General features: G+C 38.5%; 3 protein-coding genes across 8 annotated transcripts; 2 read left to right on the top strand and 1 right to left on the bottom strand.

Moving 5' to 3' along the window:
- Positions 1-42,191: 42,191 nt before the first annotated feature.
- On the top strand, positions 42,192-59,489 carry ABRAXAS1 (abraxas 1, BRCA1 A complex subunit). Of its 2 annotated transcripts, none has more exons than XM_063108416.1 (9): positions 42,192-42,330; positions 44,556-44,646; positions 47,568-47,604; positions 52,233-52,299; positions 53,661-53,854; positions 54,574-54,681; positions 55,699-55,783; positions 58,146-58,260; positions 58,643-59,489. In XM_063108416.1, the coding sequence occupies exons 1-9, from the start codon at positions 42,244-42,246 to the stop codon at positions 59,074-59,076; spliced, it is 1,218 nt and encodes a 405-aa protein (XP_062964486.1). In that variant the 5' UTR covers positions 42,192-42,243; the 3' UTR covers positions 59,077-59,489. The 2 variants fall into 2 exon arrangements, with proteins under 2 accessions (XP_062964486.1, XP_062964485.1); XM_063108415.1 differs by having other exon boundaries at positions 54,562-54,681.
- MRPS18C (mitochondrial ribosomal protein S18C) lies at positions 48,959-66,489 on the bottom strand. Of its 3 annotated transcripts, none has more exons than XM_063108418.1 (7): positions 66,300-66,489; positions 65,586-65,641; positions 63,812-63,895; positions 62,299-62,356; positions 61,709-61,768; positions 61,516-61,626; positions 48,959-49,046 (listed from the first exon to the last, which is right to left on the bottom strand). In XM_063108418.1, exons 1-6 carry the CDS (start codon positions 66,397-66,399, stop codon positions 61,550-61,552), a joined length of 435 nt encoding a protein of 144 aa, XP_062964488.1. In that variant the 5' UTR covers positions 66,400-66,489; the 3' UTR covers positions 48,959-49,046; positions 61,516-61,549. The 3 variants fall into 3 exon arrangements, with proteins under 3 accessions (XP_062964488.1, XP_062964487.1, XP_062964489.1); XM_063108417.1 differs by lacking the exon at positions 48,959-49,046 and adding an exon at positions 49,866-52,464; XM_063108419.1 differs by lacking the exon at positions 48,959-49,046 and having other exon boundaries at positions 61,512-61,626.
- Positions 66,490-66,602: 113 nt separating this feature from the next.
- Positions 66,603-113,935, top strand: HELQ (helicase, POLQ like). Of its 3 annotated transcripts, XM_063107916.1 has the most exons (18): positions 66,603-67,003; positions 68,038-68,752; positions 72,116-72,294; positions 72,864-73,064; positions 77,573-77,645; positions 79,061-79,158; positions 80,529-80,627; positions 82,151-82,296; positions 84,476-84,715; positions 88,959-89,100; positions 89,462-89,566; positions 95,530-95,752; positions 97,044-97,201; positions 98,127-98,225; positions 103,152-103,325; positions 105,715-105,828; positions 106,737-106,871; positions 113,799-113,935. In XM_063107916.1, exons 1-18 carry the CDS (start codon positions 66,824-66,826, stop codon positions 113,904-113,906), a joined length of 3,189 nt encoding a protein of 1,062 aa, XP_062963986.1. In that variant the 5' UTR covers positions 66,603-66,823; the 3' UTR covers positions 113,907-113,935. The 3 variants fall into 3 exon arrangements, with proteins under 3 accessions (XP_062963986.1, XP_062963987.1, XP_062963989.1); XM_063107917.1 differs by lacking the exons at positions 66,603-67,003; positions 68,038-68,752 and adding an exon at positions 68,792-69,839; XM_063107919.1 differs by lacking the exons at positions 66,603-67,003; positions 68,038-68,752; positions 72,116-72,294; positions 72,864-73,064; positions 77,573-77,645 and having other exon boundaries at positions 79,100-79,180.
- The last annotated feature ends 30,244 nt before the right edge of the window (positions 113,936-144,179 follow it).

The raw sequence follows: 144,179 nt of genomic DNA, 5'->3' as shown, positions 1-144,179 counted from the left end.
AGAGATCTGGAGACCAAAGAAAGTGTGGCAGGCTTAAGAAACTGAAAGAATTCCAGGATGTCAGGGAAAACAGTAGAGGTAAAAGATGAGTTTGCTGAAATAGTCACCAGAGCATAAAGGGCTTCATATCCAAATAGGGCTGACAAGGAGTGGGAAGCCAAAACAAGTTATGTGGGCCCACAGTCCAGGAAAGAAGCCCAGGCCAAGCTTTGCTCAAATTCATGCAAATGTGCCCTTTCTGAGGGACTGAAAAATGTTTCCACTGACACCCAAACCCTCTCTCAATTGTCATGATCCCATGGTAGAGAAGTTAGAATTTCGAATTTTCTTCTAAAAATAATGAAAAGTCACTGTAGGGTTTCGAGCCCCCAACCTTAAGAGTGGACTCTCTGCAGCCATGTTTGTTCACCTGACCTCACCTCCCTGGCCACAGGTGTTTGGATATGGATTGGGCTCCAACCCAAACTAGCCAATCAGATTCTGCCTCCCAGGAGTATAGATTTGTAAATTACTGTAAATAACTGGTGCCCCATTGAAGTCAGCCTAACTCACCATCCTAGTTATAGGTAGAAAGGCTAGAACAAAGAACAGAGGTTTGGCTGGGCCTGCAGGATCCTTCTCTGTCAAGTCCACTTACTGCCTGGACAGGCCAACAGCAAGGTAGGTAAGCCGCACCAAGAGAGAGGAGCATCAAACTAGACTGCAGCCTTTGAAACCTAAGAACCCACCTGCCAAACAGATGTATGAGTGATAAGTCTTCCCCTGAGAGATGAGTGGGCAAGGAATGGAAAGAGGGAGAGATTCTCTTGGGTCTTCTCTGAGTGGGCAAACCTGTTGGGGAAACTATTTTGTCTGTGGGTTGCTTAGACAGAAACCCACTGGGAGGCAAAAGAGGGTTGACCTCTTCTCGGTCCTGTCCCCAGTTTATCTCCCACAGTATTGACTTGTCATTATTGTTATGATGATTAAATATGACTTTCCCAAGCTCACAAATTACCTTATAAGATTCCTCATCTCTAAACTTTGGATAATTAAAGAATTTATCTTATAATCTCCTGTCAAGCAGTAGTTTACAAATCTGAAAACTATCAGAATTACCTTTGTCAAAAATGCCAGTGCCTAGGCCTCATCTCTGGTAATTCTGATTCATTAGGTCTGGCCTGGGAAGCAATTTTTAAAAGGTACTCAAGGGATGCTGGAGGACTGGGAGACAGAAATGGGAGGGAGACGTAACACTACATATCCACATGGTGAGACTTGAATCATGCAATGATACATATTATTTCAAAATAATAAATAAAATCTAGAAAAAATAAATATAAATCTTAGGTGATTCCTAAATTGCGGTTTGGGAACTACTTGATATGGAAATCTCTTAGCAGTATGTCTCACATGGTTAAGTGCTTTGATATGTTTACTATGGTTATGAATGATATATATATAGAGAGAAATATAATTCATATTTATGGAAGCAAATATTTGCATGTGTTTTCTTCTCACTTCATTTACTCATTAATTTTGATATATTTGTACCATGATATGGGTTTCCAGGATCAGAAATCCAATTTATGGACCGGCCTGTGGCTCACTCAGGAGAGTGTGGTGTTGATGACACCAAGGCCACGGGTTCGGATCCTATATAGGGATGACCGGTTCACTCACTGGCTGAGTGTGGTGCTGACAACACCAAGTCAAGGGTTAAGATCCCCTTACCGGTCATCTTTTAAAAAAAAAGAAATCCAATTTATGACATTGCATCTCTAGGAAATAAGAATTTGGTTGACTAAAACCTTTGAAAACTGCAAAAACTCTTGGAATGAACACTCCATTCAAATTCCTAGACTACAGGCCGGCCTGTGGCTCACTTGGGAGAGGGCAGTGCTGATAACGCCAAGGCCACGGGTTCGGATCCTATATAGGGATGGCCGGTTCACTCACTGGCTGAGCGTGGTGCAGACAACACCATGCTGAGGGTTGTGATCCCCCTACTGGTCATCTTATATAAAAAAAGCAAACAAACAAACAAAAAAAACAAATTCCTACACTACAAGGCTTTAACATGGCTTCTAGTAGATACGAGCTTCATTCCTGGAATGACCCAGCCCCCTTTGGGGTTCCTGTTTGGAAAAGCTCTGTGCTATCAAAAGAATTTACTGTTTGTTCTATCCAATACTTGATGACAGTTCCCTGACCTTCCTTTTTTAGGTCAGTTTCTAAGAAGGGCTTACAGTTCTGAATTCTTCCTCTGTTCCTTTGAGATGTATGAGGATCTCTACAATTCAGAGTGTCTTTTTCAAGGACCTGAAAGCCACTCCTTTGAAATATAATCATCAGGTAAGATAGGGCCACTGTCTCCCAGTCTCTGTAGTCTAGAATTCTTGACTTCCATAATTGCCAGCTAGCAGACACAGCTGACCTAATCCCATTTGCAGTGAGCAACCCTTTGTCATTTTTCACTTCCCTGACTCTGCTCCAGCCACTGCTCACTCCTGCTCCCTACTTCCTCATTCTCCCTTTAAAATGCCCACTCACCGCTGAACACATTGGAATGGAACTTGGCTCTTCCTCTGTCAGTAATTACTAAATAAAATCTGTTTTCACCACTTTAACTGATGTCTGGCTAATGAAGTCAGAAGTCAAAGGTCATCTGTGAATGTAGAATTAAAATGACTATTGTTACTAATGTAAAAGACTGATTCATTTGCTTAGGCTACCAAGGGATTGCACTTGAGGTCTTCACCCCCTTGGTAGATCTGTGCTCTGATCAGCCTTCCTAGCCTTTCAAATGATTTCCCAAAGCCTAATGGCCTTATATATAAGACTGCTTCTTCTCTCTCAATCCCCTCTTTATTCTTTTTGGTCTCATGGAAACAGTATGTAGCACTGGGAGTCTGGACCCAGAGTACTAGTGCTGCTCTGCTTCAAGTTAGCATTTACAAATTTGGATGATTTAACAATTGCTCTGGGCTTCAATTTCTACATCAGTAAAATGAGAAGAATGGACCAAATGATCTCTAAGATTTCCTTCAACTTATAATTATTTGATGCCTGCAGCCAGGGGAAATGTTTAGTAAATCTACTCTTGGCATAAAATAAATAAGGTAACACAGATGGTATATTTTTCCTTTTTCTCAACTTAGTAGTATGCGAAAATTCAAAATAAGTGAGAAATGAAAGTGAATTTTGTTTGTTAAAATCCTGGTCTTTTTGTTTTTTTTGTTTTATTGTTTGTTACAATCTTGTACAGAAAATATTTCTGCCATAAATTTCCTTAGTATGAACCACCATTAACTTTTAAAATACACATTATTGAATTAATATGTGTGTATATATATACATATATATATATGATACTTCAAAAAGTTCATGAAAAGATTTGTATTATCTTTTTTTAATTTAATTTTTTTATTGAATCAAAATTGATTATAGATATTTTGGGGGTTCAACATTGAGATATGTTGATCAAATCAATATTAGTAGCATATATATTGTTACAAATTGTAATTATTCTTTATGCCCCTTGTCTAATCTCTCCCCATCCCCTTCTCCCTCCCCCTCCCCCCCAATTACCCTAGATTTCTTCTCTCTTTCTGAAAGAGCAATGGTTACTCTGTTGATTTGTTGCCTAGACAATCTGTCCAATGCTGAGAGGTGTGATCAGGTCCCCCAATATTATCATAGAGCAGATGCTTCTTCTGTCACTCTGGAATAGGCTTTGTGGAGAGAGACATCCTCTTCTTTTCTTTGTCTCTGCTGGTGACTCTCCTTGTGTCAATGCACTTCAGTGGTTGCGGACCATCTGCGTGGTGGTTGTGGCATCTATATAAGAGTACTTCAAAAAGTTCATGAAAAGACTTATATTATCTTTTAATTCTATTTTTCCATGAACTTTTTGAAGTACCCTCATATATGAAAGGAAAGTTTAGGAAACTAAACTTATTTCTTTTTGATCGTATTTACTCAGAACAAAAGAAAAAATTGTGCTTTCTGCTGTGGGAAAAAGACTCTGTTAGTGTTATCTTTTAATTTAATTTAATTTTATTTTATTGAAATACTTAAAAAGACTTTATAGTTAAAAATGTTCACAACCTTTGACAAAGAAATTTTACTTCAGGAAAGTTATCCTACACCTATACCAGCAGGAGCTTGAAAAGTTATATAAAAGAATTTTGGAAAATAAAACAAAGAAAAAAAGAAAATAGAATTTTGGGCTGGCTGGTTAACTTACTGGGTTAGAGTGTGGTGCTGACGATACAAAGATCAAGGGTTCAGACCCCCTTACTGGCCAACTGCCAAAACCAAATATATATATATCTGTTGCTGTAACATCTTTAATAATAACCAAATGCTCATATAGGGACTCCCTTTAATAAAAGACAGATTAACAAGAGAAAACAAACAGAAGTTTAATAACATGAATATACACAGGAGATAACCCAAAGAAATGAGAAAATCTCTAGAGAAGATGTGAGAGTTGTCATAGACTTCAGGCTTAAATACCATCATTCTCTGAAACAAACAAAAAAAGGGTATAGTAAAAGGCCCTGTTAAGATGAGATCATCAGGAAAAGCACCATAAAACCAAGGTAAAATTTGTTATGCAGATTTAAGTCAATGCCTTTCCCACTGATTAATGGTCTCTAGTGCTTCAGTCATTCTCTTTCTAGTACAGAAAGGAGACACTCTTACAGAAGGAAATTTGCTTTAATGATGTAAATTTCCCTTACAAAAGGGCAATCTCCAGCCTTGTTTTCAGAGCTACCCCTATGTCTGCAGTTTCTCAAAATAACAAGCTCAAAATAATCCTTTTGCAAAAGAGGCATATTTGGTGTGACGTATATTTTGGAGTGGTACGTCCTGACTCCCATCAATATGTTTAAATTATAAAATTAATAATAACATATAAATATGTTTTTTAAAAGTGAAAAGCATAAGTTGCAAGAAAATTTAAGATCTAATATCATTAAAACATACACAGACACCAATATACATTAATGCATATATGAATTAAAAAACTGAAAGAATATAAGCTGAATCATTCACTGTAATTATCTTGGGGTGGAAAGATAATGGAGGCTTTCTCTTATCTCACATAAATTTATAATTTATGAATTTTTATACAGAATTCACATATAAAAATTATTTCTTATTTTAATTGGCTAATAATAATTAGATATATTTATGAAATACAATGTAATGTTTTAATACATGTACAAATTGTGGAATGAGCAAATCAGACTAATTAACATATCCATCATCTCACATACTTATTTCTTTGTGGTGGGAATATTTAAAATTCATTTGTTTAGCAATTTTGAAATATATAATACATTCTTATCTATACCTTCCTGTGCAATAGATCACCAGAAATTATTCTCCTATCTAACTGAAATTTTTTATCCTCTGGTCAACATTTCCCCTTTCCCTATCCACTCCACCCCATCCCCCTACTTCATCAGCCTCTGGTAATCATCATTTTACTCTCTACTTCTATGAGTTCCAATTTTTAGATTCCACATATGCCATGGATTGAATTCTGTCCCCCAAAGTTCATGTATTGAAGCTTAATCCCCACTATACCTATTGAGGGTACCCAGTTCATGTATTTTGTTTTAAGCAACAATGGACTAATACAAGGAATAAGTGAGATCATGCAATATTTGTCTTTCTGTGCCAGGTTGATATCACTTAGCATAATGTCCTCTAGATTCATCCATGTTGGTAAGAATGACAGAATTACATTCTTTTTTAAGGATGAATGGTGTTGGGCCGGCCTGTGGCTCACTCGGGAGAGTGTGGTGCTGATAACACCAAGGCCACGGGTTCGGATCCCATATAGGGATGGCCGGTTGCTCACTGGCTGAGCGTGGTGCTGACAACACCAAGTCAAGGGTTAAGATCCCCTTACCAGTCATCTTTTTAAAAAAAAAAAAAGGATGAATGGTGTTTCATTGTCCATATCTACCACATTTTTTTTTTTTTAAAGATGACCGGTAAGGAGATCTTAACCTTGGCTTGGTGTTCTCAGCTCCACGCTCAGCCAGTGAGTGAACTGGCCATCCCTATATGGGATCCGAACCCAGGGCCATGGTGTTATCAGCACCACACTCTCCCAAGTGAGCCACAGTCCCACCCTCTACCACATTTTTTAATCCATTTATCTGTTTATGGGCCCTCAGGTTGTTTCCATATCTTGGCTATTGTGAATAATTCTGCAATGAATATGGGAATGAAGATATCTCTTTGACATACTGATTTCAATTCCTTTGGTTATATACCCAGAAGTGAGATTACTGGATCAAATGATAATTCTATTTTTAGTTTTTTGAAGAACATTCACAGTATTCTCCAAAATGGCTATACTAATTTACATTCCCATTAGCAGCCTGCAAGGATACCCTCTTCTTCAAGGATACCATCTTCATCAACACTTGCTATCTTTCATCTTTTTGATAATAGCCATTCTAACAGATGTGAGATATCTCATTGTAGTTTTAATTTGTATATTCCTGATATAAGCATATAGGGAAAAACAAACTCAATTTCTTCTCTTATACTCTCATAACACAGAACACAAAAGTGGTTTTCCCCCCCACACACCAAGCCTTCTGCCAATTATTTTCCAACAGATGCCAGCTGTGTGTCCTCTAATTCAGTTCAGTTCTGACACTATCTATGTGGAACTAGTGTCAGATCTCCACAGGTTGAGGACCCTGTCCCACAAGGCTGCCTGCACTTCAGATGCCAGTCAGAAATACAGATTGTGGCCTGTGTTTTTGACTGACTTCTTAAAAATCAGGGTTTCCAGGACTCCTTCCTTGGATTCAACTAATTTGCAGAGTGGCTCATAGACCTCAGGGAAACATTTTATTTACATTTATGCATTTATTATAAAAGACCTTACAAAGGATACAGATGAACAGCCAGATGGAAGAGATGCATAGGGTGTGGTGTGGGGGAAGGGGTACTCTCAGGGCACCACAATTTCTAGGAACCTCCATGTGTTCAGCTATCCGGAAGCCCTCAGAACTCAGTCCTTTTGGGTTTTTATGGAAGCTTCATCATGCAGGCATGATTGACTAAATCACTGACATTGGTTGATCAACTCAACCTTCAGCCTGTCTCCCTTCCCTGGAAGTCAAGGAGTGGGACTAAAATTTCAACTCCCTAATTACAAGATTAGTTCTCCTGGCATCCACCCCCATCCTGAGGCTATCTAGGGGCCCCAGCCACTAGTCATCTTTTTAGCATACAAAAGACGCTCTTACCACTACAGAGATTCCAAGGGTTTTAGGAACTATATGTCAGTTACAAAGACTAAACATATATTTCACAATATGTCACGTGGTGATTAGTAATGTTGAGCATTTTTTTATATAATTTTTGGCCTTTTGTGTTTCTTGTGCTGAGAAATGTTTATTCAGATCCTTTGTCCACTTTTTAATAGAGTTATTTGTTTTCTTGTTATCAAGTAGATTGAGTTCCTTATTTAGGGGAGGCAGGGGTTGGGTTTGATTTGGTGGCTGGCCAGTACAGAGATGGAACCCTGGACCTTGGTGTTATCAGGATCCTTATATATTTTGGATATGAGCCCCTTATCTGATGTATGATTTGCAAGTATTTTCTCCCAATCTGTGGGTTTTCTCTTTACTCTGTTAATTGTTTCCTTAGCTGTTGTAACATGGGAGCCCCAAATCTGAGAGGGCATTCGTGTTGTGTTTACCTATTCTGAAGAAATCACTGGAGGTCCAGCAGGTAGAGATATTTGTTTATTAGATTTATGAGAGGTACTGATGGCAGCCGGATGGTAAGAAGTCTGCACCACCATGAAGTACATACAGCAGTTATATAGTTAACATATAAAAGTAGGGGGCCGGCCTGTGGCTCACTCGGGAGAGTGCGGTGCTAATAACACCAAGGCCCCGGGTTCGGATCCCATATACGGATGGCCGGTTCGCTCACTGGGTGAGGGTGGTGCTGACCACACCAAGTCAAGGGTTAAGATCCCCTTACCGGTCATCTTTAAAGAAAAAAAAAAAAAAACATATAAAAGTAGGGATACAAATCATTTTCAGGTTTACATGCAGACCCTCACCCAGCTCACATAACTCAGAGTGTGCCCAAGACATGGCTAGGTAGGTAACTCAATCTATCAGCTAATCTGGCATCAGAGTGCTTCCTCACCCACTCAGCATTCTGCTTCTTCCAGCATTCTGTTTGTCTAAAGGGAACGGCCTTGGCCAGGGGTAGCTTCCCAGGGAAGAGGGGGAGAAGGAACTCTGGTATGCAAGGGAGAGGGGAATAGGGCAATGTCCAGCATGTACCCTTCAGCTGTGCAGAAGCTTCTTAGTTTGATGCAATCCCATTTGTCTATTTTTGCTTTTGTTGTCTGTGCTTTTGGGGTCATATACAAGAAATCATTGACCATGATGTATAGCTTTCCCCCTATGTTTCCTTGCAGTAGTTTTACAGTTTCAGGTCCTACTTTTAAGTCTTTAATCTATTTTGAGTTGATTCTTGTATAAGGGGTGAGATACAGGTCCAGTTTTATTCCTCTACATGTGAATAGCCAATTTTTCCAACACCACTTATTGAAGAGACAGTCCTTTCTCCATTGTGTGTTCTTGGCACTTTTGTTGAAAATCACTTGGCTGGATGTCTGTGGGTTTATTCCTGGACTCTCCATTGTACTGTATTTGTCAATATGTCTGTTTTTATGGCAGTACCATGCTGTTTTGATTTCCATAGTTTTGTAATATATTTTGAAATCAGATAGTTTGATGCATCCAGATTTGTTCTTTTTGCTCAAGATTGCTTTGGCTATTCAGGGTATTTTGTGGCTTAATACAAATTTTAGTATTGTTTTTTCTATTTCTGTTTTAAAAAAGAAAGTGCTTATGTATACAGAACAATGTTTGGGATAATCAATGCTGAATCAATGTGTTATACTTTTTGGGCATTCATTTATCACTAAATATCACTGGTACAAGTTGGTATAAATAAGCTAGGGCAATTCTTTTTCTATCTTTTCCTTAACAATTCTCATAGAGTTTCTCTTCTGTGTGTTCTTAAGGAACAGCAAAAGCTCCCAATTTTTATATGTTGATTTTTGTATTTTGCTATCTTAATACATTCTTTTATTCTTTTAGAATTAAAGACTGTTTCAGTAGCTTTTCCTAGGATTGCTAGGTAAACAACCATGTTATCAGGAAATAATGGCAATTTTGACTCTTCCTTTATAACATTTATATCTTTTTTTCTTTTTTCAGATCTTACATAATCTATATATACTTTTGTATATTATAATACTATGTAGTATGTATATTAAGTATATAATAAAATATAATATAACTTTGAATAGTATCAGTGACAACAAGACTTCAAGTCTATCTTGCTCCTGAAATTTAATGGCAATGGTTAAGAGTTAATCAGAACTTCTTTGTTTGCAAGAGATAAAAACCCAACAGCAACAGGATTAAGCAAAAAAGAGAATCTATGGTTCATGTAATCAAAAAGTTTAGGGCTGGCCAGTTAGCTCAGTTAGTTAGAGTCAGTGTTGTAACACACAGGGTTTGGATCCCCATACCACCCAGTCACCAAAAACAAAAAAGAGCAAGCTTTCATGAAAAAATAGCAATTAGAAAAAAGTTTAAAGGTCATGGCTTTAGGACCGGCCCCGTGGCTCACTCGGGAGAGTGCGGTGCTGATAACACCAAGGCCCCGGGTTCGGATCCCATATAGGGATGGCCGGTTTGCTCACTGGCTGAGCGTGGTGCTGACAACACCAAGTCAAGGGTTAAGATCCCCTTACCGGTCATCTTTTAAAAAAAATAAAAATAAAAAATAAAGGTCATGGCTTTAGGTATGGCTTTATCCAGGACCTCAGACAACGTCATCAGACTTGTTTTTCTCAACTCTCCTTTTCCTCATTTTTCTGAATTAGACCTATCCTTAGCTTCCACTTGGGGACTGTTGACCTAAAAGGAACTGAGGCTGAACATATAAAGCATGGAATTTGTTGAGCCAATATAATGATTGCAACTGGGGAAATGCACAGGTCAGGTCACCCTGAGAAATGCACTCTGAAGGCGAGTGGAGCTCAGCATTTTATAGCCACATGAAGGGGGAGAATCAAAGGAAAGAGAGAAGAGGAAAGTCCCCTAATCATTACATCAGTTTTGTTTTGTTTGTTTGTGGCTTTTTGTCTAGTAGAAAATCTAGTATATAGATTTTGGATTGTTACTAGGTTACATCCTACATGCAGGAATTTAGAATAAGGGTTGTAAGAAGCATTTTAGGTTATTTTATTACTTCTTCTGGTGCCTGTATGTCTGGAAACACTCTTATGATAACATTTTCCAGGACATGGGACTTGACTGCTGGCTTATCCCAGATTTCTCAAGGCACTACAATTTAGCTGACCTGGTCAGAGCAGATTTTTTTGTTGCTAAGACCCAGCCAACTATAAGCTCACATCATCCTTACTCCTAACAGTGCCAATGCAAATACAGCTTCTCTTTCTTATTGTTCCAGTAACTTCCAGAATCAGGCTTTTTGATCTGACTTGGGTTGTGTGCTCATCCCTAAAGCCAGTGTCTGAGAATAAGTAAGAGGGGTTTCTAGAAAAAGGGAGAAAAATTATCAGTCAGACAAAAACAGCTAATGTTTCCCTATTGAGTGTAATATTTGCTGTAGATTTCTAATTGATGACTTTATCAAGCTAAGTAAATCTCTCATTTCATTGTTGTTGCTAAAAGTTCTTATCAGGAATGAGTGATGAGTTTTAACTGAACTAACACTATTGAAACTTTTCCCTTGCTCTCATAATTGGTCTATAGCAGGTCTCTGTTGGAATTCAAATTAGCTTATTAATTCTGTCTGCAATGATTCTTAAAGCACTAGTCAGCACTGCTATTTCTGCAGTTACTTTATTTCCTCTGCCAGAGTTCTGCCCTTTTCTGTATTTGAGGATGTGCAAGGCTACTTTTTTAAAAAAATCGATGATACTTATCCAAGAGAAGTTAAATCATTTATAGTCATTTTTACTTGCTCACAATAGATTTTTCAAAGCAGCCTATTTTTAATACCTTATAACAGATAGGCCCTATTAACTATTTTTACATAAAAATCTCTGCAGTCTTCATTAAAGGCCTTTCCTTTCACAGCTACTATGACAGTGCCCCCTGCATGTAACCAGGTAGAAGTGCATCTTCGTCAGAAATATCTTTTATGGGGCATGTGTAATTTCCTTGTACCTATTTAACAGATACAATGAAATCATAAAAAAATTGGAGCATCATCACATTGATACATCAAATTCCCCTGAAACTGCAGATAAATTCATTTTTTGTCTATAACCTTAGAAAGAGTTACATCAGAGATTTTTAAAATTTTATGATTGTTCTTGTTTAATACAGAAAAATATAACAAAGAAAGCTAAATTGTTTAAAATATTACTTCCCAGATAACATAATCTTAAAAATAATACTTGTACACTATTATAAAGAACTAGTTATAATTGAGTATTTTTGCATTTGGAAATTTTTTTTTAAAGCATTGGCATAAATTTGAAAAATGTAGTATTTATGGCTCTGAAAGTCCTTCATAGGTGATATGAAAAAGCAAGCACTCTCTGACAGTTTGGATCCTCTGAGAAGCTGACTCAAAGATGGGATTTGGTGTGCAAGAGAGATATTGAGGAAATGCCTGTGAAGGATAAAGGAAAGAAAGCAGGAGTAAGCAGGGAAAGGCTTCAGAAAGCCACGTATCTCTGAAACCCAGGAAAGGAGAAAGGGAAGGGAGGAGGATTGGGTAGGAAAAGCATCAGACTGCAGGGCAAGCTAGGAAAATATTAGCCAGGCTGATGGAGAGTCTTTGAGCCAAAGTCCCCTGTTAAAAGAATCCTGTTTCTCATAGGAATGGAACTGCATTAATACCTCCACCACACTCTCTGCTTGGCTGCAGTATTCACAGAGACTGCAGGTTCAGATTTTCAGCCAACTGTGCTCCCCCAGCGGGTCCTCTTGGAGGAGACCTGAGTGGAGCACCAGGGCCATCACATACTCCATCCATTTTTTTAAAAATTATGTAATTAATGATATGCTGTGCGGATGACATATTTTCCTTATGATTCTGACTTGTTTTTAAGCATATTTGTTCAAAATTTGGTCTGTGTTATAAGTGAAATCATTGTTTTCTATATTCCTATTATGATCCTTTTCATGATGAAAAAAATTGATATCTAAAAATGCAAATAGAAAAGTAAAAAACACAGTTTTTTCTTCAAATTATTTGAGTTTGCATTAACCCATCTATTTAAAACGCCACAAATATTTACTTGAGATGAATACTATTGGATTCCAATTTAAGCAAGCAAGCACATCTCTGAAGCAATCAAACCTATAACTAACATGATTCTAATAAAGTAACTATAATGTTTCCTTTATTTTGATAGGTATTCTTCTTTATTCTAGTTTTATTTAACTGTTAGGTCTACAAGCTTTATTATTCCAGCAGGCATAAATCCTTTTCGCTTATTCATGTAAAACACCTACTGGCTTTCACAGGAATTCCAAAAGTATAATGGGACTATATACCTCATTACTTGTTTTTCCCTGGTGGAGAAACTGTAATGTTATTATTGATTACTACACAAATCAATGTGTAGGTATAAGTTTTCTCTCATTTCAAAAAACTCCGTCAATGTAATTCAAAAGTATTAATCCATTACTTTTGTCCTTTTCTGTACTCTAATATTTATTTTATTATTTATTTCTGTGTTTACTTATTTATTCATTTTTCCTGGCATAATTACACGTAGAGTTCAATTTTAAAAAATTCAATATCTGCATTTTTTTCTTTTGACTTTTTTCTTTCTTCCCCCCCACCCCCAACATCTGGATTTTTTTTTTTTTTCTAGTCATTTGTCTTAGTCCATTTGGGCCTCGAGAACAGGATACCATAGGCTGGGTAGCTTATAAAAGACAGAAACTTATTTCTAACATTTTTGGAGGCTGGGAAGTCCAAGATCAACCGCTGGCAGATTCAGTGTCTGGTAAGACCCACTTCCTGGTTCATAGATGGCCATCTTCTCACTCTGTCCTCTAATGACATAAAGGGGTGAGGGAGCTCTCTGTAGTCTCTTTTATAAGGGCACTAATCTCATTCATGAGGGCTCTGCCCTCATGACCTAATCACTTACCAAAAGCCCCACCTTCTAATATCATCACATTAGGGGTCAGGATTTCAACATATGAATTTTGGAGGGATACAAACATTAAGTCTATAGCACCTTTATAATTATTCATTTCATTTTATGATTATTACTTAAAATAAGTCTGTTGTATTATACAGCAGGAATGTAAAAAATTTGCATGCTTGCTCTTGGTGTCAAATATGCTAACCACATTACTGGATGGCCGCATGCTGGTCCAGATTACATCCTCAGTCCGGCAATCCCATTTTAGTTCTCCCAGTATTAAGATATTAATTTCAGAAAGAGAATCTGATTGATTTTGCTTGGGTCATGTAAAAGAATAACTCAGAAACCTTTAGCTTAGGTAGCATATTAGAAGATTACTCTCCTTTACAATCAAACAAAGGCAAAAATAAGATATATAAAGGAAGAGACTAGACAGGAGGAAAAAAGGTAATTTAGGAATTATCTTTTGCTTTCTTTTGCTTCAGTCAGCTGATTGACTGGACACTACCACCAAGCCCTGTCTACAAGTCTGTCCTGGGGCGTGCTGACTGAGTTCACACAAAAACCAATTTCAGTTAGGTGAAGATTCTCTGGAATAGTGGTTCCTAAACTTTAGCGGCTATCAGAATCATTGGGAAGTGATAAAGCACTGATTGCTGGGCTTCACTACCAGAATTTCTGATTTCTTAGGTGAGGTGGGTATGAAAAATGTATGTATCTAAAAGCTTCCCAGATGCTGCTCCTGCTGCTCAGGGACCACACTGTGAGAACCATTGCTCTGGAAAGCCACGAATTTTAGTTGTCGGGTGTTTTTGACAAGCTGATTTTCTGCAGTGTGTCATGTCTGCCTTTATTCGTATGTTGGCACCTCTGTCTTAGTTAATCCAAAATTGCACCATTTTCCTCATCAGAATTTCTCAGTTCCTGCCTTTCAGTCAATGTCAGCTCTTAAAGGAACCAGGGTGGTGGTGTTGTTTCTGTTGGGGGGGGGGCTGGTTTGTTTGTTTGGGTTTTTTGGTGGCTGGCCAACACAGGGATCAAACCTCAGACCCTGGTATTTTCAGCACCACACGCTAACCAACTGAGCTAACTGGCCAGCCTAAGGCTACTTTTTGACACAGTATTATCAGTTGAATTATCAGAGCACAGTGTTATAACACCAAGGTAAAGGGTTTAGATCCCCATACTGACCAGCCACCAAGAATAAATAAATAAATAAATAAAAATAGTCAAAGGTGTTTGAATAGACATTTCTCCAAAGAAGAAAAACAAATGGCCAATAAGAACATGAAAAGATGCTAAATGTCATTAGTCAAGAGGAAAATGCAAAACAAAACTAGAATAAGATAACACTTCATACCCACCAGAATGGCTAACATCAAGAAAATAAAAACAAGTATTGACAACTGTGTTAGTCCATTTCTGTTGCTTATAACAAAATATGTAGAACTGGGTAATTTGTATGAAAACAAAATTTATAACTTACAGTTTCTGAGGCTGGGAAGTCAAGTCCAGGGAACACAGCTGGTGAGGGTCTTCCTTAGTGGTGTCTTCAGTGACACAGGGTATCACATTGGGAGATGGGGGAAGCAGAGAGAGACTTTCACACGTTCTCCTTTTAAAGCCCTCAGAACCATGCCACTGACCACCATGATTAATCCATTCACTACTGCATGGTCCTACAGTCCAATCACCTCCTTAAGTCTCCACCTCTCAATTACCATAACAGGATTACCCACCCTTTTTACATTGTTACAGTGGGGACTAAGTTTTGGGGGGAAATCAATCCACAGCAACAAGGATATAGAGAAATAGGAATCAGCATGCATTGCTGATATAAAATGGTGCAACCAGCTGGCCAGTTAGCTCACTCAGTGGAGTGTGATGCTGATAACACTAAGGTCAATGGTTTGGATCCCCATACAAGCCAGCCACCCAAAAGAAAAAAAAGAAAAGAACAAAAAATGGCACAACTTCGGAAACCACTTTGGTAATTCCTCAAAATGTTAAACATAAAATTGCCATATGACTCAGCAATTCCACTCCTACATATATACCCAAGAAAACTGAAATATATGTCCACCCCAAAACTTGTACAACTATAAACTGAATGTTCATAGTAGCATTATCACAATTGCCCCAAAACAGAAACAACCCAAATATCCATCAGCTGATAAATAGATAAATAAAATGTGGTGGCATATGTATACAATGGAATATTATTCACACATAAAAAGGAAAAAAGTGTTGATACGTACTACAACATGGAAGAAAGAAGCTAGATACAGAAGGCCATATTATATTATTTCATTTATGTGAAATGTCCTAAATAGGCAAATACATAGAAAGCAAATTTGTGGTTGCTAGGGTCTAGGGGTGGGGTGGTAAAATGGGGATTGACTGCTAATGAGTACAGGGTTTCTTTTTGGGGTGATGGGAATATTCTGAAATTAGATAGTAATATGGTTGTACAACTCTGAATATACTCAAAACCACAGAATTGCACAACTTAGAAGGGTGAATTTTATGGTATGTGAATTATATCTCAATAAAGCTGTTATAAAATATATAATAAAAATAATGCCAGTTAAAAAACTAGTAAATTGACTAACTGATTAATTAATTCGTTGATTCATGGGCTGGTAACACATCTTTTAGTCTATTTTCATCTCCAAACATGATAAAACACAAAACATGCTTCTTATTTGGCTTGCCAATGCACTCGTGAAGGCAATAAAGTTCAAGGAATATCTATTCCTGTACACAAATGTAGTGTATGTCTGATATGCCAGCCAGTTCTCCCTTCAAGAATAAAGGATTGGGCTGGCCCGTGGCTCACTCGGGTGAGTGTGGTTCTGATAACGCCAAGGCCACGGGTTCGGATGCCATATAGGGATGGCTGGTTAGCTCACTGGGTGAGCGTGGTGCTGACAACACCAAGTCAAGGGTTAAGATACCCTTACCAGTCATCTTTTAAAAAAAAAAGGAATAAAGGATTTATTCCCCCAGTTGCTGGAAGTGTACTAATACATAGCCTTTGGGTGTCAACCCTCTTTGGGAAGTGCTTCAGCTGAAAAAAGCCATGCACCCATGATCACAGGCTTTTCTAGAGACAGCCTATATCCAATAACCCACCCAAACTCAGGAAAACTCTGACGTGCCGTCCTGACTTCAGAGCTCCTGTGAATGAGCCTGAGGCCTTCATTGAGACTACATCATAGCTCAATTTCTTCTTCTGTCTAACCTTCCTTCCTTCCTCTGTGTGTGTGTGTGTGTGTGTGTGTGTGTGTGTGTGTGTGTGTGTGTGTGTGTGTGTGTGTGTGTGTGTTTTAACAATGTCAAATACTATTTCTTCAACAGTAATTCTCAGTTCTCCAATTCTCTGACACCAACTGGGTGTCCAATAATTCAACTAAATTCTGACACTAATGCCCAGAGTTATGACAGGTTAAGTACTCAGCCTCACTTCAGATGCCAGCTGCACATGGCGCACCAGGCTTTCCACATTTTTGCACAGCTGACTACCAATTCAGGGGTTCCCACAACCCCCCTCAGGCTCAATAACAACTCACAGAAATCACAAAAGTGTTATATTTACTATTACAGTTTGTTATAAAGAATTCAAATGAACCACCAAATGAAGAGGTACATAGGGTAAAGTCCAGAAAGGTCCTGAGTGTGGGAGCCTCTGTCCCTGTGGAGTTGGGGTATGCTACCATCCCATCATGTGGATGTGACCACCAACTCAGAAGCTCACCAAGCCCCATAGTTTAGGAGTTTTAATGCCAATTTTATTATGTAGGCAAGATTGATAAAATCATCAGCCATTTATGGGTGATTGGTCTTGAAGCCAGTGATTTTTAACTAAGAAATCCAAATTTCTTTTTTCTCGGTTTGATTTTTGCCTTGCCAGTAAAGTTCCATTAGCAAGTTGTTCTCTTGAAACTGTTGATCCAGGCATATTGGAACAGTTGAGTCAAGACCATAAGACCTTCCTCCTGCCCTGTTCCTTAAGATAACATCTCTCACACTAATCTTTGCTTAAGATGTTTTTCAGGACCTTTGGTGTTGACTTCGTTCAGTACAAGCCAGTTCAGATTGGCCATGCACACAGACCTCTCTTCGGAGCCTGTCCAGGTATCTGGTGGGTAATGTAAGAACCCAAATGCCCCAAGGGATCACACCGAGGAATGTAAGAACCCAAATGCCCCAAGGGATCACACCCTGATCCAATCAGCCTTCCCTGAAAGCCCTATATATATGTGTGTGTGCTGCCTAATAAACGAGCTCTCTCCGGTGGATCGTCAACTGGTGTCGACTCATCCTTTCATTTGGTGCCAAAACCCGGGACGGAGCTTCTCTCGCGCGACGACACTTTTCGGATCGCAGCGGCAACACCTTCCAAGTCGCCCCTCAGGGCTCCCTTGAGCTGTAACACTTTTCGAATTGCAGCGGCAGCACTTTCCAAGTCGCCCCTCGGGAACTCCGTCCTGCCAGGACCGGCCTCCCTTCCACCGCTCACCATTGATGGTCCACCCTCGTCCATTCTTTTCGGCGCTGGCTCCTTCCACTCACCACCGGCTCATCATTAGGTAAGCCCCCTTTCCTAAAGGGCACCAGCCCTTTTTCAGGCTACTACAGGGAGCCTAGCAGTGACCGTCCAGTGGCCCCTAACGCTCATACCCCACCCCACCACGGTCTTCACGACCACCATAAATTCCCAAACTATAACAGGTTCCAAAGCCCTGGTAAACTTTTACTTTCATTTTTGGAGGTTAAAAGCCCCATTCTGTTCTCTCCTTCACCCTCCTGTCCACCACTCTCTTCTCTCCACTTCCCAGGTCCGGGACCCAACCAGAAAATCCTGGCGCTAGGTTCCTTCAGGCACCGGGCTTTTGCCCTAGAGAAATGGAGGTCTGAGTGACGACCCACACCTCCCTTCTCTCCTCCTGGTTCTACCTGAACCTGCCAGGACTGACGTGACCTACTCGGGACGCCCTCTAGAATCCCGCCTTTCCCAACCAGCTGAAGGATCTGTCTCTGTCCGATTTCTGTCTAAATTCCCATTAAGAGACCAGAATGGGCGCTTCCTCCTCCTCCCTAGGGGACTCTCCACTTCAATGCCTTCTGAAAAACCTCTACGAGACCTCTTTAACTACTGCCAGGGCCTAAAAAAATGGAAGGAGATCCCCTACATCAAGGCTTTTCGCCTCTTGGCTCAGAACCCCGCCCTCTGCTCCTCCTGTGCTCCCTCTCAAGTCTTTTTAGCCTATAAACCCTCTTCACAGTCATCCCTCGATTCTTCCACCTTCAACCCTGCTGATGAACCCCCACCCTACCGACCTCCTCCTCCCCCAGTGCCTTCGGTGTCCGCTCCTCCTCCCCCGTCATCCGCGTCACCTTCTGCACCTCCTGCGCCATCCACTCCCCCGTCTTTACCCTCACCTACTCCTGACCCACTAAGCCCCCTTTCACCCATTCCCTAGGACCTCCCCCCGCCCCTTTAACAATCGCCCCACTACGTGAGGTAGCAGGGGCTGAAGGAGTAGTTAGGGTCCATGTTCCCTTTTCCCTAGCTGACCTTACAGAATTAGAAAAAAGACTAAGCTCTTTCTCTACCGACCCTACCACCTACATTAAAGAATTCCAATGGATCCTGCAGGCCTACAGCCTCACACATCATGACATCTTCATGCTCCTAGCCAATACCCTCCTCCCCGAGGAACGCCGCAGGGTCTGGGAGTCAGCCCAAACCCATGCCACTGACACCCATCGTACCAATCCGGATCACCCGCCAGCCCCCAAGCAGTCCCAGAACAGGAACCTAATTGGGATTATAACACAGCCCAGGGAATCCAGGCTCGAGAACGTTTTGCCTCTTGCTTAATAATTGGCCTCAAAAAATCGGCTCGCAAGGTCGTCAATTTCCAAAAAAAGGAGGAAACTCCCTCCGAGGTCCTCAATAGATTAACTCAGGCCTTTACCCCAACTCAGAAGACGGCCGGCACGTCCTTATGACCTATTTCCTGGCCCAATCCTACCCCGACATTAAAACTAAACTTAAAAAATTAGAGCAGGGTCCTGCAACCCCTCAGACCGAAATCCTGTCAGTGGCCTTCAAGGTTTTTCATAATCGGGAGGAGGAAAAAGAACGTCAAAAACAAAAGGCCGACCACGCCAACTTCCAGATGTTGGCCCGGCTTATCAAACCCCCTGGGCGCCCTCCCACAGCCTCCACCTCTAAGCCTCCACCTGGAGCCTGCTTTAAATGTGGGAGGGAAGGACATTGGGCCAAAGCTTGCCCCATCCCCAGGCCACCCACCACTCCTTGTCCAAAATGCAAAAAGAAGGGACATTGGGGATCTGATTGCCCCCTTGCCCGAAGGGGTGAGGGACCAACTGCCCCACAGTCCCCCAAACCGTGGACACCACCTATGGTGGGCCTCGCTGAGGAGGACTGAAGGAGCCTTGGGCCCTTCCCGACCATCTCTATAACAAAGCAAGAGCCCAGGGTATCCATGGTTGTGGACGGCCACCCAATATCTTTCCTCCTGGACACTGGAGCCACCTTTTTGGTCTTAAGGGAATATAAAGGCCCCACCACCTCCAGCAGCTCTCCTATAGTCGGGGTAGGAGGTAAACAAATCTTTCCCCAAAAAACCCCTCTTTTAACCTGCTGCCTTCAAGGCACTCAATCCGTTTTCTCCCATTCCTTTCTAGTCATGCCACAATGTCCCGTCCCCTTGTTGGGTCGGGACATTCTATCACGGCTTCAAGTCTCCATTACTTTGCCTCTGTCCTCTTCCTCTTCCCCCGTTTCCTTCCTCCTAGAGCTAGTTCAAGCCCAAGTTCCTATTAATTCCACCCCTCCAAAGAAGTCCTTATCCATCCTAACGCACCCTGTTAACCCCACAGTTTGGGACACTGCCAGCCCCGCTCTGGCCCAGTGTTCCCCTGTACACATAAAACTAAAAGACCCCTCCAAATATATTTGTCAGGCTCAGTATCCATTAACCACAACAGCCCTCCTCGGGTTAAGCCCCATCATTCAGGCACTCCCCTTTCAATACTCCCATAATCGCTGTAAAAAAAACCTAATGGCGCCTTTTGTCTCGTCCAAGATCTCCGCCTTGTTAACGCCGCTGTCATTCCCATTCACCCCCTTGTACCTATCAAAACAGTTGGACCCCACTGTATGAGGCTGGGCACCCTGTCTAAGAGCCCTAGCAGCGGGGCAGTTACTGCATAAGGAGGCATCCAAATTAACATTTGGGGCACCTCTCACCATTCTCTCACCACATCACCTCAAAGACCTCCTTACTTATAAGGCTCTCCAATCCCTCCCACCTTCCAGAATCCTAACCCTCCTATCCTCATTTCTGGAAAATACTGCCCTATCCTTCAATACCTGCCCACCCCTATACCCAGACCTTGTGAATTAGGAGTCTTTCATTGCAGAGCCCACCAGAGGGACGATTCCCCAATCACTCGCGGGAATTGTAAGGCTGACCTCGCCACACACACTGCGGCACGGCACTCATAGACACAAAACCAACTTCCCATTCTTCCATACGGCTCCCAAGGTTCACAGACACCCTCTCAGCCTCAACCACCTAATGATGATAAGTCCTCTCTCTTTCACTTGCTCCATGACCTGTTTCACTCTAGCCCCCAAGCTTTATCCCAGTTTTTACAAGCCTTCTTCTCAGTCACCCCATCTGACAAAGCCCTCTTACAAAAAATCTCCTCCTCATGCACAATCTGCCAGCGTACCAATCCTAACACCCCTCTCAAACCTGGGCCATACCCCTCCCACCAGGCCAGAGGTCTCACACCCGCGGCCGACTGGCAAGTCGATTTTACGCACATGCCTTCCGTCCGGCGCCTCAAATACCTCTTGGCGTTTGTTGATACCTTTTCAGGATGGGTAGAGGCATTCCCATCATCCAATAAAAAAGCCTCCACCGTAGCCCAGACTCTCCTTTCCCAAATCATCCCACGATTTGGGATGCCCACTTCCATTCAATCTGACAATGGACCTGAATTTACCACCCAGATAATACAAAAACTCTCCCAGTCACTCTCTCTCCCCTGGCACCTACTTGCCCTTACTGACCCTTGATTGGGTCCGTCTTCTACCTCTCGCTCTACTCAAGTCCAGAGCTCTCCCAAAAAAGCCCTCCAATCTTTCCCCTTTTGAAGTCATGTATGGTAGGCCCCCTCCTACCCCCGGGGATCACAGCGACTGAAGGACCCATACCACCCACCATGGCCTTACCCTTGCTCTCCCACCTTCGCACCGAATTATGGAAGTACCAGGACTGGCTACTTCCAGATCCGTCACTTTCCAAAAATAACCTTTCACTCAGCCCAGGCCAATTAGTATTCTAAACTTCCCCGGAACCCAAAACCCCCCTAACCCCTAAGTGGGAAGGCCCATGTCCTGTCATCCTTTGCACTCCAACTGCTGCTAAACTTGCCCTGCCAGGTAATCGTGTTACTCCATGGATTCTCCTATTCTTTTCATTTCACCCAGGGAGCTTTCAGGCCCCTCTGCTAGCTCCCCAGGGTCACCCATTTACACCTGGCAACAGATCATTTCTGAAACACTCATCTTTCTCTCTCTCTCCCGGAAATTGTTTTCTCTCATGCGACCGCTCCTGGTGGCCGTCCCCTTAAATGCTTCTCTTCCTCAACCATTTATAACCACACCATCGCCCCACCAGGCTCTTTCTTCTGGTGCAATGGAACCCTCTCTACCTCCATCCTGCCTATTCTTACTGCCCCATGCTTCTTGTCACCATCGTCCCTCAACTCACTCTGTAACCTCCACTGCCGAATCTCTTTCCTCTCTACAGAGACAAATCACCTCTTTAGCTCAGGTCACCCTCCAAAACTGCAGAGCACTAGACCTCCTCACTGCAGAAAAAGGAGGTACTTGCATCTTCCTTGGAGAAGAATGCTGTTATTATATCAATGAATCCGGTCTAGTAGAAAGAAACATCATCAAACTCACTGACTTAGCTTCCAGCCTACGAACCACATCCAGTTCTAACCCCTTTTCTTCTGTTATATTAAACCCTATCCTAACTTGGATTTGGCCCATTTTTGGACCTCTAATCTTTATCCTCATAACCTGCCTTTTCTTGCCCTGCATCATTAGGTTTCTTCAAACCCAAGTGGGAAAAATCTCTAATCAGACCTTTAACCAGGTTTTGCTTAGAAACTACCAGCTTCTAGGTACCGATGAACCCCCCGCCTCATCTCGTGAGCGCCTCAGCCGATGCTGAAGAGACACCACCTTACAGAGGAAACGCATTCCTACATGCCCTCGCCACCAACACCTGGCTGCTCCCTCCAGTCTCCAACTACGAACAATGGAACCGGTGCATATTCGACTTGTGGCTTCAAGGAACATTTATGGACTTCTCCCCTTTTGAAATTACTTGTTTCTCCACCCTCCTTTGGGGTTTCATAATGGATATTTATGTACCTTCCTCCCTTTGCCCCCCCCCAATGCCCCAGTTCAGCAGAAAATAGCTTGATGACTTCAACGTCCCCTTTCCCAAAACAAGAAAAAGGGAGGAATGTAAGAACCCAAATGCCCCAAGGGATCACACCCTGATCCAATCAGCCTTCCCTAAAAGCCCTATATATATGTGTGTGTGTGCTGCCTAATAAACAAGCCCTCTCCGGTGGATCGTCAACTGGTGTCGACTCGTCCTTTCAGGTAACCTTTTTTTTTTTTTTTTTTTTTTAAAGAGGACCAGTAAGGGGATCTTAACCCTTGACTTGGTGTTGTCAGCACCACACTCTCCCAAGTGAGCCATGGGCCAGCCCCTTGGGTGAGTAACCTTTTGACATCAGAGGCTGAAAGCTCCACCTCCAGATGATGCTAACACTGCCATTTTTTGAACACGTGACCGTGAAGAGGCTTGCAGACAGATTTTGCTTGTACAGATCATTGAAGAACTTCCTTGAACCTCTTATCCAATCACTGCCCTACATGATCCTCACACCCATAACCCACTCCCCACAAATGTCTCTAACTCCCCACCACTGAGGAGGCAAATTTGAGATTATTCTCCTGTCTCCATGTTTGTCTGCCTCACGAGTAAACCTTCTCTGCTGCAAAGATTGGTGTCTCAGCATGTTGGCTTGCTGCACATTGGGCAATAAACCCCATTTGGTTTCATACTCAACCTCCAACCCCTCTATCCATTCTGGAGGTGAGGTGGGGGGAATAGCAGTAGGGCTGAAAGTTTCAATCCTCTAATCACATGGTTGGTTTCCCCATCTTAATGCTATTTAGGAACTCTCTCCCTCCCATTAGTCATTAATTAGCTAGGATCATAAATTCCTAGGGTTTTAGGAGGTCCATACCAGGAATCTGGGATAAAGACCAAACATTTATTTATTTTTTATTATACAACAAGTGAATATCTGGTCTTCAGCCACTTATCCCTTACAGCAAAAAAGAAAAAAATTGTAAAAGGTACAAGATAGTGGCACATTTCTAGAATTCCATTCAGTCATTAGTAAGCAGTCCAGCCCATATCCTATTATATAAAAGTGTCTCTCGGGGTGTGGCCACTCAGGTTTCAGGTTTGCATTTGATCTTGTCAGGTTCCAAAAGCAGGAGAGGTCTTAGTAATAGATGGCTTTATCCTTTCAGGTATCTGGTATAATTGAGCTAAGAGACAATATTATCTCTTGTCCTGAGTTTCTTTCAAGGTATTAATGTAATACTGAATTTCCCTCATTACATAATCCATTTATTCATTCCTTTACTCTCAGCTATACCCATTTATACCCAAACTTTTTCATCTTTGGAAAGAACATTTGATCAGCCACTTTGCTCGTCTGGATTGCAGTGTTTAACAAAAATTACAGGAGGCCATTGTTTTGGACTAAACTCCTGTACTAGGCCCCAACAGACCAGCCTAAAAATCAAAATGAAGTCACGCATGCTAAAGTTTTACCTCACCAAACTGAAACTAAATTGTTATCTGAGATTCTAAGAAATCAAAAGAAAGGTAACAGCCAATTTCCCAAACAGGCCAGTTTCAATCTTCAGTTGGCATGACAATGAAACTCCCTCTGCTTTAATCCTTACAACAAAAGATAACCTGATGTTAACAAATCAGTTATCTTTCTACTGTACAGTCTCCCTGTCCTTGACTTACAAGGAGCATAAGTTTGAAATGACTAATCTGATTTTGCTTTTTGTTTCTGCTTTCTTCAGCCCTTTCTGTGTATACAGCCAATCACTTTTGTTTAGCTCATATGAAAACTTATTCTACTTTATGGAATGAAGTGTTGCTTTATTCTAGAATTGCAATAAAGCTCATTGAGATCTTTAAACTGAATTCATTGTAATTTTGTCTCTTGACAGCAGGCAGAAATACTAGTCTAGTGATGAGGTTCAGAACCCCAAGATACGGCATCTTGGCTTTTAAGAAAACAGCAGGATCAGGAAGGTCATTCTCACCTTCCCTTCACCCCTTTTATCCTGAAGCAAGCCATAAATCATAGAAAGAATTCTCTGAACTTCTCCCCTGAAACAGGCCACAAAACCTAGCTGACCTTCCCCTGAAGTAGACCCTTATTCCAGAGTTACCTGAAGGAAAGGAATATTCTTAATTTTGAAGGCCCAGGGATGCAGAGAGGAATCTGAACCTCTCTGCAAGTTCTCTTGCCTTGCCGAGTTCCCCCTAGTTTATTACAATTAGATCATACCCCCTTTGTCCAATCATACTTCAGCGTGACCGTCCACTCTTCATCAACCTCAGATTGACTGGGCCTGTTTGGAATTTGTTGCTGCGAATTTCCCGAAGATCCGTTTGATTACGTGGCACCTAGCACAAGTGACTCCATTGTGGTTTGTTCTGGTCTGTTGCTACCTAGTGTAGGAAGGAACTCAGTGCAAAACAATGGCCTCCCATAAATTTTATTCAGCAGTAGGGGAAGTGTTACCTAGTTAGACATAATATCCATTCCCATAAAACATTCAGGTGACAGAGACACAATCTCTTCACATAAAGCCTGTTTGAACAGTACAGTTTTCATACAAACTTTCACCTTAATCTTATTGATCCTTACCTTTATTCTCTCAACCTAATTGTAGCCCATGTTAGAGCTTCCCCAATGATTTTTAGTACAAAAGTACATGAGGTCCTGTGTCAAGGAGTCCCAGAATAATCCATCCCTTGACTCTACCCACTACGGAGCATTAGGCTTTGGGTCCTCAGCAAGGGTCAAGCCAAGGGACCTGAGCCCTTTTGTCAATCTTTATTTATTTTTTACCCTGTGTGAGACTGTGAGCATAACTTACTCCATCTTGAAGCCCTTATCACTTGCTATGTCCTCTGTGTGAACCTGCCCACAGAAGTTATACAGTAACTAGGGGCAAGGTAGTTAGAACAATAGGTGGAAAGCATGTACTTACTATAAAGAAAGGACCTAATTATCAAGTACTGGTATACTAACAGCCAACCCAGCTACCTGCATCACAAGACCACCAAAAATAACAATCATGACCATAAGTGGTGTTGTTAGCTTGTTCCTTAGTTAATAATTGCTTCTTGGCTTTTTCCACTGCTTTGTGTGAACTTCCTTATAAACTTGGGCTCAACCAGGGGGTGGCGCGGAGAAACTTTGCCTATGCTTGTGGGTTGCCACCCACCAGATCCAGTACCATGTAAGTAAATGACACTTTATTTTTAATGAATTAATTTTTTATCATTATTATTTTACATTCTAAGATGTTGCAGAGCAGTTGGGATGGAGGGAGAGAGGAGAAGGGGGAGGGGGATAGGGTGGGAGGATGAGAAAGGCAGAAGGTGGAATGGTCAAGGCCCATGGCACCCCCCTTATTCCAGCAGAGGAGCCTAGGGGACTTCTGGAAGTGGCTTGGTCATGGCTGGGTTGGATGTGGGCCCTCAGCCTGCTACCAACCTGGCTTTTTCTTTTTTCTTTCAGTTCTGTGTTGGATTACTCACTGTTCCAACGATTTAAGCTCTGTACTGGAACTAATTTGTTGTCCTTTGCTTACTTCTAAAATGGGGGGACTTCCTGTGGGGACTAGCACTTGACCCCTGTAGTTGAGCAAAATTTCTACTTTGCTGCTGATTCTCTGGGGAAGGCTTTTTGTGCAGCTCAGGTTTTAATTGTTGACCTTGTAAGCACTTCTGGGTCTTGTGAGGTCTGGTACAACTGGGTTGCATGGAAACTCTGGTCCGGGCGTAAGTTTTTCAGCAAGCTGCACCTCCTGCAGTTCTATATTCCTGACCAGTCTCCACTGATTGGACCTGTGCTGACTGGAGGGGAAGATCAGCTGTCTATGCTGTTTCCCCAACGATCCCCCAGTGGGCCTGTCTCCCCCCCCCATCTGCACTCCAAACACTTCCCATGGGGTGGGCCATGTGCTGGTCCTTTGCAACGAATCACTGGTCTCTGAGTGGCTCCTTTTTTCAGTTGTCTCTGGCCCCTCACCCCAATGTGTGTCCACGGGAAACCTGTTAGTGGTCTAGCTGGCCTGGGGGCCACCAAGGCCCTCTTCTCCTCTGCAGCCTCCAAGCAACTTCATAGGAAGGGCACAGCTATGGCTTTTGCAAGGTCTTGCTCCGTGTACTCACCAGGGCCAGCCTTGAAGTGACTGGGGCTCGAAACGGTAGGAGTGGTCTTTTCTTTTTCTCATCGTGGCTTCTCCTTCCTTCATGAACACTGTAGGTCTCTCTTTCTCCTCCCCTGAGCTCTAGTGGCCCCAGCTTGGCAGTCATTGCTTTTTCATAGCTGTAAATTGGTTGATTGTGGGAGAGGGTGATGCTGGGTACCATCTGTTCTGCCATCTTGATTGGAAGTCAGTAAATAACCTTTTTTTTTTTTTTTTTTTAAAGATGACCGGTAAGGGGATCTTAACCCTTGACTTGGTGTTGTCAGCACCACGCTCAGCCAGTGAGCGAACCGGCCATCCGTATATGGGATCCGAACCCGGGGCCTTGGCGCTATCAGCACCGCACTCTACCGAGTGAGCCACGGGCCGGCCCAGTAAATAACCTTTTTAATTAAAATTATTTTCCTTACTGCATGGAAGTGCCTGCTTTGTTTTTCAGTCTCAGGATACCCTCTCAGTTTGGTAGGCATTTTGTCTTTGCTTCTCTTTAGATACCCCTGTGTTCCTGGGCACCTGTATTGACCTTGACAGGTCAAGGCAGCCACAGCACTTTGGAATGTTTCCCTGGCAGATAATCTTTATTTTTTTCTTTTTTGGGTGGTAGCGGTGGGTGGGAGGGGAGCTGGCTGGTATAGGGATCCGAATCCTTGACCTTGGTATTATCAGCACCACCTTCTAACCAAGTGAGCCAACAGCCAGTGCGATCTTTATTTTGATTAATCTGCCCCAGGTGATTCCAGGTCAGTTTTCTCATTGTAATCTTTGCCTTCTGGCTTTTAAAATTATTCCAAGGCTGGCCATTTAGCTCAGTTGGAATTCCTTGATTCTCCTTTCTGCCTCTCCCCATTTTCTTATTAATTATTTGACTGCTTTTGTTAGCCTCTGTAAGACCTGTGAGAGGAAACTGAGACAGCAAATTTGATAAAACTTCTTGGACTATTGCTCAGTTTTGCTCACAGATTGATATTGCTCCCGTTGTTTTGGGATGTTAATGGAGATTTCATTACTTAGGCATGAATAATTAGATCATTGGCCACTGGTGTTTGAACTCAATGTCCAGCACCTCTACCCTCCGCAGAGGTCAGGGGTAGGGCTGCAAGTCAGCCGTAGGGCTGAAAGTTCCAATCCTTCTTATTTTTGAGGGATGGGGGGGCAGCTGGCCAGTATAGGGATCTGAACCCTTGACACTGGTGTTATACCACTACCCTCTAACCAACTGAGCTAACTGGCCAGTGCCCCACCCCCCTTTTCTTTTTTAATGGAATTGTGATGGTTTTATTTATTTACTTATTTTTCTTTTTTGTTGTTGTTTGTTTTTTGTTTTTTTTTTTTTTTTTTTTTTTAAGATGACCAGTAAGGGGATCTCAGCCCTTGGCTTGGAGTTGTCAGCATCACGCTCAGCCAGTGAGCTAACCAGCCATCCGTAGATAGGATCCAAACCTGTGACCTTGGTTGTTATCAGCACCTCACTCTCCCAAGTGAGCCACGGGCTGGCCCTTACTTAATTTTCTTTTTAATGACCAAGCAAAAAAAAAAAAAAAAATCTATAACTGAAACTTCTGGAAGAACCACTTGTTCTTGCCCATCTTGTACCTCTCTTCAAACTTGACCTTGGCCTCCCATCAGGCCTTGCATTTAAGAGCAGAGTCTCTGAAACATCCTTGTTGATGATGGCTTTGTTGCTTATAGCAAAATACCTGGAACTGGGTAATATACATAGAAAACAAAATTTATTGTTACAGTTTCAGAGGCTTGGATGTCCAAATGCCAGGAAACACATCTGGTGAGGTGACTGTACAATAATGCAGGGTGTCACATGGCAAGAATGGCAGAGCTGAGAGAGATCTAACCTCCTTATTCGCTCTCATTTTACAGCCACCAGAACCACCCCCATTATTCCAAGAATGGATCAATCCATTCATGAGAGTACAGTCCTCACAATCTAATCACCTCTTCAAGGCCCCACCTTTTAATCACCATAATAAGATTTCCTGCCCTCAATTGCTACAGTGGGCATTAAGCTTCAATGAGTTTGGGGGGACATTTAATCCACTGTAAACAGAAATGAAGATTTTTTTTTTTTTTTAAAGATGACTGGTAAGGGGATCTTAACCCTTGACTTGGTGTTGTCAGCACCATGCTCACCCAATGAGCTAACCAGCCATCCCTATATGGGATCCGAATCCGTGGCCTTGGTGTTATCAGCACCACACTCTCCCGAGTGAGCCACAGGCCAGCACAGAAATGAGGATATTATTACCTACTTCCTGAAGGTTTTCACAGTAAGAAAATATATTACTAAAGCCCTAAACAAAATGACCAACAATTGTATGTGCTCAATAATTCTTAGCAGTTAATATTAATGGCAATTATTTTTATTTAAAGATTATTGGACTTGAATTCAGAATGCCTGGATTTAAATATTTCACCTTTCATTTGACAAATATGTCATCAAGTCAGTCTGTTTTATAAGCTTCAGTTTTTTAGCTGTGATAAAATGTAATACCACTTCCCTCAAGGATTGTTGACAAGATTAAATGAGATGATATGCGAAATCACCTAACTCATTAGGTATTCAATAAATGTTATTTGAATCTAAATCTGAATTTTATATGGAAAATTTTTAAGCAGTGTCCCATAATTATTACATTTAAAATTTTACCATATCCCTGTTGAGTCACCCTATGACTTTCATAGAAATGAACTCAAACGCTTCAATAGACTTTTGCTAACTCTTTTTATAGTACCAAATTTTTCCCAGAATTTGGGTTCAAATAGTTAGAATTTTAGGCTTCTTCTTACTATCAACTTATCCATTTTTGCATGTCTAGGGTAATTATAAAATAACTGAGATGTATTTCCAAGTGCAATTACTCGAGTATGCTGATTTACTATAAAAATCATTTTCACTTTTGTGAGAAAATATGGCCCAATAGTCTGAATAAGGGACTGGAAATCTACAAAAAAATTTAATTTAATTTAAAATAAATTTTTATTCCAAATCTTCAGCTTTTTAGCCATTTTGCCTTTTTGGACCTCAGTTGCAAGACAGGATCAATAACAGCTATTCTTCAGAACTATTATGCAGATTACTAGCTAGTGTCAGAAAACTGTTATGGGAAAGGAAAATGCAAGGTAAAAATATACAAATAAGGGCCGAGCCCGTGGCGCACTCAGGAGAGTGCAGCACTGGGAGCGCAGCAACGCTCCCACCGTGGGTTTGGATCCTATATAGGAATGGCTGGTGCACTCACTGGCTGAGTGCCAGTCACAAAAAAGACAAAAATATATATATATATACAAATAAAAAATATTATGATTTTTTCCTGTAGCAATTTTTTTAATAATCTTGGGCACCTTTATTTATTTATTTTAATTTAGTTATTTATTTATTTTTTTCTTAGTGGCTTGTCAGTACTCCAATCCTCTAATCAATGCTTGGTCTTTCTGGAGACCAGTCCCTATTCCAAAGCCTTCTAGTCTCCCCTCCTCTGAGAGTCATTCAAAAGACACTCATCACTCAGGATATTCCAAGGATTTTGGAAGCTCAGTGACAGAAATTTGGACAAAGACCAGATATATATATATATTTTTTTTTTTTTTAATTACTGTATGTCACAGCCATTTTAATGGGTGTGAAGTGGTATCTCATTGCAGTTTTGATTTGCATTTCCCTGTTGATAAGTGATGGATCTTGGATGTGACCAGTGCCATTGTGCACACAATAAGCACAAAATAGCCACCGATCTTGTCTTCCACTTCAGCACCAAACCCCTCCCTCCTTCCCTTTAGGAGAAGCCTCATGACTTAAACAGAAACCCTTTTGCTTCTGCAAGGGTGCAGTTCTCACAGTTGCATAGTTTCTGTATCAGCATAATGCCCCTCCTTGATGGTATCAGCCAGCCCTTGGCATCCTATATAAGCTCTACCACCCCCATACCTGGTGCTGTCCTCCATTTTGAGGACAGCCCTGGACTGCCCACCACTTTGAGCACAGACCAGTAGATTCTTTTCCTTTAATAAATCTTGATTGATACATGGAATTTCAGCTCACTTTCTTTCAATAAGTGATGTCGAACATCTTCTTTTCATGTGCTTACTAGCCATCCATATATCTTCCTTGGAGAAATGTCTATTCAACTCTTTTCTACATTTTTTAAATTGAGCCATTTGGTTTTTGTTGTTTAGTTTTAGCAGTTCTTTACATGTATTCTGGATATTAATCCCTTATATATTTGCAAATATTTTCTCCTCTTTTATGGGTTGCCTTTTCACTCATTTGATAGTGTGTCTTTATGTACAAAAGTTTTTAACTTTGATGAAGCACTATTTGTCTATTTTTTCTTTTTTTTGTCTGTACCTTTGCTATCAAATCCAATAAATCATTGCCAAATCCAATGTCATGAAGATTTTTCCATTTTCGTTGGGGTGAGAGAATCCTATGTTTCCCTTCTCAAGGTTTGATATTTGAGGCTGAAAAATAAACTGACGATAGAAAAATTAACAACAGATAAGGCAAACAAGTTTATTATGTGCATGGGGGCATCACAGGAAGGTGAGTACCCAATAACCCAATGGGATTTAGAAACTTATACATCCATTCTCTTCATAGAGAAGAGAGAAGTGGGGGATGTAGGCAATTTAGCAGGGGAGTAAATGATTTTTAGTGAAGATGAATGGGCCCAAAGAACACAAAATAGCCTGAGACAAAGTCCATCTGGGTTCTGGGTGTGGTGTCAACTCTAGTCTTCTTTCCTGTGATATGCCTCAACCTCCCCTAGATGATGAGATATTTAGGGAAGGGATTCACAACAATCGAATAACTTCTGGAGGATTTGGTCTTTAAGGTAGATAGGGACACTTCAGAGGAAGCCCTTCCCTGCATTTGTTCTTTCCCGGGTGCTCTTGGTTTGAAGTCCAAAGCAGCATATTTTGGAGTATTGTTTTCAAAGCCCCAAACTTTCCTTCTAAGAGTTTTACAGTTTTAGCTCTTACATTTAGGTCTTTGATCTATCATATATGGTGGAAGATAATGATCCAACTTTATTCTTTTGCATTGGTTGAAAAATGAAAGAAAATGAGCCAAGATGCCAGGTACCGATCAAGCTTTATTAAAAGAAAAGAATCTGCCAGGCTGTGCCCTAAGTCAGGGGCAGCCTAGGGCTGCCCTCAAAATGGAGGACAGCACCAGATGTGGAGGTGAGAGATCTTATATAGGGCACCAAGGGCTAGCTGATACCATCAAGGAGGGATATTATGCTAATGTAGAAACTATGTGACCAGGGTGGAGAACTGCACCCTTGCAGAAGCAAAAGGGTTTCTGTTCAAGTCACGAGGCTTCTCATAAAGGGAAGCAGGAAGGGGTTTGGTGCTGGAGTGGAAGACAAGGCCAGTGGCTATTTTGTGCTTATTGCATGCACAATGGCACCAGTCAAGTCCAAAATCCATCATTCTTGCCTTTTAAGTATAAGGAGAAAGGAAAAGGGGGCAAAGGTCTCATTCTTTTGAAGCTACTTCCTGCTGGAGATGGGCGAAGATATGGAAAAAATAGAAGATTTATATTGACAGGTAAAACAATAAGGTGGGGGGTATTGGTTTCATGTGGGGATGCTGTAATCCTCTGGGGAAAGGTCACTGATTCTGAGGGGCTGATATCCTCATCCCATGAAGAATTCAGTGACCTTTGGTTGGTGAAGGCTCACATACATTCCTATAAGAAACTCAGAGAAATGCCAAAAGAGACAGGTACCAAAAAGTAGGGACCAGCACAGTTAGGGGTCCTAGTAGGGGCATAAGCCAGGGTATCCAAGGGTTCGGTGACTAGGACCACCCCCCAGGTGTGTTTGTGTTTTGTAACCCTTTGCCTCAGCAATCAATGCTTGCTTTTTAATGTATTAAATTGTTTTGGATCACCCCAGACTCATTTACATAGTAACAGCATTCCTTCCCCAAGAAGAGGCAGGTGCCTTGCTTCTCGGCTGTAAGTCAGTCAAGCGCCCATCAGTTCTTTAAAGCAACTGTCATGAGTGAGGTGACCAGTCACTGGAGGGAGGAGATGCTATCTATACTTAGTTCTTCTGAAAGTTTTTGATAGAATTGGGAGGCAGTAGCAAGGCCTGCTATGCAGTCCCAGTAGCAGGAAGGATCCCTGCCCCAATTAAAAAGGTACAATTAGTGCCCTACGGGAGCAGGGGCACTTCCTGAGAGGGAGGGGCTGAAGTTAGTCCCAGTCCCATCTCTGTCCCTCCACCTGTCTGGACGGTGTCAAGGATGAGCCAAACGAATATGCAAGAAATCGCATTAGGGGGCAGGCAACAGGATAACATAGTTTTACAAGGGAATATATTCCATTTTTAGGGCATGGGTGAGGAGGGGGTAAGTGAGTGGTAGCAATTGGGGTTAGTGAGGCAGAGTGTGGACAGGCCCCGCACAACTCTGACAGTCCCCACTGAGGTGAGATTAGAGGAAAGTGAAGAGACGTTTGTGGAAACATTGTGGGCTGCATCGACAGGGGGGGGGAGAACACAAAAAGTTTCTCATGAAGTGGGAGACAGATGAGTCACTCAGGGACCAGTCTGATTCGCTGAGGACTGCACCATCCTTGCGGACCTGGAACCTCCATGTTCCAAGTAAGGGGGAGCACTGAGATAGGAGGAAAAACATGGGAAGGATGTGAAGGGTTAGGGAGCCAGAAGAATTTAAAGGGCCCATTGCCACAGTGAAATTGCTAAAAGCATCCTACTGATAGGAGGTAAAGGAGTGCCTGAGAAATCTTCCCATAATGTTACACTGCTCTGGAGCAGCTGCTGCCAATCCTGTAGCAAGTACTAGAACAGATAGTATGATAAAGGTTAGGGACACAGGGTGGCATATACTTCTCATGTCCCACAAGGCAAACCCATGATAGCAGGTCAGGACCAGTCTTGGAGGAGCTCCTGTGTGGAGGACAGGAAGCGGGCCTGCAAGAGTGAGAGGATAATCGCCAGGGGAAAGATCATCCTTCTTCTGGGATTGGGGGAAGAGCAAAGGTCCGGAGATTTTTAGTTTTGTGGGTCCTAAAATGGATGAAGTGTAAGGAGATTTTGGGTTGGGAGTTGAACAGAGGGACCCCTCTGGCTTGGTGTTAACAGATTCTTTGGATCAAGTCTCAGGTGCTAGTTTTACCAAGGATAAGTGATACCAAGGAGCCTTTCCTAGTACTCTTACTGCCGTGGGGGTGGTGAGAAGTACTGTATAAGGCCCTTCCCAACCTGGTGAGAGAGGCTTTGGGATTCGGGTCTTAATATACACTTGCTGTCCCAGGCTCAGTTTATAAAGTCTGAGGGGGTGGTGGGGAAAGGATGAGGTAATAGAAGGTTGGCCTGTTCCCTAATAAGATCCCTAATGAGCAAAAGAGTAGGGAGAAACTGGCCTAAAGGTGATGAGCTGGAAGAGAGAGATGTGAGGGTGAAGGGTTTTCCATACATAAGATCAAAGGGGCTGAGGCCTGTGGGCTTGCAGAGGGCAGCTCATAGGTGAGTGAGTGACTGGTAGGTAGGCCAAAATGAGGGATGATTTCTGAGGTGTGAGCATGCATCAGTGCTGTAGCATCCTCTAAAATGCAGGGAAAAGCCTACCAACCTGAAAAGGTATCTACTAGAGGTAGAAGATAGTGTGTCCTTTTGTAGGGATGCATGTGAGTAAAGTTAATTTGCGAATCCTGGCCAGTAGTGTATCCTCTGGCATGGCAGGTAGGAAAGGACCAAACTTGGAGACCACCTTGATTGGAGCAACAAGTACACGAAGGACAGTTTTGAGTGATTTGTTCTAGTAACTTGGCCATGTGGGGAGAGTAATATAAGGGCTGAAGAAGGTGTAGTAGGGGTTCATAGCCTATATGAACCAAATTATGGAAATCTAAAAGGATTTGCTCAGCTTGTGTAGTAGGGAGGACATAACAACCGGAGAGAGTATACCAGTTGTCCTTTCTCTGTGCCCCGAACTGTCGGAGGTGTTGTATTTCTTGAGATGTGTATTGGGGTAAGGGCATAGGGGCCATGAGAAGGACCTGAGCAGGAGAGGAAGAGTGGGGTCCTGGTGACTGAGCAGCCTGTTTTGCAGTTAGATCCACCATTTTGTTTCCCTGGGCTATGGGGTCATTGGAGGTTTGGTGTCCTCTGCAGTGTATAACCCCAACCTCCTTTGGGAGTTGTGCAGCCTCAATAGCTTGTGTTAGATTTACTATGACATAAACCACCTGGGGGGGCGGGGATGGAGGTGGTGCTCCCATCTATGAACCGTGTAATGGGATGCACAGAGATGTGTGGAAAGGAATTGAGAAAGAGGTCTAAAGCCTCCATGAAATTGTGTTCTAGGGTCCTGAGTGTTTTGGGATGAGAGTGGCTGGATTTTAAGGGAGGGCAAAGTTTAAAGGAGAAATGGGAATTTTCAAAGAAAGTAAGGCAAATAAGTTGTAGGTGGGAAAGAGAGAGAATTTACTTAGCCTTATGGCTGAGAAGGTCCAAAAGTTAGTTTAGAGCTTTCTTGTGTTAAAAGGGTGGCTGCCACCAAGGCCCATAAACAGGGGCCCATCCTCGAGCTGTGGTGTCTAGTTGTTTAGAGAGGTATGCAACTGGGGAGAAAATATCTCCTACCTCTTGTCCCAAAACCCCGACTGCCAATCCTTGGGTTTTGGTGATGTATAGGATAAACGGATAGGATAGTTTTAGGAGGGATATTGCTGGGGCTGTGAGGAGAGCTGGAAGGGAGAATGAATGGGCTTTGTGGGATCTAAAGGAATGGCAGGATCCCCTTTAGATGCCCCATAAAGTGGTTTTGCTAGCAGCCAAAGTTGGGGATCTACACATGGAGATATCCAGCAAGCCTCAGGGAATAGAGAATTTCATTCTTTGTGGTAGGAGCAGGGAGTTCAGAAACTAGACTTTTGCAATCCACCATTATTTCTCTGGTGTTGGGGTGAGGCAGACTCCCAAATAGGTGACTGAAGGAGAAGATATTTGGGCCTCACTGGGGGACACTCAATATCCCCTGGAGGCCAGGAAATTCAGGAGAGCAACAGTGTGGGCCTGTGAATCCTCATAGGAGGGGCTACAGAGGAGGAGGCCATCCACATATTGTATTAACTTGCTAGAGGTTGTGGGAAGTTCAGATAAGTCTTGAGCTAAGGCCTGGCCAGAAAGTGGGGGCTATCCCGAAACCCCTGAGGCAGTACTGTCCCAGTAAGTTGTTGGGAACGATGCATGTCATGATCAGTCATGTACTAAATGGTATGAGCCGTTAGGCTTTATAACTGGAAGGAGGGGTGTATTAAAAGGTGAGTGGATAGGCCATAAGAGATGAGAGGAAAGGAGTTTGTGTATGACAGGTTTTAAGTCTATTAGGTGTTTGTTAGCAATGAGGTATTGTGGGACATCAGGGAACAAAGAGGGGTTCTGCAACTTAACAAGGATGGGGAATGGTGTGTAGCAATGGAGGGAGAAGAAGTGTCCCATACTAGGGATTAACCTTGTCCCAGGGGGAGGAGAAGGTGGAAGCCCTAGGGGCCAGGTCTGGGTCCTGCCTGTAATGGGAGTATTGTAGCTGGAGTTAAAGTGTTTAGGGTAAGGGGAGCTTTGAATTTGAAAAGGATGCCCCGTCCCAGTAAGGGGGTTAGGCATTGAGGCATTATTAAGAATTTGTGTGTGAACTGGGTGTGATGTGGGGTGCAGGAAAGGGTTTGAGTAATCTGTGGATGGCATTCTGATCCTGTGACCCCTACTATTGCGATAGAGGATGTGGTTGTTCGTCCTGCATACTTAGGAAGGGTAAAGTAAATGGCCCCTATATCAATGACAAAAGAGATTGGCTTACCTGCTATGAGGTGAGTTACCCTGGGCTCACACGTGGTGATCTCCATGGGGGACCTTGAGCCCTGGGCATCATCAGTCCTCCTCCTGGGAAAAGCCGAGAAGCTCTGTTAGGGGTGGCCATGAAGCCAAAGGCTGTGGGATGGGGACTGGACCACTCCCTCTCTAGCAAGTGGAACAGTCAATCCCCCAAGTGACCTGCCTGTTTGCAGTGAGGACAGGACCCAGAAGAAGGCCTAGGCTTAGAACAGGCCCGTGCGCAGTGGCCTGGTTGACCACATTTGAAGCAGTTCTCAGGTGGCTTGTCTCTCGAGGCAGCCAGTATTGGAGTATGTGAGCCACAGATGGTATTAGCCAGGAGCTGGTATTTGGCCTGATCTCTTTAATAGTTTTTTCGAATATCAGGGACTGATTGGGTAATGAAATGAGAGTGTAAGAGGGCCATGCCTGCAAGGGAGCTTGGGTCTATACGTGTGTATTTATGTAAAAGCCTCAGAGAGGCAGGTTAGGAACTCACTGGGATTTTCAGTGGATCTCTGTGTGATCTCTCTAAGCTTGTCATTATTAACTGACTTGTGAGTAGCCTTTTGGAGGCCATAAATCAAGTGTGTGATCGTGTTATCCCAGAGATCTCAATCCCCATGACTGGCCTGGTAGTCCCAATTTGGGTCCATGCAAGGAACAGCAATGGCTCCTGCCACAGTCCAGCTCCGCAGGATTTGCTGGACCTGAATAGGTGGTGTGGATCCGGTGAAAAAAAAAAAGACATGGACCACAGATGTCTAGTGCAAGTGTGGACAACAACCACATGAATCTTGCTTTATTTATATTTTTTTACTTAATCCTCTACATAAGGATTTATCTTTAAGCAAAACATTTTTTATTTCAGTTCTATTGAAAAGGAAAGGTCAAAATGTTCCAAAGCACTCATGCTCTGACAAAAACATCTACTCATGCATCAGTAGTTCACCTGAAAGCCTGTGCCTTGTGGCCAGGAAGCTATACAATAGCAACATGCTTGGCTTTAAAACGTCAGACTTTTGGTCTGAATCATAAACCTTAACCTTCTTAGCTTACAATTTAACCCCTTTTTAATCTTACTTATACTTACTACTCTTAATTTTAATAACATTGATTAGTTATGGTTAACAATTTAATATTGCTTATAGTCTATATTGACCGTTTTAATTTATAATTAAAATCACAATGTTTATAACATGAATATTATAAAATTTAACTATAAATCTTTATTAAATTTCTATGTTATTGTTACAAATTTTGTGTTACAAACTGATTTAAACAAAACCTATTAATATCAAAATTTGTTTGTGTTTCTCTACTACCTAACTTATTTATCTTATAATGAAACCTTTTATTTCCCTGCCAAAAGACTCCGGGAACAGCACAGGGGACAAAGTGAAAAGTTAAATGATCCTACTCAAACTAACAAAAACACACTATATCATTCTTATTATTACTAGGGAAACAACATGTTCTTCGTAAATGAAGTGAAACTGTGGGAATGGGGAAAAACAAAGAAATCTGTAACTCATTATGATAAAATAGTTGTAAACACCACTGCACTCAGACCCACCGTCTCCCTAGGAGATGTGGATTTATAAAAATTTAACACAATAACTTCATTCCACATGCACAAGAGCATGATCACAACTATAGAGCTAGTTATTCTAAAATTATGGGTCCAGGCACACAATACTAACAGGAAAGATCAACAACAAAATTAAATCAAGCCAACCCATACTGGGACCATGCATCAAAAACACCTTTAGTACTGACAATGCCCTTTAAATAAACCTATTAATTTTGATGTATTATTAACATGTTCTTTGAGAAACCCCAGGGCCCTCAGAATTTCCCAAAGCCATACCAAGCCAAAAGGTTAGGCCTTCTAATTCTGGGAAGCCTTGTCAAGTAACCAAAGGTGAACAAACAGGAAATTCCATGGAGCTGTGCCACACACAGGGGACCCCCTTGCAGCCTACTGAACAAGGGTATTGCTCCTCAGGCTCCCATGCCATTCCCTATAGCAGGGTGGCTCACAGCAGGCTCCCACAGGCTGCCTGTTATTTTGAGCATGTACCTCATCTGCCTGTTGGGCCACTATCCAGACCTGTTCCCTGTACATGGATTCAGACAATTCCCTCTGTCCCAGCCACTTCACAGAGGGGGATATAAAGGAGCCAGAGCTGAAGCAGGGTTGTTACCTGATGAAGGGGAAGAAAGAAAGGAGTTGGGTGGTTGAGGACAAGCATCTTTTTTTTTTTTTTGTCTTTTTTGTGACCGGTACTCAGCCAGTGAGCACACCAGCCATTCCTATACAGGATCCGAACCCGCGGCGGGAGTGTCGCTGTGCTCCCATTGCCGCACTCTCCTGAGTGCGCCACGGGCTCGGCCCGAGGGCAAGAATCTTGAGACCAGGTGTGGGGAAGAGAGGGAAAAGGTGGAGAGGCTGGTGAAGGATCTGGATCATAAGGAGGTAATCAAGGTGGCCCATACAGGGAGCAGAGTAGTCTGACAGATCAAAAGATTGATCCGTGTCCAGAAAAGGGAGGTCAAGCATGAGCTAGGAGAATTTGAGACACAGGACAGTTTTGACAAAGAGAGAAGGACACGATCAAAAACAGAGGAAACGGCTTGAACTTAAAGAATCTCTCCGGCTTGCCATTTCAGTGACAAAAGTTGTCTAGGAGAGTATCCAAATTGAGAGTGCCATCTTGTGGCCACTGGGATCCATTGTAAAAAGGCGTTTGAGTTTTAATGTCTCCCTGGAGACTGAGAAATTGGCCAGGCGATGGCCCAGAGGCATATAGCGTGGAGTACAGTAGAAAACAAGACGTTCAGGTTTGGATTGTGAGGATCCCATTTAGCAGGTGAGAAAGGAAATGGGCAGTCCTCCTAGAAGAATGGTGCCAACAAAGAGCGTCTTCTTTGCTGTCCACCTTCTTTTTAAGCAAGAAAAGCCATGACCCACTAATGAAGGGTCCTTCAATAACTGGGGGACACAAGAAAGTTTCCCTCGGCCAGGCACCTGGGCTTCAAGAACGAGAGAGAGTGCGAGTTGGGGCCCAAGATGAGAGAGGATTGACCCACTGACTCACCCTGAATTGAGGCTGATGTTGGATGCATTGGTCTGAAATAGCAAAAGGAGAGAGTCCCAAGCGTACCCGGTTCGGCAGGTCTGGAAGCGCAGCCAAGGGCCAACCAACATAAGAGAGAGGGGATTGTCCAACAACAGCAGCCAAAACCCTTCCCAGGTTTTGGCACTGTAATGAAAGAAAGTGAGCCGAGACACCGGGTACTGATCAAGCTTTATTAAAGGAAAAGAATCTGCCGGGCTGCGCCCAAAGTGGGGGGCAGCCCAGGGCTGCCTTCAAAATGGAGGACAGCACCAGACATGAGGGTGAGAGAGCTTACATAGGGCCCCAGGGGCTGGCTGATACCATCAAGGAAGGGTGTTATGCTAATGCAGAAACTATGCAACCAGGGTGGAGAACTGTGCCCTTGTGGAAGCAAAAGGGCTTCTGTTTAAGTCACAAGGCTTCTCTTAAAGGGAAGCGGGGAGGGGTTTGGTGCTGGAGCAGAAGACAAGGCCAGTGGCTATTTTGTGCTTATTGTGTGCACAATGGTGCTGATCACGTCCAAAATCCAACAGAAAACACTGTCCTTCCCCCCATTGAATCGTCTTGGCACCCTTGTCAAAAATCATTTGACCATATATGCCATGGTTTATTTCATATCTTTGGAATAGAGTTACATTTTATTTTTTAATCCTTTAGATCAGTAGTGCCTATAAAACAGAAATTATGTGAAAATCTTTTTATATCAACAGTAATTTTGCTGAAATGAAGGCAAGAAACTTAATTTTAGAGAACAAACACATCATCATTAATTGTATACATGTCTTCAATTTGTTAGCCAAACATGGGTGCCACACAACAAAACCCAGAAATGTGCAACATGAAGTACTTCAAAATATTCATGTAAAAATGAAATTGAAAGATAATAGGTGTTAAAAAACAACAAATTTAGTTAAAAATTTCAATTGGTTTTATCACAATTCTAGAATTGGGCAACACATTATTTCATAAACTAGAATAAGTGTTCCAATGAGCCAAGCAGAGGAGGTTGGTTTTATAGACAGAAAAAGGCTAAAGAAAGCAGAAACAAGGACAAAAAGTAGATTGGTCATTTCAAAGTTACTCTCCTTGTAAGGAGGGGACAGGAAGACAGAACAGTAGAAAAATAACATCCGCTTAGTTCAGGCTATCTCTTTTGTGTAAGGATTAGAGCAAAGAGAACTTCATTAACACACGCATTGAGGATTTAAATTAGCCTGTTCAGGAAATTGGCTTTCTCCTGACAGAAGGTCAGATCACAGCCTAAATGACATGGAACTTAGCAGGAGTGACTCCATTTTTATTTCTAGTGTGGGGTTTTGGGACCTAGTACAGGAACTTAGTCCAAAACAGTGGCCTCCTATAATTGTGTTTAACATAGGAATCTTTCCATGAACTTCTTGAAAACCGTCTGGTAATAATTCAGTAGACTAATATTTTGCTGACTTGCATTAAAAACCATTGCTAAAACAGATTAAGAAGGAAAAATCACAGCTTTACGTATCTGTGCATGTGAGATTTTTTTTTTTTTTTTTTTTTTTTTTTTTTTTTTTGGCAGTTGGCCAGTACAAATGAGTGTATAATGTATTTGCCAAGCCCTGGTCTTTACACCCACCTTACCATTTATATCAAATGATCCAGCACAGTGTGATTATGCTTATTATTAAACTGTCGGGATTTTTTTTTTTTTAAAAAACTATGTATACTTTAAATTAGCTTGAGTCCTTAATTTTCTAAGAGCAAGCAACCAAAAAACAAAAAAGAACCATACCAAACACACACGCGCGCGCGCATGGGACATACCTAGAGTTCTAGAAAAGACAATCCCCAAAACAGTTATCAGTATTCTAGAAGTTTTGACGGGTGAAGGCTAGTATAACGCTTTTTGGAAACTATAATCGTGGCATATCCACTGTGGTACCACAATGTTGCTAAGCAGTTCTTTTATTCTTGCACCTATTATTGTCTTAAATTGACCCTGTCAACAGTATTCGTTTTGATAGTTTTGCACATCTGCCACAGGTCGCTCAGCAGCAGCCTGCGACCAATCGCACTCCGTGGTCCTCCGCAGCTGCTCTCGCACCAAGCAGCTTTAAGGCCGAAGCCGTCCGCAGAAGCGAGGGACAGATCCCAGCGCGCCCATCAGGGAAGAGCAGGGCCGCCTCACCTCAGCCTTCCCGCCTCTGCGTCCCCAACAGAAGGCGCCTGCGTCCCCCGGCCCGCCCTCTCCACGTCGCGCCGCGGCTCATGCGCAGGCGTAGGCCCCGCCTCCTCGCTCGGTCCCGCCCGGCCCCGCCCCGCCGCGGCACCTCGTCAGGTTCCGGCCCCCAGGCTTCGTCCCATCGCTCATCGCTGTGGCGGCGGTGGCCGCTGGGGCGGTAGAGGATGGAGGGCGAGAGTACGTCGGCGGTGCTCTCGGGCTTTGTGCTCGGCGCGCTCTCCTTCCAGCACCTCAACACGGACTCGGACATGGTGAGCCGAGGGGCGGGGCGGGATCCGGCGTCCCTCGGAAGGGCCCCCCGCTCGGCCTCTCCTCGCTGCGGTTGCCGGGATTCCTGCCAGCCGGCTCCTCCGACGCCGTTGCGCCTCCTCTGCCCTCGCGGTTCTGCCTTCTCCGCTCCTGAGCTGTCCTTGAGGTGTCTCCTGCCCACAGAAGTCTTTCCCGGGATGAGCCCTCCGTCTTCCAGCTTCTGTTTATTTCCTTTCCCCGGCCCGAGTGTCCCACACGCCCCCAGTCGCCTTTTATCGGTGCCCCCTTTTCTGGTCCAACTTCGGCATGAAAGGAGGGAAGCCTCGCTTAGTGTCCTGTCCAATCCCGCTGCGTCTAGGGAGGTCGCCGGCTAACTTTCCGTTTATCCTGACTATAAGCATCTCTTGCAAAGACGACTGTGGGCTTTTTCACGCAGAGCAGTGCCTGTGCATGTTTTTCGAAATGGTGGGATGGTAAGGGAGTAAAAACAGATGCTGCATCCAGTGGCTATTCTTTGGCAGATCTTGGTGGGTGAAAAAGCTTCATTTGGTATATAAGATACCTGAGTTTAGTTTGCATTGGTATAAAATTTGTTAAAAATGTAAGGCCTCAGCTAGTCCCTTTTCTGATACTTACAGTTAAAATTCAAACATTAAATATACCCTCATTTAAACGTTTATGCTATTGCCTCGGTTCAGAACCTCTGGATGAAGCTAAGAAGTTAAGTAGTTTTTTTTAAATACAGTGCCTATTTTCTAAAACTCTTGTTTTTATGAAATAAACACTAAAACTTTGAGCGTGGGGAATGTTATGTAGTGAGTGCTTAGTAACTTGCTGAAAGAAATTACAAGCATCTAAAATACACCTCCCTACTATGCTAATATAGTTTAGAGAATACCATACTGAACAATGCCTAGTAATTGCTGCTAAATGTTTGCCGTTCGTTTTAAAATATAAGGTTTGTCTTATTCAAAATTGCTTTTTAGCACAATCCTAATAAAGGTTGGGATTAGTATATTTTATGTATACAATTTAAAATAACTTTACAAGTTAATACCTGGCAAGGAGCAAATATATGGCAATTTTAACTGTGTGTGTAGCTGCAGAAATTATTTTGGAATGTCTTTAGTGTAAATATAAACAGAACGGGTCCTTAAGTCCTCTGGAGCTTAAAGAATTATTCCTTGGAAAGTACCTTAGTATTAGAAAGGTCCCTCTTTCTCAGATCTTTTTCCTAAAGTCCTTAAAAGGGTGGTTTTGGTATAGTTGCCCTTGCATTGTCCCCCCCCCCCTTTCTTTCTCATGGTTTGTCTTTGGGAGTATCAAAATGAAGAAAAAGTGTACGTTCTGTATTTTTCTCCCTTGATTCCAGTAAAGACTCACACTGTGGAAATATTCCTGCTCTTTCTCCTTAATGAAAAGGGAGTGGGGAGAACAATATTAACTAATCACAAAGAGGTATTGCCTGTCAAGCACATTGGGTCTTAAATGTACCTAGAGAAATAACTGCATTCTCCAAAATTCAAAGAAATCATCACTGCTGTGGCAAAATACTTGTATTTTTAAAAGAATTGGGCTCACAGCATCCCTATTAGAAAGCAGATTCTGAAATTGAATTCTAAATCTTTAATCTTTCATATTTTGCACAATGTTTAATCTGAAAACACTGATCATTGTGTCATTTACAAGCTTAGAAGCTCCACTGACTCCCAGAAACGCGTGCTTTTAAATGTACACTCCGTGGCTAGTCATTCGGAATGTTCCCATATTGGCTCTATCCTATTTGTCTTTGATTTCCTACTCACAGATAGGAGCTTTCTGTTCCAAGGCAGACTGCTCTACTCTTTCCTCAAACATCGTGTGTTCATTTGTCTTTAAGTCTTTTATGCTTCCAAAGGTGCTAAGTGCTACACTCTGCCTACACAAATGATGCCCAGCCCTTTAAAGTCAGCTGTATTCTCATCTCCACAGGGTCTTCTCCAATTATGTCAGGACATGTTAATCTTTCTCCTTTTTAAAACCACACTGGTATTTACAATCTCTTCCACTCATTTTTTATTTAACTGTTCATGTTCCCAAGTAAACTGGAAGAACCTCAGATCTTTCATGTATCCTCCAGCTGGTAATGTACATTGTAAAACACTCAGAAAGTATTGGTTAGTTAAGTGACTGAACAGTAATTCTATCAGTGTATTCCATATACTGCTTTTTATTTTTATCCTTTTAGGAAGGTTTTCTCCTTGGAGAAATGAAAGGTGAAGCCAAGAATAGCATTACTGATTCCCAAATGGATGATGTTGAAGTTGTTTATACAATTGGTGAGTCACTTATCTCTGTGTCTCCTATTTTTGATAATTTATGTGGAAAGAGACCAGCATAAATTACTGTTTTTAAATTGTTAAAAAATATATACGCATCTTTAAAAGGATCTAAAAGAATATATCGCACTCATTCCTCAATTAAAATTATGGCCATGTACTGATTTAAAGCAAGAAACAGTATGAGACGTAGGAAGCAGATAAAATTACTGCAGGGAAACAGCTCCTGGCAGGAAGATGGTCCAGCAAAAGAAAGACCAAGGAAAAAGATAAAACAGTTTCTACAAAAATGTTAAATGGTGCAGAAAAATTGGAAGATGAGAACTGAAAAAACTCACTGATTAGATCATTAGATTACTGAAAACCTTCAGTAATATCTGGAGTGTAATGAGGAAATTACCAGATTGCAAAGGGTTTAAGGAGTGGGTGGTGAAAACAGAGCTGATGGCAGCTGTTCTTTCAGGGGAAAAAAAGGGGAGGAGCTTTAAAATATTTAGGGAGTGTTCTGATTTACTAACATATAAAGTTTTTTCTTAGCATATGTATATTTTTTAACAAAATAGGTGGTGTACCTTATAAAAAGTCTGGCATCAAGACATACTTTTATTTGTTATGACCATTTTCCCATGTTAAATAATCCTCCACAATATCATTTTTCATAACTGCATTGTATTCCACTTTATGACCTTACTGAGATTTAAGCAGTCCTTTAAATAATTTATAGTCAGCTGTTTATAGTTTTTTATTATCATAAATTAACCTACAGTGAAAATCCTTGTACATAATATTTGGCTTTATCTATTGTAGATTCCTAGATAGAGCACTACTATTTCATGAGTATGAACATTTTTAAGATTTTTGATCTGCATTAGCAAATTGCTTTCTGGAAAGATTATATCAGTTTATACTCATACTATATGTCATTTTTTGTTTGCCATTTTAAAAGGTTAAGAATAAAAGTATATATAATAGAAAATTAAAAAATTAAATTCTCATAAGTCTCCTCATTGGCAACCACTGTTAGTTTCATGGGGTTTTTAAAATTCATTTACAATACACATAAAATACAAATATAAATGTACATTTTTTTTTTTTTTTTCCTTTTCTCCTTTTGGCTGCTGGCCTGTACTGGGACCTGAATCCTTGACCTTGGGCTTTCAGCACCATGCTCTAACCAAGTGAGGTGACCAGCCAGCCTAAATGAATATATTTTCTGTTTATAAAAATGGGATCATATTATACATGCATAAATATCTCCCAAGATATTAGTAGAATTAGCAGAATAGTATCTGCATGTATAGTTTGTCATTCTTTCTAATGACTGCATATATCCCATTGTATGGGCATACCATAACTTTTTAATCAGCTATGAAAGATTTTCTATTTTTTTTGTTAATACAGTATTACAGTGAACATTTTATTTAGTACATATATCTTTGTGCCTTTGTCTAGTGTATATCTGAAAGTCAAATTCCTAGAGGTAGACTAGCTGATTGCTTTTTGGAAAAGTTACACCACTTTAGGCTCCCCCACAGTATATAAAAGTGCCTGAGTCCTCATACTCTTGCCATCACTAGATATTATCAGATCTTTTAATCATTGCCAGTTCGATAAGTGAAAAAATAGCATTTTCGTTTGCATTTCTTAATTACCAAAGAGATTAAGTATTTTTGTGTTTTTAACCTTTTTGGCCTTTTTCTTTGAAAAGGACAGGTCTGTTGCATTCTTTGACTGCATTTCTACTGGACTTTCTTGCCTTTATTGATTAGTTATAACATTACTTAAGGAAATTGGCCTTTTGTCACGTGTTACACATAGGTTTATACAGTCTATAATTTTACTTTGTAATTTTGTTTTTTCTGCTGAGACACTTGAGCTTTAAAAGCAAGCCCTTAGAGCATTTTTTTCTCAATTGAAATTAGCACCAAGGTCAAAGGGTTTGGATCCCTGTCCCAGCCAGCCATCAAAAAAAAAAGAAATTAGCAAGCCCCCCAAATTATCTAACGTATTTTAAGGGGTTTAATTTAGTTAAGGAGGCATTTATTGAGTAACTACATTGTGCTAGGGGCAGTCCTAAACTTTAAGGTAACTTATTTTAAAATGTTGGATTATGTACTTTTAACACAGATGGCTAACAGACAAAATCCAAGACTGACAAATTACTACATTGCTTTAGTTAATGAGATATTCATCACTTTTATACTTTCCCTGGTCTGTACACCAGAATATGTTTTACCAATTATCAGTTACAGACTGTTTCTATTTAGTGTTTTTTCAGACAGGGATTTCTCCTATCTGGGCAACAGATACACTTGCAAGAAGAAAAATGTCTAAAGAGAACAATCACTTTTCTTATTTAGCTGTAATACTACTATTGACAGGAGAATAAAACTCACCTCTTAGGAGACATTGTTTTTTTTGCTTGTTTGTTTTCTTTAGTCTGTAGTTAACACTGACAAATCCTTTATGAAACAGCTACTTAAAAATAAAAAATAATCCCTTTAACAACTGTTTATCAGTTGGGTAAATTTGGAGCATAACCTTTTTAGAACTCAATGAAAATGTAGTAACTTTGAATTTATCTTCTGTGTTGCCCTTATTAAACCATTATTTAGAGCGATTATAGCATTGTGGTTCAAGTTCAGCTCTGGGTTTGAATTTTGGTCCTATCACTAGTTTGGACAAGCCACGTAATCTCTCTTTGCCTGTTAACATTATCTTTGAAAGGGAAAGTAGGTTTGGAAAATGGGAAGCTAAGGGGTGGGGAAAAAAGAATGATAGCATCTGTCTCATAGGTTTGTTGTGAAGATTAAATGAGAATCAATGATAAAGTGCTTCCTGGCATAAAGTAGTGTTCAAATATTGTATGTTATTCAGGTGATTATTAATTAATGTAATAACTAAAAATTATTTTTTTCCAGACATTCAGAAATACATTCCATGCTATCAGCTTTTTAGGTGAGTAGTAGTACTAGTAGGGGCAAGTAAGTGATGTGAAAAGTATTCTCTGCAAGTGAAATCATGTTTTGGGGGCTTTTTTGGGGGGTGGCTGGCCAGTTTGGGGATCCAAACCCATGAAGTTGGTCTTGTAAGGCTGCACTCTAAGCGACTGAGGTAACTGGCCAGCCCCAAGTGAAATCTTAGTCATGAGTTATACATGGTGATACTAAATAAAATGGAAAGAGTTTTTTAAATACTTTTACTTGTACATTGTTAACCCTGTCTAATAGTTCTTTTTCTATATTTATATTGCTTACTTTAGCTGGTCTTCATTGCCTCTCCCAGGAATCAGTTTACCTTGAGTTTTGCTTTTCCTTGTTGTACTCGTTCACCTCATTGCATATTATAAACTCAGAGAGTGACATGTTCTCATACATCATCAATAGCAGCACTTTTTTCTACCCTTTTATTCTAGTTTATTTTAGCAACTCTTTCCTCACTTATAGTTTTTAGTGTTATCTTTTGCTCATTAACCAGTTATTTTCCTTATCTATAGTTATTTTCCTTATCAATAGTTTCTTATTGCTTTTTTAGGGTAAAAGCTTGTGCTGTTAGTCTTACAGATAGTATTAGTACTGTTAATTCTAATACACTGGGTATTTTTTTTTTCTTTTCATTGAAGTATAGCATACATGTAGAAAAGAACACAAATGAATTTTCACAAAGCAAGTACATGTAATCATGTAACCATAACATGGTATAGTTTTAATGAAATACCTTTATGATTCATATAAATCATAGCTTTATGATTCTTATAAATCCCATGAGAAAAATCGGCAGTACTATCTTACAGTCATACTGTGTACACATCTCTGAGGTTGTTTAAGAATTACAGTGGAGCATATGGTTAAGGTGAGAAAGGTCTGTGGGATAGGAGAAAAAAGGGCTTAGTGTGGTCTTAAATTGTTGTGCCAGCAAAAGGTACAGCTCCTATACTGCCTTATGTTCAATGGACATACAAAAATATTTGTTGGATGACTGAGGCATTCTTAGTGGACACTCATAAAAAGATCTTCCTTGGGGGACCCTCAGGACCAGTAAGAGATTAAGAGGGACAGTGAAAACTGATCCAGTATATTTTGGCAACTATGTAATAATCAGACCAACATAACAGTCTTGGAACTGAAAAAAATATCTAATCCAGTGATGAGAAACCTGTGCCTGGGCCTTTTAGCTCTTACAAGATTCTAGAGGGTGGGGGGGAGGATAAGGAGAACCATCTGAAATGACTCATTCAGAAGGTTACTACACACTTCATTTTTATTTAACAGCAAAATAAATAGGCCTAAAAAGTTCATTACTTAATAAAAGCCACAGAAGTAGTTAATGGCAGGGCCAAAAACTAGAAGAATCAGGATTTCTTGAGTTCTGTTCCAACAGCATACTGCGCTGTTTCTCCCCTGTTAGAAATAACATAGGCGAACATGTATGTTAAAAACAGTCTTCTAATACACACTTCTGGGAGTCTGAGCTGGATAGGCTTTAATATACCCAGTTTTATCTCTAATACAGAGGTTTCCAAAATAGATCCCCATAACCTGTTTTCACGTGGCCCTCAATAAAACAGTATTTACTGCATTTTTTAAGGGTTGTAAAAAAAAAAAAAAAAAAATGAAAGAGGAGGAAGAATATGTAATGGAGACCAGATGTAGCTGGCAAAGCTTAAAGTACTTACTATCTGGCCTTTTATAGAGAAAGTTTGCCAACCCTGCATTGCTTCTCAAACTTTTCCACTGAAATTTGATTACCTCAAGTCTGGGAGAAGTACCTGGGAAACAGCCCATTGAAGCATAAAACTTAGTCAATTTTTTAAAAATTATGCAGCTTAACATAAATTCTGCTGCACAATATATCTATTCCTACAGAAAATGCCACCCCAGTCTTCTCAAAAACTTCACATAAAATCAGGGCTTCTATAGAAGCTGTACACCATTATCCTATGGCTTCTTATACATACTGGTGTATTGCTTTATGTCCCAGTTTGAGAAGGTCAGAAGTGAACCATGCTAGAGAGGAATACAGGAATAAATTCTTGTATTTAGAGTTTTCATACCGGAACTACAAATAAGTAAAATGGAAGGATCTGTTTAATAAGCTTAATATCTCCCCCTTTGGTAGGTGGAACTCTATCAATTTTCCCATTAAAATTTTTTAATGGAATTTTTTAAAATTTATTTTATTTATTGAATCAAAATTGATTATACATATTTTGGGGGTTGAACATTGAGATATGTTGATTAAATCAATATTACTAGCATATATATTGTTACAAATCGTAATTATTCTTTATGCCCCTTGTCCAACTTCTCCCCCTCCCCCCTCTAATTGCCCTAGATTTCTTCTCTCCTTCTGAAAGAATAATGGTTACTCTCTTAACTTGTTGTCTAGATGATCTGTCCAATGCTGAGAGATGTGATCAGTTCCACCAATATTATCATAGAGCAGATGCTTCTTCTGTCACTCTGAAATGGGTTTTGTGGAAGGAGACACCTTCTTTTCTTTGTCTCTGCTGGTGACTCTTCTTGTGTTAATGCACTCCAGTGGTTGGCGGACCGTCTGGGTGGTGGCTGTGGCGTCTAGCCGCTTTTGCAGCAGCCATGATTATTGTGATGGCTGTGGTGGGCCGCCCATGTAGAGGTGCTGTTTTTGGCATGCTCCTTGGCACTGGCGGTATGCCTGGTTGTGGGGTGTGTTTGATCCCCTTCTCCTTGCCTCGGGTCCCTGGGCAGGCCCCAAGGTGCTGGCGTGGTGTGCCTGGTTGTGGGAGGGGGGGCTCCAGTCCCCTTCTCCATGCTTGAGGTCCCCAGGCTGGCCCTGAGGCACTGGTGCAGTTTGCCTGGAAGTGGGATTGGGGTCCGGTCCGCAGATTCAAGCCTCCAGTTCCCAGGCAGGCCCCAAGGTGCTGGTGGTGTGCCTGGGCGGAACTAATTTTTTGTCCTTTGCTTCTAACATGGGGGGAACTTCCTGTGGGAACCAGTACTTGACCTGTGTGGTTGTTTAAATTGCTACTTTGCTGCTGTTTCCCTCGGGAAGGCTTTTTATGCAGCTCAGGGTTTAATGGTTGACCTTATAGGTACTTCCGGCTCTCCAGAGACCTAGAGGATCTGTGTTCTGTAGAATCTCTGATCTGGGCCTGAGTTTTTTCATCAAACTACACCCCATGCAATTCTGCATTCCTGACCAGTCTCTTCTGAGTGGTCCTGTGCTGACTGGGGGGCAGATCAGCTGTCCTTGCTGTGTCCCAGTGTTCCCCTGGTGGGCACGTCTCCCCCACCGCCCGTGCTGCAAACACTTCCCATGGGATGGGCTCTGCGCCGGTCCCATGCGATGACTCACCAGCCTCTGAGTGGCTCCCTTTTTTCAGTTGTTCTGGCTCCTCACTCCTGCGTGGGTCCACATGAACCCTGTTAGCGGTCTTGCTGTCCTGGGGGCCACCAAGGCCCTCTTCTCTCTTGCTGCCTCCTAGTAACTCCATCTGAAGGGCACAGCTGTGGCTTCTGCCGGCTCCTGCTCCATGCACTCGTCAGCTCGAGCCTTAAAGCAGCCGTAGCCCGAAATGCTCAGAGCAGCTTTTTCTTTCTCTTGTCATGGTTTTTCCCACCTTCATGAACTCCGTAGGTCTCTCCTTCTCTTCCCCTGAGCTCCAGCTGCCCTGGCTTGGCTGATGTTACATTTTTATAGTTGTAAATTTGGTTGATTTGTGGGAGAGAGTGATGCTGCGGACCATCTATTCCATCATCTTGATTGGATCCATTAATGGAAAATTTTTAATGAAGTCCTTGTAACTTAAAAATATATATATTGCCTATTTGGGTATATTTTCTCAGTTTTATATAACTAATTTTTTTCAGTATACACTTTAGAATTATCAGTAATAGCCTATTATAATGAATATTATTTGTAGCAGGTTTTGCTTAACATTTCCCTGTCATAGAAAAGAGTATTATTGATCACAGTGAATTGCTAGGAAGGAAGGAAATATTTGCAGTCTCTTATTTTAAGAGCAAGAAAGCTGGAAGTAAACGCTTCAGAGTGTTTTAGAATTATCTCTGATTCTTCTTACACCTTGGACATTCCAGCTACAGAACAAAGACCAAACTAAACCAAAACCTATACCTCTCCCCACCAAAAAATCCTACTACCTCCCAAGACACGTAGCTTTTGGAAGTAGCAGTGAATAAATTGTCCTTTTGTCATTTGTTCGCATTATGCATTCTTTTGTGTGTATCAATATTCTAAAAAATTTTAATAAACTATGAATGAATTGTGAACTGGCTATATGAACTTACTTTCTAATACCTGTATTTAATGGATAGTTTACTGTTTTGTTTTAGGTTTAAAAAAAAAAAAAGTGATGCCCAAGTTTACCTTTCCTTTTCATTGCTTATGGACTTCATGTTTCTACCACTTTAAGTCTGTTAATTTGAGAACTTTCTCTACTATTTATTTTAGGAGTTTGTCAGGCAAGCAAGTATATGGATTTTGGTTGGGTAGTTTGAGTTAGCAATAACTAAAATTAGAAATGCTAATAAAATTATTCATATTTTTAGCTTATTTGAAATATCTTTTAATTTTGGCTTTTACAGCTTTTATAATTCTTCAGGTGAAGTGAATGAACAAGCACTGAGGAAAATATTATCAAGTGTCAAAAAGGTACTCCCTGATTGACCTTTTGTTTTTTGGTATTGTATGCATTATTTTCAACTCCTAAAAATGTGTAGTACTTAAACAGACCTTTTAAGCAGTATTAGTCTTCACAGTATCCCATAAAGCAGGTAAGAAAAGGCTTGTTCTTCCCAGAAATTCAATAGGGGTGCTCTGAAAACATAATCAGTCATTAAAAGTATTAATTAATCTTGTTATCATGCTTCCTTGACTACTCTAATTAACACTGATCTCTCTCTTCTATAGTTCCACCACACCCCTTCCTAGTACCATTTATTATAAGACTTAATCCATTCCTGTTATTTGACTTAGCTGCAGTTACTATTTTTTATACTGCAGGGATGATTTCCTATACAGCACTTAATTGAATTGTCCACAGCATACTTGGTGTTCAGTTAAAAGTTGCTGAATGATCAAAATGGATTTTTTCCCCCAAATACAAAATTTTTCCAAAGCACAATTTTTTTCCTCTTAAAATTTTTTATCCCTGATTTGAGAATAAAAGTAGATTCAGTAAAAGAAGTTTCTGTCAAAAAAACATCCTTTGTTGAAAATGCTTGAGCTTTTTTTCCAGTGACATTTAGGTATTTAAAAATGTACCTGGTAAAAGTATTTGTTTTAAAAAGAACAGAAGTAATTTTAATTTCCTCAATTTAAATGTGCAAATATAAAATTTAGTTGCCGAAAGTACCACAGATCTCTAAGCAGTCAAAGTGGTTGTTTTCTCTTTGTTACAATTAAGTTTTCAGTAAAGGAAAATTATTTTTCCAGTTAAAAAAAAGGTTTAATAATGACACCACATTTGTTTAGCTTGTTACAGTTTACAAAAAAAAATCTTTCTTGTGATCTAGATATTCAGTCTTGAAGCCAACTTTGTGGAGTAGGTGATATCACTCCTATTTAAAAGCTATAGAGTTTAGCTTAACTTTTTTAACAAACCAAGTATCAATATAGGAAATTAACTTGTTTTCAGGAAGTGATTGCCTATTAAGTGAATCAGTGGCATTGATATTTTTTTCATCTAAATTTGATTAAAGATTAAGATTGTATGATAGTAAATGCCATAAAAGAAACTAGAAGAAGTTAAGAATTTTTTCTCCCTTTAATCTGTATTAGTCAAAATTTTGGCCTTTTAACCAAAAGGAAAGTAATTTAACTGTAAGTCAGCTTGCATACTATACAAAAGTAAAGCATATGACTAAGTATTTTTTGTTTATATGTGCCCAAAATCTTTCTAAGTACTAAGAAAGCTGTTTTTAAGGTTGTTGGTTTTGTTTAATTATAATAGTAAGATATATAATAGTCAGTTACCATTGAGGTTATATCTGATTTTTTTCTGTATTTTTCAGAGTGTAGTAGGTTGGTATAAATTCCGTCGTCATTCAGATCAGATCATGACATTTCGAGAGAGACTGCTTCACAAAAACTTACAGGAGCATCTTTCAAACCAAGAACTTGTTTTTCTGCTATTAACACCAAGTATAATAACAGAAATCTGCTCTACTCATCGGCTGGAACATGCCTTATATAAACCTCAAAAAGGGTAAATGTTGGTCAGTGACTGGCTATTAAGCTAATAGAAAAATATGCTTAATATTTTTATAGTATTTTTGTAGCTTATCAAGTATTTTATTGCATTATATTGTCACATTAACCCTCTGAAGTAGCTCTTACCATCTCTTAATTATAGATGGGAAATTGAAGGTCAGATAAAACCAGAAGACCCATGTGGATTGATTACTTGTATTCTGGCACTGAAGATTTGCTGTTATTTACAATTTAAGGAGGAAAAAAATATTTGTTTTAGATACTGACTGATAAAGGATATAATGTAGAACATAAGCCTGGGTACTTAAATAGCTTTTCTATAACTTCTGCAAAGAAGCAAGGTAGTTCCTGATGGCCCACCAAAGTGAATTTAACAAGGACTCCCCACAGGTTATATAAGCTACATTTTCATAGAATATAAGAATTAGTTGAAAGAGTACCAACTAAGATTAATTTTATCATTCACAGAAGATTTATATCTCAACATTAATACTGCCTTTTTTGTACATGTACTAATCAGTTAAAATCGTCATTAAATTTTTTTTTACACAATTATTTTATACCATGCACACTTCACAATTTTTAAAAGCCAGTTGTCTCAAGTCAGTAAATTCTATCTTAGGTAAGCAGTAATGAATGGGGCTGTTTGTTTTCTAATCTTGTAGGGGAAAGGTAGACTACTCTAAAATTTTATTTCATCAGACTTTTTCATAGGATACCTTTAGTGGTTGCCAACCTGGGCATGTCTGAACAACTGGGTTATAAAACTGTATCAGGTTCCTGTACATCCACTGGTTTTAGACGAGCAGTAAAAAAACACAGGTAAGATTCCTCAATTGCTTTCCCACTAAATTTACTCCTATTCATTTTTTGAAATTTTCTCATTATACAAACAACAATAGAATACAAATGAAAGGAAAATTGACTAATGAATACATTACTCAAATAAACTAGACTTTTTACTTTCTCCATACTTCCTTCTAACACTCGTCTACTTGTAAGATACAAAAAAGATGGGAGAGGGGGATTGTTGCATGTCCTGCAAATTTTAGCATATTTATTCTAGGTTAGAATAAGTAGCTAGCCTCAAAATTATAATTTTCTAAGGCAGCAGTTCAGATTAAAGGCATGAAATTAGACTGGGTATTGGACAAAAATCAGGCTTTAGCCAAGACTCACTCATATTATAGGCTGCTTAACTTCTTTTGTGATCATTAAGGGAATAATGTTAAAAATAGCAACACTGGTACTATAGGATACCTACCAGAGTGTAAACTTTATGAGGATAAGAGATTGGATTTTATTTATTTTTGTGTCCTTATAAAATACACTGCTTAGCAGTGTAGAAACAGAATACCATATTTCATTGATTCTAAGATGTACATTTTTTAATTTCTCTCTGAAATTGGGATGTTTTATAAAACCACCCCTTCTTCACATTGCTTTTTTTCTTTATGGATCATAAAATAATGGTGCCTCTTTCATTTAATGGTGACTTAAATTCAGTAAAATAATTTTAAAGTTGACTCCTGTCCCCATTGCCAAAAAAAAAAAGAACTTTTTCCCCTCCCTCCTTCAAATTTTATGTATTTTTACCTAACCCTCCCCCCCCCTTTTTTGGGGAGACTTGGCAATAGTACTTACGAGGCTAAAAAGTTTGCTAATGTGAAGATAGATAAAGTTAGGTTTTCTGGTTGGTTTTGCCGTATACAAGTAGGTTGACAAAATTATGGACCCTACAAAGCCAGTAAAAAGAATCTTCCATTGCTCCTTGTTTTTCACCTTGTCATTAAAATAAGTTCTGTACATTTGCCTGAGGAAATGGTAATTTTTTTACAGCTCTGAGTTTTTTAAAGAAGATGGATCTTTAAAGGAGGTACATAAGATAAATGAAATGTATGCTTCATTACAAGAGGAATTAAAGGTAAGTCAACATATCAAATGCTTAAAGAACGCTTCTGGAATTCATACCAAACTGATCACTGAAATTTTTTAGGGATAACCTGACATTTTGATTAGTTTTATATTGTATTTCTTTTGCTGCAGTAACAAAGACCAAAATCTGAGGCTCACAACAACAAAGGTTTAGTCTCACTTCCATTGTGTCTTAGTTGTAGCTCTACCCCTGTTCCAAATGTCACCTTAATTCCAGGATCCAGGCAGAAAAAGCAGCCCTTTTTTGGGACATATTCTTATGGCAAAAGGAAAAGAGCAAAAAAGCTGGTGGAAATTCACAACAGCCCTTAAAACTTTGCTCAAAACTGCAATGTCACTTCCACTCACATTTCATTTGCCAGAGCACATCATATGCAATAAGCAGTGATGTATAATCCTTTTACAGGATAAAGAGTGAAGCAAATGTTTGGGAACAATACAGCTACCACAGTATTAAGTTCTATCTCATTGTGTCAGTTCAGGTCCTTTGAGAAGTAGACATCAGGATGGGATTAGAAGTACAAAAGATTTATTGGGGCTGAGAAGGATAAAAGAGAGTAAGCAAGAACGGGCAGGAAGAGCCTTTAGACCACAGTGCAAGTCTGACCCTGAGAGAGAAGAGGGGGATAGGAGGATGATTGGTTAGGAAGAGTCTCAAGACTGCGGTGCCATTCTAAGAAAGTTCAGCTAGGCAGATGGGGAGTCCTTGAGCAAAGTGCCCCAAAGTTGTTCTGCAGGCATGGACTTTACAGTAACACCCTCACTGTACTCCGTCACTGCCTAGGAACAACCCAGAGGAGGTATGGCTTAAGAGCAAACAGTGGTGGATCCAAAAGTGGGGCTGTTAGTCAACTATGCTTCCCCAAGTTAGAGATCTGAGGCGTACATGGCAACCATATTCATCAATAGAACACACTAAGAGAAAAAGGGTTAAAACATCTTACACACTACTTTTTAATATGAATGATAATATAGCAATTTTAGAAAATAGAAACATCCAGTCTTACCATTTTAACAATTATTTTTACTTTGCCATATTCTCCAGTTTCTCCCAATGTATACATACTTAAAAATAGTTAACAGTCATGGCAACATATAAATTTGTGTCATGGTTTTTATAATTTTTTTTTTCCTTTGGGCAGCTGGCCGGTATGTGGATCTGAACCTGTGACCTTGGTGTTATAAGGCTGCGCTCTCTTGACTGAGCTAACCAGCCAGCCTGATTTTTTAAATTTTGACATATCATTAAACATTTTTCATGTCGATTCATGTTCTTATTTTTAATGGCAGTATATTTCATAGTATAGTATATTAGAACCTTTATGTTAAAAACGCTAACTCAGGCTAAAGTAGAGAATGTAGATATATGTCACAGGAACTGTAGGCAGAAAGCAGCTGAGCTTCAGGATGGAATTGGAACCAGGAATTGGAATGCTGCTAGAACTTTGTCTCCCCGTCTGCACATTGCTTTCCTCTGCATGTTACAAATCTTTCTGTTTCTTCATCTACTGGCAGACAAGAGAATGGCCAGCCCACAGCTCCTGCATTTAGATCTCATCTCTTTAAGAGATTAGGACTTGCCAGTTGGCTAGGTAATATTTCCAAATTCCCTGGAGAGGATCTAACTGGTTTTACCTGGGTTAGCTAGGGTGAAAGTGGGTATAGAGGTTACTGGCAAATTCGTATGTCAGGGTAAAACAAATTTGTGAAGAATAAACTGAGCAGACGTCGTAAAAAGTATCCACTAAAACTGCCTACATTAGTTATGTTTGATTTGATATTTTACTAAGGAACATCTTATGTAAAATTTTGTTATTTACTTAAGTTATAGTCCCAAAATGGAATTACTGGGTCAAAGGTTGTTAGCATTCATATTTTTAAAACTGATGACACATAGGGCCAATTTGCTTTTCAAAAGTAGTGTCTCTTATAGAATTAAAATCTTCAGTAGTTTCATTAACAGTAAAATATAGTCACTTGTTTTTGTTTTCATTTATTGTAAGTTTCTTAATGTTAAATATTTGCAGTAACTATGCATCTCAGTATTTTTTGTTTCAAAGCAAGTTAAATATTTCAGTTTATTCCTGCGTATTATCAAAGAAATAACTAGTATGATAAAACTACGTATAAATGAGAAGTTAATATATCTGAAAAGCATGATATAACCTACAAAGCAGCATGCAATTGCTTGCATAGAGGTCCTCCAGAAAATAACAAAATAAACATATATAAAAGGCAAATAGCATTTGATATTATATACCATCAAGGACTTTATGTTATTTAATTGTGAATAGATTCTTAATACAGAACTTGGAATTTTATCTATGCCCTTAAATTATTTTATTTTGCAGAGTGTATGCAAAAAAGTGGAACAGAGTGAGCGAGCAGTAGAGAAACTACTAACGGATGTAAACAGATTAAAACAAGAAATTAAAAAAAGGAAAGGAGCACAGATCCAAGCAGAACGTAAGTAAAATGTTAATACATCACTACTTTCTGTGCTTTAAAAAAAATTCTCATGATTTGAATTATGGATGAGCCAACTGTGCTATGGTAAATTTGCCTGTCTTAGGATTAATAGTCATTTTGTTAATACTCTTAAATTCCACTGAACAAAGAACATGATACTACAGTATCTGTGCAATACTGTTGATATTGAAGAACATAACTTAATTTTTCTCTTAGAGTATCATGGCGTATAAACTAGAATTGCATTGTGCATGTCTTTATTCTGTTCTTACTATAGATATAATTGTTAGAATCTTCTTGACTTTATTAACAAATACCTAATTATAAAAGCTTTGTAGAACAAATATTACCTGTTGAACTGTTACTTTGTTTTGTTTAGGAGAGAAGAATGTCCAAAAAGACCCTCAGGAGAACATTTTTCTTTGTCAAGCATTACGGACTTTTTTTCCAGACTGTGAATTTCTTCATTCATGTGTTATCTCTTTGAAAAATAGGCATATTTCTAAAAGTAGCTGTAACACCAACCACCATCTTGATGGGGTAGACAACCTGACCTTAATGGTCGAATACACCGATGTTCCCGAAGTGAGTCCAGCTAGTACACTACAGATGATGAAGCGTAAAGCTTTAGATGCAGATGATGAATGGCAATGCAAGAAATCACGGCTGCTAGACCTACAAAACAAACCATCTAAAATAGGTAGTGGTTGTAGTAACCAGGACAAAGCATCTACAGCAAGCAGCCCAGAAACAGATGAAGAGATTGAGAAAATGAAGGGTTTTGGTGAATATCCACAGTCTCCCACATTTTGATCCTTTTAACCATAAAAGACATTTTTTATTTGGCTGAAGGATAAAACTAAACATTTCTATTTTTACTGTGTTCAGCTACTTGAAATAATACATAGAAAAGTTCATTTGTTTTTACTATATTCAGCTATTCGTAGTGATATGTACATAAGATTATTTGTTTCCACTGTTCACCTGTTTGCAAGTTCTAGTGCATTTATTTTATAAAGTACTTTTAAGATATCAGGTGCTTATGGGTCTGGTCAGTTTGGTCAGTTGCTTAGAGCACAGCCTTGTAACACCAAGGTCCTGGGTTCAGATTCCCATACTGGCAAGCCACCCCACCCCACCCCCCAAAAATTAGGTGCTATTATTTTAAAATCAAAACCATTTTTTCGCTTTTTACTGAATTGTTGAGTGATGCATTATTTTAAACTTGTGCAGCATTCTTTAGAATTGGAAGAGATACTAGCCTTATTTTCACCAAGTGGAAAGAAGTCTAAAGTTTATATGAAAATTTATTTTTTATCTAGGTCATTAAAATTCTCCTTAAATGATAAAAAAAAGTACATTATGGTTAGGGCTGCCAGATAAAATGCTGGATGCCATGCAAGATTTGGGACAAACTTACAGTATAAAAAATTATTATCTGAAGTTCAAATTTAACTGGGTGTCCTATGTTTTTATTTGCTAAATCTCGCAGCCCTAATTATGACACAACTATAATGCAGCACAAACAGTAATCTATCTATCTCTAGTCTAGAGTCCTGTGCACAAAAGTGAGTGAACCCAAAATTTTGAGTACAGTACAAGCCTGATAATCCAGTGTGGTTAGGATCAGCAGCTGGTCAAGTAACTGAAAAGGCCAGTTAAAGTGGCAGTCAGAAATAATATAAACATGTATACATACATAGGAATGTCTATCAAAAAGTTTTTATTTTAAAAGAAAGCAAAAGTGTATGTTAATGTGCCAACCATTTGGTGTAGGATCTGGAACTTTTCTGCATTAAGTCCAGTGAGGAGAGTTCCTGTGTAAATAGTCTCATTACTTAACCTTTACATTTCCCAGTTTTGGTTTCTTTAAAATGATGAATTTATATAAACTTACAAAGCAACAAAGAAAGTACAAAATGCAACCAGGTTTTTCCATTCCCAGCACCCTGCCACCCCTTTGTCCTTACCACACCTAATTTGACAACTATTTTTAAAGGTAAAAACTGTATTTATTAGATATTAAACTATCTGTACCAAGTCTTCCCAAAGCTTTACTTAGTTTTCATAACAATAACTTTCCTAATGTTCATATTTCATCTGTACAATAACAAAACTGACAGGTCTGGGAACAAAACAGCTGACTCTTGGCAGTGCAGAATTCAGAAGGTAGGAGAGATCATGCCTTTCAGTATGATTTTTAGGGAGGACATGAAGTTCCAGCTTAATCCAGAGAGTTGGTGAAGTGGAGTTAGCTAAAAGAGTGTTTACTGTATGAGCAGATGTATTTATAAGTCTTTCCCACACACTTTTCCAGGAAATGTATACATCACATGAATCCTTCACCATGTTTCATCTTTCATTCACTGGATGAAATGCTAAACACAGACTGACCTTTGTTCTCCCATCTGTTACTTCCAAGAGAAATTATTTGGTAGAGAAAATCATATCTAGTGACAAAAAATTTTGTCTTCTACATGTGTGTTAACATGTACCTAATTATGGGGTGTTTATGAACCCACATACTACCAGTTTGTGCAAATCATGAGCTTCTGCTGGGGTTGTCTTACTGGTAACATAATTATGGTACTGCACAGAGCAAAAAGAGAAGGATCACGGTTGTCAGTTTGAACCCTACTCCTTGTATCTCTGGAATGAGAGAAGATGACCAATAATAGATTATCTATGAATCATTGCTTTTTGTAAAGGATGCTATAGGTTTGAGGATATACTAATCCAGGAATAAATGTTTTGTCCTCCTGTGACAGCACCACTATCCATCCCAATGTAACATCTTTACAAAGAGAAGACGCACTCTTAACTGGGCATACTTACATTTCAACTCCACAGCCAGTCACATGGGATTTGAACATCATATAAGCATTCCATTATCCTATACCCATTTCCCTAAAATCATCCAATCTGTAAGACAGAATCCAGGCCTAAAGCAGAATTCCAATACAAAGCATCCTTTCCATATTTACTGTCCCAACCAATATCAGTCGTACATTACTATATGAGCTATTTGGGGACCACAGATAAGTAACAATCATACAGTACCACTTTTACTCAAGGTGTGCAAAATATAATGAGTATTAATATTTTTAAAAAGCATTAACATTTTAAATAAGCAATGTGTTTAATGAACATTCCCTGGTATGGAGGGAAAGCTTCACTCCTGATCTCACTCCTGAAACACTATTCTACCCAAAGATTAGTTTGAGTCAATATTGGCAACATACAACCACTTACTGTAAAATATTTATTGGTGGTAGCCTCACATAATTTATTCCCGATATTTGACGTTACAAATTTTAGGGTCGTTGAGATACGCAGGATCCTTGTACGTAACTGCCATAAACCCTGTAAAGACATAATTAAAGTTCTTCACAAAAGATAATGAGCAAACTTGACTAAACCAATTCAGTTGTTCAGGTGGTCTTACCAAGTTTTTGAGCTCTCTTAATTGCTTTTGTGATTTCTTTCTGTTTCTTCCCACAAAGACCTATAAAGTAAAAAAGTGCTTTCCTATTAATAAACATGCAAATATTCAAAATATACAACAATTTCCCAATTATTTCTTTAAGGGCCAGAATAGTAAATATTTTAGGCTTTGTGGCCCTAGGGTCTGTGTCACAACTAAACTAAGCAACCATATGCACTATGTAAACAAAACTACAAAAATTAGACAGGCTGGATTTGGCCTATGGGCCATAGTTTACCAACACCCAGTTTAAGTGTCAGTACAGGAATGATCATAGTATACTCCAAAACATCTAGACCACAAATTTTTTAAGCCCAAGTTTTCTATATGTCATCAGCCTGTAGTAACTCTGAGCATAAGAAGATATGCAAAATAATAAGCATTTTGGCCAAAGAAGAGGCATTCTCAAAGTACCTAAATCCAGTCCCTGTGGTATCTGGTCTAATAGTGATTTATAGCACAATGTGAAAATTTGCCAGTTTTCTTAAATGACAAGTAGATTGATATAATTCTTATCTACATTTCAATTGTTTAAGTAAAAAACAAAATACCTGTTAGGTGCCTTCCATAAATGCATCCAGTAAATGGAGAAATAAACTGGGACAAAAGCTGTTTTTGAGTTTTATTTGAAGGGAAAAAAATTTATATTAATACATTTGTTATTCAACCCTGCATATGTAAATTTCAAAAAACAATCATGCTTTACACATGACCTTCAAGTTATGCATAGATTAGTAAATTTCAGATAAATTTCTTTAAAATATGAGAAAAAAATTATTTAGCTCATCCTATTAGCAAGTCATCCTTTTTTTTTGGCAGCTTGGTTGGTACAGGGATTGAACCCTAGTCCTTGGTATTATTAGCATCACGCTCTTACCAAGTGAGCTAATCAGCCAGCCTAAGTCACCCTTTTAAATAACTAACGTAAACATCTCCTGTCCAGTGTGTCAAAAAGTCCATGCAGAGAGTCTCCGAGTTATGATTTTTTTGGCTTTACAATGGGTCTATCAAGACATAACCCCGTAACCCCACTGTAAGTCAAGGACTTTTGAAGAGGTTTCAGTTTCTACTGAATGCTTATCATTTTCACACCATTATGAGGCTGAAAAATTATAAGTCAAACCCTTGTACATTAAACACTCTGGCTGTGTTGCCAGCACTAAATGCATTTTTGACATGACATTTTCTACTTAAAATGGATTTATCAGAACCTAACCCCATCTTAAGTCAAGGAGCATCTATATTATATACACCTAAATAACAGATTAATTAGCATATTCTTTCAGTGCTAAAGCTGTTTACTTGACTTTCCCACAGATATCTTTCTAAAATATTGCTCCTTATAACAAATTCTAAAATATTTCATCTAACATGATAAGCTATTACATAATCATGAAGATAAACTGTCAGACTATATTAAGGTCTTCAAAAGGTACAGATATATTGGCCATTTGTTATAATTTATGTTTTATTACTTTAAATACTTCTTTAACACATTCTAGGTGCCAGGCACTGTTTTTGATACTTTGCACAATTTTCATACTATGTTGTGTTTTTATAATTTCCTGTTTTTTCTCCCCCTCAAAGGTAGTTATCACCTTACACTATTGTCAGTATACACCATTCACTCCACACCTCTCAAATTTGCCACTTATTTGCTGAGAGGTAGACAAGAGATAAAATAATATTTGAAGCAATAACATGGGTGGTGAGGTGAGATCAACTTCACCAGAGGAGCTTTTCCCGAAGTACGCTCCCCTCTTCCCCCTGCAGCTAAGAATCACTGCCATAGTGAGCTACTGTTAAGACATTTGGAGCAGAGGAAAAAAGAGAAACACTGAGCTGAAATAATAGTAAATGAGGGAGCCAAGAGGCTCTTATTTGAATAAAGCAGAGATACCTCATACATAGAATTATAACCAGATTTGAAATTATGAAGTTGCTAAAACAGCTGCCTCTATACAAAGCCTGCTACAAAACTGATTTGATTCTCACTGAAGCAGAACTAACAAAGGAGCAAAATCCTAAAATCAAGAATCATAGTGAAGTGAAATCAGATCTCACCTGCACGTTCTTATAATCTACACGTTTTCCACACAAGACACATTTCTTGAGAGGCTCCTTATAAGGATTTTCCATTGGAACGGGCTAGGATAAAGACAGAAAAGTCTGATATGTGTTAATTCTGAATTTAAAAAATTAAAGTTACTACCTTCAAATCCATCCAAAGGATTAGCTGTATCTTTTTTAGTGTGTACATATTATGTACAAGCAATTTTGTTTCAGTTTGGCTAAGAAGGAATTAACTCACAGAGGATTCAAAGTACAATTCTGTAGAATAAAAGGGTTTGGGGAGAAAAAAAATTGAAGTCTGATAAGAAAGTGACTCTCAGCTCAAATGCTTTGCCCAGATTGTAGACGGCTAAAAAATTTTAATTTAGATTTAAATTAAGAAAAATTTATACAGCACAAGATAGCATATATTCTTAAATTAGTATAATCCCCTGAATAGCTTATCCATCCCCATATTTCTCTATCAGGTGTTTTATCACTATTTTTATTATATAAATAGATAATGATGCCGCGTAGCTTACTGTAATAAAAGGTTGACTTCAATTTTATGGCCCCAAACGGCTACATAAGTTTGTGTCAGCCTTTTTGGCTTTTCTGTCTTCATTACCGCCTCATGCTTCTGTCACGATGCCTCCCCCTCCTACTCTCAGTATGGTTGTGTCCAGAATAGAGGTTCTTAATCTAGAAACAGCTTTGAAGTTCATAACCCCCTGTAATTGTATCCAAAACTTCAAATATATGCAACTGTGTGCCTTTTGCTATGGAAAGAATCCATAGCTTCATTAGAGTATTGTTAGATTTATGACATAAAAAAAGAATAAACTTCCTTTACTCTCTCAAGAAACTATGGTGTGTGAATTAGTTGACCAAGATGGATATTCAGAAGGACTAGACAAGTTCCTTCATTTTTTTCAATTCCTCAAACTTTCTTAATCCAATTTACATTCAGCTCACATGTAATGACTGCCTATATTCCTTCTCAACACCGTGCTAAGTGCTTGGTATGGTGTGATTAGTGTCAAACAAATTATCTTTGCATGTACTAGGAAAACATGCTACACAAGCCCATGCTAGTACTTTAAACCCACAAAAATACACCTACAGATTAGCGACAACTGTATTTAATATACTGGTGTAAAACTTCAATTTCGATCCCTTATTTATTAAGGCAGCCCCCCCAGAAGTGATGAATAAGACAAAGATAGGAAAAATGTGAACTCAAAATTGGGAAGAGGGCAAATCTATAGCTAAGCTTTGTACAATCTCTTTGTTCCATTATCAACAAATATTCCATGTGCCAAAACTACTTTTTAAATTCCCAAATCAAATATCCAATAATTTAAGAATGAGGAAGAAAAATATGGTATTACAGAAGCCATGCTTCCTAGGAATCTAGGAATTCTCTTAATTCAGAACTCACTTAAGTGACTACAATCACTGAGTTATTTTTAAACTCAGAGTAATGACTATTATTTCAATTGTTTGTCCTACAACTAAACTATTAAAATAGCTAAAATAGGGCCGGCCCGTGGCTCACTCGGGAGAGTGTGGTGCTGATAACACCAAGGCCCCGGGTTCAGATCCCATATACGGATGGCAGGTTCGCTCACTGGCTGAGTGTGGTGCTGACAACACCAAGTCAAGGGTTAAGATCCCCTTACCGGTCATCTTTAAAAAAAAAAAAAAAAAAAAGCTAAAATATAGGACTCTGATCATATTTACAAATACCTTAGTAATAGGGAAAAAAAAAAAAAAAGATTCTTACCAGGTCCTCATTGCTGGTTATCTGTTTATATTGTGAACAACCTCTTCTCCACAGCACTGCAATTAAACAGAATAGCAATAAAAGTAAGATTTTTATTTTTATGGAGGCAAGATGAATCAAGGGACACAATAGAAAAGTTTTTATATTCATTATACTCAAAATGACTGGTTATAAAACTTTAATTTAGATTTGGGGTAGATTTGCTCTCTTCCTGACATTTTTGCTTCACTCCATGGTTAAGGGCAGATTTTAATGCAAATACTCACAGGAGAGACAACAGAAAGGCACTGTCATATCAAAAGGAAAATGAGTAACAGAACCTCTCCAGAGAGCACAGAGAAGATAAAATTGCAGAAATTATAGGTTCGAAGGCCTATGTCGCTGTGATCTGAGGCCTTAGACATCTGTAATTTGCTGCTGACTGTGGAAATGTCCCTATCTCACAAGTTTATCAGGAGATCTCAGGCAAGTAGCTCTCTTTTTAAGAATCACTCCACACTTCCTTCGTATGTTTAAAAATTTAAAAAGAATGGACTGGACGACACCTGACGTCCCTTTCAGCTCAAAAATACTAGAACTACTCATGGGTCATTAGAGTTCCACCCCTCTTGGAGAAACCGGCGTCGTTTCCCTAGCAGTGACGACTCCACTGACCACTAGGGCTAAGGCAATGGCTGCAATGCTACCGTGGAGCGTAGTATATGGAGACTTTACCCGCGTGACTCCCGGGATCCTTGAGGCAGACAGCAGTCGCTACCGAGTTTGTCAATGTTTTCCTCCCTAGACCAGCGCAAACAGCAACCATAGCTGCCATGGTTCCTCATTCATACTCTTCCTTTCCTCTTTCCAAATCGTCCCGACAGGTCCCTTCCGGAGTTTTCCTCTGTGGGCCAGAGCACTCCAGTCAAAGGTTCCGTGGGCGAACGCGGTAACACGCTGAAGTGTAGGTGGGGTTTCCAATGCGCCTGCGCAGCATCTTTCCATTCTCGTCCTCACCGCGCCCCAAGTCACACGATACTTATGACTGGCTGAGGAGAAGGCGGGTACCTACGTTTGTGCTCTTGCTTCCGGTCGGGGAGCCGTGGGAATTAATTAGGGGTCTTTGCGAAGGTGGTTGGAGGTGTGAACGCAGGTTCGCCGTGCTGTTACTTCCGCCCTGCCTTCCACTCTCTCTTCTACTTGGGTTTGGCGGCTGGACCACTAGCGACGACGTACGGGCAGGGCTCTCGGCCCCTGCCATGGATGAAGGCGGCTCCCACATCCGCCGGAGGGTGTCTATCCGCAAAAGGAACCGTCCTAGCCTGGAGAGCATTTTTGCCACCCCCACTGCGGCTGAGCTCAAGCCCGGCGATGAGGAGGAGGAGGAAACGGTGGCCGGGAGCCGACGGCGGAAAACCGTGGGCGTGCAACCGGTGAAGGTACAGCCCGAGCCACTCTCAAATTACCCTACGTGCTTCGGCCCATTAACTACCTTAGGGGCGGTGTTACCAACCCAAACCTCCTCCGCGTGTCCACTGAAAGAGGGGTGGGAGACCAGGCTTAGAGCTTAAAACTGCAACATTTTGTCAGTTTCCTGCCCAAGTGCAAACGATTGTCCAGTTAGATAATAGCTTTCATTGACTTCTGTCGTATTTGTTACCGCCGTTAATCTGCATTTATGAGGTATTGCTTTATCCACATTCCTATATAGATATGAAACGTAGACCCCGAGACATAAAAGTTGTACACGCAGCAAATAAAGTGGTATGACTGAGACGCATACCTAGACTTCGAAATCACGCTACTCTCAGCGTACTAATAAAATCTATTTATTGAAGACTCGTCTTGTGCTGGGTACTTCGTTGAACTGGGTACATTATGTAGATTTTACAATAGTAATCGGGCCCTGAGAAGTTGAAAAACTACAATAATGACTCCAAATTGTGTGTTCTTAATCACTTCACTATATTACTGCCACCAAATTAGCATCTCTCCTCTTCACTAGACCACCCCAAGTTAGTGTACAAACTCAATCTCAATTCCAAATGCGCAGGACCAGAATCTGCTTGGAATGTCTAGTGGTATAGCCGTGACTTTGTTACAGGCCAGTCTCTGTAGATTGGAGTCTGGGAGGGGAATGCCGCAGTTAACAGAAACTTTTGGTGAGCTGACATCCTAATAGATCTCTGCCAATCTTGTTACCGTTTTAAGGATTTAGCATAGGCGTAAAAGTAGAATCGCAGTACCACAACACTCCAGGAGTGCTGGTTAGGAAAGTTACTTAACTTCTATGGGCCTCCATTTCTTCATTTTGTAAAATGATGGTAATAATATCTTTTTCATAGGGTGATTTACATGAAGGTCTGTTATCCATATGTGACCATATAATTATATACTTGGTACAACCCTAGGCTGAAGCTTTTATTCCTAATGAAACTGGAATTGTCCATAAGTGTTTTTGTTTTCTTTTCAGCATAGTGACAGTGAAGAGGACATGTTTGGTGACTATGACAGCTTTTCTGAAAACTCCTTTTTAGCTCAAGTTGAGGACCTGGAACAAAAGTATATGCAACTTCCTGAACATAGAAAACATGCTACAGATTTTGCTACTGAAGATCTTTGTTCAGAAAGCATCAAAAACAAACTCAGCATTACTACTGTAGACAACTTTACTGAATTAAAAACTGATGAGCACACAAAGAATCAAAGTGGACATAATGATGTCACTCTTGAACCTGGAGCTGATCTTTTGTATGATGTACCTTCTTCACAGGTTTTATACTTTGAAAATTTGCAGAACTCTTCAAATGATTTGTGTGATCAGTCTGCTATAGAAAGGGATTGGAACTCATACTCTCACAAGACTGTGAATGAGGAATTGCCCCATAATTGCGTAGAGCAACCCCAGAAAAATGATGAATTCTCCTTTAAAATCAGAACTAGTTCAGATATGAATAGGAGAAAAAGTGTTAAAGATGATCTCAAAAGTGCCATGACTGGAAATGCCAAGGTCCAAACACCAATAATTTCTAGGAGTAAACAGCTCAAAGAGACTCACCTATCTGAAGAAATTAATGTTGCTAAAAAAATAATTGAGTCATCATCACATGACCTTGGTCCTTTTTATTCATTACCCAGCAAAGTGAGAGACCTTTATGTTCAGTTCAAGGGAATTGAAAAGTTATATGGTAATGCTTTTTGCTGAAATGAAAAAAAAAAAAGTTTTCATTATTACCATAATATTAGTGCAAATCAATAGAAGCAAATGCTTCCATGGTCATAATTCTCATCTTGAAAACATTGACATATCAGTTGTCATCTTTCCATGCCTATCCTGATACCTCTTTCCTTCTCTTCACAGTCACACTTCTCAAACAAGTTATCTTTGCTGTCTCTCTTTTCTCACTTCAATTAATTTCTCAGCCCACTCCAATTCTGGGTTCTGTGCTCTTGCTTGAGATGTAATGACTAGGGTTTCTAAACCCAATGATACTTTAAGTGCTTTCCTTATTTAGCTTCTCAGTAGTTTACCTGCCACTGTTGACCACACCCTTCTTGAAACTCATTTCTTCTTGACATTTCACTCCTGGATTGTTCTCTGATTGTCTAGCTGTTCCTCGGTTTTCTTAGCTGGTATTTCCTTGTTTGGCTTTGTCTTCTCTACCAAAACTTAGTTATAAAATTCCATTTGAACACTCAGATGTCTTGAGTGAAAGAAAGAAAGAAGTACTAGTAATACCATTGATTAAAACTAAACATCTTTAGAGATGGCTGCAGTCAAGATTTAAGTGCGAAGAAATAGTCATAATAATAATGTATGTTGTAGTATTTTTCAAAAATCCTGGTTCCTTGCATATATTTTAAATATTTGCCATTTTAGACAAAGAAGGGACAGTTGCTGCCATACTGGAAGATCAGTGCTTCAGTCTACCACTTCATAAGTATTTCTGCTTCTGTTAGGATCTTATGACCTACATGAAAACATGGGTTCTCATCTCAGAAGACAATCAGATTAGAGAAATAGTACTACAAGAAACACTCAAAGTCTGATACAGGACTATACAAGAGTCTAATAAATTCTAAATTGTGAGGTTCATGGTCTAAGAGTTAATGGTGTGTATTTCCCTGGAAGTAGATGTTAACTTTCTTCCCTCTGCTTTTCTCCTAGCACCTTGTTCTTTGTTTAATCTTACCTCATGCAAGAATGAATACTCTGAGGACAGAGCTCTATCTAACTCTTTCTTATGTAACTAGTGCTGTGCCTGATACACTCTGGTAGGTTCTCATTTGCTGGGGGTTGCCAGCCTCCTCATGATTTCTGGCCCTGTCACTTAAACACAGCTTTATCACTCTGAGCCTTAGTTTCTCATCTATAAAAAAAGGGAGAATAATAATTATTTTACAAGTTATATTCTGTGTCAAGGACATGCCAAATTAGATGTTGGTAATGATTATCAATAATTATATTGGTAGCTTTTAAGTAATAACTTCAGTAAATAACTTTAAATCTTTTTACTTGTAAATCTGGCTTAATAGCATGACCAATTTAAAGCATAAATACGTGTGCTACTTTTCATTAAGCTAAAGCAGAAGTTCTCAAAGTGTGGTTCCTAGACTACAGCATTGACATCCTCTGGAAACTTGGTGAAATGCACATTCTCAGGCCCTGCCCCAGACCTACTGCAACAGAACCTGTGGGGGTGGAGCCTGGTAATCTGTTTTAACAAGACTCCACGGGATTCTGACATGCCCCAAAGTTTGAGAACCACTGAGCTAGAGAACCTAAACTTTACATTGTTAACTTTGCATTTTTATCATAGAATTACATAGTTAATGTGTTTTATATAAGTGTTAAGAACTAGGTTAATATAATTTATTTTTTAATGTGTGATGATAAATAATATTCCTAAATATTAGTTATTTTGGTCATTTTATACTTAAAAATCTGAGTTGGATATAATGGGGATATGGTTAAGTTGTATTTTGGGATAAATAACTGCAGTTTGATGACTAATGGGTGATACCAATCAAGTGTTTTTTAATATTTAAGTATTAAATTTTAAACTTAAGTATTTTAAACGTATTTTTAAAGAAATAAATACTTAGTCCTTTGTAAATATTTGGGAATCACCAAAAAAGCATGATAAAGTCACTTCTGGCTCTGTCATTTAGATATAACTATTTTTAGTATCTTTGTAATATATCCTTAGTCATTTTTAAAACATATTCAAGTCCAACTTTTCTATGCATGTATTCTTTTCTATTATTTGTATATAATTGGATTCATACTATCCAACCCACATTTATGATCTGCTCGTTTTCCTTAACTGCATGTTGAACATATATAAATTGATCTATCCCCATTTTTAAGCTTCAGAGGATTACAGCATATGATTGTGCAATAATTCATTCAGCCTTTACCACCCCCCACCATGGCACTTTGTTATCTACAGTGTTGTGATGGACATCCTACACATAATCTTTGTATACCCTTGCTTTTATTTCTGTAGATGTAGAAGGAATACTGCTAGATCAAAGGCAATGTGCAGTTTTTTGATACTGCTAGATTACTTTCCAGAAAGATTACAGCAGTTTATGTTCTCACAAATTGTACATGAGAGTGTACAGTTTGTGAGAACATAAACTATTTCTCCCCACTCTAGTCAGCTCTGGATTTTACGTGTGAAGAGCTTTTTATTTTATTTGTTTGTTTATCTTGCCAGCCCAATAGGTAACAGTTGAGTATCTTTTCAGGTATTTGTTGGCCATTAGCATTTCTTCCTGCTGTGAAATATATCTTTTGCCTGTTTTTCTAGTGATGAAATACTGATACACATTTTGAAGACTTGATGATTTGCATTGTCAAATTATCCTTTATAATAGTTTCCACACCATGTCTTTGATCTGTTTTCATGAATCTCACCTTGCTGAGTTATGGGAACCCTAGATGTGCCAATTAATAATCCTAGTCTTTTATGGTTTAAACAGTCCTATCAGTTTAAGTTGTTTTGGGGGCCATTCAGAGTCCAGGTTCCCGGGAAAGCTAGTGGAAGTTTTTATTGGTTTGTGCAAAACCTCATAAATTTTTTTTTCCTTCTCCTCCCCTTTTTCTCTCTAAGATGACTTTTGGGTGAATGAAGAAGGGGAGCTTACATAATTTCCTTGCAGAACATAAGAGGAAGACCTTAGAATTCACACAGGTCTTTGTACTGTCCTTTTGCTCCTCTGGTGTCCCGGATGATGCCCCTTGTCCACCAGGCTACTGCCTGCCCTGCTAGAGTCTTAGACTTAAGTCTGTAGCTGGTGAATAGGTGGGCTAGTTGCTCACCCTGCTGACGAGGCCTGAACTAGATTGTCACTGGCTGTGCAAGTTGGACATTGCACACCTAGGATTTTTGACCTTAAACATTGATTGTAATTACATTTACCCTTATGAGAAGATCGCCACACAGGGAGAGATTTAATTTTTCCTTCTTAGAAAGCATTTTTGAGATTGAGAGTATGGAAGGTGAAAATAATGCCTTGGTTGTTTTTTTTTTTTAATTCCGCAGAATGGCAACATACTTGCTTAACATTGAATTCTGTGCAAAAAAGAAAAAATTTAATATATTCCTTGCCAACAAGTGGTGGAAAGACTCTCGTGGCTGAGATTCTAATGCTACAGGAACTGCTTTGCCAGCGGAAGGATGTTTTAATGATCCTTCCATATGTGGCAATTGTCCAGGAAAAGGTGTGGTATTTTTTAAAACAAATATTTGCTAATATTATTTTAACATTAAAATCTAAAAACTAGCATAAGTGTAAGAACTTTTTATTGACTGAGAAGAACCTCTTAATGATAGAGAATATTTTTAGGATATACAAAAGCAGTATAGAGTATTTACATAAAATCTCTTCAGATACCAATGACCTGTTGTAGAAAGTTTTATTTTTTCTAAACTGGTGGATTAAACTCCATCTTGAATGTTCTATTAATATTTAGCCAGCGTTTTCAAACAAAAACTAATCAGTTACTTTATCAAAGTAAATGAATTATTCTGATGCTTTTTGACATCTAAGGAGACCATTGAAGTATATTTTCACATTTATTATTTACTCTAACAGTTGCATTTATTTTGCAAAGACCAGCACATTAATTTTATAGCATTCTTTGATATGTATGTTTTCTCTGTGACCTTGTTCCCATCGATTCATATTAAACACTACTTCAGCTTTTTTTTAAATCCTATGAGCACTTAATAATTAGAGTTCTTATTTTTCTGTGTTTTTTGTTTTTGTTTATTTTAACTAATATTCTAGATTTCAAGTTTGTCAAGTTTTGGTATAGAACTTGGTTTCTTTGTTGAAGAATATGCTGGAAGCAAAGGAAAATTTCCTCCAATTAAAAGGAGAGAAAAGAAGTCACTGTATATTGCCACTATTGAAAAAGGACATAGCCTGGTGAACTCCTTGATTGAAACTGGAAGGATTAGCAGTCTGGGTCTGGTTGTTGTAGATGAGGTTGGTTACTATTTTTGTAATTTATCAACATTTTTATTATACTAATATATTTATTATTCTGATTATTATGTCGATCTGCTTAGTATCTCCATAAGAATAAGTAATTTATTTTAATATACAGACAATATAGGTGAAGACATCCCACACTTGGTAATCTTTTTGGGTTTTTTTTTATTAATTTTTTTTTTAAATTTTATTTTGTCGATATACAATGTAGTTGATTATTGTGGCCCATTACCGAAACCTCCCTCCCTCTTCCCTCTCCTCCCTCCCACCCAACAGTGTCCATTCTGTTTGCTTGTCGTATCAACTTCAAGGAATTGTAGTTGTTATGTCTTCTTCCCCCCCCCCGGTTTTTTTTTTTTGTGTGTGTGTGTGTGTGTGTGTGTGTGTGTGAATTTATTTTTTTATTTTTAGCTCCCACCAATAAGTGAGAACATGTGGTATTTCTCTTTCTGTGCCTGACTCGTTTCACTTAATATAATTCTCTCAAGGTCCATCCATGTTGTTGCAAATGGCAGTATTTCATTCGTTTTTATAGCTGAGTAGTATTCCATTGTGTAGATATACCACATTTTCCATATCCACTCATCCGATGATGGACATTTGGGCTGGTTCCAACTCTTGGCTATTGTAAAGAGTGCTGCAATGAACATTGGGGAACAGGTATACCTTCGACTTGATGATTTCCATTCCTCTGGGTATATTCTCAGCAGTGGGATAGCTGGGTCATATGGTACATCTGTCTGCCAGTGTTTGAGGAACCTCCATATCATTTTCCATAGAGGCTGCACCATTTTGCAGTCCCACCAACAATGTATGAGAGTTCCTTTTTCTCTGCAACCTCGCCAGCATTTATTGTTCAGAGTCTTTTGGATTTTAGCAATCCTAACTGAGGTAAGATGGTATCTCAGTGTAGTTTTGATTTGCATTTCCCAGATGCTGAGTGATGTTGAGCATTTTTTCATATGTCTGTTGGCCATTTGTATATCCTCCTTAGAGAAATGCCTACTTAGCTCTTTTGCCCATTTTTTAATTGGGTTGCTTGTTTTTTTCTTGTAAAGTTGTTTGAGTTCCTTATATATTCTGGATATTAATCCTTTGTCAGATGTATATTTTGCAAATACTTTCTCCCACTCTGTTGGTTGTCTTTTAACTCTGTTAATTGTTTCTTTTGCTGTGCAGAAGCTTTTTAGTTTGATATAATCCCATTTGTTTATTTTTCCTTTGGTTGCCTGTGCTTTTGGGGTCGTATTCATGAAGTCTATGTCCAGTCCTATTTCCTGAAGTGTTTCTCCTATGTTTTCTTTAAGAAGTTTTATTGTTTCAGGGTGTATATTTAAATCCTTAATCCACTTTGAGTTGATTTTAGTATATGGTGAGAGGTATGGGTCTAGTTTCATTCTCCTGCATATGGATATCCAGTTATCCCAGCACCATTTGCTGAAGAGGCAGTCCCTTCCCCAGTGAATAGGCTTGGAGCCTTGTCAAAGATCAGATAGCTGTAGGTGTGTGGGTTGATTTCTGGATTCTCTATTCTATTCCGTTGATCAGTGTGTCTGTTTTTATGCCAGTACCATACTGTTTTGGTTATTATAGCTTTGTAGTATAGCTTAAAGTCGAGTAGTGTTATGCCTCCAGCTTTATTTTTTTTTTGCTCAGCATTGCTTTGGCTATGCGTGGTCTTTTATTATTCCATATAAATGTCTGGATATTTCTTTCCATTTCTGAGAAAAATGTCTTTGGAATTTTAATGGGGATTGCATTGAATTTGTATATCACTCTGGGTAGTATGGACATTTTCACTATGTTGATTCTCCCAATCCAAGAGCATGGGATATCTTTCCATCTTCTTGTATCCTCTCTAATTTCTCTCAGCAGTGGTTTGTAGTTCTCATTATAGAGATTTTTCACATCCTTGGTTAACTCAATTCCTAAGTATTTTATTTTTTTGGTGGCTATTGTAAATGGGCAGGCTTTCTTGATTTCTCGTTCTGCGTGTTCATTGTTGGAGAAAAGAAATGCTACTGATTTTTGCGTGTTGATTTTGTATCCTGCTACTGTGCTGAAATCATTTATCAATTCCAACAGTTTTTTTGTAGAGGTTTTAGGCTGTTCAATATATAGGATCATGTCATCTGCAAACAGGGACAGTTTGACTTCATCTTTTCCAATCTGGATGCCCTTTATTTCCTTCTCTTCTCTGATTGCTCTGGCTAGTACTTTCAACACTATGTTGAATAGGAGTGGAGAGAGTGGGCATCCTTGTCTAGTTCCTGTTCTTAAAAGAAAAGCTTTGAGCTTTTCCCCATTCAGGATGATATTGGCAGTGGGTTTGTCATATATGGCTTTAATTATGTTGAGATACTTTCCCTCTATACCTAACTTATAGAGGGTCTTTGTCATGAATGAGTGCTGAACTTTATCAAATGCTTTTTCAGCATCTATAGAGATGATCATATGGTCCTTGTGTTTGAGTTTATTAATATGGTGTATCACATTTATTGATTTGCATATGTTGAACCAACCTTGCATCCCTGGGATGAATCCCACTTGATCGTGGTGTATAATTTTTCGTATGTGTTGCTGTATTCTGTTTGCTAGTATTTTAGTGAGGATTTTTGCATCTATATTCATCAAGGATATCGGCCTGTAGTTTTCTCTTTTGGTTATATCTTTACCTGGTTTTGGTATCAGGATGATGTTTGCTTCATAGAATGAGTTTGGGAGATTTGCGTCCGTTTCAATCTTTTGGAATAGTTTGTAAAGAATTGGTGTCAATTCCTCTTTGAATGTTTGGTAAAATTCTGCTGTGAATCCGTCTGGTCCTGGGCTTTTCTTTGTTGGGAGCCTTCTGATAACAGCCTCAATCTCCTTTATTGTTATTGGTCTGTTCAAATTTTCTACGTCTTCATGGTTCAGTTTTGGGAGCTTGTGTGTGTCCAGAAATTTATCCATTTCCTCCAGATTTTCAAATTTGTTGGCGTATAGTTGTTTATAGTACTCTCGAATGATTCCTTGTATTTCAGGTGAATCAGTTGTAATATCGCCTTTTTCATTTCTAATTTTTGTTATTTGAATCTTCTCTCTTCTTTTTTTTGTTAGCCATGCTAATGGTTTGTCAATTTTATTTATCTTTTCAAATAACCAACTTTTTGATTCATTGATTTTTTTTTTTTTTTTTTAAATTAAAAGATGACTGGTAAGGGGATCTTAACCCTTGACTTGGTGTTGTCAGCACCATGCGCACCCAGTGAGCTAACCGGCCATCCCTATATGGGATCCGAACCCGTGGCCCTGGTGTTATCAGCACCACACTCTCCCGAGTGAGCCACGGGCCAGCCCTCATTGATCTTTTGTATTGTTTCTTAGGTTTCAATTTCATTAAGTTCTGCTCTGATCTTAATGATTTCTTTCCGTCTGCTAACTTTAGGTTTGGATTGTTCTTGTTTTTCTAGTTCTTTAAGGTGAAGTGTTAGGTTGTTCACTTGCCATCTTTCCATTCTTCTGAAGTGAGCATTTAATGCAATAAATTTCCCCCTTAATACTGCTTTTGCAGTATCCCACGGGTTTTGGTATGATGTATCGTTATTTTCATTAGTTTCAATAAATTTTTTGATTTCTTGCTTGATTTCTTCATGGACCCATATGTCATTAAGTAGAATGCTGTTTAATTTCCATGTGTTTGTATAGTTTCCAGAATTTCATTTGTTATTGATTTCTTGTTTTAATCCGTTGTGGTCTGAGAAAATACATGGGATAATTGCAATTTTTTTGAATTTGTTGAGACTTGATTTGTGACGTAATATGTGATCTATCCTGGAGAATGATCCATGTGCTGATGAGAAGAATGAATATTCTGAGGTTGTTGGGTGGAATGTTCTGTAGATATCTGCCAAGTCCAATTGGTCTAGTGTATTGTTTAGATCTTGTGTTTCTCTGCTGATTCTTTGCCTAGATGATCTGTCTAATATTGACAGTGGGGTGTTCAGGTCCCCTGCTATTATGGTATTAGTGTCTATTTCCTTCTTTAGGTCTAATAGAGTTTGTTTTATAAATCTGGCTGCTCCAACATTGGGTGCGTACATATTTATGATTGTTATGTCTTCTTGATGGATCAGTCCTTTTATCATTACGTAGTGTCCCTCATTGTCTCTTTTTATGGTTTTTAGTTTAAAGTCTATTTTTGTCAGATATAAGAATAGCTACTCCAGCTCGTTTTTCTTTTTTAAATTTGGTTTTATGTCAAGTGTTGGTTAAAGTGTGAATATATGTGTATATATAATTTAATAATAGTACTTATGAATCCCAGATGTGTCAGGGTATTGCCCCAAAACTCATTACTTAAAATACCAATGAAATAATGTGTATGTACTATAGTTGTTATGTCCAAAATGGTTAAGAGTTATAAAGCAAAGATTACATATTCATTTCATTCAAATATATGCATGTTTTTTATGGGCATTATATGAAGATTTATTTTCTGCCCTTTTTTTTAAATCTCAAAGTTGCACATGATTGGTGAAGGAAGCCGTGGAGCTATCCTGGAAATGACCCTAGCAAAAGTCCTCTACACTAGCAGTAAGTATTTTTTTTTAAGTGAGATCACTAATTGATTTATAATCAAGAGACCTGTAAAAGACAGTTATGTTACTATTTAGAGTATGTTACCTAGAGCAACATACTTAACTTTCTGCCTTAGTTTTTTAATTTCTAAAATAAGCTTATAAATTTTTTTTGGAAGAATGGATGGATGAGTAGAATTATGAAAATAAATGAAATTAGTATTTGGAGACATCCTCTATCATTATCCTCCACTTACTAGCTATGTGTGCTTAGTCACATCACTTGACCTCTCTGTTTCTTTATCTGTGAAATGAAGATAATAATGGTATATAACCTGATGGGATTATTGTAAGGATTCCCAGTTAATGCATGTAAAGCATTCAGCAGTCCATAGCCAAGAGCACCCAATAAAGGTTTGCTGCTGCCACCATCATCATCATATCAACAAAGAGTTTATTTAAGTAGTTACTTTGCAAGGAGCTATTTTGGAACATTAGATAGTCTTTAAGTGTGCATGAAATAGTTATTCTAAGTGTCATCTCTACTATTTATTGATACAGTATTGGAATACTTAGCTTATATATGGAAAAATTATTAACTATAAAGGTCAAATCTTATTTTTGGTGGCTGGCTGTTACAGGGATCAAATCTTGGACCTTGGTGTTATCAGCACCACACTAACTAAATGAGCTAACTGGCCAGCCTTAATAAGAATTATTTTAAAATTTTTTGACAGCAATGGTATTTAGGCAGGTTGTAGCACTTTATAACCATTCATTCAAAAAATGTTCATTGAGAACCTACTGTGTGCCAGGCACTATTTTAAGACAGCAGCAATGAAGAAACATTTGCTAAGAAGGCCTCTTTGGTTTTTGATTCAATAGCTAAGTCTACATAGAAAGCAGTCGTTTTGTATTGCCTAGGAAGTCATGCAGCTTCACAAGCTTCATTCCACCTTTATTTTTTAAAAATTAAGAAGGTAGCAACCTGATAGCAAGATCCCATAAAGGACTTTTCGTGTGGCAAGAGTTTGGGATTCATTTAGCCCTGTATTTTATACTCTACATCTGTCTGTAGCTTTACCTGTGGAATGGTATCATAACTCTTCATAAAGATCACCCAGATAGACAGCCATAAGCATATTTACACTCATTATTTTTGTTTAGAAGTCTTAATAAGTATTCTACATCTTGCAAAGTTTAAAATTTTATGAATTCTAAGTATTCATTTTCAGGATACCTGATAGATTTCATTCTTTGATTGCCTGATTAATATACTGGCAATATATTTGTATTTTTCTTACCTCTCCCCTCTCCCTTCCCAAACCACTCAGGAAGAATTCAGAGCACAAAAAGTTTGCTAGAATTACTTTATGATATACTAAACACATTTTCCTTAATGCTTTGGCATTTTATTTTGTTTGTTTTTAGAAACAACTCAAATTATTGGTATGAGTGCAACATTAAGCAATGTCGAAGACCTACAAGAGTTTCTTCAAGCAGAATATTACACCAGTCAGTTTAGACCAGTATGTATCTAAGATTTGCACTGTACTGATTTGTTATATATTCATCCTAATTAGAAATAAAAGTAGTAAACATAGTATATAAAAAATTCTACAAAGTAGTGAAAGTGGAAAAATTCCTCTCACCATTGCTTTCTGCTAATAAGAGTTTGTATATAGAGAATGTAAACTCTGAGGGTTCAGGAATCCTGGCTTTGGTCACTGTGTATCTATAGTACCTGGAACAGTGCTTGGCCCATGGATCCTCAATGAATTTTTCCAAATTCATTCTGTTTTTTACTACTTATTCTCTAAGGTAAATTTTTTCATTTGGCCAAAATTTAGTGAGACTAAATTTTGAGACTAATATTTTGAGTTATTGGTACATTAAAAATTGGTATCTTAAAAGTTAAGATATTTTCAAATATTTATGCTTTGGTAATTATAATTTTTTTTAAATAAGTTAAGACTTCAGATGGATTTGTTTAAACTCCTCAATAACAGCATTCCCAAAATGCTTGAAGAAAGTAAACAAATGTAATTGCAGTTATTTGAAAGTAGCTCATAATGTGCATATACTCTCTGTTTGCAGTACTAGTGTGCATGTTCTGTGTCTCAATAGATTTTCAGAAAATAATTTTTTATAATCACCAAACTTTAATTTGAAATTTGATGTTTTTACATTTGCACCCAATATGAAAATTTTCAAAAGATATTTTCTTTTTTTTTTTTTTTTTTTAAAAGATGACCGGTAAGGGGATCCCAACCCTTGACCTGGTGCCGTGAGCACCACGCTCAGCCAGTGAGCGAACCGGCCATCCGTACATGGGATCCGAACCCGGGGCCTTGGTGCCATCAGCACTGTACTCTCCCGAGTGAGCCACGGGCCGGCCCCAAAAGATATTTTCTGACCTTAGTTGTCACAATAGAGCATATCCTTTAAGAAAGGCAGTGAGCAGCATTGACAAACTATTTTTGTCTTCAAATAATTAAACTAAAAATAACATGGTGGTATTTAGAATTAAAACAGATGACTAATAAGACAGAAAGTTTTAGATTTGGGGGAATATCCTTAATGAAAGATAAAGAATATGAACTCTATGACTTACTTGTACTTTCTGTGACAAATACAAAAGTGTCTGGTTTCCTTTTAGATATGTAGCTACTCGATTTGAAAGTATTTCTTCAAGGATATTAATCCTTATTTTGATTTAAAGGGAAAAATAGAAAAAATGGTAAAGCAAAACTTTTAATTTGAAGCATGTTTTACATATCTTAGAAAAGCTAAAATCTTTGCATAGCTGTTCTATTTTGCAACATATTTTACAAAATTTAAAACTCTGGAAAGAGGAATTCATATGTGGTATTAATTGCAAATGTCCTTTTAATTCAAGGTTGAATTAAAAGAATATCTGAAAATAAATGATATAGTATATGAGGTTGACAGCAAAGCTGAGAATGGTATGACTTTTTCACGTCTCCTTAATTATAAGGTAATGTTGCTAATCATTAAATCCGGGTTCCCAGACTTTGTGCCCAGATGTCCTGGGGCACCACAGAATCACATGGGTACCATGGTATAGTTTAAGTTTTTGAGAAAAATGGCTGATGCTTGACATCTCTTGGATACCATACAAACTACTGGTTCATGGTAGCTAGTTTGCAGTTTCAACATTACATCATGCTATATTCCTTTCTATGACACATCATTGTGAAATTGAGGTTTTTGCAGTTGCTGTAAGCAGATACCATGTGAATATCAATCAGAAAATGAGAATGTTTATGTCCAGTCTTATTCCAAAGTTTGAAAGACAGTGCCAAGTTATGCACATATCTCATTAGTGAGCTGTTGTGTTTAAAAATGAAATAAAAATATTTTTTCATTCACTTGATGTGTATTATTTACTCAGATGGCTACTAAATTGTGAGGAAGTACATGTTTATTAAGTTGTTTGGACCTAACTACCTAATTGACAGAACCGTTAGATATTTCTTTTGGTCTTAGGGCTCTGTGAACCAGGAAAATTTGGAAACCTCTCTCTTAAATGTTTATTCATTCAGCAACAGTAATAACAAAAGATAATTTATGGGCCATGTAGTTCAGATACTGGTATATGAAAATGGTAATATCTACTGTGTCAATGTTTTATGACTTGGCATTTAAAGTCACTTTATACTTTGAATGAAGAATATTATAAAGAGGAGAAAGGGATTTTACAGCTTGTTTAGAATTCTATGAAGGAGTGTTATTCAAAATCTATATCTTAATTAGTTTTCAATAAAATCGAAGGAACTGAGGGGATTTTCAATAACTTTACATTCTTTTTCATGTTCTTTGAGGTCTTCATGTCTGCTTAGTGTTGTAAAAATTGTCATAATTCAGTGTTAGAAATATGTCCTTTATTTATTTTTTTTTTTTTTTAAAAAAAGATGACCGGTAAGGGGATCTTAACCCTTGACTTGGTGTTGTTAGCACCACGCTCAGCCAGTGAGCAAACCAGCCATCCCTATATGGGATCCGAACCCGGGGCCTTGGTGTTATCAGCACCACACTCTCCCGAGTGAGCCACGGCCGGCCCGAAATATGTCCTTTAGTATGGTTGAATCTGTGTTTTTGAAAATCATTCATAATAGTAAAGGATATATTTTATTTATGTAGTCCTTTGACTATTATTAGGATAAATCTGTGTTTCTCTCTGTGGGCTTTTTGTTCTGCTTTAGTGGAAATGGGCATGTAGTAAGGTTATTAATAACACTAACTATTTTCATTTTTTAAATTTATCTGTTTTTTTAAAACTAAATATACCTAACAAAACTCTAATAACCTAAGAGAAAAGTAGGATTTAACATTTTGTTGTTTAATATAGGTTTCATCTTTTCTTCAAATGATCAGATTTATTAAGTGAGAAGTTCAGAATTATGGATGGTTTACTTACCTTTCAAATCATGCTGGTAAAAAATTGACATTCACTCATGGTTACTAACTACCCTGTTCCTACATCTTGTTGTTTTGCAGTATTCTGATACCCTGAAAAAGATGGATCCTGATTACTTGGTAGCATTGGTGACAGAAGTTATTCCCAATTATTCCTGCTTAGTTTTTTGTCCCACTAAGAAGAACTGTGAAAATGTAGCAGAAATGATATGCAGGTTTTTAAGCAAGTATGTTAATATTTTAAAAGAAGTATTCTATTTTATTTTTATCATGAATTATAAGCTATGCATTCTGTTTATTGAGCAAGCACTAATTACTTCTTGCATATTATTATATTTAGTTGTTATAGTAGGTTCTAAAGGCCCTGACCTTAAAGAAAGAAAATTTAACTGTGAAATTTACATGTGAAATAGCCAGAGAAAAATTCTAAGACTACATATAAGAGAATGCTGACTAATATAATGTCTAGATCAGTGATTCACAACCTTGGCTGCACAGTGAATCATCTTAGAGGTTTAAAAATCCCAGTGCTCAGGCTACATCCTAGACAAATCAGAATCTCTGGGAGTGGGACCCAGGCATCATTTTGTACAGCTCCCCAGACAAGTCCAATGTACAGCCAACGTGAAGAATGTCTGGCTTAGATAGTCAAAGTACTAATTACTGTAATCACTGTAGGGACCAATTATATCTTCACCTTAACCTTTTCTTTAGTTAAATACTGTTGCCTTTGTTTTCTGAGTAAATGTCACACTTAAGTTGTGTGGGCAGTTCAATTTAATTTTCTAAATAATTAAGAAATATATTGGTTTGCAATTTTATAGTATTTTAATTTTGGCTCTGTCATACTCATAGAGGTAAGTGTAAATTGACTTTAGAAGTACTGACAGTTCAGTTTTTACTGTACCTATTTGTCCCATGTGTGATTTTATCATTTTTTCAGACATCTTTTTGGCCCCTTAGCTACTACTGTATCACCATTTATAGAGTATTAACCAGAATTCTAACCTAATCATCCTCTACCTCCCTTCATACTGTCATGGATTGGTCTAAAATTGAATTAAATTTATTGAACAGCACAAAGTAAAAATGCTTAGGATAAGCTCAAGGAGTTGTTCATTTTGGTAACTGATAGTCTGCCTTTACAATGATGATTTTGATTATAAAAACCTAAGAAAGCTAAGAGAAATACCACATGTTCTCACTTATTTGTGGGAGCTAAAAATAAATAAATAAATAAAATATACACACAAATAAGGAGGGGGAGAAGAAACAACAATCACAACAATTCCTTGAACTTGTTAAGACAAGTGAACAGATATGATGTAGTGGGGGAGGGGAGGGGAGGGAGGAAGAGGAATGGGTAAAAGGACGTGAAAATCGACTACAATTTATATTGAGAAGTTAAAATTTTTTTTAAAATTTTCAATTTTAAAACCCTAAGAAAGTTAAATTATCATTGAAGTATTCTCATTAAACCACTTATTTTCTTATAATAATTTAAGGTAATTTAATACTGGCTAAGTGACAGAGACATTATAGGGTATTATTGAGGTTTCTAAAATGCTAGAGTGTATACAGTCAGTGTTTTACCACATAGTAAGTATGATTTAATAATATATGTGCTTCTATCTCCAGAGATGAAAATTTATGCCTTAAAATAAAAAATCATCTTTGATAAAGATGTATGTTGTAGAGAAAAAACAACAACAACATCTAGAGCAAGGGTCTAAACCTGGCATCCATGGATTCATAAGATGAACTATGAATCCTATCTTCTGGCTATTTTAAAATATATAATACATTATTGTTAACTATAGTCACCCTCCTGTGCAATAGAACACCAGAACTTATTCCTCCTTTCTAACTAACTTTATACCCATTAACCAACCTCTCCTCCTCCTTACCTCCCCCCTTCCTTCTGCAGCCTCTGAAACCACTATTCTACACTCTACTTGTATAAGATCAATTTTTTTTGTTGTAAAACATATATAAGAATTCCCATTTTTAACTTTTTTTTTTTTTTGGAGGCTGGCCAGTAAGGGGATCTGAGCCCTTGACTTTCGTGTTATCAGCACCATGCTCTAACCAAGTGAGCTAACTAGATAGCTCCCATTTTAAGCATTTTTAAACATACAATTGTGTGGAATTAATTACACTCACAGTGCTGTGTAGCCACTACCTCTATCTATTTCTAAAACTTTTTGGTCATCCTAAACATAAAATTCTGTACCCATTTAGCAATAGCTTGTAGAATCAAAATTCTAAGAACATTTTATATACTTGTATCGATAGAAGTAGTACATTTTTTAAAAAAGAGTGCATGGCATCTACTAAAATGACAGTGATAGGCATTTTGTCACTATAAGAGCAAGGGTTCATATTTTTAACAGATCTTTTTTCTAGGGACTATCTGAAACACAGGGAGAAAGAAAAACATGAATTGATTAAGAACTTGAAGAATATCAGCAGTGGCAACCTGTGTCCTGTTTTAAAGCACACTATCCCATTTGGTGTTGCCTATCACCATAGTGGCTTAACAAGTGATGAAAGGAAGCTCTTGGAGGAGGCCTATTCTATAGGAGTTCTCTGTCTTTTTACTTGCACATCCACCTTAGCAGCAGGTGTCAACCTACCAGCTCGAAGGTAAGAGATATGTAACTTGGCCGTGCTTAAAGCTTTTCAGTTTCTAGCTTGCAAGGAGTTTTGTTGTTTTACTCTTTCTCAGAAGTGGGTGAGAATTTATCAAATGTTCTTCAGCATTTGCTGAGTTGATTATTTGGCTTATTTCCTTTAATATTTTAATAAAAAATAACAGTAGATTTCCTGGTATTAGAATTTCTTTCTTCTTTTTTCCCTATCTGGCTTTGGGTTTTTTACCCTAGTTGTGTAGAAATACTGTAGTTGGCAAGCTTTTCACCTTTTTTAAGTATATTTAGCATAAAGATTTTCTTAAAACCTTGGAAAACTAATCCGTAAAGTCATTTGAGTCTGATAATCCTTTTTAAGGCAAATCCTTGATTACCTTTTCAGTTTTTACCAGAGATATAGGCCTGTATAATTGATTTCTGCTCTATATAATTTGTGCTGTGTGATTTTTCTCTAATGGTCAATTTTTATAAATCTTCTTTGAGTGTTAAAGAGCATACTCATATGTGTTTTCTGTTGGGTATGCAATTTTATATATCTCAGTGAAATCACAGTTGTTGATTGTGTTACCAGCCCTTCTATTTTCTTACTACTTTTGATTCCTTGATCTGTGAGTTTTATTTATTTTTTTATTTTAATTTATCACTATACGATGTAGTTGCTTTTTGTGTCCCTTTACCAATTCCTCTTTCCCACTTCCTTATCCATGAGTTTTATTTTTTTGTTGTTGTTGTATTGCTTTTTTTAAAAGTTTTTTTATTTATTTATTTTTTATTGAATCCTAATTGATTATACATATTTTTGGGATTCCATGTTGACTTATGTTGATCAAATCAATATTATTAGTATGTATATTGTTACAAATTGTATTTATTCTTTATGCCACTTGTTCAAGCTCTCCCCATCCCCCTTTTCCTCCCTTCTCCACCACTGATAACCCTAGGTTTCTTCTCTGTCTCTGAAAGAGTAATGGTTACTCTGTTGATTTGTTGTCTAGCTGATCTGTCCAGTGCTGAAAGGTGTATTCAGGTCCCCCAATATTATCATAGAGCAGATGTTTCTTCTGTCACTCTGGAATGGGCTTTGTAGAGATAGACATCCTATTCTTTTCTTTGGTCTCTGCTGGTGACTCTCCTTGTGTCAGTGGACTCCAGTAGCTGGCAGATCATCTGCATGGTGGTTGTGATGTCTAGCCACTTCCGTGGCAGCCATGGTTACTGTGGTGGCTGTGCTGGGCCACCCACGTGGAGATGATGTTTTTTGGCATGCTTCTTGGTGCTGGTGGTGTGCCTGGTAGTGGGGGGCATCCGGTCCCCAGATCCATGCCCCAGGTCCCCAGGCAGGTCCCGAGGCACTGGCAGTGTGCCTACAGGGTGTGCCTGGCTGTGGACTGGGGGGAGTCTGGTCCCGGCTACAAGCCCCAGGCTCCCGGGCAGGGCCCTGAGGCCCTATCTATGAGTTTTAGAGAGGTGTGTTAATCTCCCACTTTAATTATGGAGTTGTCAGTTTTTCCTTTTTACATTTCTAGAAGTTTTTGCTTTGCATATTTCAAAACTATTTAGTTATACAAAGGTTTACTTCAAATATCTTATTGTTAAATTATGCCTTTTACCAATATAATAGGTCTTTGTGGTTTTTTTAGTGATTTTACTTTAAATACTAGGACTACATTTTTTTTGCCTATTATATCTTTTTCCATTCTTTTATATTCAATTTCTGTCACTGATTATGTTTTTCTATTTTTCAGACAAATGAAAGTTACATATTCTATTTCTGTTATTCTAATGATTAATCTTAAAATTTTTAAAGTTGTAATCAATTTATTATCACTTTAGAATTAATCAATAACTAATCTCTCCTGAACATAACAAGAATTTTTGCATTTGTATATTCTCCTACTCTGCCCATATATGTTGCAATTACCTAGTATTTTAATTCCAGATTTTTAATTTTTTTATCTCATAACCAATAATTATTTAAACTTTTTTTTAATTTAAAAAATTTTTTTGGCAGCTGGAGAGTATGAGGATCTGAACCCTTGAGCTTGGTGTTATCGGCACCACCATGCTGTATCAGTTGAGCTAACAGGCCAGTCCTAATTATTTAAACTTACCTGTAAATTTTAATTTTTGTTTTGTTTTGTTTTGTTTGCTTATCACTGCCTCTTCTATCTCACATTTTCCATGATCCAGTTTTTATTTTTCCTTCCATGAGTAATTATTTTTAGAATGCCACATTGGGGGTAAAAAAAAAAAAAAAAAAAAAAAATTGAGGGGCCGAGCCCGTGGCACACTTGGTAGAGTGCTGCGCTGGGAGCGCGGCGACGCTCCCGCCACGGGTTCGGATCCTATATAGGACTGACCGGTGCACTCACTGGCTGAGTGCTGGTCACGAAAAAACGACAAAAAAAAAAAAAAAAAAAAAAAATTGAGTCTTTAGATAGCTGAAGATGTCTTTCTTTTGGCCTCACATCTTGACACTTCACTAGGAAAAGAATTCTAGGTTTAATTATTTTCATTTGTGGATTTTGTGGATATTGTTCCATGTCTTCTAGGAGCCAGTGTTGCTTATTTTTGTTTTTGCATGGGTTTGCTATTTTTTCCTCACTGGATGCTTTTAAGGCTTTTCTCCTTAACCTTAAAATTTCATCCTGGTGTGTAATAATAATTGCAGCTATTACATTCTCTCCCTTCCATTGTAATAACAGCTTTACGTGCATTATTTATTCAGTCCTTACAACTCCTCTGTAAAGAAGATCATATTTTAATACCTACATTTTAGAAGAGAAAACTGAGACATGGGACAATTAAATAACTTACTCAACTTCACACCCAGCCATTGAGTTTCCTTTTTTTTTTTTTTTTTCCAAAAAGGTGACCAGTAAGGGGATCTTAACCCTTGGCTTGGTGTTGTCAGCACCACGCTCAGCCAGTGAGCGAACCAGCCATCCCTATATAGGATCCGAACCCGGAACCCGTGGCCTTGGTGTTATCAGCACCGCACTCTCCCGAGTGAGCCACGGGCCATCCCAGCCATTGATTTTCAAAGGCAAGGTTTGAAACAGGAAGTCTAATCTACATTCCATCAATCCCAATTTACCTACTTTTCATTCATAGGGCTTAGCACTTGGGTGGGTGTTTTCATCTAAAGCTTTATGCCTTTCTTCATTTTAATTTTATTCTGTTTTCCTGTGATTATTGCTCTGTCCTGTTTTTTCTGCTTTCTGCTTTTTGTGACTTCGCTAGACAGGCCTCTTAGATTGAGCTTTCATATCTCTTAACTTTTCATACACATTTTTCAATCTATTTGAACTGTATGATTTCTTTAACTTTATCCTCCATATGATAAAATCACTTTCTAATTGTACCCATTAACTATGTTCATTCATTATTCAGTTCTTCAATTGAAATTTTTTAATGAATTTTTTAAAAAATTTTAATGTTCAAGAACTCTCCTTTTTTGCTCTTTCTTTATAACAGCCTGCTTTTGTATTGTGAATATAATATCTGGAATTTTTTGTGGACACATTAGAATTTTTAAAAGTTCTCTTCAGTTCCCTATATTATTTGTTTCTGTTGGTCATTGATTCTGTATGTTCTTGTTGTTTCTTTTTTGTGTTGTTAGTTTTAAGTGCTTAATAATCTTGGCTGTCTCTTGAGATTTATAAATAAGGGAGTAGGTTGATTAATATAGGTAAATGGCATAGGTTTTAAATCTCTCACCTTCGTACAGGAAAGCTGACTAAAGACTTCTGTATACGTGAGCAGGATAGAAATTGCCGTTTTTGTAGGTCAAAAACAGTTGAAATCTGAAGTTTTATAGATTTATAAATAAATATGCACATGTTGATACACAATCAAATTTTTCATTTATGGAGTATAAAAATCAAAAACTTTGGAGATTGTTGCCGTAGAATGATCATAGGCTTTTCAGCTAGGCAAACTTGAGTTTAAATTATGATTCTGGTAATTACTAATTTTGTAGTTTGGGGCAAGCAACTTAACTTGTTTGAGCTTCAGTTAACTTCTTTGTAAACAAATAAATAAAAAAGAATTTTTTAGGAATTAGAGATAATGTATATAAAGAACAAGATTATTGTTAAATAGTAGTTACCTATTATTTTGAGTTATGATATCATTAAATTTAATACCACATAGATGTAATGAAATTAAAAGTTTAAAGATGGGTGCTATTGCTATAGATGGAGTATTACTTTTAATTCATTTTATCCATTCCATAGAGTTATTTTAAGAGCTCCCTATGTTGCTAAAGAATTTTTAAAGAGGAATCAGTATCAACAGATGATTGGCAGAGCTGGCCGTGCTGGAATAGATACTATGGGGGAGAGTATACTTATATTGCAAGAAAAAGACAAACAACAGGTAATACTCAGTCTTGTTGGTTGGTTGGTTTTGTCTTCTTTTTCTTGGTGTTTGGTCTAGCCCTTTTATGAGATAATCTTTTAAAATTATAAAATGATACTTTAAATGATACTTTCTTCTCCTATATTATTAAAAATTAGAGTAGTTTGAATATTTTTATATTTTAGATAATGAAAAGGTATTTTCCCTATTTATCTTTCTTCTATTTTTGTGAGGACACCTGGTAAATTCTGATTCTTTTCACTTTATGGTTTTTTTCCCTCCTCATCTCCACAAATTTATGTAAAGTATAAAATCTTTATAAGGACCACTATTTATTTTTATAGTAACACAAAGCTTAATATTGCTTCAATTTTTGTAGGTATTGGAGTTAATAAGCAGGCCACCAGAAAACTGTTATAGCTGTCTTGTTCAGGAATTCACCAAGGGAATCCAAACTTTGTGTCTCTCTTTGATTGGCTTGAAGGTATTTTTTAATACTTTTTAATCTTATTGCTGTTACCTGAGATAATAGATGTTAAAAAATTATGTAAAGTGTGAAGTAGAAAAGAAATGTTTATGTCTAATCTAATGTGGAAAAGAACAGTCTGACATGATAAATCTCAGTCTAGATTTCTAGGTACATTTTTAATCCTTTTTATTATAAGAAATACAAAAAACAACAAATCATAACTGGCATTCATCACAAGTAAGAGACTTTGGTGGATACTGTGGGGGATACAGGGAACTATAAAGCATTTGGTCCTGATGTGGGATAATCCAGCCCCTCTGCCCTGATTGGGAGTTAAGAAGCACCTGTAGTCCTCTGACCATTCTGAGATATTATGAACATTTGGGACATCAGTATAGCGTTTATCCGGAAAGAAAAACACACACACACACACACAATAGGAAAACACTTTCCTAAGATTAGAAATTAGCTCTTTTTTAGGGTTACTCTTCAGTAAAATCTTTCTGTTAGTGTTATTCTTAAGTTAATTAAATTTTAACTTTGTTGCCAAGGTCACTCAGACACAAAATGGGAAAGCCAGGGTTTGAATTCATTTTTGTCTAACTACAAAACCAGGGTTCTTAACCTATCATACAATCTGCCTTCCTTTTGCAGTCTGCTTTTATTAAATGGACGGTTTAAGTAAAAGTACAATAAGTAACTGATAAATAAAAGAGATATTATAAGACAAGTTTGATTACCTTGCAGAAAAATGGTGTTATTATTATACTATTTCCTGGCAATCTAGAAGGGTGAAAGGCTACAAAGAAGAAAAGGAATTAGTGCTGGGTTTTGAAGGAGATACAGGTTTTAGATCAGCAGAGGGAAGGGATAAGCTGTTCCAGGTTCTTAAAATAGAATAAAAGATAAGAAAGCTTAAGATGATATGGGGTAACAGTTAATAGACTAGATTCTGTAGCTCTAGAGGAGGGCCGAGGATCCTGAAGAATAGAAGGTTGGGTGAAAAAAGTTGGGGCCAGACCATATGCTATAGATTGGGGAAGATGAGAGAGCGTGCTTAAATACCAGAATAAAGAGTTGTGACATGGACATTTATCAGTGGAGAATTAGTAAATGTGTTCTATGGTTGTTTAGCACAAGGGCTCTGATATCAAACATACCTGGGTCCTAGTCCCAGTTCTGTCTCTTAGTACCCTGCGTAAATTACTACATCTCTCTTAAACCTCACTCAGTTGCCTTTATCTGTAAAACAGGGATAATAATAGTACGCAGTATCACAAGACTAGTTTGGAAGTAATTGTACTAATCCATGTGTCATATAATAAAGATCCGGAATAGGAGGGTTGCCAAGGAATCAGTTAAGGAGGGAGAGAGATCAACTTATTAAAGCATTTATATATTAGAGGAGGTAACAGACCCAGAGAATTAATGATTAATTCAGGCTCATTCATTGAATTATGGTTAATATGCAATGAGTTATGGTTACTATGTGGCTATAATTCGGATTTCTCACTTGCTGGCCTGTATTCTTTCCAGTATGCCGTTGTGTATGTAGAACATTCACCAAGTAAACATGAAATATTCACCAAGATAGACAATATTCTGAGCCATAAAACTAGTCTCAATAAATTGAAAAGGATTGAAATCCTACAGAGTATCGTATTTAATGACAACAGAATTATAATACATCAATTATAAAAAGTATCAGGAAAATACCCATATATTTGGAAATTAAACAGCGTACTTTGACCCATGGTCAAAGAAGAAATCACAAGAGAAATCAGAAATGTTTTCAATGGAATGAAAATGAAAACCAGTATATCAAAATTAGTGATATAGAACTAAAGAAGTGCTTAGAGGGAAATTTATAGCTTTAAATGCTTATTAGGATACAAGAAGGATCCAAGTCATTGATCTTTCACCTTAAGAAGCTAAAAAAAATTTAAATAAATTAAAAGTAAGTACAAAGAAGGAAATGATACAGATAAAAGCAGAAATCAATTAAATAAAAAGTAGACAAACAGAAAAAAATTATTGATATCACAAGATGGTTCTTTGAAAAGATCTGTAAGATTATTGATTGGATTGATTAAGAGAAAAAGAGAACACATAAATTACCAATATTAGGAATGAAAGAAGGGTCATTACTAAAGATCCTAATGACATTAAAAAGATAGTAAAGTATTATCCTTGAATAAATGGATCCTTGAATACTGTAAAATGAATTCAGCAACTTAGATGAAATGGGGAAAATTCTTGAAAGACACAAATTCTCAAAATTGACTGAAGAAGAAATAGAAAATCTGAATAGTTCTTTATCTATTAAAGAAATTTAATTTGTGATTACAAACCTTCCCACAAAGAATAATACACCATGATCAGTTGAGGTTTATTACAGTAATGCGGTGTTGACTTAACACTCAAAATTCAATTCATATAATTCTCCATATTGACAGAATTCAACATCCATTTATGATAAAAACTCAGCAAACTAGGATTAATAGAGAAAGTCTTCAACCTGATAAAAGGTGTTTATAAAAAACTTAAAAGTAACATCACACTTAATGGTGAGGGACTAACTACTTCTCCCTCTAAGATCAGGAAAAGCAAGGATGTCTGCTCTCACCATGATGTTCAAAATCTTACTGGAAATCGTAGCCAGTACAATAAGGTAGGAAGAAAAATGAAGGCATACAGATTGGAAAGGAAGACGTAAAACTGTCTTATATACTGATGACACTGTGTTCAAGAAAAATCCAAAGGATTGTACAAAAAACTACTGGAGAGTGTGATGAGCAGTGTCTCAGAATATAAGGCCAACGTACAAAACTCAATCATATTTCTGTATGCTCACTACAAATAAATAAATGGAAAAACAATTCCATTTACAGTAGCTTTAAAACACATGAAATAGGGATAAATTTACAAAATATGTCAGACCTGTACAATGAAAACTATAAAACACTGCTGACAGAAATTAAAGAAGACCTAAATAAATGGAGAAAGATACCATGTTCATGAAATGGAACACTCACTTTCGTTTAGATTTTACTTCTTCCCAAATTGATCTGTAAATTCAGTGCAATTCCATTCAAAATCTTAATAGGCTTTTTTGTAGAAATTGCAGGCCGATACTATAATTTATTTGGAAATGCAAAAGAATAGAGAAGCCTAAAAAACACAATTTTGTAACAAAAGACAATTTTGCTTATTTTGGTTTTTTAAACAAGAAAATAATAGCCAAAACAATTTTATAAATAATTTTGTAAAAGAATAACAAAGCTAGGGGGTTCACTTACTTGATTTTAAGACTTACAGTAAAGCTTCAGTAATCAAGACTGTGGGATTGGTACAAAGATAAACATATAGATTAATAGATCTGCGAGTTCAGGAAAAGATCCATACCATGTGGTTACTTAATTTTCAACAAAGCTGCCAAGATATTTCAAAGGCTAAAATATAATCTTTTCAACAAATGATGCTGGAACAACTGGATGTCTGTATGGAATAAAAAAAAAATTACCTCACAGTATACAAAAAAATTAACTTGAAATGAATCATAGAACTGAACTTGAAAGCTAAGATAAAACTTGTAGGAGAAAAAATAGGAGAAAAAAATTTTTACCTTGGGTTAGGCAAAGATTTCTTACATGGGAAACAAAAAGCATAAACGATGAAAAAAAAATCAAATATACGTCATCAAAATTAATCTCTTCTGAGCTGACCACTTAGCTCATTTGGTTTAACGAGCAGGGGTTTTTTTGTTTTTTTTTTTAAAGATGACCGGTAAGGGGATCTTAACCATTGACTTGGTGTTGTCAGCACCACACTCAGCCAGTGAGCGAACCGGCCATCCGTATATGGGATCCGAACCCGGGGCCTTGGTGTTATCAGCACCGCACTCTACTGAGTGAGCCACGGGCCGGCCCCCTAACGAGCAGGGTTTTTGAACACCAAGGTCAAGGGTTCGCATCCCCATACTGGCCAGCCACCAAAAAAATTTCTAAAACCTTGTCCTCTTCAAAAGGTACTACTTAAAAAATGAATAGACAGTCCACAGACAGAGGTGGAATATTCATAATTCATATATCTAACAAATACACATATGTCATAGGTTAAGAGTTGGCAAAAGGAGCGCTTAGAGTAACAGGGAGACAGGAGAGCTAACTTGGCCACAAAGGGTCACAAGGATGTGGTTTTATCCCCCTGGTGATGCAGAACAGTTTTATTCAACTGCACAACAGTTTCATTCATATTCTATTTTTAATAAGTGGTGAACAGAAGGGAGACATCCAGCCAGCAGTCAGTTCAAGAGATAAGCAGATAGGCAGCCGCCATCCAAGCCTGCCCATAGGAGGCAGAACTCAAGCTTCTGGGTCCCGTCCTGAGGACAGACCATCAGGGTCCTTCCTACATCTTGGGGTAAGGGTTCACAATAGAGCTGTAGTTGTGTAAGGAGGCTGGAATTCTAGACAGGGTCAGTAACCAGGGAAATCTTTGGAATTGAAGCAAAAAGTCAAGTCTGGAAGACAGAAAGGAACAACCAGGTGGGATAGGGTGAGAGGAAAGAAGGGCAAGATCTGTGACTTGGTCAGTATGAGGTCAAGGAACAGGAGGTGAAGGTGAACATCTCTGGAGATGCTAGGTCCATGCTTAGACAGAAGAGAAGGAAACTCCAGGAATTAATAAGAGAACATAACAGTTGGTGGGCCATAGGATTCAGTACACTGGTAATCCACAAACTAAGTACCAGTTCTTAGATATCTTAAAAGTACAATTTTAGTTTAATTGAATACTATACTATGAATTATTTTTATTAAAAGTAGGGAGAAGCAATAAAAAATGTGCCACATAATGTTTTTGATATCCCTTATATTGGTTTAATGTGAAATACTTAAATTTTCCAGTCGAAATATCAGAATTGTGAAAGAGAAATATACTTATTGATTGACTATATTTTAGTATAGCATGCAGATTTCGTTGAAATAGGCTAATAAAAGATTATTCTAATTCAGAGTCAACTCCACACCTGAATACCAAGTGAAGGGTTAAGTATTACTATGGTTGCCATTGTAAGCTGTAAATAGGGAATAAGAAGGCAAGAGAAAAAGGCAAGAAAAGGAGATGGAAATGAGAGAGAGATAAAAAGAGGTAGAAAACTACTATTCATCTTTAGGTAACTTTTCAGGCAGAGTGTTGCCTGATTCTATTTTCATGGAGTTGTTCAGTTGAGTTTTAATTTTTTTTTTTTAAGTGCAGTTTTAGAGCCAAAGGATACTTTCACAGGTGAGGGCAAGGAGTGAAAGGAGGATTCCTGAAAGAGGCTGAGTAGGAATTAGTGAAAATTGGTTGGGGAGTAAACAGAGCACAGCTTTGGAGATATTGTGGAAAATTGTTTAAAAACCTAAGGGGGCTAGCCATTTAGCTCAGTTGGTTAGAGCATGGTGTTAAAGCACCAAGGTCGTGACTTAGGATCCCCCTACTGGCCAGCTGCCAAAAAAAAAAAAAACCTAAGAAATTTTTGAATGAAAAATATGTAAATGTTTTTATAAAAAGCGTGAATATGATAGCTATCTTGTCCCTTAAACTGTCTTTTCTTGCTAATTTTAAAATGCTGTTGTAAGGGCTGGCCCGTGGCTCACTTGGGAGAGTGTGGTGCTGATAACACCAAGGCCAAGGGTTCTGATCCCTATATAGGGATGGCTGGTTGGCTCACTTGGAGAGCGTGGTGCTGACAACACCAAGTCAAGGGTTAAGATCCCCTTACCAGTCATCTTTTAAAAAAAATAATAAATAAATAAATAAATAAAATGCCATTATAAAATTATCTTTATATATGCAACTGTGGAGATTTTATGTTAATTTTTTATTTAAATAACTTTGAAGTATGGAAATGAGTCATTATCTTGATTAACATGCATTCAAAATGAAGCCTTGAATTAAGGAAAATGCTCCAATAATGTCCCGAATTGTTTCAGGTCGCAACAAATCTTGATGACATATGTCACTTTATGAATGGCACATTTTTTGGTGTTCAACAAAAGATTTTATTGAAAGAAAAAAATCTCTTGGAAATAACTGTTGAATCACTTAGACACCTGACAGAAAAAGGACTTCTACAAAAAGACACTCTTTTTAAGTCCAAAGAAGAGCACCAATATAATTTTCATATTACAAAGTTGGGACGAGCTTCTTTTAAGGGTAAGAGTTTACCTACATTTGATTATTTATCTGAGGAAATGCATTGGAAAAAATAGAAATTAAATTGTTCTCTTACTTTAAATTAGATTTGTAATTTTATATTTATGACATTAATCTTATAAGCTGATAAACTACTTCAGCTTTCAAAAGCTGAAAAATGTTTTGAATTGTAAGTAATTAAAATACCATAGTCTGCTGTGTTGGGAAATTTCAAAAAATAAAAATAAGTAAAATACTGCAGAAATATATAGAGAAAAAAATGTCTTTCCTCCTTCATACTCCCTTGCTGGGCAACCAGCAACCACACAAATCTTATATCCACCAAGAATAACAATTTGGTTTATATCTTTCCAGACCTTTTCTGTACATTTTATTTCAATGCATAATAATACATGTATATATCTTGTATACTATTTTGTGGGTTTTTATTTGGGCAGCTGGCCAGTACAGGGCTCAAATTGTATATAGTTTTAAGTTTTTGTTCTTAAACAAATAATCATTTATGTTGTTCTGAAACTGCTTTTTTTTTTTTTCCTGATATAGTATCTTAGAGATTGTTTCATGACAGTGAATAAAGAGTTTTTCTCTTAATGGCTACATCATAATTTACTTAATAAAAAATAATATGTCTATTAGCATAATCTTGAGTTCTTAGTATTTTTTTTTAAGGAAAGTCCCATACTCCTGTCTCATTTCCATTCTCTCAGACATCACCACTGTTCACAGTTTGGTATATATATCCTAAATATTTTTTATATATGTATACATATATTTACACATATTTACACAGTTTATTTTTTAAATAGGATTATGATGTATTTTTTTGCAACTTGCTTTTCTCATTTATAAAATATCATGAATACCTTAGCAGAGCAATCCCTTTAAATCTACCTCATTTTTCTTTTAATACTGTAGTCACCATAGTATGAATGTACCATTTATTTAACCATCCCCTATTGATGGACATTTGCATTGTTTCTGGTTTTTCTAAGTATAAACAAGGCTGTATAAACAGCTCTGTTTACGTATTTTTGGATATGTATGGAAATGTTTCTGTGGGTCAGATTCCCAAAAATAGAGTAGTTGAATCAGAAGATGTGTATTTATTAAATGTTGATGGATACTATCAAAATGATCTTCAAAATAGTTATGTAATAAGAGATTAGATAGCAAGAGATTTTGAAAATTTTTTGCTATATTTAGGTAACTTCTAAACAAGAGTTTATTTAAAATCACCTCTTTTCTCTCTTTGGTGATTATGAAAGACGAAGTATTTGTGTTTTTCTTTTAGGAACTATAGATTTAGCTTATTGTGACATTCTCTACAGAGACTTGAAGAAAGGTCTTGAAGGACTTGTGCTTGAAAGCCTTCTTCATTTAATCTACCTAACAACTCCCTATGATCTGGCTTTTCAGTGTGTCCCTGATTGGATGATATACTTCAGGCAGGTGAGAATATAAGATTTTTCAATTTAGGCTACTTAGCTTATTAATGATCATATGACTTCTGTCAAGTGATTATTCACTTTTTTTGTCTACTAAAATATATCTGGAATTGGGCCATTTGTCTTTCAGTTTTTAACAACAGTAAAATGACAATAGCATTTTTAGTTTGTTTAACCTAAATATTACTTTTCTGTTAAATATAAACATGTTCATTATCAAAAAAATAAAGGGGCAAAAAAGAAAAAAGGATAATCCCTGGTCCTATTCCCCCAAAGACAGTTCTGTTATGATTTAGTGGTCACTATATATTATAATGCCTAGAATGTAAAGAAAATAGTGAAAGCCACCTCTGATGATTAAAATTCAGTTATGTGAAAGCTCTATCAGAGGCAAGCATAATAATACACCAAATCTAGTGATGTTAATACCTGATAAGGAATGTTTGTCTTATAGCCAGTAGCAAGGTGGAACAGGCCCTACTTGTTACAAAACCAAGTGCTGGAGTACAGTGTATTATGATTTTACTGTAAACAGTATATAGCTTTTAATCACAGGAAATTAACTTTCTTTTCAATGTCATATTTTTAAATCATTACTGTAAGTTTTTTAGTGGTACTATGTAATTCAGTTACTTTCAAAAACCTTTCCCTCTTCTCCTTCTCCCCAGCCATCTCTAGTATCAGGCATAATTACGTAGTCAATGGAAACCAGTGCTTGTGGCCATGTCTTTAAGTAATTCTACTAAAGTATGTTATAGTCTAATATATTTTTAAAACTTGTGATGTTTGTAAATAAATTGATGATGTTTTTCATATCCATTAATATCATGAAAATATGGCATGAAAAGAAATACTAGATTGGGTGCAAATGACAGATTTTTAAAAGCTACAATTTGGTTTTTCTGTGTATTTACTCTTTTTCTATGTAGTTTAGCCAACTCAGTCCAGCAGAACAAAATGTAGCTGCTCTTCTTGGAGTCTCTGAAAGCTTTATTTGGAAGAAAGCATCAGGACAAGCTGTAAAGAAGGTACTGTAATAATTTTTTCTTCCTGAATAATGATCTAAGTTCATTCAACAAAATTAATACCATTATATCATGTCCTTTATTGATTTAATCTTTTTTATCTTTTTTAGTCTTTTTGTTTCACATTTTTTCCTTTAATATAATTAGCGTTTTGCTATTAATCTAAGCACCAAAAATGTATAATTTTTTTAAAAAGTATTTATTTCTGGGTGGTGTGATGTCCTTTTTTTTTTTTACACCTTTGTGTCTCTGAAATGTTCTGTCATGCACATGTAAAGCTTTTATCATAAGAAAAGGTAAACCTTATTAATCTATTTTTCCTGGGCTACTTATGGCTTATATTATAAAAGTTATAAAATATTTATAAATAGTTTTTATATTATATAATCCTGAAATAAGTTGTTGAAGGAAGAACATTTATTTTCCAGAAACTTGATTTTAGGCATTCTGCTTGGTATAAGAGATTCTAAGATAGGACACATCTTGGTTTTTGTTGTGTTGTTTTTGTCATCTTCAAAGAACTCCCAGGATAGTACTTGCAGTACATAAAGCATTTTAGAAGGTTGAAGTGGAAGAGCTAATTTTGTATGGTATCTTATATTTTAATGTTTTAAAATGTAGTCAACATTCATGAATACATATACTAACTTTAAGAGAAGTGGAAATAATTATTGGTAGCCATACCTTCAGATCCCTTAAATTAATATCATTTTCCTGTACTGGCTAGCCTTAAAAAAGAATCATTTTCCTCCTCATGATACATACACTTTTTTCATTTTTAATTTTCCTTGGTAATCTAATTTACATTGAAACCTAATTTCCTTACCTGTCATTTCCCCCCTATATCTTTTAAATTTACATAGACAATACTGATTTTATTTTGAAAAATAGAAGATGGCGTTTACTTACATTTGGATTAAATGGTACAGCTGTCCCATGCATCACTGTATCATAAAATTTTAAATATCTGTATAATACTTAAGCATTTACATTATCACAAATTTTAGGTCTTTTACCTCAGAAATGACTGTGTTGATTAGACCTTCAAAATGTTGAATAAAAATACTTCTTAAACCTTTTACATTAAACTCTAAATGTAAAATAAAAACAAAGTCATACTAATTTGGGGAACTAATTACCAAATAATAAACATATACAAAATCTTACTAGAATACTGCATCTTTTTAAACTTGAATTCAGAATTTATTTTTGTTACATTTTGTGTAATAGTCAATAATGTTTCTTTTGCGTGTGTGTGATTTATTTTTTAGAAGTTTATTAATATATATTTTTTTAACATTCAAAGATAATGTTGCAGAGCAGTGAGGGGGGAGGGGGAGAGGAGAAGGAGGAAGGAAATAAGGTGGAAGGAGGAGGAAGGGGGGCCATGGTTGAGGCCCATGGCACCCCCAACAGTACTGCAGGGGAGATCAGAGAACTTCCAGCAGTGGCTTGGTCGTTGCTGGACTGGATGCAGATGTCAGGGGGGTGTGGCTGAAGCCCTTGGCACCCCCACCTCCCTCGCTGAGGAGACCAGGGGGCTTCCAGCAGTGGTTCGGTGGTTGTCGCTGGACTGGTTGCAGGTTCAGGGAGGTATGACCAAAGCCCTCGGTCCCCCACTGCCTGGGCTCAGGAGCCCAGGGTACTTCCTGCAGCAGCTCAGTGGTTGTCATCTGGCTGGTTGCAGGTGTTGAGGAGATGTGGCTGAGGCCCGAAGTCCCCCACCACCCTGGCCTGGGAGCCTGGGGTGCTTTCTTCTGCAGCTCAGTGGTCGTTTTTTGTTTGGCTCTGGGTGTTGGAGGGACAAGGCTTAGTCCCCCACCTCCCTGGTTTGGGAGACCGGGGCACTTCCTGTGGTGGCTCAGTGGTTGTCACTGGCTGGTTGCAGATATCAGGGGGCATGGCTGAGGACCCCGGCCCTCCCCCCTCCCTGGTTTGGAAGCCCAGGGGGCTTTCATTCCTTCTAGGTTTTATAGGTGTTTTTTGGTGATGTGAGACCTTTACTAGTTAATATCAAACTTTTTTTCTGGTTTGTGGGTATTTCGTTTTTTCTTTCAGTTCCATGTTGGCTTATTTGCAGTTCCCACCACTTAAACTCTGCACTGAAACTACTTTGTGGTCCTTTGCTTATTTCTAAAATGGGGGAACTTACCGTGGGGACCAGCATTTGAGCCCTATGGTTGAGCTAAATTGCTGCTTTGCTGCTGATTCCCAGGGGAAGGCTTTTTGTGCAGCTTGGGTTTTGTTGACATTGTATGTACTTCGGCGTCTTGTGAATTCCGATACATGAGAGTTGTGTGGAAACTCTGGTCTGCTGAGACTTTTCAGCAAGCTTCACCCCCTGCAGATCTGTATTCCTCACCAGGGTCCACTAAGTGGTCCTGTGCTAGTTGGAGGGCAGATCAGCTGTCCATGCTGTGCTTCAGTGTTCCCCCAGTGGGTCCGTCTCCCCCACCACCCATGCTCCAAACACTTCCCATGGGATGGGCCATGCGCAGTTCCCTCATGATGACTCACTGGCCTCTGAGTGGCTCCTTTTTTTCAGTTGTTGTGGCTCCTCGCTTCTGTGTGGGTCCACAGGAACCCTTTTAGTGGTCTTGCTGGACTGAGGGCCACCAAGGCCCTCTTTTCACCTGTCGCCTCCAAGCAACTTCATACAAAGGGCACAGCTGCAGCTTTTGTCAGCTCTTGCTCCATGCGCTGACCAGCTCCAGACTTGAAGTGGCCAGGATTCAAAATGGTGGAAGCTGTCCTTTCTTTTCTTATTATGGCTTTTCCTGCCTTCATGAACTCCGTAGGTCTCTCTTGCCCTTCCCCTGAGCTCTAGCAGCCCCAGCTTGGCTGTCGTTCCTTTTTAATAGTTGTAAATTGGTTGATTTGTGGGAGAGAGTGACGCTGGGGACCGTCTATTCTGCCATCTTCACCAGAAACCTCAATAATGTTTCTTAAATATTTAGAATAGTATTGGTATGAATTTATCTTAATTACAAATTGTATTAGTCTGTTTCTGTTGCTTATAACAAAATACACAGAACTCGGTATTTTATAAAGAAAACTAAACTTATTTCTTACAGTTTCAGAGGCTGAGAAATCCACTGTCTAGGGAACACATCTGGTGAGCGTCTTCTTTGGTGGTGACACTGCAAGATAGCGGAAGCAAAGATAGAGAACACTCTCCCATGGTGCTCTCCTTTTAAAGCCATGCCCCGACCACCATTATTACTCCATTCACTAAGGCATGATCCTACAATCTAATCACCTCTTCAAGACCCCACCTTTCAATTACCATAACAGGATTTCCCACCCTCTTAATATTGTTACAATGGGGACCAAGCCTCGAACACATTAAATTTTGCGGGGACACAGTTCAATCCACTGCACAAATAGATTAGTTACTAGTTTAATGTTTTGGAAATATGATTTGGAGCTCTAGAGAGCATGATATTTACATAAAATTAATTGGTTTCTCCACATTGTAAAAGGACCCCCCTCTTTTAAAACATTTCTTCCAAAAGATCTTGAAATTAGCATAAAGCATTTTATCTTGCCTTTTAATAATTATATCATTTTTCTTGGCTTAGGAAATACATTCTAAGCAAAACCTGCATTAACTCAATTTATAGTTAATAATAAAGGTGCACTAAAATAGGAAAATTAAAAAGCTGTCTTTTTCTACTTGCTATTCAACTATCATGCTTTTTCAGCTTAATGCTTTTAAAAAGAATGATCCAATATCAATGTGCAGAATCTGTAACTTATACAACCTTCACTATGTCACCCCAGGTTCTCATCTCAAACATTCTGTTACTGTAGTAGAGGATATAATTTTACATTTTATATCTACTTTTTCTCTTTCAAGTTCATCCTTTTTCTCATTTTAAGTGTGAGTTAATTTCTAAGTTAGCTTGGTACTAGCTATGAAATACTTTATGCAAAATATAGTCACTAGTCACCACAGGCAAAAAAGTAGATAGCAGAATAGAAATTGTCAACTACAAGAAGTATTTTTCTATCTCACTCTTTTAACTTTGGAATCATTAATTATTTATCATGACCATGTAGATATTACAGAATGTAACATTTATTCTTAGTTTACAATATAGACAAGCTTATTAACATATTTATCTAAAATGCATTTGTCTAATTTATAATCATAATCACACACATATACAATTTATTAATACCACAGTAAAAGTAAAGATCTCCTCAGCTCCCTCCTTCTCTGTAATCATTTCCTAGTACTGCCATAACAAATTGCATTAGACTAGGTGGCTTAAAACAACAAAAATTCATTCTCTCACAGTTCAGGAGTCCAGAGGTCCAAAATCAAGGTATCAACTGCCTTCAGGAGTCTGAGGAAAAAACCATCCCGTGCCTCTCTCCTAGCTTCTGGTGGTTGCCAGCAATCCTTGACATTTCTTGGCTTGTAGATGCATCACTCCAATTCCAGCCTCCATCCTCACATTGCCTTCTTCTCTGTGTATCTTTATGCCCTCTCTTTCTCTTTTAAGGACACCAGTCATTGAATTTAGGGCCCACTGTAAATCCAAGATGATTTCACCTAGAGGTCCTTAACTAATTACATCTGCAGAGATCCTATTTCCAAGTAAGGTCACATTCACAAGTAACAGGGGTTAGGATTTGAACATTTTTTTGGTGGAGGGGGCACAGTTCAAATCACTACACTCCCTATAGGAGGAAGTTTAATTTAGATGGAAACAATTTGGCATATCTCTTTTTTATAGTTGGAAAAGTGATCATTGAATTAATCTAAAGTATATATGTTAGAAATCAGTTTTGTTTTTATGGAATCATTCTATTCTTGCTCTCCTGTAATACAACTTCATCTTTTTACTTTTTGATCAATTGAATATAACATATATTTTTAGCAGTTCTAGTATATACATGTATTTGATTGTGTCTTTCTAGAAGGTGGACAAGGACGTTGTCAACAGACTATACCTTTCTTTTGTTCTTTATACTTTGCTCAAAGAGACCAACATTTGGAGAGTGTCTGAAAAATTTAATCTGCCTCGAGGATATATACAAAATCTTCTCACTGGAGCTGCCTCATTCTCAGCTTGTGTGTTACACTTCTGTGAGGTAATTCCATTAAATATATGATATATACTTTGTGCATATTCTTGTTTGAACTGTTACTAACCTCATAAACCAGTTAGTATGTCAGGATTTTCTCATTGTTGACTTATTCTATTGTTTCAAAGCATTCAAGATTTATTTAAGGTATATCTTTGTTTTTGTCTGCTTTGTTTTATAGTTATGATAAAGATATAAAAATTACTGAACTGAATCAATTAAAATACATAATGAATAAGTAAAAAGTGTCTAGTTATCCCTACTTTTCAAACCACCGTTAGTAGTTTCAGTTATGTGGAATTAACTCTTAAAAACAACCTTTCTCCAATGATGTAGATTCCATATGAATGTTTTTCTTATGAGTGATAAATGTGCTTGGTTAATAAGTTACCATATCCAACAGCTACCATGTGACTACTTAGTACCATGTTTTCTTGATTACCACAGTACTGTGATTTATCATATTTGCTTCCAGTGTCAGGCAGTTAGCTACTTTAGGTTTCTGCATCAAATGTTTATTTCATAAAACAATTCAAGAAGAAAACTTTTATATTTTGGCCATATGCATTTGCAATAGATTTGTTTATTTTAACACTTTATTTTTAAAAAGCCTTTGGAATTTCCTCAACACAAGAAAGCTTACCAGGCTTTTCTACCCAGATAATTCTTTTTGATTGATTTATACTGTAAGCCATTTTTGTTGCATTTAAATTTCTTCTTGTTGGGTGGCATAATAATCCTTTCTATATTGTTTCCATACTCAATTTTTGAAAACTTTTTCTCATGAATTCTATTTTCTAAATTTAAAATTTACTTCATTTTTTTTAATCTTAAACCTCCATATTCTGTGTAAGTATATGGCAATTAATTCTATCATATGTGCTAATGAAGGGAGTAAATAATCCAAATATACCTGGCTTTCAAATGAGTGATAATTATTTTAGCGAATATACCTTTTAAATATTTTACTTAATGCTGATTTTTTTTTTTTTTTTTTTTTTTTGTCTTTTTTCGTGACCGGCACTCAGCCAGTGAGTGCACCGGCCAGTCCTATATAGGATCCGAACCCGCGGCGGGAGCGTCGCTGCACTCCCAGCGCTGCACTCTCCCGAGTGCGCCACGGGCTTGGCCCTTAATGCTGATTTTTAAATGTTAGCTTACATTCTCTGAGCACATACTAGTTAAGCAATAGACAAAAATTAAACTAGCCTAAAATACAAATAAAATGTATTTTCTTAAGTTTTCTATGTTTTTGTTCTTCATATTTAAAGATGTTCTCCCTGATACTCTTTCCCTTTGTTTTATTTAGGACTATCAGAACTTTTGAGCCTTATGTTCAAGTAAAAGAATCTATATGTAGAACCTGAAAACAACTATAATTTGATGGCTGATCCTAAGAAAAACTTAGTTGACAACTTGTGCTCTCATTAATGTATTTTTAATATTTTAAAGTAATTTTTCCTTTTAAAAAGTTATATAAATGGTATAAAATAGTATACAGTAATATTAGTTAAGTCATATTAGTTAAGATGCTTTTAATGACACGTAACAGAAAAATCTCACAGACGTTTAAACAATAAGGAACAATGATTATCTTAAGTAACAAGAAAGCCAGAACTAAGGCAGTTCCAAGGTTGATTGATTGAGTAGTTCTGTTCAAGGTTTTCTTTTCTTCTTTTATTCTGAAATCTTTCCGTCTCTATTACATTGACTACTTTCTTTTTTTTTTTTTTTTTTTCTTTTTTTGGCAGCTGGCTGGTAAGGGTATCCAAACATTGACTATTTTCTTAATGGTCACAAGATGGCTAGCTAATGCTATTCCATGCATCACATACTTTCACAATGATACCCAAAAGCTAGAAAAGGACCTTTAAAAAAAAAAAAAAAACTAATAGAAAGTTTCAAACATATAAAAGACAAAATAGTATGATGAACTCCCATTTACCTACCCAGCTTTGATAATTACTGATTTGTGGCTTCCAGTATTTTTATTTTTTTAATGCTGCATTGAATATCATCTTGCTTTTGAATCTTTCCGTACTTAATATTTTGTCTTTGGGATAAATTCCCATATCTAGGAATTATTTTTAGTCACTTGGGAAGGAAAAACTACATTCACTTCCTGATGTTTTGATAAAAATGAATAGAACTCTCTTATTGACTTATTTTTCAATTTTCAATCTTTTTCCTCATCTCAGACAAGTTATCAAATCCCTCAGGGTCTCCACCATGTTCCCTCATAATAATTTTGCTTGGAATCATCTTTCATCTCTGGCTTAACTCAAATTCCATAACTTACATAAGGGAACATGCTTTCTGAGTCCCCTACCACACAAACTAAACTTCGAAATAACTTACAAAAATTTAATTTTATATATTTCTTTGTGTTTTGCAGGAGCTTGAGGAATTTTGGGTTTATAGAGCCCTTTTGGTAGAACTTACCAAGAAGCTGACTTACTGTGTAAAGGCGGAGCTAATCCCTCTCATGGAAGTGACTGGAGTTTTAGAGGTCAGTAGCTTTACAGTTTCCTGACCAAGATTATTTTAACTAATGGAAAAGTCAGGTTTTACTATTTTTTGAAGTCTTTCTACAGGGCAAGTGATAGCAGGAAATTTATTGCTCATTTGTTATAGGAGTCCTTTTTTAAAAAAAATAAATTGCTGCCATGACCTCCCAGAAATTCATTGTTAATTGGGAAGCATACCTAATAGAAAATCTCAGTTGTGAGAAAAATAACCGTAGGTGGATTTCCCCAAGTACATGCATGCTACCACTTGTCTTTAGCATCTCTTCCTTCCTCCACCCCAGTGAAGAATTTCCTTCTGTCAGCTTGGACTCAGTGCTTGTTTCAAGTAGTGGTGGTAGCAAGGGTCATTTCCATTTTCCAAGAGAATGAGAAGAAAGTGTCCTCAATTGGTTCTCAGCTTTCTAGTTTCAGCCAAACCTACAGTTCAGTTTATTCTTTATCATTCATTTCTTGAATCCGAGAAGTTCTACTTAGGAAACAAATGCGCGCATGCACGCACACACACACACACACACACACACTCCCACACACTCCAGTGCTCTACCCTGAGTAGATGATGAGAGCATTTTAAGAATGTTGGACTAGAACATTTTGCTTGTGGATCTGAAATAATGACACTGACCTAGTGCGTTAATGGGTTTCTCATTTCTGATGGCAGCACACATTAACTGACTTAAGTGGCACAGAAAGCAATATTGCAGTCAGATTGGAACCAAATGCATCTTTTAAAATTCCTCAGGATTCTGATGTGTTATCTCTTCATATATACTTTGTTATCTTAGTTTATTTCTGTCTCTTACATGTGAAATTTTTTCTCTTCATTAAGACTCTTAATTTTTTTTTCCTAATCCCAAATTCTTATCCTACTGATTTTCCTAACATTTTTCAGGGTAGAGCAAAACAGTTGTACAATGCAGGTTACAAAAGTCTAGTGCATTTAGCTAATGCAAATCCTGAAGTGCTAATAAGGACAATTGATCATTTATCAAGACACCAGGCCAAGAAGATTGTTTCATCAGCAAAGGTAAGCAAACAAATAATTTTTTAACTTTTATGTTTTGTAATGTTATCACCTTATACTTTAGATATCAGAACAAAAACATGTAATATCACATAAGTTTATTTCTGTGGACACAAAAGTACATACTCACAATTTGTGAATAAAAATAATGCATCTGTTATGACACAAGGCCTGCTGAAAAGAGAAAAAGACCTCCTAAAAAACAGACAGTTTTAAGGTTCATTGAAGTACAGGGAAGTCATTGAGCTCTGCCTACCCACACCCTCTTCAAACAGTTCTTTCCTCAGCATCCCCAACATCTGGTCTCCACATTTGAACACCATCATTGACAAGGAGCTTACAGCCTCAAAAATTAGGTTGTTCTATTTTTGGATGCTCTTAAGTATTACAAAAATGAGGCTAAATTTTGTCTTAAAATTTCTGTCATTGCATCATTGTACTACCCTCTGGAACTAGTGTATTTTTTTCATTCATATGGTAGTTTTTCTACCAGATGAATATTCTGAAATTGCTTGCCTACTTCTAAACTTCATAGCTACACTCTTGTCATATATAGACAGAATTAGCTAAAAAGTAAATTTCCATCTTTCTTTTTTGAATGGTGTTCACATTGCAGTTACCTTAATTGATCTTTACAATTCTGTCAGGTGGACAGTGTGAAAGTTATCTTCAATTTATTGATGAAACCACTAAGACTTACCTTTTCCCATTAGATTAGTAGTTCTTAGAGTTGGTAGGGATAAAGTTATAGCCATTTCCATTGTTGTAGTACCTAGCACAGTACTCAGCCTCTAGTATATATTTAATAAATATTTGAATAAGTAAATAAATGAGACTTAAATTAAGTGAATAACCCAAGGAAATAATCAGTAAGTGGAAGAGCCAAGACTATAGAGTTAGACTGTATATTTTTAAGGATACAAACGGAGCTGCGATAACAGTGGCCAAAATAAGTGACTTTAAATTAGAAAAGTTTATGAGACAAGTTCAAGCATAGCTGATATGGGGAATCAGTGGTGTATCCAGGGACCCATACTTCTGTCTTATTTGCTCAGCCATTCTCAATACAGGGCTTCCATCCTTACAGACTAAGATACATGGTCTGGTTCTCACCATCTCTACTTTCCAGACAACTTAAAAGAGTAAAGATATTCCCTGCAGGATTTTGAGTAAAGGTGTGGGTTAAATATTGCCAATAAGAGAGCAAATAAGGAAACCAGTTAGGATTATATTGAGGTTATTCATTTTTTTTAGCTGAAGTGACACAAAAATTATGTGTATCCTTCTTAGTACATCATACCAGGAACCACATGGTGTCAGTTTGTCCCATTATTGATGTTAACTTTTATCATCTGGTTTAGGAGGTACTTTCTGCCAGTTTCTTCACTCTAAAGTTATTATTTTGCCCTTCGTAATTAGTAAGTATTAGGGTAGTAGATACTTTGAGACTGTGGTTGATATCCTATTCTTTATTAAATTTTCATATACTCATTTTAGCATTCACTGGTGATTTTTGCCTCAGTTATTTCTATGATATTTATCAAGTGATGATTTTCTAACTTCATTATTCCTTCTACATTTATTTATTGGCATTTTACTATGAGGCAAAGCTTTTCCTTCTTCATTTATTTATTTATTAAATTTATTTATATTAGTATGAACTTATGAGTTCATACTTATTTAATATATTATAATCCATTAATATAATTACTTATTTTGGTGCTCAAAAGGCCTCAATTTGACTAGGAGCCCCTGCAGGCTGTTTCCTATGTCTTTTCGACCTGTACTCATCATTCTTGAAGTATTTTCTTACTTTCTGGCTGTATCTATCAGGTTCTAATCATTAGGAGACAGAAACCACCCAATAATTTAAACAGGAAAGTTTATTATAAAGAATTAGTAACCAGTAATGGGTTGATCTCTATGGGATCAACAGAACTTTAAAAACTATGGGAAGGAATACATTTGAGATATGGTCCATCCCACACCCCACACCACCCACCCCCAGTGGATGGGATTCAGACTTTATTGGAGAGGGTAAAGCTGTGATCCATTGGATACCAGATAAGTTCACAATGATGCTGCAGCCAAGGCCGGCAAGCAGAAACTACCCACTGGAGTGCAACGAAACTGTCAGAAAGCTGCCTGGAGTGTGCTGTTGAACTTGCTTGGAAGCCAGCTCTAGTGCCTGTGAAACTGGCTAGGAAGCTGTCCGTAGCGTAACTCACTGGAATGAGCACCACTGTCTTTCCAGCTTATTGACCAAGCACTGCAGGAACAAAGTAAAAGACATACCAAAACCAGTAAGAAGAATCCTTTCCTCCTATAGTCCTTCTAGAGCCCTCTATTGACAAAGCCTAACCTGGCAAAGGAGAAAATGTTTATAGGATTTAGCTTTATTATCTCCAACAGGACAATGAAAGATGGATTTGGAGCTGAGAAGCAATAAAACTAATATCTGGCATTGTGGCACAACAAGATGTTCCAGATTCAGCTTGCATTTTTCTTGCCTTGCAGTGGTATCTAGAAACCAAGTTTTAGGGTCTAGGTATGCACATTGCTACGGAGTCCTTTTTTTTTTTTTAATTGAAACATAATTGATTATACATATTTATGGGGTACAGAGTTGACTGTCAGTATTTGTGTGCAATATGTGATAATCAAATCACTATTGTTAGCATGTTCATCATTACAAATCATTATTATTCTTTGTGTCCGTTTTCCATTAGGGAATTACCATTGCTTCTAGGTTCTCTCAGCAGACAAAGCTCACGTTATGTCTGTATAATTTTCTGTATTTGTGTGTAAATTATTAAAGGCCATGAGCTCATACTGGTAACTCCAATTCTTGTTTTTCTCAGGTACATATTGCTGCAAAACAAAGTTTTATTCCAACTTACTAGCTTAAAACAGTTATTGTGCTCATGTTTTTATAGATTAGGAATTCTGAAAGGTTTAGCTGGGTGGTTCTCATTTGGAGTTTCATACAATTGCAGTCAGGTTGACTGGAGCTGTAGTCATCTGAAGGCCAACTGGGCTGGATGTCCAAAATGGCTCATTCACATGGTTGACAGTTGGTAATTGGCTGTTCACTATGGCTTTCCACTAGAGCAACTACATATGGCCTTTCCATGTGACTTGGGTCTCCAGTGGTATGGCAACTACGTTTTGAGAGGGAATGTTCAGAAAGTGAGCATTTCAAGAGATCAAAACAGAAAATGCAGGAAATCTTCTGAACTAACCTCAGAAGTTATGCAGTGTCATTGCCACTGCATAATCTTGGTTACTGGAGAGTTATTAAGACCTGTATTGAAAGGAAAGGGAATTAGAACCCAACTTCTACATGGGAGAAGTGTCAAATAATTTGTAGTCATCTTTAATGTCTGCCCTCTGGTCACAAATTATTTACATTTCTCCCACATGCAAAATATACACTCACCCCAAAAGACTTTTTCCTTATGACATCAGACTCAGGTCCAGTATTTCTTCTTTTTTTTTTTTAAAGATGACCGGTAAGGGGATCTTAACCCTTGACCTGGTGTTGTCAGCACCGCACTCTCCCAAGTGAGCTAACTGGCCATCCCTATATAGGGATCTGAACCCGTGGCCTTGGTGTTGTCAGCACCACATTCTCCCAAGTGAGCCACGGGCCGGCCCCCAGTATTTCTTCTAAATCAAGCAAAGGTGTGGGTGATGCACAGTGAGTACAGTTTCATAAGTATAGCTCCTCTCAATGTGAAGACCTATAATGGTGAAACCAGAGGTAGGAGAACCATAGTATACTCCCATTCAAAAAGAGAGAAAACGAGTGGTACATAGCAGCATTTCTGAAATTCAGCCAGGCATATGTGGCCAGTTCCTTAATGAAGACCCAGTTCTTCTCCCTGAAAATGATTCTTCTGGCTAGGGGTTCCTTCATCGGATCCATTCTTCCTTTTCCATAAGCAATGGCCCATGTTTGCAGCTAGGTAGCTCTCTCTATCTGCTTCCTGTCTGTTGAAGGTCAAAACTTCAAAAGCTCTTTATAGTTTGTACCATCTCTGTCTGTATTTATTCAACATGGTATAATTTCTTTTAAAACATTGTGATTTCTTACTTATCTATTTATAATCTCCATACAGATTGGCTTTTTTACAGCATGGTTGTTGGGATCTGACACAGAGCATTCAATGACCTTGGAATCACTGTTGGAAAAAAACCAAGAAACCAAGAAACCAAGGCAGAAACTACAAGACTTCTTTTGACTGAGCCCTGTCATGCAGCATCATTTTTTCTGCATTCTATTTGTTATAAGTGGATCACTCAGGCCAGCACAGATTAAAGAGTAGGAGAATTAGATCCCATCTCTCAATGGAAGTGTCAAAGAATTTCCAATCATATTTAATTTGCCACCTACCCCACACGGCAGGACTTATTAACAGTCTTCCTCCTTTTCATATTTTTAGTTTTCTTCTCCAACAGTGAGAAGCCTGGCTCCTGTTTTCCTCAATTGTAGAATACACTGAAAGTAATTTCAGAATTGTTAGATTATACTACTGTGAAAAGACTAACTAGAGTTCAGTATTTATTTACAGCTCTTTTTGTCTTTAGTCTGAGAAAATATAGTTGAAATCATGTGTTGAAATGTTGCTTGGTTTTGGGCGGGGTGCTTTTTTTTAAAATCTGCTTCAGAGTGGTTTTTATTCATTTGAAACACAGATATTGTTTGCATTCCATTTTAGTTACCCACCCACCCCCCCCTTAGGGATTTTTTTTTTGTAAAATATTAAATATTAACCTGTTTTTTTTAATATTCCAATTTAAATAGTATTACTAAGATTTATCTTTATTTTCTTTTACTTCTGTAAGTTTGCTTGAATTGCAGTTTTAAATATTAGTTTTGATCCAATAGGATTTTCTTATTTATCAATTCCAATTGTATTTATGTTGGATCTTCTTTGCCCATCTTCCATTTTAATCTCTCTGATCCTTTCTACATCTTTCTTTATCTCATTTTTATTGTCTTCATTGTTTTCCTGCTTTTTTTGTTGTTGTTGTTCAGTAAACCTACTTAGGTTTTTTATTCAAGTCTGCTCTTCTGTGGGTACCCAGTTATTTAGTTATAGTTGTTAGTTTTTATTTCTGATATGATTTTGCCTTTTTCTTCTATTTCTTTCCTGAGATCAGTCAACCTTTGTGTCATATATACTGGTTTTGGATCATTTCTGTTTTTAATTCTTAAACCTCTTATTTGGGGTATATTTCCCACTCTACCCCCTAATGTCTCCAATTTTTTATTTGAGAACATTTATTTCAGTTTGGAGTGACATGTTACAGTCCTTCTGCTTCATGGTTTGCTTTCAGGTAGAGAAATTTTTATGAGCTGAAGAGCCTTGATTCTCATTTCTGTTTTCTTTTTGTATAGTAGCTTTGTATAGATAACAACTACTTATGCCTCTGCATTTCTTGGACAGTGTGGCCATGTGGAATGGTTTATGAGAATCCCAGTTCAAGAGTGTTCTCTTTTGTCAAAGTAGCAAAGTATGGTTTTTCTAATGGATGGCTAGGAGTAGGAGGGGAGTATACAGAGGGTTTGTGTCCTTTGATTTTTTAAATTTCTTTTTGTCCTACAGGATTATAAATTTTTCTCTTGTTTTCTTTTCTCCTCACTGCTCAGCTTCCAAAGGGCACCTCCCTTTTTAGCTATTCTCTCCCTCAAAAGCATTGCCTTTCCAAGACTGCCTTCTACAATCCCACACACATTTTAGGTCCCTTCCTATAAATAATGCTTTAATCTACCAAGATTCTTTTTTCAGTATTTTTATATTTGGCTAGCCTTTCTCTCTCTATAGATGATTTTATTTAATCTTAGACCCTATGTTTTCCTCTTATCTTGTCCATGTAGTTTTTTCTCAACCTTACCTTGATCTCAGCAAACAGAGTAGGAGTTCAAGAAATTGCTTCTGGTAGAAATTGGTAGATTTTTTAAAATTATAAGTAATTTGAGACTGATGGTGTTCTCTGTATTCTAGTATTGCTGACACATGGGTTTTGTGTAGTTTCCTTATTATTCTTGTTGATCTGTATAGTTTTTAGAGGGCGTGCTGGGAGACTCGTTTTACATGGTCACCATTACCTCAACTACTGGAAAGCTTACCTAATTACATTTTCATCTCTTTTATATAAAGCTGTGTAATGCTATGCTTTATCAAATTGGTAGAGAGTGTTTTTATTTTTTTCCCTTTCACTCTGTTTCATACAGTTTTTTCCCTCTATGTGATTTCACTGAACTTTTTTATTATAAAAACTTTATAATAGAGTACTTCAAACACTTCACCCTTATATGCACAAAACCCAGATGCAACAAATACCAACATTTTATTTCTGATTTTTGGAATAAAGGGGAAAAATCATTATTTAGCAAATATTCATTGACATCTTTTATGTACCAGGCTTAGAAATACATTTTTTGCTCATTTATGTTGCTTTTGAAATTAACCATGTAACTTTAGGAGCTTGAATAAAACTTTTTTTTTAAATACTGGTAGGTTTTTAAAAGCATACTAAATTTTGAGGAATAATAAAATACATATATAAACGATAACATTTTCAGGAGCTCATTAAATTTTTGCAAAATTGTCTTAGATTTTTATAGATTAAAAGTTAATTTTTAAGTGGCTGAGTCTTCAATAAAACAAATCTTTGAGAATATTAAAGCTCCCTTTATTTTTGGTATACTAAATGCAGTGATCAGCTAAAATGGTTTTAACTAAATGCCTCAGCTTCATTTACTATAACCACTTGTTCTTAAGTGGCGATTTTTCAATCTCAGGTTTGACTGTCTAGATTACTAATGTCTAAGGATTCAGGTGTCTAATAGATAGTGGTGAAAATGTTGGCAATTCTCTAGCTATGCATTTTTGGCCTCATATTTTGATCTTTTTATTGTAGATGCTGTTGCATGAAAAAGCAGAGGCTTTGCAAGAAGAAGTAGAAGAGTTATTGCGATTGCCTTCTGATTTCCCTGGTATAGTGTCCTCTTCCATTGAAAAGGCATGAAGCTATCTGATGAGCATTTTCAGTTTGAATTATTTATTGTACGTTTTCAGTATGAATTATTTATTGTGTTTTATTAAAGATTCCCTATACTTTATAAAGAAAAAATATATTTTTTAATTATACATTAAGTACTATGAGTAATGTTTGAATATACCTCTCACCCATAATTGTGGTAACCTTCTCACTAATAATCCATCTTTTTCAATACTTACATTTATTTATCTGCTCAAAAATCTATAATGTCCACCACAAAATGAAATCTGACTTCCTCAACATATCCCCAGTCTACCTTTGTAGCCAGATCTTTAGTTATTCTCCTACCCATTTCTTTCACCAAACTGCACTATTTGAAATCCCAAGAATTTTACCTCTAATTTCCAAACCCTTCATTTCCTGACTGCTTTATGTTATTCTCAGGGCATGAAAATTATCTTTAAAATGTGCTATGTACATTTTACTTGTACTTGAAGTATGAACTAAAAACACTCAAATACTATCTCCTCTATGAAATTATTTCAGGATTATCCTGACCCCCACCCCATACGTAAGTGTTTTTCTGTAAATATTTTGGGCCCTTCCTTTATGCCCATGTCTTTGTTTCTGCTACTAGTTTGTAATCTGGAGGGCCAAGACCTTTTTTATCATCTTTGTATGCCACACAGCACCTATAACACTTTATTGCACAAAGTAGGAACCTCAGTGAAGAATGAATACTACCCAAATTAACAGTTTTTTTGGTTTTTTTTTTTTTGGTGGCTGGCCAGTATGGGGATCTGAACCATTGACCTTAGTGATCAACACCATGCTCTAACCAACTGAGCTAACCAGCCAGACCCCAAATTAAGAATTTGAAGATTCTCTTTAAACACTTAAATATTGCCTCTTCCTCCTTTCTTTTCAGAATTATAGCTTAAATGTAGATGATGCTGGTACAAGAAAAAAGGTGAAAATTAGCAATATTTATGAGTGTTAATCTGGTTTGGTTAAAGTTCTACTCACCTGTTTAAGAAACATCCAGTGGAAACCTTGCAAATAGATTCACAGTCTTAGTTCTTTGTGCCTTAATATTTTAAACCATTATAGTATATAGCAGTCATTTACATAGTACTTTCTACATGCTAGGAACCACTAGGATGTAATGCTAGGGAAAAAATGAAGGCCAGGTGAAAGGAACACTTAGCATTACATCCTAGCATTGCATCCTTGCCCCACTCCTATATCTACATCTTTTTATATAAGCCAAAGTATAGCATCCTTTTTTTTTTTTTTCTTTTAAAAAAAAGATGACCGGTAAGGGGATCTTAACCCTTGACTTGGTGTTGTCAGCACCAGCTCTCCCAAGCAAGCCAACCAGGCATCCCTATATAGGGATCCGAACCCATGGCCTTGGTGTTATCAGCACCACACTCTTCCAAGTGAGTCATGGGCTGACCCTCAAAGTATGGCATCCTAATGTCCTAGTAGAATTGTGGGCTTCACTGTACATGTCCCATTTGTTGCACTAAAAAAATTGTAAAAGAGCAACTGACTAGTCTGTTGGCTATGCAGGCCAGCCTCTGAGGTGCGTTCATGTGGTTCATGTCCAGTCTTAAGCTTTTTAAAGTCTAGAAACCCCATTTTTACTAGTTGGCCAAAGTGAATAAGGTTCTGATTCTTGCTAACCAATTTATGAGAGAAATAGAATATTTGTATCTGAAGTCCAGGACAATACGCACATTTTTCTAGGTCAATCTAAGAAATACTGTATCAAGTATAGTGATGGGGGATTAGCTTCTAAAAGATATTAAAATGTAAAGAAATTTAAACAGTTTAGGTCTAGAGAAGAAAAGCAAAGTAGATAAGTGGGAACAGAGTGAAGAATTATAAATAGATCCAAACATTTAAGAATTTAATCTATAATAAACATGATTTTCAATTTTGAGTGGTAGAAACTCAAGTATGTCTAGCTTACTCCAAAAGAGACGTTTAGTGGCAACATTTTCAAATGGGCAGCAATAGAACTGGCCTTCATCCAGCTAGAACCAGAGACTCTTAACACCATCAGTACTTGCCACCTCTTTGTCGGGCAACTCTAGACTTACTTCCTTATATCTTCAAGGTAAAGCAGAGTTCTTTGCCACCAACTTCAATTAGAAAAACCCCTGGGAAGGGTTCTGATAGGTCCAGCTTGGGTTCATTTCCCACCCCTGTGGCCAGAGTGTGGAGTTTTGGTTCTGGTTTTGTTTTTTTTTTCAGAAGAAGACAGGGAGAAGGTGTGGTAGGAAGAGAAAACAACAGCTAGTACAGGAAAGTCACAGTGGAAAAGATGGATAACTCAATGAATGGAGTTGAAACAAATGACTACCTCATCATTTAGAAAAATGTTAAGCTGAATCTTTACCTATCTAGTTAAAACAAATTAAATTTTAGATAAAAAGATTTGAATGTGAAATTTTCTTTTTCTTTTTTTTTTTTAAGATGACCAGTAAGGGGATCTTAACCCTTGACTTGGTGTTGTCAGCACCACACTCTCCCAAGTGAGCTAACTGGCCATCCCTATACTGAGATCCAAACCCGTGGCCTTGGTGTTATCAGCACAACACTCTTCCAAGTGAGCCACAGGCTGGCCCTTGAATATGAAATTTTTGATGGTGTCATCTGACTGCACTGAAGCAACAAGGGGCATACTTATAGTTCCTTCATATCAGGCTTCAAAAAGGTAAAATGTCAGCAATTCCAGTGTGGTATCAGGTTTTCCTTTTTTTACTTTTTTTTAGCTATAAGCCAGCTTATCCATTTCTAGGATGCCTAACTCCATCAAGATCTTTCTAATTCAATCTTCTTTTGCTTTGCACTATAAGCTTAACCACCATCACCCCCAAAAAAAGGCTTTTCTATTGGAACACCCAAGTTTTGGTCAAGTATAAGCCTTTTCAAACCTAGCCACCTTCTCTGCAAATCTCCATACTGGTAATTTTTTTTTTTTCCAGGAAGGGCTAATGTAAGGTCCTCCTTGACTTTAAGCTTTCATTTGTGAGAACCTTCCCACACAAGCATCAGTGTAGCTTTTGAACTCCTTCACATTATGACAAGAAGTAACACCAAAGATACATAAGCACTGTTATACTTGGTTTCTTTGACAGTTTCCAATAATTATAATCCTCTTTCTTTCCTGAAGTGCCAGGAAGGACTCTTTCTGGAATTTCCTTATCTGACTAAGAAAACTTCTTTCCAAAAGAAATGCAGTTGTCTTAAGACCACCCCTCAGGAATCTCATCAAATAAACAGGAAAGACTAACCACCAATTAGAAATTGTTACCATGCCCAGAAACACTTTGTATCTATACTTCTGAGAGCAGCTCCAAAAATTTACCTGGGAGACTATATGCCTAATAAGACAACCTTTTTCACAGTGAAGTTCCACCCCTCACTTTTTCACCATCCCCCCACCCACACTGAGAGCTCAGTGGAACTTTGTCTGAGGTCATTGTTCTTTCGACTCTTTTATTCCTCCCAAAAATTATTTACTACTCTTCAAAAGGACCATATTTCCACATCTCCCCTTCTGCTATGATTTGAACATACCCTCCTCCAAAACTCATGTTGAAGTTTAATCCCCACTGTGGCAGTGTGGAGAGATGGGGCCTTTAGGAGGTGATTAGATCGTGGGCTCTGCCCTCATGAATGGGTCAATCCATTCACAGATTACTGGATTAATGGGTTATCATGGGAGTGGAACTGGTGGATTTATAAGGAGAGAAAGGGAGACCAAGCTAGCACATTAGCACACCCTTGCCCTCTCACCATGTAATGCTCTGGACCACCTTGGGACTCTGCAGAGTCCCAACAGGAAGAAGGCTTTCACCAGATGTGCCTCCTCAACCATGGACTTTCCAGCCTCCAAAACTGTAAAAATAAATTTCTTTTCTTTTTCTGTTGGTGGTTGTGTGAAGGTTCTCACAATGAAAGCTTAAAGCCCAGGAGGACCTTACATTAGCCCTTCCTGGAAAAAAAAAAAAAAATTACCAGTATGGAGATTTGCAGAGAAGGTGGCTAGGTTTGAAAAGGCTTATACTTGACCAAAACTTGGGTGTTCCAATAGAAAAGTCTTTTTTGGGGGTGGGGGGTGGGGGGGTATTTAAGCTTATAGTGCAAAGCAAAAAAAGCTTGAATTAGAAAGATCTTGATGGAGTTAGGCATCCTAGAAATGGACAAGCTGGCTCATAGCTTTAAAAAAGTTAAAAAAGGAAAACCTGGCACCAAATTGGAATTGCAGATCTGAACCCTTGACGCTGGTGTTATAGCACCACACTGTAACCAACTGAGATAACCGGCCAGCCCCCTAAATTTCTTTCTTTATAAATTCCCCAATTTCAGGTATTCTGTTATTAGCAACAGAAAACAGACTAAGACATCTTCTGCTATGAAAAAGGGTGTATAAGCATCTGGACTTCATTATGTTATTGGGTAATCATTCCCCTACAAGTCCTCCATGCTTATGCATGTTAAATGAATGTGTATGCCTTTTTCTCCTATTAATCTGTCTATTTTCAGTCATTTCAGTGAACCTTCAAAGAGGGCAGAAGGGAAGATTTCCCCTACAAAGGCTTGGGGGAGAGATCCAGACATTTAAATGTCCATCTAATAGGTATACCAGAGGGAGAAAACTGTGAGTCTGACTGGGATAAAACAAATAAAAATTAGAGAAAATTTCCCTGGACCTGGTGAAAAGCATTAAAAGGGCTCACAAAGTCCTGACCAATACCCAGACACACTGCCATGAAAAATCAGGGCACTCAAGATAAAGCTTCTAGGGGGGAAATATAGAAATATTACAAACCAAAGGAGTAAAAATTGTATTAACATCTATTTATTGGTTATGCTGAAAGACAATAAAACCATATCTTCAGAGGTGTGGAAAAAGTGTTCTGGAAATCTATGCCCATCCTAGCGTACAGGTGAACATTTTGAGACCTGCAAGGACTTAGAAATCTCTTAGACTCCAGATTCTTTTGTGAGAGAAAAATAAACTAATTCACTTAAACTATTGTATTTTTTTAGCCTTTTAGGTGCAAAAGTTTATCCTTTTCCCTAAAGGATATTAACTATTGCGACCTGTGGCTTGTTCTACATTGACTGAAGATAGCATCAGCATTGGGAACTATTTCAGCAAAATATACAAAGATCAGATTCAAAAGAAAATATCTGATTTATGATTCACCTTTCATACCTAACCTGGAGTAGGAATATGTCCATTTGCAAGAACAGTTCTGATATTACCTTTGTATTTGTGAAGCAGTCTCCACTCTCTAAATAATATGGAAAATGCCCAGGTTAAAGCAAGACCAAATTATTATTTCTCTTGTGTTTTTAAAGTATGTACTCAGGTGTGATGATCACAAGGGATACAATATTGACAAGCAATGATGATTTTTAATGTTTCTTTTGTGAAAATTTATAATCTATCAGGATATTATATGATAAATTCACTCAAAAGTTCCTGAAAGACATTAACACGTGAGAAAAAACAGTTGAAGTCGAGTTGTACCACACTAATAAAAAGGGTAAGTTTTCTGCAATCCAAACCCTCCAGATAGTTGGAATAATTACACCAAAATATAGGGTGAGGGTTTTCTGCCATTTACACCAACAAGGGACTCAGCACTCGATGGTAAGGAGGTATGAGCTGCCTTCTCTACTGAGCTATTAACATTGAGCTCTCTTTTGCCTCTTAAAGTTATGTTTAGAATGTTCCAAAGCAACCTTGGAAGAGAAAACTGGGTATGATAAATTAGCATCCTTCATTTCCTTCATTTTTCATGTTTAAAATAGTCTTTCGATCCTTTTCTTCAGTAAATAGTTACTGAAGTATTATGTAGCCATTGGGACTTAGAAAACAATTCCCCAAAAGTATGGCACTTTGGCATGCTGGACACTGTACTAAAATAGGAAAGCCTTAGAAGCTGCCTCAGAACTAAAGACTTTATAATCTTCTTTCTTTTCCCACCCCCTCCCCCACCATCATAGGGAGGGACTCCCTCTGGAATATCCTTATGTGACTAGGGAAACTTCTTTCCAAAATAGTGCAATTGTCTTAAGACCTCCTCCCTAGGAATTTTATTTTAAAAACAGAAAAGATTAAACACCTGCGAAGAGAAGAAACTAAAAGTTCATCATCATGCCCAGATAGACTTTTCGTCTATTCTTCCGAGGGCAACTGGGAGGCTTTATCTACATAATAAAATGACCTTTGTTCACAATGAAGTTCCACCCTTCACCTTCCTACCACCTCCCTCAGAGCTCAGAGGAACTTTAATTCAGCCCATTGCTCTTTGGGCTCATTCTCCCAAGAATCATTTACTACCCTTTACAGTCATCTATAGCCTGCATTCCCCTTTCCCTCTCTATGAAGAGGCAGCCATCTGGCCCTTCTTTGAGTCTCATATTTGTGAGACTTCCATGTCCATATGCATGTTAATAAATTTGTATGCCTTCTTTTCCTGTTATTCTGACTACTGTCAGTCATTTCAGTGATCTTCAGTGGGTAGAGAGGAAGCTTTCCCCCATTCCTTCATGGCCATTTGGAGTACTTCTTTTTTTTTTTTTTTTTAAAGATGACCGGTAAGGGGATCTTAACCCTTGACTTGGTGTTATCAGCACCACGCTCTCCCGAGTGAGCCATGGGCTGGCCCTGGAGTACTTCTTGAAGATATGATAATTATCTTTCAAAAGAACACGAGTATGCAATTTATTAAAATTTTGCTATTTAGAATGATGATCATCATTCTGGAGGAAATGGTTGGAGTTTTGCTTTAGCCAAACCAAATGTATTAGATGATTAAATTTTGCCAAAATGAGCTATATGCATGTAGATGTAGTCAAACAAATGAGTGACCTAGAAACAAGTTAATACACTGGAAGTATCTGGTGTTTAAAATTCTGTACATTATAATCTGAGTATGTGTTTTGTTTCTTCTAAGTACTTTAAGTAACCTATTTTAAATTTTTTAACTCAAATGAGTGTGAAACCTGATGTGGTAGGCAGAAAAATGACCTGTCCACAGATATTCACCTCTTAATTCACGGAACTTATAAATAGATTACATGACAAGGGGGGTTATAGTTGTAGGTGGAACTATGTTTGCTAATAAGCTGATCTTGAGATGGAGAAAGTAACCTGAATTACCTGGGTGGGCCCTATGTAATCACAAAGGTTCTTATAAGTGAAAGAAAAATAGGAGAGTAAGAGTCAGAGCAAATGATGTGAGAAAGACTCAACCAGCTATTGTTGGCTTTGAAGATGGAAGGGGCCTCCAGCCAAGGAATGCAGGCAGCCTCTAAAAGCTGGAAAAAGCAAGGAAATGGATTTTCCCTGGAGCCTCCAGAAAGCAATGCAGCATCTGCTGTTAGGCTACTGAGACCAGACTTCTAACCTCTGGAACTGTAAGATGATAAATATGTGTTGATTTAAGCCACTACGTGTATGGTAATTTGTTACAGCTGTAATGGAAAACTAATACATCTGAAAATAGCTCCCTGGCATGAAAGGGATCTAGGAACACAATTGGAAAACCATGATTCTGGAGGATTTCTTCTGGATCTTAGCATATGAACAATCTGAGTTAAATGTGTTGTGCCCATGAAAGGATTATTTTGTATTCCTGAAAACTATCTTTATGGAAGTTAGTTGTGATGAATTCCTACCATTTTTATTAATTGTACTTTTTCAGTGAAAATATTTATTTTTATTTATCCTGTTAATAACAGCTTAAGTAAGGGCTGATGGTTAGCTCAGTTGGTTAGAGCTTGGTGATGATAACAACCACAGTCCAGGGTCCCTGTAACCAGCCAGCTGCTAAAAATAAATAATAAATAACAGCTTAAGTAAAATGTAAAAGTCCTATCCCAAGGTAGTTAAAACAAGACAACAACAAAAAATATCCAATTACCACAGAATAGTGAAAGTTTGAATCCCTAACTTCTGAGTTTTTATGAACTATCTAGTCTATAATATTTTCCCAAACCTTTTTTCTCTCTTTAAAATGGGCCAAAAGTATATTATATAGAGATATGCATAAAGCCATGAAAATGTAGACTAACAGCAATGTAGGTGTAACGAACTAGCTACTATAATGCTATATGCTAAATAATTTTCCTTCGTGGTAAAATATATGATCACACATAAAATTGGAAAAACATCCATAGGCAATAGACAACTCACTGTACAAAGTGCAGTAACACTAGTTTGATTCTGTATAAATGTTGAAACACTTTGAGAGTTATAAAAAGTCTACAGGCTATCCTAGAAATGGATATTGAAGAAATTCAACATAATTTTGCTGAAATTTGTCAGAGACGTATGAAAGCTGAACAAAAATATTTAAATTCATTTTACTGAATAGTTTTAATATGTTTAAAACTATAGACACTGGTGGAAAACAAAAGAGGTGGAGTATTTGGTCCTTGCTTCTTTTAGGAGTAGTAAAGTACAAATATATGAACCATGAGCCACTGAAGATAACAAAATGAGACTCAGGGTATGAAAGATGAATGCTCTAGGCACCAGAGTGAGAAAAGCAAGAGGTAGAGTTATTGAGAAAGAACTGTGGAAGAGCTGGACCATGAACTAGATGCTAAAAGGACAGGAGAATTGAGAATGTCAGACATGAAGAGGGAGAGGACATTTGGGGGAGGGTGAACACAGGGACTCTTCAAGCTGAGGTTTACAAAGCGGAGGCTGAGAGCCACACCATCTGTATCTGAGCTCTCAAAGCAATAACAAGAAACCAAAAAAGCAGCAGCACATGATTTCTGCTGAGCCATCTTTACTTTCTCATCTGGTCCTCCCTGTGATAAATGAAAGGCATGTGAGAAATGCCTGACAGAGGTGTGCACATGTGACCACAATATGGGCAGAGCCATATGGAGATCAAGTTCATAACCTTGGCCTTGCTAGCTCTGTGATATGTCTGTCTAAATCAACTCCTGCTCTCTATGACAAAAAGAAAATGTATCTGACCTTTCTCAAAGACAAAGCTGGACACTAGTTAAAAGCACAAAGGATAGACTTTGCTCCATTGATAACCACTGCAAAGAGGAAGAGATAAAGTTGGATTTGTGCAGAGGTGGCTGGGTGTTTTAAAGAGAGAATGAGGGAGTATGGTGCAGGAATGAGTGGGAGCTCAAGCAGAGACTGGCTTTGTCAGTTGGAGTTTACCTGAAGGAGAAGCAGATTTTTCCTCCTATATTTATGGCAGGAGGCAGTGGTGCAAGTTAGAGCAAGGCGCACACCAGGCTGGGAGGGTTGGGAGGGAGAGCAGGAGTTATTTCCCTGAATGTTTGCATTTCAAAGAGATAGTTCTCAGGTCTTTGAGAAAACAGTTCTGGGTGGTAGAAGATCAATATCTCAAAGGGGGAGAGAAAAAATGTACAACTACAAGCTTTCTTAAAAAATTGCTTAAGTAGGGGCAGGTTTAGGGGTATATCTATTAACAGGTTTAGGCTGGAACAAACCGCAATTCTCCTGGTTGCCTTGAGGTTTCCCAGGCACACACTCTAAGAGGGGCTGGAGCCATCCTAGGGATGCAGTCATGAGCTGTTAGAAACTATGTTAGCATTTGTTCAAGTCTTTTGGAGTGGTATAGGATGTAGATGAAATCATTTGTGTTGAGAGTTTGCAGTTTTTATAGGCCAAAGTTTAGGTCTAGTCAAAAAGAGGTCTCAGAGGAGATGCCCTAAAGTTTGGTCAAGACGAGAGTCTTTGTCACCTTCCAATATTTCTTCAAAATGCTCCACTTAGCTCACTTTAAAAATACTATCACCAAGATTGATATTTGCTTTTCTTCAATCTATGTCCTACAACCTTGGTCTTTGTTTTTAATTAGTTAAATTTCAGTTCTTGTTTTTTTTCTCAGTATGATCACAGGAAGTAAGAAGAGGGTTTGCATAAATTATTCTAGTCACCTCTGTACAAATCCAAGTTATTCCAGAGCTATTTGTGTAGCTCTTAAGTTCGTCTTTCAACACTTCTTCAGCAGTAGGAAGGCTTTAGAAATCAGAATGACCTTGAAAAGTTTCCTCCACCTATTGCTTCATCCTGAGCAGGTGCAGTTCAGAATGACCTCAAGGGAAGCTGGACTTTCATAGGCAATAGGCTGCACTTCAGTTTTCCCAGTTTGTGCAGACATAGTAAATCAAAATTAAATGTTAATGATGGTGGTGTCTGTGCCACTCTGCTGGGGAAACAGAGAAACGAGGCTCTAACAGCTGTCAGTAATTGGGTCACTGCCTTCCCCTGATCTCTGGCTGCCTACTTTTACACCAACACCTACCATCATTAACAGCCCTGCTGCCAAAAAGAATCACTTTTGCCAAGATACTGGGCTGGAAGAAGCTGAAAGTCCTTGAAACAAAGCACAAAAGGAAGACGTGAGTCCACACAAAGAAAAAACTAAGAATGGTCTGATGCCTCACTAAACATGACTACAGGCAGAACAAGCTTGGCAGTTGCTGCGTCTGCACTCCTGTTCCTGTGGGCAGTGCGGACTTCAGGTGGAGGCTGGCTTCCCCATAAGCTTTGATGTGTCCTTTCTAGTTGTCTTTTCCTGCAGTATTAACAGATTCTAACAGCTGTCAAAACTTCTTTCATGTCAGTTCAACAATGAGGAAGAGTCTTTCCCATTATTTATTCCAAATGCATCATTGGCATGTGATTCATAATGGTTTCATTAATAAGTAATGGTCAATCAGTTTCCTATGTCTGATAGAGGCCACTAAGCAGGCTTAAGACCAAAGAAATCCAATCCATAGTTCTGCTTTTCCATATAAAAGTTCAATGATCTCTGTTGAACAAGAAGCTTGGATCCCATGTTTGGTAACAGATTCCCTGGCTGGTCTCTGCTAGAATTGCAGGGAAATCATTCCATAGGTAATTTAGGTGGCATGGAAGGAACTGAACTCCACTCAACATCTCTGGGAAAACTTGCCATATCTGTATTGTAAGTTAAGAAGCTTCTGAGTGTTATTGGGGTGTTTTATTTAGGCACCCGTTTGGTGTTGCTTATAAACCAACATAAATGAGTAGTTTCATGTATGTGACTGTTGGGGGCGGTGGAGGTCTCTCAAATAAAAAGCTCTTCTTGCTATTTAGGCAGTACTATCAAGGTAGCAATTTAAACACCATCTTTGGCTGAGTCTCCTCCAAGTTTCCAACTTCTGTGAGATGGCTCCTGGCAGCCTCCAGTGTGGTTGGTTCCCACAGATGGCGTGGTCCTGGCTCCTGGACTCCTAGACCCTCAATTTCCCCTGGCTGTTCCCCTGAACCCCAGAGCAAGCCTCAGCTGGGGGAAGTGGGATATAGCTAAAGAAAAATAGCTTGATCAGGCAGGACGAGCTGGATTCCTAGGAGTAAAAATAATAAGAGTAGAGTTGATTAATCACAAACTTCCTTAGGCTAAGTCTTGACCTGGGAGTCAGTATGTTTGTTTCTTAGTCTAAGATTTGATTTGAAGGTCAGAATGTTTTTCTTAACTGAATGCTTAATGGCTTATGATAACATCTGTAATGCCAATCTCAAGTTATTTCTGCAGACTACCTGCAACTACAAACCTGCTTTGAAGCACACGCACCTTGGACCCTAAGGCACCCTGGAAAATATCGGTCAAGATGCAGGAGTAGTTGTGCTGACTTCACCTCAAACCAGTCAACACTTCCCATATGACTCCCACGACCTCCACTCAAGAGTCTGTTCTATAAATTCTTGTGGTTCTAAGCTATTAGGGAGTCCAGGGTTTTAAAGCTCCTTTAGCTACCACAGGTTATTTTGAATGGCTATTGCTGTGGATTGAATGTCTCCCCCAAACTCATCAAAGTTTAAATTGTGTCCCCCACAGTTCCAGGTATTGGAAACTTGGCCCCCAGTGCGAGAGTGTTGAGAGAGTGGGAAATCCTATTGTGATGATTGAAAGACAGTGCCTTAAAGAGGTGATTAGATTGTAGGACCACGCTGTAATGAATGGATTAATAGTGGTGGTCAGGGGCGTAGTTCTGAGGGCTTTAAAAAGAGAGCACATGACAGTCTCTCTCTCTCTCTCTTTGCTCTGCTGTAGGGGATGTAGAAAATTGTAGTGGAATTGTAGAAAAATATAACTTTAATGTATGCAGTTTTGTAGCAAATGCTTGCTAAAAACATTTTAAGTAAAGCAGCTTCTAAGAGGCTGTATAGAGGTCAGGCGGGCCTGAGCACACTAAACATTCCAGGAAGGGAGTGACCCCCACCCGGTTCCAGGAACTGACTAGTTCCTTATCTAAAGGCCACCTGGCCAGACCCCAGGGAAGATAAACTATTGAGAAATGCGCTGTTCCTTATCGGGGTGCCAGCCAGCCTGCTAAAGCCTACCTGTAAATCTAAAGGTGCCACAAATCTATTGGGGTACCAGCCTGCTAATGTCTACCCATAAATCTAAAGGCACCACAGATAACCAACAATTCATCCTGTCACAAGGGTCTGTCCAGAGAAACTGTATAAAAAGTGCTTGTATTGTAAGCTCAGGGTTGCTTCTGTCCAGGAGACTAAGTGACCCCAGCATGCTGGAATAAAGTCCCTCTTTCTTGATTGCATCAGTCTCAGTCTCATGGTCTTTGTGAAGTGAGCCATCCCAGTCTGTGGGATTTGTGCATGGTGCACAGATCTTACACTGCCATTTCTGCTATGTGAGACCCTTGGGTCACTGTCACCACCACCAGATGTGTTCCCTAGACTTCTGACTTCCCAACCTCCAAAACTGTAAGTTGTCGGGAGCCATATTTAACAATAGCCGCCATTTTTAACAAATAACAGCCATTTTATGTAAGCCTTTCTCTTCCTCCTCAGAAAAGCCCGCGCCCCCCAAGCCAACACCCCTCCCACCTCCTCTTCTCATACCACGCCACTATCACCCCCGTGCCTTTCTGCCTATCATAAGCTGCCACACTCTGTGACAGCCCGCCCCTTCTTGACTATGTATATAAGCAATCGCCTAACAATAAAATTTTGAGGCTTGATCAGAATTTTGTCTTGCCTCCATTCTGCGTGTCTCCTGTCCCTCCCCCTTTTCACCAGCTACAGGTAGTCCTCCTCGAGCCCACGTTCTTACCTGTCCCGCAGGATGGGACATTCTGGCGCCCAAACGTGGGGCCCGAGGCACGGAACAACGTTGCTGGCACCTACTCGGAAGACGCCTGGCCAGGCATACCCTGAGCTCCTGAGCTCGTTTCGAGCCCGTGGGTGATCAATCCTCGGGACAAGACTCGATTTTGATCGTCGCTGGACTAGCCGCCCCAGCGGACATCGGACCGGTGAGTAGGTGATTATCATGGGACAGGAATTGAGCTCTCACGAGCTCTTCCTTAAGGGGCTTAAGGATTCCCTCAAGATGCGCAGAATTAAGGCTAAAAAGAAAGATCTCCGAAGTTTTTTCAATTTCTTAACTGATGTATGCCCCTGGTTTCCTCAAGAGGGTACCATTGATCATAAATACTAAAAACGGGTTGGTGACTGTCTCAATGATTTCTATCGTACTTTTGGCCCCAGCAAGGTCCCTGTGTCTACCTTTTCCTACTGGAATTTAATTAATGACATTTTACAAACCCATTCTCAGGACCCGGATATCAAAAACATAATACAAGTGGGGGAGACAGCCCTTAAGGATGGTTCTCGCCCCCCCTCAACTTGCCCCTCTGTCATAATAGGCATGCCGGAGGGACTTAGCAGCCATGATGCTGATCCCCCTGAAAAGACCCTTCAGACAATCTGCCCTGAAACTAACCCCTCTAAAGACTCGTAAAACAGCTCCAAAATTATACCCCTCCCTCACTTCCTTCACCCCTCATAACGATCAACTTTCCCCCGAGGACCAAGAGACCTTAGATGAACAGGCAGCTCATTATCATGATAACGAGGATCCCTGGCAGCTTACTGCGCCAGTTCTTCATCCGCTGCCCTCCGCTCCCCACCAACCCCCCCTTACCCCCTCCCTTGCACAAGACTGCTGGCTATGTTTAACCGTTGGTATGCCTCTACCTACTGCCATTCCTTTGTTCAATGCCTCGTATATCCCCTTTAGTGAAACTGCCAAGTGCTCACTATCATCCCCCTTCAGCGTACAGCCCTCGGGTTTCAATCTCTCTGATTGTCTCCAGGGACCTTCACAAAATAATTCCTATGACGTTGATGTCGGATTTGTCACCTTTTCCCATTGTCATACCATAACTAACATTTCCACCCCCATCTGCCCTTCTCCAGGACAGGTATTCATTTGTGGAGGCAACCTTGCCTACACCCTTCTCCCTACTAATTGGACAGGCCTCTGCGTTTCAGCGAGCCTTCTCCCTGACATTTCTATCATCCCCGGAGATGAGCCCGTCCCTCTTCCTAGCCTTGACTTTATAACAGGACGCCACCGGCGTGCTCTCCAAGTCATTCCCTTGCTTATAGGCTTGGGGATTACAACCGCTGTGGCCTCTGGCGGGGCGGGGATAGGGGTCGCTGTTGACACCTATAATAAGTTATCTCGTCAGTTAATTGATGATGTTCAAACCCTCTCTGGAACTATTAATGATTTACAAGATCAAATTGATTCTTTAGCTGAGGTAGTTTTACAAAATCGCAGAGGATTAGACCTATTAACTGCAGAACAGGGAGGGATCTGTTTAGCTTTACAGGAACGGTGCTGTTTCTATGCCAACAAGTCTGGCATTGTCCGAGACAAAATCAAGAAATTACAAGAAGACCTCATCAAGCGAAGAAAAGAATTGTTCGAAAACCCGCTCTGGACTGGACTTAATGGACTCCTCCCTTACCTCCTCCCGGTCTTGGGCCCCCTTCTTTGCCTCCTTTTACTTATAACCTTCGGTCCCTGGGCGTTTCGCCATCTCACCAACCTAATTAAGAAACAAGTTGATGCCGTCCTTTCTAAACCTATCCAAATTCATTATCAACGGCTGGCATCAAAGGACGCAGGAGAAGACTACTATGGCTCCCTCCCTACGGGGACGACATGATAACCAGAGGCATGTCTACCCTCTCCCTTTAAGGAGAACAGGGTATGAGCACCGGGGTGAGTGTAAAACAAAGTATTGCAAGGGAAGGTCACAGAACTCCGACCTCCTCTGGGTTTCCCTGTGAGCACGCCTGGCTTGCATAGGGGTTGGTATCTAATCTATCAAAAATCAATTTCGGCTCTGCCCCTCCCCCCAAAAGATACCAAGAGCCAACGATGGTGGATTCAAAAATCAATCCACGGGGGAGCCAGGCCCCTACTCCCTCGCCCGGTTAATGCTCGCCTTCCCTTCTGTCTTTGAACAGAAAGGGAGGAGATGTCGGGAGCCATATTTAACAATAGCCGCCATTTTTAACAAATAACAGCCATTTTATGTAAGCCTTTCTCTTCCTCCTCAGAAAAGCCCGCGCCCCCCAAGCCAACACCCCTCCCACCTCCTCTTCTCATACCACGCCACTATCACCCCCCTGCCTTTCTGCCTATCATAAGCTGCCACACTCTGTGACAGCCCGCCCCTTCTTGACTATGTATATAAGCAATCGCCTAACAATAAAATTTTGAGGCTTGATCAGAATTTTGTCTTGCCTCCATTCTGCGTGTCTCCTGACCCTCCCCCTTTTCACCAGCTACAGGTAGTCCTCCTCGAGCCCACGTTCTTACCTGTCCCGCAGGCCGGGACAGTAAGTAATAAATTTCATTTTCTTATAAATTACCCAGTTCTAGGTATTTTGTTGTAAGCAACAGAAACGGACTAATACACCATCCAAATAAATGCTAGTCTTTAACACTGCAAACTTTGGCATGAGTGACTTCTTAGTCATTTGGGAGGCAGATGAGGAACCCCTGTCAGTTCAGTAACATTAACACCACCTTCTCCCTTGCTCTCTCTACCCCTATGGGTAATAGCAACTGTTCCTAATATCAGGCTCGCATGTCTTTTGTTTGACTTTCAACTCTTTCAGCATTTTTGTAATTAGTTCCCTACATCAAATTCTCTCAACCCTGATAAAACAGATAGCCATAGCTTGGTTCTCACCACCACCAAGGCTTTTCAGATGCCAGTCATGCTTAAACTCTTTACAGGAATAGGAAATCATATTAGTGTTTTGAGGATGTAGGGGAGGAAAAATCTTTTCCTTTCTACCCTCCTGAGTTTAGTGGCAGCAGCCCACAAATCAAAATGATAAAAGACAGATTAACAAAGGAAAAGAAAAGTAGTTTTAATTAGGTAAGGATACATGAGAATTCACAAAGAAAAATGTTACTCCAGAGTAGCTGGATAATTGAGGCTTATATACAATCTTAAGCTAAACAAAGGCTCTGGGAAGGTGAAGGTGAAGGAAGGAAATATATGGTAAATAAATGCTGTCTCGTTATGCAGGTCAGAGTCTCTCAGGTGGTAAGGATTGTTTCCCTGAAGTAGCTCTCTTCTTGGTATGGAGACATCTTTACAAACGGAGATTTGCTTTATAAATGTAAATTTCTTTTATGAAAAGAGAAATTTATAGACTTTGTTTTTGGCAGTTAGGGGAAGGAGAAGAATTTTTCCTGAATCTGCTAGTTCTCAATTGCCTTTAGCTCAAAATAATCCACATGCCAAAGAGATTTCAGGGTGCCATATTCTGGTACCCTTCAAGGACAGTAGGAACCGGAGAAACATTGGCTGACCAGCAAAGGAATGGACAATTGAGCTGTTTGGCATGGTGTGTGTTCATAAATATGGGCAAGGAATAACGCAGAGAAAAGAAAGATGGAGTCCAGAGACCTAAAGGAGAATAAATGGGTTCAACTTCCAGAATCTGAACACTGCTAATCTTACTAATCTTACTAGGGAAACCAGAATGGCATCAATCTAAGACACAGTAGATCACATTCGGTACCTGTTTGAAGTTGCTTCATGCAGCCCATGTTGTCTGTTAAGGGCTTGCTGAGTGCTGCAGAAGATATGAGGGTGAGTCTGATAGGATATGGTCCTCAAGAAATGTGAAGCTCAGCAGCATAGGTAAGGCATCTTCATAAGTAACTGTATCAAAAGTGATAAAAGAGGAACTTAGGAGAGGTAGAAACACAATGCTGAGGGAGGTTGGAAGAGGATGTTAAAGAGGTTGTGTCTGGGAAGAAAGGAGGGCATGGAGAGTCTGAGTGTTATGTGCACCTTGCTGAAGTCCCCAATGATGGCTTTGACGACTCACATTAACAAACAATTCAGAAGGATGGTTTCAGGTGTGGCTAGAAGCAGGGCTCAAATTTTGTCCCCAGGATACTGTCTCCTTTTACCTGAATTTATCCTGAACTGCTTCCATTCTCAGTCAGGCTCCCCTGTGATGGTGGCAGGATGGCTGCCTGAAGGCTCATATCCTCACAGCTAAGAAAAACTGTCCAAAAAGAACTCCTCTTTCATCCTTTTCATGTGGCTAGAGGATGGATTGCAGCGATTGACAAGGCCTTGGATATAAGATAACCCTGGAGCTACAGTGGTTTGGGTCATAACCCTCTTCCCCACACACAAGGACTGAAAAAGATAATCAAGGTGCTGTTACCAAAAAAGAAGACTGACTGCAGGCTGGTGCAAATGGAGATGTCTTCCACTAAGAGAAGCATAGGTTCCTCTGTGAAGGGCAGTGTTCAGTACATGCATCACCAAGTGTTCCTGCCACACACATCAGCTGGGCTTGGCTGTGCAATAAGAGTAGCCCAGCCCCAGGCTAGGATCGGCTAACTGTTTGGTCTTTGTGTTCTGATAATTTGTTTAGGCCAGTGCTTCTCAACAAAGGTCAATTAATTCCCATTCCCATCCCCCAGGAGCATCTGACAATGTCTGGAGACATTTTTAATTATTTCGGGTAAGGGTTGGGAGGTGGTCCTACTGTCATCTAGTGGGTAGAGGCCAGGGACGCTACTAAACATCCTGCCATGCACAGGACAGCTCCCACCATAGCAAGAATTATCTGGCCCCCAAAATGATAAAAGTTCTGAAGAGGTTTAGGACATGTTACCGCAAAATATGATACCTTGTCACAATAAATATTTTCTCCTTGAGAAACTAGCAGAAACAGGAAGGTCTCTCTGACCTGTCTCAAAAAGACCTTCCCCTGACCTTCTCCCCTGAAACGGCTCATAAAACCTAGGAAGGATTTTTCTGACCTTTCCCTTCCTATGAGAGGTACCCTTCCTATACCCAGAGACAAGAAACATCCTTATCTTCAAAGACACAGGGACACAGAGAAGAATCTGAGCAGGCCCTGCTAAGTTTCCAGAGTCTATTCCATCAGGTCATACTTTTGCCCTGTCATGTTTCTCCACAGCTGTCAACTCTTTCATCAAACCTGGTGTAAAAATGCTCCAGTTTACTCCACGTCTTCTGGTCTTCATTTCCTTCTAAAAGCTTCTGTGTAAACTTGCATTAAATAAGGTGTGATGCTTTTCTCTTGTTAATCTGTCTTTTGTTACAGGGACCTCCAGCCAATGAACTTAAGACGAGGAGAAGGAAAGATATTTTTCCTCCCCTACAGTGCCAAGGTTGAAAAACCCTGGTCTAGGCAATGAGGAAAGTAAATATGTTTCTGCTGTTTTGCTAAAAAGAAAAACTGTATACTTCACATGTGCTGAATTACCTTTTTTCCCTCATTATCTGACACAAATTAAGTGAGTCGATAAACTACCCCACAGTGTGTGTAAGAGAAAATAAGAGGCTTAATTCTCCCTATTGAAAATAAGAAAAGAGAGTCCTCCCCCACCCCCATCCCACCTCACGCACACACCTTTTCCCTTTTCTTTCAGAATTTCTTTTTCAGGCCTTTCCAAATGTATGTAAATCTTTTCAATGTCTAAATAAGGCTCTAGCCAGTCTCATAATTCAGGAATGTTTTCTCAAGGACCCGGGGAGTGATCTCTTTGAAATGTAATCATCAAGGAAGATAAGGCCCTGTCTCCTGTCTCCAGGGAGGAAATGGTCTAACTCTATCTCCTGACTCCAATTTGCAAAACCTACATAATGTGATGGGTTGTATTCACTTAGCTGTAAATGAGTGAGATTTCTTTCTGTATTTGCAATCTCTTTAGCAGACTGCCTGAGATGTACATCACATTCTGGCTAAATGCTTATTCAGTCATAACATTTTCTTTTCTTTGTGGATAGGTATTTTAAGATGGGAAGAGATTTTGTTTTTAATTATACTTCTCCAATAAATGCCAATTTACTATTGTAATTAAAAGTGCAAAATCTGTCAAAGATGTGGACACACACATTTCTCCATGATTTCTTCATAGGCTATTTGACACCAATTTATTCTTATATTTTTATTTCATCTTGATTCAGTTCAAGATTATGTTGTCTGCTGTTTAAATATTCTTATAACCTGTACTTAACCAAATTATAATAAACACTAGTATTGTTTTCAAATAAATTGCATGTAATCTTAGAATTGAGGCAGGAGAGAACAGGGACATACCCCAGGGAGGCTGCTCAAAAATATTGAGACTGGATCGGCCAGCTGGAAAGGACAAGGTTAAAAGGAGTGACCCCATTGTGCTGGAAAGGACAAGGTTAAAGGGAGTGACCCCAAAGTGCTGGAAAGGACAAGGGTAAAAGGAGTGACCCCACTGTGCATGACCTGAAACTTCAGAATCTCAGGGACACATGACAAAAAGCTGATGCAACCTCGCATCAGCCCATTAGGCCTTAATTATCCTAGATCCTCCCCCACAGCTGATTATTCCTCCCCTTAGTTAGAACAGAGAAACACCCCATCCTGAACAACATATAAAAACCCTCTCCTTAAGAAACTGGGGGTGCATGCATTTCTTCCTTGAAGGGACACCCACACACTTTTTCCACACATACTTTTGCATTATAATAAAACCCTGTTATGTTCTGTTTCTCTGTCTCTCCCTTTCCTTTCCTTTTGCCATTCCCATAGAGATTTTTTTTTTCACAGATAGAACAAGAACCTGGAACTGCTGCCCAGTAACAGAATCACCTTTGTTTCAAAAGGAGGTTTCACTGTTTCATATTTCTTTCCAAGAAACCACTGACAGAGTTTAAAACATGCTACTCCAAAATATGGCACCTTGGAAATTAAAAAAACAGAAGCAGGAAGGTCACTCTCTGAACTTCTCCCACCCTTCTGTGTGAGAGCTGGCCATAAAAATGCTCTGACCCACCCCCCGAAAGTAGATCATAAGACTCTCATGTGATAGGTGCCCTGCCCTATACCCAGAGGAAAGGAATGAAAACATGGACACTCAAACAAATGTGAACAATCAGGCCTTGCCTAGTGCCCCCCAGTTTATTACAATTAGATCATACTGTTACTGAAACAGCAAAGGTCCGTTTGCTCGCCACTCAATAGCCAATAATTGAGAGACAAGTGTTGGTGTAAGGAAAGGTGGCCTTTAATCAGGGAGCCAGCAGCCTGGGGAAATGGTGGACTCATGTCTCAAAGACTATCTCCATTTTTCCCAGACTTGCCAAAGGGTTTTATAGAGACAACTTTGTTATTGACAGGCCAGGCTCGGCTTGCCCTCTCACCTTAAACAAATAACCTAAAAGTCCAAAAGTTGATGCAAGGATTGGAAGGTTTGTTCAGATTACTGGTACTTGTTGCCTTGCCTCACACAGATTTACCACCTCTCTTCCCCTGGGTGATGGAGTCACACAAAGGATTATTCAAAGCCCATTTCTTCTGAGCAGTGAGAGACCCCAAAGGGATTAATCTCCCGGAACCCTCAAGAGAGAGGCATTCCTTCCTTGGGAAATTAACCACAAACTGGGGTTCTCTCCGCACATTTATTCTCCAGACCAGGAAGTTACAGGCAAAGAACATAGGTGGGGTTATAGTTTAACAATAGAGGCTGGTAGCATCAGTGAAACAAGCAAAGTGACATTCCATAATGCAATTTGCAAAAGGTTAAGTCGATACCCAACAAAAGCTTAATCAGTTTCCCCAGTATTTTACATATCAATCAAGTAACTTGTCTGTCCTTGAGCCAGCAACTTTGCTGTGTTACAAAGCCTTTGCCTGAGGAAAGTTTCCTGTCTTTTGCAAGGTTAACATTTCTATATGTAATTCCAAAATGTTAGGCTAAACCTGAGACTACAGGGCTTTGGAAAATAGGCCCTGTGAAATACAGTTGCTTTATAAATGTTGGTATACTCCACAGGTACTCAACTAAATGTCTAACCAAGCAAAGAAACAAAGAGAAAAGAGGAGCAGTGGGGTCCAGTTTAGCCTAGTCCCAATCAGAGGGGCCAACCTATTCCATTAACAGTAATTGATAAAAGCAGTTCTCCCCACTGTTTTCAGCATAAAGAAGAAAAGTATCAACTAGATTTAAATCAGAGAAACAAAGCATAGCCAGAAGCCCTCCAGGGTGCACCTGTACAGAAGTGGATACAATCCAACAAAACAGAAGAGGGCTTGGAAGATTAGAGAAAGGTAAAGAGAATAAAGCATTGCCTTGTCTGAATTTAGGCTGGGGACTCCAGGAGAGACTTACCAGCAGCAGAGACACGGGAGCAAAATAGTCAGTTGCCACTTGCCTCTTGCAGCTGGAGTCTTCTCTGGTGCCCAAAGCTTTCCAATTTTTGCCAGTGATTAAATTCGTTTATTGGGTTCTAAAGTCATAGAAATGAACAATGTACCCAATAGTAAAGCCAGCAACACTTTATTAAAAGAGGAGATAGACTTATGCATAAGGGGGGTAGCAACAGTAAAGCTAGCCCTCCGAGGAGAGCTGTTCAGGGTCTTTTATAGGGAAAGGAGTTAAGGGTTACAGGCCAGCGTCACTGGAGGTGGTCCATTCTGTTCTTCCTGGCTGTGGCATAGGCACATGCTCAGTAGGCAGTGGTGTTCATCTTTGTCACCCCAAGAGGGTAATTGTAGCTGTCACCTTGATGCTTTGTGCACAGGTGGAAATTCCTAAGGGGGTCTTAAGGTTAATCTGTAACTGTTGCAATTATAGTAAGCAAGCCTTGGGGAGGTGTTTTGCAACTCAGTAAATATGTTTCTTCTCTTACCTCAGTCTATTTTGTCAGGGCAGCCCGTGGGGTAATCATTTGCCCTGAGGGGCCTCATGACTGAGGAGTGGAAAAGTAACAACGTGTCCTCTGCAGGGAAAATGGAGTCAGTTTGGTTCACAGGCCTAGCCTTACTCTGTTTCAACTTTGCACATAAAATATATGAGGAAAGTAAGTTGTATTTTTAGTAAAGAAAGTTCTAAAACATGAGCATGTATTTTTGTTAAAGGAAACAGGAGTAATTAATTCTGTAATTTGGTTTTAAAGTAGAATGACTGGTTGTTCCAGAATGAAAAAGAGAAAAATGTAGTGGGAAAAAATCTGATGGATATAATAAAATATTGTAAAGGTTTGTGGAAAAGGAATTTTATCTTGTGTGATCAAAGCTGGCTGAGATTGGATGAATTTATTTATGTTTTTATTAAAATTAGCTTTAGTGTTAATGGTATACTGATGCAAAACTAGAATTCAGTCTTCTCTGTTAAAATAACAAAGTTTACTTGTAGTATTGATCTGAGAATTTGATGGTTTTTTTTTTTTTAACCTATTAAGTAATTAACTTATGAAAAAAAAGATTTTGTGTTTTAAGATAATTTCTTGTGCTTCGTGTTGTCTATTATTAGGTCTTTGATTATTTAAGAAAAAATAACTCTTCTCAATATTTAAAGATATATATATTTTTTTACAACAATGAAACTTTCTGTATTTGCTTTTAAAATCTTTTGTCACTTTGGTATTGTTTTGGGACCTGTGATCCTATTTAATCAAGTATTTTAAACCCTTTGAAATTTTTGAAAACTTCCCAACACCAAATTTTAAATTTAGTTTTATTTGACCCTGAACTAACTTTGGGATGTGTCAGAGGACCCCTGGGAAGTCTCAGAGGATTTGTCTCTCACCTTGTAAAAGAGAGATATTAAACTAATTGAGCTTGTGGAGTATACCAACATTTATAAAGCAAATGTATTTTGCAGGGCCTATTTTCCAAAGCCCTGTATTCTCAAGTTTAGCCTAACCTTTTGGAATTACATATAGAAATGTTAACCTTGCAAAAGACAGGAAACTTTCCTCAGGCAAAGGCTTTGTAACACAGCAAAGTTGCTTGCTCAAGGACAGACAAGTTACTTGATTGATATGTAAAATAGTGGAGAAATTGCTGTAGGGAAAAACAGTGTTTGCTAAGATCAAGCTTTCGTTGGGGGATCGACTTAACCTTTTGCAAATTGCATTATGGAATGTCACTTTGCTTGTTTCACTGATGCTACCAGCCTCTATTGTTAAACTATAACCCCACCTATGTTCTTTGCCTGTAACTTCCTGGTCTGGAGAATAAATGTGCGGAGAGAACCCCAGTTTGTGGTTAATTTCCCAAGGAAGGAATGCCTCTCTCTTGAGGGTTCCGGGAGATTAATCCCTTTGGGGTCTCTCACTGCTCAGAAGAAATGGGCTTTGAATAATCCTTTGTGTGACTCCATCACCCAGGGGAAGAGAGGTGGTAAATCCGTGTGAGGCAAAGCAACATAGGCTTATTTGATATGTTAAATTATATGGAAAGCATTGTCAATGATAAGTGATACTAAACCTTCTTTAAGTTATGTTTGGATGGATATGTTAATATATGTTCCAAAAACTGTATGAAATTCCTAAAAATCTTATATATTCTGGTATAATGTTATCAGTCATAATCTTGGTATGTTAAAATATTATATGCCACAGAAATAAGTTTTCTTGTCATTATTACAATGTGTCATTATTTTAGGTTTTTATCCATGGACATTTTAAGTCTTGTCATTCATAAACAGTTAATTGTTTTACTCTGATGCTTTCCTGAAAGCTTTTGCAGTTGCTTCTTCTTCAAAGAGATTAATGAAAAAGACTGACAGGTACTCTGAAATACAGTCCTCTGCTTATAACTTTGAGACTATACCATTGGACTGGCTAAGAATTTCCAGAACCAAATGAAGAAATTTATGGATTCATGAAACTGCTAATCCAACATCAAACAGAACAAGAATTAATTACGTGGGATTAAACGAACTGATGAAGATAATTTTCAAATGACTTTTCTAAAAAACACCACTGGTTCTTTAATGTTTTGTTTTTCAGATATAGAGGAACATTTTCTTTTGTGTTAAGCTATCTATAGCTTACAGCAATTTAGTAAAGTTACTATTGTAAATGAAGATGAAATAATTACTTTTTCTTTTTACCTGATTCCTCCAGCATTTGGAAACCATTAGTGAATATTCTCATTTTCATGGAAACATAGTTATTTGTGTAAGTTAAATAAAATCTGTTCTCCCTGTAAACAGCATGTAATTGAAAATACTGGTTATATTACCAGGGCTTGGACTGGGATGTCGTATTTTCCGATATGACTTGACAACTTTAGGGAATTAAGGTTCACTTTACAGAGCCAATAAAGCCCCTTTCAAAAACAAAACAAAACAAAAACAAACAAAAAAAAAACGGCTGGTACCTTGAATACATGGTTATGTGATTGCCCTGTGCATGAGTAAGGAATGTAAATTCCTAGAAGGCTCAGAAGCCTCCGGATACTTTGAGGACCTCAAGAATCCACAGGCATTGAAGGCAAAGTCTGATGGGAGAGTCCTTGGCTTGGCTTCCAAGCCTCGAGAGAATTTTTAAAGTCCGATATGAGGTTTCTTATTAAAAGTTCCAGAAAAGCAGACTTAAAAAGAGTCTGTTTGGTCAATTATTATTCTTGCCACACTTAGGTAAATAATCAGGCCAAGTATGATGAGACTAAACTTATTTTGCAAATAAATTAGTCTTATTTTGATTATCTTTGGCAGAAATATGGATAATGGTAGAGAGAAAAATTGTTTCAGAAGAAACTATAATGCACCTGGTATTAAATTCTATCCCTGTTCATTGTTTTTGAGATCTTCTTATGTACCTACAAACTGAACTGGATTCTGAATTCTAGTTTCCTTCAATGTCTGGTTACAACCCTGCAAACTAATATTTCCAATTTTTCCCCCAACCTGCTGGCCTGGAATCACTAAAAATTAAAACTGCCCTTTTCCTGAAACCCTGCAAGCTGAAGCTGGATGATTTGATATAGACTTTAGAGAAATCACCACAACAGCTAAGAACAGGACAACCTTCACGACATTCAAACCAGGTAAATCTGTCAGACCACTGCCTGCCCCCACTCCAACAAAGATGCTTTTAGCCCAACATCTAGAAATCTTGACTGGCTGCCCTCTGGACTCAAAAACTGAGTTTAAAATTTGCTCTAATAATTAATCTTTGTTTTTCTTTTGTTTCCATAGTAATTACTCTTATTTATGACCTGATTGCTTACACCACATAGAGGCATAAGTTTGGTGGAAGCCTACCTGCAACACCACCTCCTGAGACGAGACACAGCTGTTAAATGTTTAACTAGACCAACCTATTCTTGAGACTGAGAGACTGGTTCAATGGTTTATGGAACAATCCACCAACCCAGTTTATGGACTGTGAAACTTCTTGGGGAAGATTCAGGCAGGAAATAATTGGGTGCAGGATACACTGTCCCAAAATATGGCACCTTGGAAATTGAGAAAACAGCAGAGGCAGGAAGGTCACTCTCTGATCTTCTCCTGCCTTTCTGTGTAACAGCTGGCCATAAAAATGCTCTAACCTACCTCACCTGAAAGTAGATCATAGGGCCCTCATGTGACATCCTGCCCTATACCCAGAAGAAATGAATGAAGACACAGAGGCACCCAGATGAATCTGAACAAACAGGCCTTGCTAAGTGCCCCCCAGTTTATTACAATTAGATCACACCCCCTTTTGTCCAATCATGTTTCTCCACAACTATCCCCCCTTTGTCAAACCTAAGCATAAAATCACACAGTTTTACCCAATTCTTTGAGCCTTCATTTCTGAAGTCTTCTATGTCACATAAAACTTTAGTTAAATAAATTTGGTATGCTTTTCTCTTATTAATCTTTTGTTGTTGTTGTTGTTGTTGTAGGACTGTCAGCCACGAACCTTGTAATGGGTGAGAAAAAGATATTACTTTTCTCCCCTACACCATTCTACTAATTTCATTTGTTAAAAAATTCTTTCATCCTTTATTAATAGGAGCTATGCTCAATAAAAATAATTCCCATAGCTGAGTTTGTGTAAGAAGTAGTGATTAGCTGTACAATAGCAAAAAAAAAAAAAGTAAAATAAAATGAGTACTGATTTTAGGTTGGGAGGCAATGTTGAACCTCTGAGAGGCTGCAAAATCCCAAAGGAAAGACCTTTCCTTCTGCACCTAAGTAACTATCCAAAGAGCAAAGAGTGCTGAATATGTGTAAATGCTCAAATGGCAATGTCAACTCTGGATTGAAGCTCTAAAAAAAGACAAAAATACCAGCAAATAAGAGTGGTCTAGAGGATACTGCCTATCTTGTACCTTTTAATTACTTTGTTTTGATTTTTAATTAGTATTTATTATGGAGTAAAGAGCTTTCTTATTATAAAACTAATTAATATCCACCGCTGAAAACTTAGAAAATAAAGAAAAGCACAAAAAGGGGCATTTAAAAATGTCCTCATCCAGAAATAACTCATGCTGACACTTTGGTATGCATTTTTCTTGTCTTCTTTTGCAAACATATACATTTTAACAATGGACTTGAATGTGCTGCTTGTTAGTCTTATGTAAGGAAGACAGGGGTCACCGTGGACATCTGTGATTCAGATGCCAGAAGCTGATGAGAACAATAATGATCACACCTTTTTTTGGCAGAATCACCCATCCTTGTTAAAATAATGTTCCAGGATGTCTGTACTTGTACATAGTCAAGCCACACAACCACAAATGAAAAAAATAGGCTCTTTGCCAAAGCCCTTGTAGGAGAGGAAAGACTTTTACCTTCTACCCTCTTATATTCAGTAGCTGGTGCCTGCGAATTAAACTGACAAAAGACAGATTAAAAGGAGAAAAAAGTTTATCCATATGCACACAGGAGCCAACAAAAAACTAGCTGGCTCATTAAAAGGTTAAAGTTAAAGGCTTATACACCTAACTTAGTAGGGAAATGGAAGGGGAGAAAAGGCTTCTATGGTAAGAACAAATAGGCTGCTTTAGAAAAGACGAATGAGGTTTTAGGAGAACAAATGGGAGGTAAGAAAGTTTGTGATAATGTTTGTCTCTGCAGGTGCAAGTGGTCCTTCCATGTTTTTTAGGCCGTAAAGCTCCTCTAGAGGGGAGATTTATGGTAGATTTATTCTTGGTTTCTCTCCTGGGAGTGGTCACCCCAAAGAGGGAATTTATGGCAGTCTTCACTTCTCAGAAGTTTCTGCTTTTAGTCATATAGGGAAGCTCTGAGAAGGCTTCTTTCTGCATCTGTTAAATCTCAAATGCCTTCAACTTAAAATAATCTGTATATGAACTCTGGGGTTCACACCTTCAAAGAAGGAAAAGCAACAAGAGGGATGGAAGTTAATGCTTTTTGAACCATGGCACTGGGCTGGGCCCTTTCCTCACAAGAGTTCCATGCAATTTACAAATAGTAAACCAGAGGCTCAGAGAGCTTAAATAATGAGCCCAATAATCTGAGCCTAGATCATATTTGAGGTCTAGAACAATTCTATTTGTAGGGGTACTCAGCAAGTATTTAGTGAGTGAACCCTATGTGGTAGATTTTATAACCAGACACTGAGGATGCAAAACTAAATGATAAATTGCTCCTGTCCTGAAAGTATTGCAGTCTAAGGGAAAAATCAAAGCAGATTTGTTGCTTTGTGTTGCTTTGCCCCGCACTGATTTGTCACCCCACTTCCCCTGGATGATGGAGATGCAAAGGATTACTCAAAGCCCATCTCTTCTGAGCAGTGAGAAGCCCTGAAGTGGTTAACTTCCCTGAGAACGCTACAGCGAGAGGCAACCCTTCCTCAGGAAATTAACCACGAATTGGGGTTCTCTTCCTGCATTTATTTTCCAGACCAGGAAGTTACAGGAAGAGAACATAGGTGGGGTTATAGCTTAACAATATAGGCTGGTAACTTTCAGTGAAACAAGCCAGATGACATTCCAGTAGACCTATCAACAAAAGCTTGATCTTAGCAAACATTTCTTCCTACAGCAATTTTCCAGTATCTTTACATATCAATCAGTAACTAGTCTGTCCTTGAGCCAGCAACCTTGCTGTGCCACAGATCTTTATCTTACTCCAGAGACCTTATAGCCTGAGGGAAATTTCCAGTTCTCTGCAAAGTCAATATTTGAAACTGCAAGGCTTTGGAAAACCAGGCCCTGTGAAATACATATGCTTTATAGTATATTCCACACAGATTACTATGGCAGGTGCTGTGATAGAGATAGGTTAAGGAAGGAGGTGCCATACAGAGAGGCAGGTGCCATAGAAACAGAGGAGGAACATCTGCGGCAGCCAGTTACCAGCCCTCTGGCTGAATCTGGACCTCAGATGTATCTTACTTGACCTACACAATTGTTATGGGTTGAACTGTGTCCCCAAAAAGACATGTTGGAGTCCTAACCATCAGTACATCAGAATGTGACCTTATTTGGAAATAGGTAGTTGCAGATGCAATCAACTAAGATTCATACTGGAGTAGGGTGGGCCCCTAATCCAATACAACCCATGTTCTTTTTTTTTTTTTTTTTTTAATTTTTATTTTTTTTATTTTTTTTATTTTTTTTTTGCTTATTTATTTTTTTTAATTTTATTTTGTCGATATACATTGTAGCTGATTATTGCTCCCCATCACCAAAACCTCCCTCCCTTCTCCCTCCCTCCTCCCCCCCCAACAATGTCCTTTCTGTTTGCTTGTTGTATCAACTTCAAATAATTGTGGTTGTTATATCTTCTCCCCCCCCCCGTTTGTGTGTGTGTGTGTGTGTGTGTGAATTTATATATTAATTTTTAGCTCCCTCCAATAAGTGAGAACATGTGGTATTTCTCTTTCTGTGCCTGACTTGTTTCACTTAATATAATTCTCTCAAGGTCCATCCATGTTGTTGCAAATGGCAGTATTTCATTCGTTTTTATAGCTGAGTAGTATTCCATTGTGTAGATGTACCACATTTTCCGTATCCACTCATCTGATGATGGGCATTTGGGCTGGTTCCAACTCTTGGCTATTGTAAAGAGTGCTGCGATGAACATTGGGGAACAGGTATACCTTCGACTTGATGATTTCCATTCCTCTGGGTATATTCCCAACAGTGGGATGGCTGGGTCGTATGGTAGATCTATTTGCAATTGTTTAAGGAACCTCCATACCATTTTCCATAGAGGCTGCACCATTTTGCAGTCCCACCAACAATGTATGAGAGTTCCTTTTTCTCCGCAGCCTCGCCAGCATTTATCGTTCATAGTCTTTTGGATTTTAGCCATCCTAACTGGGGTTAGATGGTATCTCAATGTGGTTTTGATTTGCATTTCCCGGATGCTGAGTGATGTTGAGCATTTTTTCATATGTAGGCCATTTGTATATCTTCCTTAGAGAAATGCCTACTTAGCTCTTTTGCCCATTTTTTAATTGGGTTGCTTGTTTTCTTCTTGTAAAGTTGTTTGAGTTCCTTATATATTCTGGATATTAATCCTTTGTCAGATGTATATTTTGCAAATATTTTCTCCCACTCTGTTGGTTGTCTTTTAACTCTTTTAATTGTTTCTTTTGCTGTGCAGAAGCTTTTTAGTTTGATATAATCCCATTTGTTTATTTTTCCTTTGGTTGCCCGTGCTTTTGGGGTCGTATTCATGAAGTCTGTGCCCAGTCCTATTTCCTGAAGTGTTTCTCCTATGTTTTCTTTAAGAAGTTTTATTGTCTCAGGGTGTATATTTAAATCCTTAATCCATTTTGAGTTGATTTTAGTATACGGTGAGAGGTATGGATCTAGTTTCATTCTCCTGCATATGGATATCCAGTTATCCCAGCACCACTTGCTGAAGAGGCAGTCCCTTCCCCAGTGAATAGGCTTGGTGCCTTTGTCAAAGATCAGATGGCAGTAAGTGTGTGGGTTGATTTCTGGATTCTCTATTCTATTCCATTGGTCAGTGTGTCTGTTTTTATGCCAGTACCATACTGTTTTGGTTATTATAGCTTTGTAGTATAGCTTAAAGTCAGGTAGTGTTATGCCTCCAGCTTTATTTTTTTTGCTGAGCATTGCTTTGGCTATTCGTGGTCTTTTATTTTTCCATATAAATGTCTGAATAGTTTTTTCCATTTTTGAGAAAAATGTCTTTGGAATTTTGATGGGGA

The sequence above is a fragment of the Cynocephalus volans genome, chromosome 9 (assembly GCF_027409185.1).
Source record: "Cynocephalus volans isolate mCynVol1 chromosome 9, mCynVol1.pri, whole genome shotgun sequence".
Taxonomy (NCBI): domain Eukaryota; kingdom Metazoa; phylum Chordata; class Mammalia; order Dermoptera; family Cynocephalidae; genus Cynocephalus; species Cynocephalus volans.
This window is presented reverse-complemented; position numbering and strand designations above follow the sequence as displayed.

Excerpts from the sequence above, each read along its gene's own strand:
- ABRAXAS1 (XM_063108415.1), top strand. The coding sequence starts at position 42,244 with ATGGAGGGCGAGAGTACGTCGGCGGTGCTCTCGGGCTTTGTGCTCGGC. Across the intron at positions 42,331-44,555 it reads TCAACACGGACTCGGACATG|GAAGGTTTTCTCCTTGGAGA; the intron begins GTGAGCCGAGGG and ends TTATCCTTTTAG. Across the intron at positions 55,784-58,145 it reads CATTACAAGAGGAATTAAAG|AGTGTATGCAAAAAAGTGGA; the intron begins GTAAGTCAACAT and ends TTTATTTTGCAG.
- MRPS18C (XM_063108418.1), bottom strand. The coding sequence starts at position 66,399 with ATGGCAGCTATGGTTGCTGTTTGCGCTGGTCTAGGGAGGAAAACATTG. Across the intron at positions 65,642-66,299 it reads GGATCCCGGGAGTCACGCGG|TGCTGTGGAGAAGAGGTTGT; the intron begins GTAAAGTCTCCA and ends GTTTAATTGCAG. Across the intron at positions 62,357-63,811 it reads TAGATTATAAGAACGTGCAG|CTTTTGTCCCAGTTTATTTC; the intron begins GTGAGATCTGAT and ends ACTCAAAAACAG.
- HELQ (XM_063107916.1), top strand. The coding sequence starts at position 66,824 with ATGGATGAAGGCGGCTCCCACATCCGCCGGAGGGTGTCTATCCGCAAA. Across the intron at positions 79,159-80,528 it reads ACACCAGTCAGTTTAGACCA|GTTGAATTAAAAGAATATCT; the intron begins GTATGTATCTAA and ends TTTTAATTCAAG. Across the intron at positions 106,872-113,798 it reads AGATTGTTTCATCAGCAAAG|ATGCTGTTGCATGAAAAAGC; the intron begins GTAAGCAAACAA and ends TTTTTATTGTAG.